The 131562-nt window shown below is 44.4% G+C and overlaps 2 protein-coding genes across 3 annotated transcripts; both read left to right on the plus strand.

Moving 5' to 3' along the window:
* Nucleotides 1-24316: 24316 nt before the first annotated feature.
* LOC107372853 (cilia- and flagella-associated protein 46) lies at nt 24317-93197 on the plus strand. Of its 2 annotated transcripts, XM_054747919.2 has the most exons (44): nt 24317-24426; nt 24507-24616; nt 26745-26852; nt 27214-27278; nt 29961-30125; nt 37209-37332; nt 37435-37529; nt 40167-40322; nt 40450-40549; nt 40901-40999; nt 49227-49417; nt 49861-50086; nt 50269-50386; nt 54862-54982; nt 57230-57354; nt 57475-57590; nt 58760-58872; nt 62734-62946; nt 63245-63446; nt 64395-64547; nt 67393-67497; nt 68225-68406; nt 68605-68736; nt 68813-68975; nt 70335-70398; nt 78523-78661; nt 78750-78933; nt 79467-79620; nt 82791-83008; nt 83098-83202; nt 83791-83922; nt 83998-84146; nt 84236-84331; nt 84703-84766; nt 84873-84998; nt 85269-85469; nt 85555-85667; nt 85787-85966; nt 86089-86224; nt 88058-88255; nt 88648-88836; nt 90051-90164; nt 90836-90906; nt 93054-93197. In XM_054747919.2, exons 1-43 carry the CDS (start codon nt 24378-24380, stop codon nt 90887-90889), a joined length of 5847 nt encoding a protein of 1948 aa, XP_054603894.2. In that variant the 5' UTR covers nt 24317-24377; the 3' UTR covers nt 90890-90906; nt 93054-93197. The 2 variants fall into 2 exon arrangements, with proteins under 2 accessions (XP_054603894.2, XP_070398862.1); XM_070542761.1 differs by lacking the exons at nt 24317-24426; nt 24507-24616; nt 26745-26852; nt 27214-27278; nt 29961-30125 and adding an exon at nt 36405-36910.
* Nucleotides 93198-93999: 802 nt separating this feature from the next.
* LOC107393080 (cocaine- and amphetamine-regulated transcript protein) lies at nt 94000-94598 on the plus strand. Its single transcript, XM_070543077.1, has 2 exons — nt 94000-94249; nt 94399-94598. Exons 1-2 carry the CDS (start codon nt 94118-94120, stop codon nt 94525-94527), a joined length of 261 nt encoding a protein of 86 aa, XP_070399178.1. The 5' UTR covers nt 94000-94117; the 3' UTR covers nt 94528-94598.
* Nucleotides 94599-131562: the final 36964 nt, after the last annotated feature.

The following is a 131562-nucleotide window of genomic DNA, read 5'->3' on the forward strand; positions in this document are numbered from 1 at the left end:
GGTAACCACCATTGCCAATTCTTTTTACCAAGAACACTTACCTGACCTCTCAATTAAACCCATCAGTAATCTGTTAGAAGTCGAGGGCGCAAACGGTCAAGCAGTTCCTTATTTAGGATACATAGAGATAAGTGTCACATTTCCAAAAGAGCTCGATCAGTCTGGACTTGAGTTACCTACCCTTGCGTTAGTGGTTCCGGATATAAGCTCAAACTCTGATACACCACTACTCATTGGCACAAACACACTCGATCCTTTGTATGAGCAATTGTCTGCCAATAACTTACCTGATTCCAAGGCACTCTCTTATGGGTACCAACACGTGCTAAAAGCCTTAGCAGTCAGAAAAAAACAAAGCAAAGATGGACGAGTTGGTGTGGTGAAACTTCGAGGGAGAACCCAAGAAGTTCTCCCTGCAAATAAAAAACTGTTACTAGAAGGGTTTATGCAACCCAGCCAAAACAAGCATGAGCCTTATGCACTCATTGAACAACCCACCAATGGTTCTCTACCAGGGGGTATAATTGTAGACTGTTGCCTCATTTCCTTACCTTCACATGGTCCATACAAAGTACCTGTTGTACTAAGAAACGAAACTAACCATGACATCACATTACCCACTAACTGTGTGATCGCTGAGTTAGTTAAAGCCGATCGTGTTATGCCATATCCAGAACCTGACAAAAGTGATCAGAAAGTACTTGCGGCGTGTAGTTCGCAGCAACAGACTTCACCTTCAAACCCTCCTCTCAGTTTTGACTTCGGTACTTCGCCCTTGTCCGAAGAATGGAAAGGGAGGATCACCAACAAACTTAACACTTACTCCGATGTGTTTTCGCACCACGATCTTGATTTTGGTCATACACAACAGATAAGACATCACATCAACTTAAAAGACGAGACCCCATTCAAACAGAAATCTCGGCCGATCCATCCACATGATTATGAAGCCGTGAGAAAACATTTGGAAGCCCTCTTGGAAACCGGTATAATAAGAGAGTCGGAGTCTCCATTTGCCTCACCAATAGTGGTAGTTCGGAAAAAGAATGGTGAGGTACGTCTATGTATAGACTATAGAAAGCTTAATCTGCAAACCATTCGCGACGCATATGCCCTGCCTAACTTGGAGGAGTCCTTTTCTGCTCTCGCTGGATCACAGTGGTTTTCTGTGATGGACCTCAAGTCAGGTTACTATCAAATAGAGATGTGTGAAAAGGATAAACCTAAAACTGCTTTTGTTTGCCCGTTTGGGTTTTATGAATTTAACCGTATGCCACAAGGAATAACAAATGCTCCAAGCACTTTCCAACGGGTTATGGAAAAGTGTATGAAGGACATTAATCTGAAGGAAGTGTTAGTTTTCCTAGACGACTTGATCGTCTTTTCCAACTCCTTGGAAGAACACGAAACCAGACTTTCTCACGTTCTTGAACGGCTTAGAGAATACGGACTCAAGCTATCACCAGATAAGTGTCGTTTTTTCCAGACATCTGTGCGTTATCTTGGACATATAGTATCTCGAGATGGCATAAAAACCGATCCAGATAAGGTGGAAGCACTCAAAACATGGCCGAAGCCTCAGACTTTGAAGGAACTCCAATCTTTCTTAGGATTTACCGGTTATTACCGACGCTTCGTTAAAGATTACTCAAATATTGTCAAGCCACTAACATCTCTCACGGCTGGTTATCAACCCAAACGGAAAAACTTTAAAACACCACCATGTAGATCAAAGTACTTGAACCCCAAAGAACCCTTTGGGAATCGTTGGAGCCAAGACTGTGAGAAGTCCTTTCAAACTATTATTGAAAAACTTACCACTTCGCCAGTTCTTGGCTACGCTGACGCAAAACTCCCATATCTAGTACGCACAGATGCTAGTACGACCGGACTCGGTGCAGCGCTATACCAAGTGCAAAACGGTGTCACACAGGTAATCGCTTATGCAAGTCGCGGTTTAAGCTCTAGTGAAACTAGGTACCCTGCGCACAAGTTGGAGTTTCTAGCCTTAAAGTGGGCCATAACAGATAAGTTTCATGACTATTTGTATGGGAACACATTCACTGTCATTACTGATAATAATCCGTTAACTTACCTCTTAACAACGGCAAAACTCGATGCAACGAGCTATCGTTGGCTAGCTGCGTTGTCCACCTATAATTTTGACATCAGATACCGTGCAGGTACACAGAACGTTGACGCGGATGGCCTGTCTAGGAGGCTGCATGATAAACCTGAAGACAACTCAAAATTCACTGAGGAATGCCAACGACTAGATGAGTTCCGATCTCATCTTTTATCCTCTGTCAAAGAAGTCGAGCTTCAACTTCAAGCCGAAGCAGTGAAGGCAACATGCCAAAAGCACATGGTCTTGGATGAGACTGATTCTCCTTGTGGTTTAGTTCAGTCACTTGCCATGTCTGCAGCGGCCATTCCAGACCTATTCCAGTTGGAAGACAATAGTGACAGTTTCTTTGCTGTGCCCAAGTATAACCATGCTGACCTTGTCTCCTTGCAGAGGAAAGATCCAACCATTGGCCGAGTCATTCAGCTGCTTATGACTGACAATAAACCGCCAACTGATACTATTGCAGAACCCCCGGTGGTTCTTAACCTTTTGAGAGAGTGGAAACGGTTTGAGTTTCAAAATGATTTACTGTACCGGAGACGCCAATTAGGACCAGAGACATCATTGCAGTTAGTCTTGCCTGATTCATTACGTTCAACAGTCATGCAAAGCCTACATGATGATATGGGGCATCTTGGGGTTGAACGTACGACAGATCTCATTCGGTCCCGTTTTTACTGGCCAAGAATGGCTAGTGATATCGAAATCAAAGTTAAAACTTGCGAAAGATGTATCCGTCGGAAGGCCCTCCCTGACAAAGCTGCTCCAATGGTGAGTATTACCACCACCAGACCTATGGAGTTAGTTTGCATGGATTTTCTCTCCATAGAACCAGACAGTAAGAACACTAAAGATGTCTTAGTGATTACAGACCATTTTACAAAGTATGCAGTGTCCATCCCAACCAAAGATCAGAAAGCCACCACCGTCGCGAAGAACCTGTGGGAACATTTTTTAGTCCACTACGGGTTTCCTGAGCGTCTTCATAGTGATCAGGGACGGGATTTCGAATCACGTACAATCAAGGAACTTTGTTCTTTACTTGGTATCCGTAAAGTCAGAACGAGCCCTTATCACCCTCGTGGCAACCCCGTTGAACGGTACAATCGTACATTACTCAGCATGTTGGGAACTTTACAAGCCACTGAGAAACATCACTGGCGCGATTTTGTAAAACCACTTACTCACTCGTACAATTGTACAAAAAATGACGTGACGGGATACTCTCCCTACGAGCTAATGTTCGGTAGGCAGCCTCGGTTGCCTATAGATATTGCCTTTGGGTTACCGCATTTGAACAAGCCCTCTATAACTCATTCTCAGTATGTTAAAGAACTGAAGAGTCATCTGGAACAGAGTTATGACATTGTCATAAAAAACTCTCAAAAAACAGCGAGGAAGAACAAAGAACGGTTCGACAGAAACATTCGTGAGTCCACACTAGGTGTGGGAGATCGTGTTTTAGTCCGAAATCTTCGCTTAAGAGAAAAGCATAAATTAGCAGACAAATGGGAGCAAACAGTGTATATAGTTCTCAAACAGATGGAAAACTTGCCAGTATACACTGTAAAACCAGAGAACGGAGAAGGACCCAACAGAACACTCCACAGAGATCTTTTACTGCCTTGTGGTTTTCTCTCTTCATTAGAAAATGAAACAGAACGCGTTACGAAACCTAGCAGACCTCATACAAGACAGAGTTCAGCCTTAGAACCTGACCCAGATGAGCCACTTGACGAAGAGGTAGATGAGTTTTATTACTCTGATCTTCCACAAGTGCTAAACCGACCATCCTATCAAATAGCGGTCACCTTGCCAAATAGGGAACTCATAGCAGATTCAGGACCGGTAAATAATATTCAACAACAAAACACACTATCCTTACACACAGGGGATCGCAAGGAACCAACCTTAGCTGGTAATGAAAATGCTGAATTGTCCTTACTTGACAAGGGCATCAACACCGAAACATTCTTACCTGACAGAATGAGTGAAACTGCGACATTCTTACCTGAAAGAGTGAAAGAAGCAGCAACATACTTACCTGAAAAAACGAAAAAAAACGAAGTATACTTACCTGACGTAGAAACGGGGGATGAAACTAACACAAACCTACCTCAATTGGATGGTGTCCTAAAGTCGCAGCAACGTGATGTAAGTTTTGAACCCATCATACACGATCAGACACATACATCTGAAAAGACCAAAGTCTTAGAGAATAGCTCATCAGCTCTGTCGGAAACAGAGAGCTCACTTCGTCCTGTCTCAGTTGAGAATCAAACCGAAACGGATGAGCATGATACTGTGCAACCAGAGATGTATGTCAGGAGATCTGAACGAAGTAGTCAGCCTCCTCAAAGACTAACTTACTCTCAATTGGGCAATCCACTAGTGACCGTAGTTAGGTCCCTTTTCCAAGGACTTAATAAAGCTTTTATTGACTCTCTTACTCAAGAAGTTGTGTACCCCGTAGAAACAATGCACAGGGACGTGCATGATATTTAATGGGGGAGGATGTAACCCAGAAGCTAGAACCTTAATGAGGTATTAACTAATTGGCTTACTAATATGATCCATCCTCAATTTAGATAAAATATAAAATATAAATTAAGGAAATTAACAATACTAATTAATAGATATCTAATTAACTAATAGATAATTTCATAATGAATTATTGGAAGGGTGAATAACTAAAATAACGAGTTTAATATTAAACATCGGTTAAAACAAGAATCTTGAACATCACTAACAGAAACAGAAGAGGAAAGCTGTATACTATTGGTCCAGGTGGGAATCTGAAATTTCATTGGCTGAGAGAAATAAGTCCCGCCTCCGCGAAATAAAACCGTGCGACGCAGCTGAGCGAGAGGAGAGACAAACGGCTGTGCAGCACGCAGATACAGAAAGCAAAGACTGAGCGGTTAGAGAGAGAGAGAGAGAGAAAAAAAAACAACGGTCGAGGCCGTGAAGAACCCTGATTTGGGTGCCGCATAGATAGAGGGAGAGGCGGACTTGACTCCTTCTAATAAGAGCTAGGAACTTGGAACCAACGCGGTGAGTAAAGAAAAAAGAAGAGAAAAAGCTAACGATGCAACTTAAAAAAAAAAGGAAACTTAAATAGCTTATCAAATTAATTCCATTCTTATAGATTTGTGTGGAGACGACAGAGTGAACCAATCCTCTGTAGGAGGGAACCGTTGGAGCGCGTTGGTGAGTGAATGAGATTAAATTCAGTAAATTATTAAATTCAAAAAGCTAATTACAGCAACCGAGGTGACAGCAGTGGGCTGCTAGACGTTAGATCCCAGGAGTTAACATCTCAAACTACCAGTTAACGGTGGTAGGGCATATAGGAGTTAACGGCTCAAACCGCCAGTTAACGGCGGTAGGGCATATGGGATTCCCAGGAGTTAACGGCTCAAACCGCCAGTTAATGGTGGTACGGCCTAGATGTACAAGGTCCTCAGGGGCGTTATAGCTAACGCCATAGAATTAGCAATGCGTCCCTTAACCAAACATTTAATAATAAAAAAAATAGATAAATAAAAATAAATAAAAGCTAACTGATTAGGGAGGAATTATTTTACAAAGGTGGACCAAAGGACCAGAATTTATATTTTGTTGAATTTTGTTATAGAACATTTTATTTATTTATTTATTTATTTATTTATTTATTTATTTATTTATTTATTGTGTTACAGATATACAAGGTGTCACAATGCTGTATAGAAACACAACTAAATGTATCCTTGTTGTCATGAATGTATTTCTTGTTGAATAGTGTAGAGTAATAGAATCTAACTGAGCCTATTGAGCTGAACAATTGTTGTCATATGTAATTATATTTCCAGAGCTACTGAGAATTATTTTAATAGACAATCAAATTGATGTTATGTTAGTTGAACTGTGAACCCAAACATGATTGGCTATGCCAATAGAGTGAAGCATTTGTTTAAGTCTGTAAGACTTTATGCTGTGATGTGACGAGAAGGGTCGATGCCAACTCGCTAACAGTCCTGTTGTTTACAGGCTGGGTTTTTTTTTTCCTTGGGTTTGATCCCGACTCCTATGATCACTCACTTGGAACGAGAACTGGATTTCTTCCTGACGAGGGAGATGGCGAGCCTTAACCACTGAACGAACCAGGACATCTCAAGTAACTGAAGAGCAGACTGCTCTCTTCTGTGAACAATCTCAACGGTGCGGTAGGAAAAAATCGCACCACCGGACTCTGACTTTCACCCCAAGCGTGGGGATTTGACTTGACGCCGGCTGACTTGTGACTCATATGATCAAATCTCATACCGACCATTTTACTATTGTCGATTGTTTTCATCTGTTTTTATGTGTTATCTTTATGTGTTATATCTCCCATTATTATTAAAATTTAGTATATAAACCGTTTCATGCTATACCCGTGACTCCAGTCATTCTTAAACAACCTCCAATTCTCCCCGAACCTAATTATTGGCCCATTTGTTTATTTTTTCTTTTAATTATCTTATTGTATCCTGTAATCCGGTTACACATGTCCTCGCCCGGCCTGGGCATCTGGTTCTGAGACCGGTCATGTCGGGTCTGTCTCGGTTCAGTCCATGGCTGCCGGCTATCTGTAGCATACACTGTCTCCGGAGGTTAATCATGTGACATCGCTTTTACACCCATGTCGGTCAGCTCAGCAGCCCGACATATTTCTATGGCAGAAGCAAGGGTGAGCGCTCTCTCCCTAAGCAGACGACGCCGCACAGTCTCGTCACATATGCCCAACACCAGTCTGTCTATAATTAAATCCTCTTTGAGGTCTCAATACTCACATGACGCGGCTTTCTCCCTTAAACGTGTCACAAATGCATAGATGGGTTCACCCCCGTCCTGCGTGCAGTTGCCGAATACATATCTTTCAAATATCACGTTTCTGGCCGGCTTAAAATGTGCACCCAGAGCGTCGAGGATGTTTGTGGGGTCCTTCGCCTGCTCCCCCGAAAGTACCAAGTTGTGTTTGTATATGTGTCGGCACTCATTTCCCATTACCCGCCGCAGGGTCGCCACTTGTACTTCCTTGTCTCTGTCGTTCAGCCCCGTTGCCAGCACGTAATCCTCAAACTCCGACCTGAAGTCGTCCCAATTCTTCACTAGGTCCCTGGTCATTTTCATCTCCCCCGGTGGTGGCACCGTGTTCGCCATCGTGCTCCCTTCGTATTTCCTCTTAGCTTCACCATGACACCACTTCTGACACCATGCTTGTGTTATGTAAAGAAAGAGACATGGAGCTTGTTGAACCAGCAACTGTATTTGTAGAACGTTGGTTACGTATTGCAACCCCAGATTCTATGAATCTAGTTGCAGCCCTTAAGCTAGCTGCTATTGGAAGGATGATCTCAGCATCAGCCAATCATGAAGAGCTTAAATGTACGCCCACCAATGGTGGGCACCCCTGTGGGTATATAAGTGGAGTAACTCCACTGTTCGCCTCCGATGGCTCTTAGTCCTAACAGAGCCAGTGGGGCCTTTGGCTTAAGGGCTGCGACTAGACTCATAGAATCTGGGGTTACAATACGTAACCAACGTTCTATTTTGTCTAGTCTAAGCCCTTAAGCTAGCTGCTATTGGAATAATGCACAGCTGGATGGGTTTACGCCACACTGGTTAGCTCAACCAATGGACACACCCAACATGTCTCCTTTTAGCGAGGGTCGCTCAGGAACAGGGTGAAGCCCATGAAGCAGCCTGACAAATGTCTTCCATCGACACACCACTGTGGAGCGCTATAGAAGAGGAAATTCCTCTGGCTGAGTGAGCCCTGAGTGTCTCAGGAGGATCCCGCCCTGATGATGTATAAGCGAGTGAAATGGCGTCACACAGCCAGTGTGAAAGACGCTGGGTCGACAGCGCTTGCCCAAGGGAAGAATCTCTGTAGTGCACAAACAGGCTTTGTGAGCGGCGAATCCCTGAAGTGCGTGACACATATCGCGCGAGCGTGCGCACCGGGCAGAGAAGGTGGGAAGCCGCCTCCTCATCAGAATTATGGGGAGGAGGAAAAAGTCCAGCCAATGAAATTGACCTGGATTTGAAGGAAGTATTAATGTTTTTTGGCACAAAGGCTGGGTTGAGGCATAAAACTGCAGACCCGCCATCTTCCCGGAACCTGAGGCATGCGGGAGCCACTGAGAGGGCGGTTAGGTTGCTCACTCTCTTGACTGATGGCAGCGCCAGCAGCAAGGCAGTTTTGAGTGACAGGAACTTGAGTGAGACCTGGTCCAAGGGTTCAAATGGGGCTTCAGATAAGCCGCGTTGAACCACCGTTAGGTCCCACAGAGGATATAGCGGGCGGGACACAGGTCTCTTCCTTCTGACACCTTTTAGAAAACGTTTTGTGAGGGGATGGTTGAAAACAGATCTATCTCCAAAACCCTGGTGACAGGATGAAATAGCTGCAGCATATGTTTTAATAGTGCTGAAAGTGAGGCCCCTGTCCATCAGTATCTGCAGAAACAATAGGACATCCGCCAGCTGGCAGGAGAGCGCTTTAACATTCCACTCTGTGCACCATTTCTGGAAAGCTGCCCATTTAGCAGCATAAGATGTGACGGTAGAAGGCGCCCGCGCACTCTGAATCATGGCGACCACATCATGCGGCAGCCCCGAAGCCTCTAAGCGTGACCACTCAGCAGCCAGACCCACAGCCGTTGGCCTATTTCCGGAGGATGTTTGATTATCCCATCCGCCTGGAGAAGGGCGTCCGCCCTCCACGGAAGCCTCCACGGGGAGCCGGACATTAGCGCTTGTAGGTCCGGAAATCATGACGCGGACAAGCGTCTGAGAGCTACCAGAATTACCGAGAGCTGTTCCGAATGAACTCGGTCCAGGAGACGGGGAATCAGTGGGACTGGCGGAAACGCATACAGGAGCGTCTGAGGCCAAGGCTGGTATGAGAAGCCGTCCGCTCCGAGTGGGGGGTGGTCCCGGGGACTCAGGGAAAACCACAGGCGACACTTAGCATTTTCCCGAGCCGTGAACAGATCCACAGAGGGTTCTCCGAACTTGATCCAGATCTGTGATATCAGTGCGGGATGCAGACGCCAGTTGGAGTCGCTGGGTCCCCCTCTCGACAGGATGTCTGCTGCCACGTTCAGGACCCCCGGAATGTAGGTGGCTTTGATGGACAACAGGTGGACGTGTGCCCAACACAGTGAATCTGTGGCTACGTGCAATAGTGGGAGGGATCAAACTCCCCCATGCCAATTTATGTAGGCTGCCGCCACCTGGTTGTCTGTGTGAACTTCGACATGACGGCCCTCGAGAAGGGCAGCGAAGTGTTTGATCACATTCCTCACTGTCATAAGCTCCAACACATTTATGTGCTCATGCGTGTGGGAGGGTCAGCGATCTGCCACTGTATGGGACAAGCACGTGCCCCCCCCATCCCAACAGTGACGCATCTGTAAACACAGATACGTGTGACGTAGGACGTCCGATGGGAACCCCTTGTGAGAGGATGCAGGGATTGCCCCAGTGAGCGAGGTCCCCACCCACTGAAGGGGGACGTATCGGGTGTACCCGGAGGCAGATGAACCAACGCTGTAGGCGTCTCGTGTGCAGTAAACCTAACGACACCACAGCGTGGGCTGCAGCCATCATGCCCAGAAGTTTCATGACTAACAGGGCTCTCACGATCTTGCAGGGTTGCATGCGGGCGATCACCATGGTGAGATCTGCCGCTCTCGCCGGAGACAAACGTGCTTTCATTAGGAAGGCGTTCAGCGCCACCCCGAGAAACACAATCGACTGGGATGGAAGGATGGAGCTCTTTTCCCAGTTTATGGAAAACCCCAGGGTTGACAGATGCTCTATTAACTTCCTGGATTGCTCTGACGCCTCGTCCTTAGACCGGGCGCATAGGAGCAGATCGTCCAGGTAAAATAAAACCCTCATTCCCGCCGTGCGCAATGGCTGCAGAGCGGTCTCCAGACATTTGGAGAAGGTGCGCGGGGCTAGCGAGTAGCCGAAAGGGACACGATTGAACTGGTATTGAACTCCCTTGAATGAAAAGCGCAGGAACTTCCGATGTTTGGGAATTACTGGGATGTGGAAGTATGCGTCTTTCAGGTCTATTGACGTGAACCAGTCCCCGGAGCGTACGTATTCTAGGACTTGCATCATTGTTAACATGCGGAAATGCATCACTGCTATGGAGCAGTTGAACAGGGAAAGGTCGAGAATTGATCTCATTCCTCCCAACTTCTTCGGTACTATGAAGCAGCGGGAGTAGAAGCCTGAGAGCTCTTGTCCGCAAGGGACTTGGGAAATGGCGTCCTTGGACAAAAGTTCCCACAGCTCCAACTCCAGGGCCTGAGATTGTTCCTGTGACGTGAACGTCATCTCCACGATCCCGTTGAAGGGAGGAGGAGCGGACTGGAAATGGAGTGTGTGACCGCAATGAATGGTGTCCGATATCCATTTGCTCATGAGACAAAGGCGGAGCCATTCTTGCGCACATTCCGACAGCGGACGCATGTTCGAGGTCACGTGAACGACGTCTGAGGACTGGGTTCGCTCCCTTACTGCTGTCGCTCGCACCAGACGACTGGGAGCGACCCATGGAGGGCTGCGCTCGAAAGGGCGAGTGTGAAACAGCTGTAAAAGGCTGATCCGCACCGCAGAGCGTGGAGTCCAAAGATAAAGGACGAGTGGGAGCCAGGCCCATGCATGGGGATGACAAAGTGCCAGCGGATGAAGCCGCGCACTGCGTCACCGTGCGTGGTCGCGACAGCGCCATGACATCCCGTCCCACCCTACGTTGTGGCAGGAGCGGGATGTGTTGGGCCTGGCTGGAAGCTAGGGCCGGCGCCCAAATGGAGCTCACCCGTACAGCTGGCTGTGTAATATGACTGACTGCGGGAACATGCAGATGTGTCGCAGTGCTTGGTGTGGGGAACATGTGTGAGGATTTGGCAGAGGATTCTGCAGAGGACTGTAGGATTGTGCTCTCTATGTGACATTTTTTGGGTTTTATTTCAAAACCAAAATCATTCAGAGTTAACATTACAGTCAGAAGCACACACATTCCCCCCAACGAGTCATTTTCGTGGTTGCTTTCGGCGAGGTTCCTGCGACTGTGACTGCCAAGACGGTGTCTGCTGGCTCTTTCGGAACCATTGGCCACCAACTCTCTGGTCCCGCTTTGGCTCCACCTCAGCGGGAGGCCGTCTCCGTGGGGCGGGCGGTGCAGCTGGGCGCCTGAAGTTTCTGCGCCGTTCGTCCCATCCTCTGGAGGAAAGGCCGGAGTGAGAGGCGGACCGAGGGTGGACCAGGTCTCGCACCGTGGCTGACAGTTCAGCTGTCTTCTGAGCCCTCTCGATGACGCTCCTAAGATGGGGACCAAACAGAACGTCAGAGGTGATGGAGCCTTCCAACATCTCTCTGTGCAGGTGTTCAGGAATGGAGGGCAGGGCCTTGAGCCACAATGCCCGCTGGATAAGGGTCTGCCAGGCAGCAATGCGAGCAGAACTGGTGAGTACAGCAGCGCATAGATTGAGAATGGCATCAGCAGTTTTAGTAATGATGGTTTATGACTCGTCAGGAGCGTCAAGCTCTTCCACCATTTTGGAAACGCCAATTTTTGGATGAATTCCTTAACAGACTGGCTCAGTACAGCTGGGAATCAGCGCAATTGGCAATCCACTAACATAGTTAAACAGTACATGAGTGATTATGGGCTTTGTGATGCATGGCGATCTCTTCATCCTAACCGTAGAGAATATACTTTTTTTTCGCACGTCCATCACTCTCATTCACGTTTGGATTATTTTCTAGTCAGCAGCTCATTGTTGGCTGACATTTCAGACACTGAGATACACCCCATAGCTGTCAGCGACCATGCTCCGGTTTCTTTAACTCTGGTAAATAAAAAGACAATCCCACCAAGCAAAAACTGGAGGTTTAATACATCACTGCTTAAAGACGAAGGTTTTATAGAATTTTTTAAAAAGGAGTGGGCTTTATATTTAGAACATAATGACCTGCCTGGAACATCAGCATCTATTCTTTGGGAGGCAGGAAAGGCAGTGATGAGAGGTAAAATAATCTCTTTCTCATCACATAAGAAAAAAACGGAAAACAAACGTATTCAGGAGTTAGAAGAAATCATTAAGTCTTTAGAGGCGTCCACAGAAGAAGAGTCAATGAGCAAATTACGTAAAGCTAAATTAGAACTTCATGGAATTATTGACAAAAAGACACAATTTTTAGCACAAAGACTACGAATAGAAAACTTTGAACATAGTAATAAATCAGGTAAATTCTTAGCTAGCCAATTAAAAATAAATAGAGAAAACTACCATATCTGCTGTTAAAGACTCAACCGGGAATATAGTATATGATCCTGAAAGAATAAACAACACCTTCAGAGACTTTTACCAAACTTTGTACTCACCACAGATAAACCCATCAGATAATGAGATCAATGAGTTCCTTGACAGGATAATACTTCCTGAATTATCAGGCAGCCAAGTTACAGTCCTGGACTCGCCACTAACATCAGCGGAGCTCCAGGAAGCCCTTAAATCCATGACTAATAGGAAAGCTCCAGGTCCAGACGGGTTCCCAGCAGAGTTCTACAAAGAATTCGGGATCATTCTGGCTCCAACATTTTTCAGAATGGTGAGGGAAATCGAAGAGAGCGGCAGATTACAGCCAAACATGAATTCAGCCAATATTAGTCTCTTGTTAAAACCAGGCAAAGACCCGGCATTTCCTACCAGCTATCGCCCAATTTCTCTTATTAATGTTGATCTCAAAATAATTTGTAAAGCCCTGGCCAAAAGATTAGAGAAAGTAACCCCCTTCATAATACACCCTGACCAAACTGGTTTCATTAAGGGTAGACAATCACTCACAAATTCACGCAGCTTACTTAATTTGATAGATTTCTCTTACAGTAGAAACATAGAAACTAGTATATTATCTCTAGATGCAGAAAAAGCTTTTGATAGAGTTAACTGGAAGTTCTTATTTGCAACTTTACATAAATTTGGTTTTGGGAACTTCTTCATAAACTGGCTACAAACATTATACAGTTCACCAACAGCACGCGTCAGGACGAACGACCAAATATCAGCTAGCTTCTGTCTTCAGAGGGGGACCAGGCAGGGATGCCCACTCTCCCCCTCACTATTTGCTATCTTTATTGAACCACTAGCAGCAGCAATTAGGCAAACAACAGATATTAAAGGGATAAAGTGTAAGAAAATAGAACATAAGATCAGTCTTTGTGCAGATGATGTTTTACTCTTTCTCCAGAATTCTCAATCCTCTCTCTCCCAAGCAATAGAACTGATAAACTCTTTTTCCAGAGTTTCAGATTACTCTATAAACTGGTTAAAATCCACAGTTCTACCAATTAATTTCTCATTTGTCAATTTGCTTAATACACAATTGGAGTCAGGGAATATCACATACCTGGGAATTAATATCTCTCCCAAGTTAGCAGATCTAACCAAACTAAATTACATCCCACTTTTAAGGAAAGTGGAAGATGATCTTGCAAGATGGAAATGCTTACCAATATCTCTCATGGGGAGAGTTGCTACAATTAAAATGATGGTCTTACCTAGAATAAATTACTTATTCTCGATGATCCCAAACAAACCTCCAGCTGACTGGTTTAAATCTCTGGACTCCTCAATTACTAAATTCCTTTGGCAGGATAAACCCCCACGAATTAGCTTAAAAACGCTTCAGAAGACCAAAGACAGAGGAGGACTGGATTTACCCAACTTTTATTATTATTTCTTAGCCAACAGGCTGCAATATATACTAAGATGGTTGCAAGATAACCCATTAGACGAGTCCTGGTTAGATATAGAACAGACACTTTGCAATACGATAGAGCTTTCAGACTTACCATTTATTAGCTCAAGCATAAGAAAACATGAAAGCTTCAAAAGTATTAGTATCAGCACTTCTCTGACAGCATGGTGGGAGTATCTTAAAATGACAGAGTCTTCTCTAGTACCATGCAGATGCACACCTATCTGGAATAATCCTGACATTTTGCAAAACAACAAAATGATGAACCTTCCGGACTGGAAAAATAAAGGAATCCTATACCTGGAACACATATATGAAGGATTGGACTTCATCCCATTTAATCAAATAGTCTCCCAATTTGGAATGGATAAGAATAGCTTTTTAGAATATCACGAAATTAAATCTGTAGTCAAACAAAAATTTAAGCTCAATAAAATAGAATTACAAACACCACCAAGGGTATTAGACTTTTATAATCTCAAACCCCCCAAACTACTGTCTAAAGTATATAAGACACTGTCCAAAATAGATGATAAAATTGCAATCCCTATTGAAAAATGGGAGGTGGATCTATCAGTCAGCTTTGACCAGGACTTCTGGTCCCAAACTTGTTTAAAAACTTTTAAAATGATCAGACACCCCAATTTACAATTAATTCAGTACAAAATTCTACACAGAGTACACTATACAGGTCATCGGATGTTCAGGATGGGGTTTGTGTCGTCTGACACCTGTACACACTGCACAAACAACATTCCTGACAATTACATTCATGCACTGTGGTCCTGCCCACCTGTCCAGGAATTTTGGGGCAGAGTATGTGAGGATCTGTCAAAATGTCTGAAATGTCATATCCCAACTTCCCCCTCTCTTTGTTTACTGGGAAACCTGGACGATGTCCCGATTGCAACATCTTTGGTTCACGTGGTTCTGACTGCCATATGCATCGCTAAGAAAACTATCCTCTTGAATTGGAAAAATAGAGAAAGTCTCTGCATTAACCAGTATAGAAATCTTTTGTTAGATCATATTGCACTTGATATAGCCTCTGCTTCCACTTCAGATGAATCTCTCTGGGCTCCTTTGATCGGTTCCATCACATAGCGAGGGTGGGGGGCCGTTGATGTTGTCCTGCGGGATGGTGTGGGTGGGGGGGTGTGGGGTCTGAGTTTGGAGTATCCGGATGTTCCCTGGAGGTGGGTTCACTGGGGGTGTCTGGGACTGGGGGGCTGTTGCCCCCCTCTGGAGGTGCTTGGGTTGCCTCGGGGGGTGGACTGCTGGCGGTTGTGAGTGGGGCCCCTTGGGGATCTTGGCGGCGGCCATGGGTCACTGCCTGGCGGCTGCAATGCCCCTGGGAGGGTCTGGGTGGGGGCCTGGGGGCTCGGGGTTTGGGGTTGGCCGGCCCCGTGTGGGGATCTGGGCGGGGCCTTGGGGGTCGGGTCCTGACATGTATGCTGCCGGGAAGAAGGCAGGGACACCCAGCAGTGCCTGGCCCGGGTTCGGGGGCCTCAGGTAGACCTTGGCTCCTCTGCCGTTCCATCACAGGGGAGGGGGAGGTCCAGGAGGGGGAGGACCCAACCTTACCTGGATGTCCCATGTCTTATATATTCTGGAAGTTGTGCAAATGCAGGGGTGGGCATAGATATTCTGCTGGGGTGGGGCTGGGTTGGTGCCCTCGGACTCCGTGAGGCTCTGTAATGCTGCTGCTTTGGGCCCTGGCAGGATGGGCTGGGGTCTCCATGCCCTGGGTGGCAGTTTGACAACAGAGGTGCCTATTGGGGCCAGTAGGGGAGCTGGCTCCCTGGAGGGCTAAGCCCAACCAGCCATTCCTCCCCATCCCCGCATATTTCTCTCCTCCTGCTCCCTCACATCATCACACAAACATACACATAGGACCTTGGGGGGTAGGCAAGTCAGGGAGTGCGGGTATGGACCCCATTTCCGCATTCCTGTGGCAACCTGCCCCCCAATTTTATTTGCACCTTATACACTTCCACTGACGACATTCCACACAAACACACACTTAGGGCCTTGGGAGTGAGCACATTCAACGGCATTTGGCAGGGGGATATTTCAGCCTCCTCCCGAGTGCCGGTGCCCACTTCCAATTTTAAACCGCACTTAGACACTGATGGCTGAGGGTGTAAGTGGGGTGGTGCAGTGGCATCGGCTGGCATATGCTGGATGATGCCCGCACTGCCCACTCACCACAGCCATGGAATACTCCTCATGATCACACAACACTGTATTGGAGCAGGCGGAGGGAGACTAGGGGTCTTAGCCACCTCTGTTGTTGCTAGGCTTCCTGGGGCTGGAGGCTAGGAGGGAGATCTGGCCGTCTGGTTGGGGTCTGGGGTGGTGGGTTGCTGTGCTCAGCGTTGGGCGGGGGAGCCTGCTCATCAGCACCCCAGCAGAAAGGGTCAAACTCTGGTTACCGGTGATGGTTGTACCCAATGTGCAGCAGTACCGGGACCAGAGTGAATAGGGTGTGTATGGGGAGTATGAGTGGGTGTCCGGCGTGCATTTTTGTAAGTCTTGGGTTGTATGTGCATGTGTGAGCATGAGGGAGGGAGCGTGTGACTGTGTTTGTGTATGACTGTATATGTCAGGTGGGGCCTTTGGGTCCTCCCCTCTCATGGAACTTCTCTTGATGATATAGATCTCTGTCCCCCCTCCCCCTGCCACACCTGGTGTGGGGGCTTGTGCCTTGGTCTGCCTGAGTGTTCGTGGCAACCGGGTCTGGGGGTTTAAGATTTTGGCATCTGCCTGTTAGATCCCGGTGGCTGCCTGGTGGGATCTGGGTCCCTGGGCTCTGCTGGGTCCCCGGCGGGGGTGGTCGCCCCTGGGTCCCGGGCTCGGCCGGCTAGGGGGTGGGAGGCTGCGGGCGGGCCTGTGGGTTTGCCGCTGATATCTCCCGGGACTCTGCCGGCTGCTGGTTGTGGCCCCCCGGGGCGATCCTCTGTGCCTCTCGAGGGGGGCGGGGACCTTTCAGGTTGCAGTCTCCTTGGGGTTCCTTTGTTCTGGGGCAGCGCCTGGATCTCTGGGACTTGGAGTTCCCTCCGTCTCCTACACATCTTTGGGGGGCAGATCTGTGGTCCCTCACACTCTCTATTGGACGCTTTTATGGAGAAACCTTACATAAACAAGCGCGTGTACACACACAGGTGCTCACATGGTGCTCTTAAAAGTATGGGCTTAGGCACGTTCAACACATGTCTTAAGGCTGTTGTTGCCACTAAATGCACTATGATTTATTATCGTGTGATTGTTCAGTAAAACAATGTTGATTTTATATTTCATCATCAGGCTGATGCAGTGATAGCTTGCTCCTGTTGTATTGTTGTGTGTCCCATTTTTTTCTATTCTTTCTCTTTCTGCAGGTCTAGAAACAGACTATTGTTCATTATTGTTTATTTTTGTGGACCCCCCCCCCCCCCCCCCCCCCCCGTTCCCCCCTCTCAACATCTTACCCTCATCTTTGTTTAAAAGTGCTTTTCAGTCATCGGTCCCAGCGTGCTCTCTGTAATTAATGCTTCTCTGGTTTCTGGTCAGGTCCCTGCTTACTTTAAAAATGCTGTAATCCACCCGCTTCTAGCAGCTTCAGACCCATCCATAAACTTCCGTTCATCTCCAAGATAAAGAAGGAAAAGATTGTGGCTAAACAACTCACAGCTGCTCTTGATGAACACAGCATCTATGATAGCTTCCAGTCAGGTTTTTGTAGAGCTCATTCTACTGAAACAGCTCTTCTTAGGGTCTCTAATGACCTTCTGACTCACAGTGATGCAGGGGACTGTTCTGTTCTGGTCCTGCTGGACCTGACTGCAGCCTTTGACACTGTTGACCATCACCTGCTACTGGAGAGGCTCAGAGACTGGGTTGGCCTATCAGGATCGGCTCTGGAGTGGTTCTCCTCTTATCTTTCTGAGCGCTCCTTTTCTGTGGCCGTCTCCAAGTTTAGGTCCTCCACCACCTCTCTTACCCATGGTGTCCCACAAGGTTCTGTGCTGGGGCCTCTGCTCTTCCTCCTCTATCTGCTTCCTCTTCAGCACATCCTGAGCTCCTTCAAAGGAATCTCCTACCATCTTTATGCAGATGACATCCAACTGTACATCTCCTTTAAGCCCCATGAGATGTCTAAGCTGCAGCTGTTACACACCTGCTTAGACTATCAAAACCTGGATGGCTGGGAGCTTTCTGCAGCTGAATGAAGATAAGACTGAGATCCTCATCTGTGCCCCAGACAAGCTGGTTCCCAAAGTCAGAGACTCTCTTGGTCAGCTTGCTTCTCTCACCAAACCTTCTGTCAGGAATCTTGGCGTGACCTTTGACCCAGCTCTCACCCTGGATTCTCATGTCAGTTCTCTTGTTCACTCTTCCTTCTTCCATCTCAGGAACATTGCTAAGCTGAGTCCCATTCTGTCCCGCTCTGAACTTGAGACAGTTCTCCACACCTTCATCTCCTCACGCTTAGACTACTGTAACTCTCTTTTCACGTGTCTGAGCAGAACCTCCCTGAACCGTCTACAGGTAGTTCAGAATGCCGGTGCTCGGCTTCTGACCAAGTCCTCCAAACACATCCACATCACCCTGCTTCTCCTCCAGCTTCACTGGCTGCCAGTCAACTTCAGGGTTAATTTCCTGGTTCTGGTCTACAGGGCCTTACAAGGACAAGCACCATCTTACATTGGTGATCTTCTTAGTCCCTACACCCCCAGCAGGTCCCTGAGGGCCAGTGATCAAAGCCTACTGGTTGTGCAGCACCAGGCTAAAGACCAAAGGTGACAGATCATCTGCTGCTGTGGCCCCCAGACTCTGGAACTCTCTCCCCCTGAGCCTGAGATCAGTGGACTCAGTGGTCTCCTTTAAAAAACAGCTGAAGACTCACTTGTTCAAGCTGGCTTTTGTATGACCTTCTTCACCACTCTCTCTTTATTCTGCTCTCCCCACCTATTCCACCTTCCTCGGGATCCACTGATTTCCCTCTTTCCTAGTCACTCTCTCTCTTTCTTAACATTTTTTTTAATCACAATTGTCTATTTTTGCTCATTTTAAATATATTTTTAAACATTTTTTAAATGCTTTTTTATATTTTTACATTTTTTGTTTTTGTGAAGCGCCTCGTGATTTTTATCTTGAGAGGCGCTACAGAAATGATATTTTCTTCTTCTTCAGACATCAGTTCTGTTTGCTTCACAGCCAGACAGGACACGGGGAGAAAAAATTAAAATAAATAAATAAAAAAATTAAGGCAGATTTAAATGAGCTTGACACTCTGAGACTTAGCACTTATTTGTCTGACAAACAATGTGACTTTGTGATGAATGCACCCCACTCTAGTCATGCAGGAGTGTGAGAATGTCAAATAAGGACTGTCAGAAGTGTTTTGAACACTACTCTGTCACAGGCTCAAAGTAGACTCAATGGTGCTTCATTAAGAACTTTATTCTATGAAGCCATGGCCTATAGTCAACAGTAGACCACTGATTATAGCCCTGACAGCTTAGAACCACTTACACCAAACCATCTCCTTCACATGAAATCCAACGCACCACTGCCCCCACCTGGCACTTTTCACAAGGAGGACCTGTATTGCAGGAAACGATGGCGGCGTGTCCAGTTCCTTGCTGAACAGTTCTGGAGCCGCTAGAGATGGGAATACATTCACGACATAATTTCAAGGCAAAAATGGCACACACCCAAAAGGAATCTAAAGTTTGGTGATGTTGTGTTGGACATGAATGAACTAGCGCCTAGAGGTGAATGGAGACTTGCAAGAGTTCTAGAGACTGTCAATGGAAAGGATGGACTTGTTCGAAAAGTAAAGATCTCCCTCGGAGAAAAGAGACTCAACAACAAAGGTCAACGAGTTAATAAGTTATCAGTTGTAGCGCGTCCAGTACAAAAACTTGTTTTGGTGTTAGAAAGTACTTAAGTTCTTCTTGGGTCATTTTGTTTGAGAACATTTTTCATTTTTCTTCTTATGTAAACCAGTCATTCATAATTTTGGTGGGAGTGTAACTAACCCTAAAATGACATCTTCTTTTGCTTGTATTTTAATTTGGCACAACTTGCCTTCATTTATAATCCATTTTAATCAACTTCCTGTTTGAATGAAATGCTTTTATTTTGAAGGGCCTATTTCTTGTTCTAACAGTTATGTAGCTATGCTACAGAGGATTTGCTCGCTTCTGACACCAGCCCCCAGCGGATGAGGGTGGAACTGCAATTTATTTCACTTCCGCGTTTGCTTCAATTTTTCACCCGCATTGTGGGGGCTTGGGGTGCACGCTAGGGGTTGTATGAACTAGTCGACTAGTCGACTTCACAGCTCTGTAGTGACTTTTTATGCCTGTCATTGACTAGTCGGTGTCACGTGATAATGACCGGCAAGATGCAGTCCTCGGAAAAGACAGCAGGTGAGGAGCTCCTGCGCGTCGGGAGGCAACGCGCTGTGCCAGAGTGTCGGCACTGACACCCGCCAACGGACATTTAACCAAATTGTAACCTTTACCCTCTTGCAATTTAACTTTCCCCTCACCCCCATCCTAATCTTAACCAGCTTGCGCATGCAAAGCTCTGATTGTTGACGTGCTCCAGACATCTGCATCCTGAGCACGGCCACAGTAACATCAAATTAGGTGTCGGCACCTCAAAAACTAATTTAACACGCGATTGTTCATGTCGGCTCATTTCCTTTTATGTTTTCTGTCTTTTATTTGTGCCTGATGTGTTTTGCTGCTGTGGAGCGGGGCGCATCACCTTGTCCTCCGGTGACGCACCTCATCGGTGCGGCCGGCGCGCACCCCGCTGTTTTTGTGGTCGGTAGATCCTTTAGAACTGCAGTTCAAAGGTAACTCACAAGGTGAATATATATGAACCCATGTAGTAGCCTAGTTTCTCTTTAGGATTGAGACGAGATGCAGGAAGATAATAAACAGACAGGACAGAAAAATAGTCGGATAAAACAAGTTTGTTTTTGTACCTGGTGGTTGCAACAAACAGACACCATTGAAGGTAATCACGGTGTGAAAATTTAACCTCACGGTTATTGTGACCAAAATTACCACGGTTTTCGGTATTATCGCGGTATTTTTTTAAACGTGCTACATTTTCACACAATTAAATAAACCCTGTATGTCAGGAAATATCGTCCTCGGTTTGTGTCTAAATTTTGCCTAAAATGTGTTATTTTGTAATTATGTTGTTTATTTGTTTACATTTTCCCCTTTAGTCTTAAAAATACCAATATTTGCCCATAACTTCTTATTTTTTGTCTGTTTGATGTAATGATTTTAAAAATATTAGACCAGATGATACTAAGTACTCAAGTAGCCTTCTAATCAGATACTTTTTTACCCTTACTTGAGTAATAAACCCTATATCAGGAAAACATTGTCCTTGGTTTGTGTCCTTCCAGTGAGCTTTGCAGATTCGGGAAAATGTCATAAATTTATAATTATTCTCAGAGAGAGACCAACTCTTATCTGCCCCTGGGAGCCCCGTAATGCATAGCGTCATTTCAACATGGGGGTGTCCGCGACGGTTTATATGCAGGTAGCGGCGCTGCGGCTGCTTTACATAGCAACTCGTTGCATTCTCCCTCAACCCAAATCCTCGGATCACGCATTTTAGCTAAAACGTTAACTTGCCTTGCGTTGACTGTAGAGTTATGGGTGATAGTCACGCAGATGTGTCATGAGATTTGAAGCATTGCTGCCTTTCACAGACACTTTTTCTGCACGTGCTGCAAACAGGATAGCCGTCTTCTATAAACTCCCTTGGCATTCTTCAGATATCCAAAAAATGCCCGTACTTTCGACTTTGTCTTCTTTGAGGGATAAAAAATGTCCTGAGCGCTGCCGTCTCCTCCTTTGGCCATTATTTCAGCTTTAGCTTCAAGAAAGTTTTGGTTGTAAACAACAAAGCGCGCATGTGCCGCTTTAAACGTAACAAAACTTAAAACATATTAATCCTTTTTGCAATATTTGCGATTGAAAGATGGTTTTTGGTAAGAACTGGCTTTCTTTGTTACAGCCTTGATACTAAAAAAGAAATAAACAGTGTAAAATGGCGCCCTGTATTGAATGTAAAGTCAAACGTTGTATAAATGGAAATAAACAATTCTCCAGCAATTTGATTTTTTCCCCTTCCTTTCTTTAGTCCACTTGACATGGAGCCACAGTTAACTAGTTTGGGGCACATTTTTACTTGAAAAATAGTATTTAAACTGATCAAGCTTTGGCTTTACTGACACTGTGTAGGTTACTATCTATAGATAGTATATACATATAGTATATAGTGTAAACATTACTTTGCTCTATTTAAATGTAACAAAGATAAAAGCACTTCAGCACATAAAATTAAGATTGTCACTTGCCAAATAGTGACCGTACCCTCCTGTTTACCTATAAGAAACTCCTCAAAATATCTTTAAATTCTTTATTGATGATTTAATTTTAGACAACAAAATTGACATTTTATTGGCCAAAAAGTGATTGAATCGCTCAGTTTTTCATGGAGGCTAAAATTGACCAAAATAAGGGTTTTATGTATTATCTGTTGATGTTATTGTACTCATACTGTCTACTGTATCATCATAAACACCCCAAAAATGGCAAAAAATGATGGGTTAAATTGACCTAAATATTACTTTATTTATTATCTCTTGATGTTATTAGTCTTATCGCAGGATGCTGGGTCTCTTCCACATTCATAAACACCTCAAAAATGGCAAAAATGATCATTTCCCTTGCCAAAAATTGATTACAGTGTCCTGGTCACCTGTAAATGGTTAAATTTCCTAAATATTACTTTATTTATTATCTCTGTTATCAGTTCATCACAGGATGCTGGGTGTCTTCCACATTCATAAACACCTCAAAAATGGCAACAAATGATCATTTCCCTTGTCAAAAATTGATTACAGTGTTCTGGTCACCTGTAAATGGTTAAATTTCCTAAATATTTCTTTATTTATTATCTCTGTTATCAGTTCATCACAGGATACTGGGTGTCTTCTACATTCATAAACACCTCAAAAATGGCAACAAATGATAATTTCCCTTGCCAAAAATTGATTACAGTGTCCTGGCCACCTGTAAATGGTTAAATTTACCTAATATTACTTTATTTATTATCTGTTGATGTTATTAGTCTTATCACAGGATGCTGGGTCTCTTCCACATTCATAAACACCTCAAAAATGGCCAAAAAGATCATTTCCCTTGCCAAAAATTGATTACAGTGTCCTGGTCACCTGTAAATGGTTAAATTTCCTAAATGTTACTTTATTTATTATCTCTGTTATCAGTTCATCACAGGATGCTGGGTGTCTTCCACATTCATAAACACCTCAAAAATGGCAACAAATGATCATTTCCCTTGCCAAAAATTGATTACAGTGTCCTGGCCACCTGTAAATGGTTAAATTGACCTACTATTACTTTATTTATTATCTCTTGATGTTATTAGTCTTATCACAGGATACTGGGTCTCTTCCACATTCATAAACACCCCAAAAATGGCAACAAATGATCATTTCCCTTGCCAAAAATTGATTACAATGTCCTGGCCACCTGTAAATGGTTAAATTTACCTAATATTACTTCATTTATTATCTCTTGATGTTATCAGTTCATCACAGGATGCTGGGTCTCTTCCACATTCATAAACACCTCAAAAATGGCAACAAATGATAATTTCCCTTGCCAAAAATTGATTACAGTGTCCTGGTCACGTGTAAATGGTTAAATTGACCTAATATTACTTTATTTATTATCTCTTGATGTTATTAGTCTTATCACAGGATACTGGGTCTCTTCCACATTCATAAACACCCCAAAAATGGCAACAAATGATCATTTCCCTTGCCAAAAATTGATTACAGTGTCCTGGCCACCTGTAAATGGTTAAATTTACCTAATATTACTTTATTTATTGTCTCTTGATGTTATCAGTTCATCACAGGATACTGGGTCTGTTCTACATTCATAAACACCTCAAAAATGGCAACAAATGATCATTTCCCTCGCCAAAATTGATTACAGTGTCCTGCCCACCTGTAAAGGGTTAAATTGACATAAATATTACTTTATTTATTATCTCTTGATGTTATTAGTCTTATCACAGGATGCTGGGTCTCTTCCACATTCATAAACACCTCAAAAATGGCAACAAACGATCATTTCCCTTGCCAAAAATTTATTACAGCGTCCTGGCCACCTGTAAAGGGTTAAATTGACCTAAATATTACTTTATTTATTATCTCTTGATGTTAGGGCACATAATTTTATCGTAATCTCCTGCCGTAGCTTGGTTCTCGGTTGCTTAGCAACAGTTTCTCCAGCAACCAGCGGCCGAAGCGCCGAAGGCGGGAAAGTAGAAACCGTTTAGCTAGTACTGTAACTTGTTAAAGGTGACGTTGGCTCTTAAGCTAACTATGGAGCGAAAAATCCGCAAGCTTCTGGCCGACGCGTCGGAAACCAAAGGTTTGTGCTGTAAATATCTGTAGAAAAGCCCGATAGGCCCGACTAAAAGTGTTTACCGTGTTTATTTAACACGTTTACAGACCCTCGAGCTCTGGAGTCCGCCTTTGCTCTGATGAAGAGCTCAGCAGCAGCAAGAGCTTGCCGCAACTTGCCGGACATGTACGTCGTTTGTGCAGAAACAGCTCTCCAGGTGAGGTTTTTGATACCTGCTCCACATATTCAGCACTTCTCCTGGAGTTTCACAAGTGTCCGCCTTTCTGCTCTAGGACCAGATGCGGCTTTTGTTGCCTTCAGTTAGATCAGAACCTTAGAGCTTGTTTTATATCACAGAAGTGAAACAAATAAATATCCAACAAACTCAAATCTGTTGACAGCCCCGAATAAAATATCTTCTGTGCGTTGATCTACCCTTAAACACTGCACATGGCCCCTGTGAGAAAACAGCTCACTTTAGAGGACTCACTGTCCTCAGCAGGGGCGGATTAAGGACTGAAGAAGATCCGGGGCTTAACATGCGCGCGCGCACACACGCGTGACACGCACTAGTCAACATCATCGACATATATACTCTATATATTTGTCTTGTACCACATAATTTTTAATCTGAAGCTACATATTAAGCATATTCAGGGCAGAATATTGTTCCTGTTAGTGTTTAGTGTGAGATGATAGTAAATATTCCCTTTCTTTCTCCATCAACGTTACCTGATAGTAAGCTAACTTTAGGCAAACCAGCAGCACAACAAATATTTTCAAATAAGACTCACAAACCCGAGTCAACACCAGTCTCATCAAAGCTGGGGTTCTGTTGCGGTATTTTTGGTATAAAAAACGTCCTTATGTCCATCTTCACACATGCGTTTCAGGCAGAGTGTAGAAAAAACAGGCACTGCAGAAGAAGCCGGCTGCTGAAGGGCTTCTTCTGTGGTGGAGGCTCGAGTAAGGTCTAGCTGCGGACGTAGCCCCGGCCAAACACGCCCCTATGTACAAAACACGCGTGCATGTACGAAGACGAGAACTCGCATGCATGTTGCAAGAGATGGAAATGACGGTTCAGGTAAAGACAGATTTATATTTTTACAACTTGCGAAGATTTTGTACTAGAAATTTGAACGTTTAAGACATAGTTTGATAGATAGCGCAATCTTAATTTTTTTCTGAAACACTTTTTTATAAAATGAAGAATTATTGGCAGTGGGGGAAGACGTCATGGACGCAATTTTTTTTATATAATTAGATGAGGAGTCATAAACGGTCAAATAAATAGCCTATTGTTATGTTTATTTTGGCCAAAAGGCTTGCATGTAGCCTATTAAAAATTATATTAAAAAATTTGCGTCCATGACGTCTTCCCCCACTGCCAATAATTCTTAAATAGTAACATAAATATTAACTACTCACTCATATGAACTTAGACCTACTGTTAGTGCCTGTAATAACAAATGGTTGAAAGTTAAATGTTGCTGTAGGAGGCGTGCTCCCAAAAATGGAGGCTAGTGGGCTTAAGGAGTTAATTAAAACGATTACCACTAATTACTTTTTCCTGATATTTAATTTTATTGCATTTAAAATAAACACTTGCACATACATTACTCACCTGCTAACTTCAGTAAGCATAGGTATGTTGTGCCTATTGTCCGGCAACTGATTACTGTACGGCAACTGATTTTTTGTTGGTGGTATCTGTGTTTTTATAATCTCACTGGGGATGGCCATAAAGTGTGTATGCAAGAAACAAAAATAATCTCACTGGGGATGGCCAAAAAAATCCATACATTCATATTTAAACCTGGAGTCCTGTCTGTTTAATTACATTATTACAATTTCTTTATTTATTTTCTTTCAATTGTGTTGTTCGCTGGGAGGGCCGCCGTTATTGAGCTCGGGGGTAGCTCAACAGGGGTGTGTGTTTTGTCGGGGTGGGGGGTGGGGGGGTGTTTGGCCGGGGGCTTGGGGGTTGTGCCGGGGGCGTGCTTGGCCGGTGGCGTGTTTGGCCGGGGCTATGTCCGCAGCTAGGTATTATTGGGAGGCTCAGGCAGGCTGTATACAAACTACTGCTAGCTGCGCCCTCTCTGTTGGACTTTGGTACTGCATGTTACTTCCACGTTTGAGATCCGGGGCTTTTCATTAAAGATTCGGGGCTTCAGCCCAAGTAGCCGGGCCTAACGCCGCCCCTGGTCCTCAGTACCACAAATCTCGTAAACACTAGACTGAATTATTTAATAATGTACCAAACTAAAGCAACACAAACACTGGTCCTAATAAAAATGCACATGTTGTGTTTTTTGTGTGATCCCTGTTTCCCTTTGCGTTTGCAGCTGGGGTGTGTGGAGACGGGTGCAGCGTGTCTGAAGATGTACTTTGAGTGGAATCCACCGGAGAATCTACTGACATGCCGAGCCCTTCTCGCCCAAGGCCAGCTGAAGGTGAGGACAGTAGACACATCGCTTTAACTCGTGTGTGTGTGTGTGTGTGTGTGTGTGTGTGTGTGTGTGTGTGTGTGTGCGTGTGCGTGTGTGTGTGTGCGTGTGTGTGTGTGCGTGTGTGCGCGCGCGTGTGTGTGTGTGTGTGTGTGTGTGTCAGACTTTGATGCAGACTTTTGTAGAAGGGTTCTGTTCCTGTTTTCACTCACGATGAAGCTTTAGTTATTTCATCTTTTGAAGTCATTTTAGGAGTTATTGGTTTCTGTTGTTTCGGCTCTCTTTTGAATATAAATGACTTGTTTACTCATCTTTCAGTATTTATGACTTTCTTAGCTTCTGTTTTAGATTTTATTTTCTATTTTAGGGAGACTTTAAAGAGGCTGCGGTGTGTTTTCTAAAAGCAGTGGAAATTTCAAAGAAGGAACCAAGGTAAGCAACCTCCCAGAAGTGTGTTCTACTTTGTGGTTAATGTAGCAGGAACGTTGACTCATTTGTCCTTGTAAAGAAAGTCTTACACACCACATTGCATCTGCTGCACAGTAATTTAATATGGAACTGAACACGATCCTCTCAAATGTAACCTGAGCTTCATTACAACACGTCTGACCACCTTCTTATTAATAAATCAGAATTAGAATGAGGCCCTCTTGAAGGGCTTCTAGATCTTTGATAGTGTGGAATTAAGGCACCTGGTGACCCGTCTAAGGCACACCTGTCAGTTGGCATGGATTATCTCTTCAAAAGAATCTCTATCCATCCATCCATTTTCATCCACTTATCCGGAGTCGGGTCGTGGGGGCAGTAGCCTAAGCAGAGAGGCCCAGACTTCCCTCTCCCCAGCCACTTGGGCCAGCTCCTACGGGGGAATCCCAAGGCGTTCCCTGGCCAGGTGAGAGACATAGTCCCTCCAGCGTGTCCTGGGTCTACCTTTAGGTCTCCTCCCGGTTTGACGTGCCCGGAAAACCTCTCATGGGAGGCATCCAGGAGGCATCCTGACCAGATGCCCAAACCACCTCAACTGGCTCCTCTCAATGTGGAGGAGCAGCGGGTCTACTCCGAGCCCCTCCCGAATGACCGATCTTCTCAACCTATCTCTAAGGGAAAGCCCAGCCACTCCTCGGAGAAAACTCATTTCGGCCGCTTGTATCCGCGATCTCGTTCTTTCTGTCACTACCCAAAGCTCATGACCATAGGTGAGGGTAGGAACGTAGATTGACCGGAAAATCGAGAGCTTCACCTTCTGACTTAGCTCTCTCTTCACAACGACAGACCGGTACAACGCCCGCTTCACTGCAGATGCAGCACCAATCTGCCTATCGATCTCATGCTCCAGTTTTCCCTCACTCGTGAACAAGACCCCGAGATACTTGAACACCTTCACTTGGGCAAAGGACCTCATCCCTGACCCAGAGAAGGCATTCTACCCTTTTCCGAATCAAGACCATGCTCTCAGATTTAGAGGAGCTGATTCTCATCCCAGCTGCTTCACACTCGGCTGTGAACCGCTCCAGCGAAAGCTGAAGATCACGTTCTGATGAAGCCAACGGGACCACATCATCTGCAAAAAGCAGAGACCTGATCCTCAGGCCACCAAAACGGATGCCCTCTACACCTCGGTTGCACCTAGAAATCCTGTCCATAAAGGTTATGAACAGAATCGCTGACAAAGGGCAGCCTTGGCGGAGTCCAACTCTCACTGGGAACGAGCCCGACTTACTGCCGGCAATGTGGACCAAGCTCTGACACCGGTCATCCAGGCACCTAACAGCCCGTATCAGAGGGCCTGGTACCCCATACTCCTGGAGTACCCCCACAGGGCCCCCCGAGGGACGCGGCCAAACGCCTTCTCCAAATCCACAAAACACATGTCGACTGGTTGGGCAAATTGCCACGCATACTCCAGGATCCCCCTAAAGGTTTAGAGCTGGTCCAGTGTTCCACGGCCAGGACCAAAACCACATTGCTCCTCCTGAATCTGAGGTTCAACAATCCGACGGACCCTCCTCTCCAGAACCCCTGAATAGACCTTACCAGGAAGGCTCAGGAGTGTGATCCCCCTGTAGTTAGAACACACCCTGCGGTCCCCCTTTTTAAATAAGGGAACCACCACCCGGATCTGCCAGTCCAGTGGGACTGCCCCTGATGTCCACGCGATATTGCAGAGCCCGATAGGCCTGAATCAGAAAAGGGTAGAACGCTTTCTCCGGGTCAGGGATGAGGTCCTGCCCCACATCCCCACAAGATCTAGAGCCTTAAGAAGCTCTGGGCAGGTCTCATCCACCCCTGGAGCCCTGCCACAGAGGAGCTTTTTAACCACCTCAGTGACCTCAGCATCAGAGATTTGAGAGCCCAACTCAGTCCCCAGACTCTGCTTCCTCACTGGAAGACGTGTCGTGGGATTGAGGATGTCTTCGAAGTATTCTGCCCACCAATCCACAACGCCCTGCAAAATAATCTGTTTCAGACTTTGAGTTCAGTTCATGATGAACGGTAGAGAAAGTCTGCAGTGGGTAAAATATTTATCTGGAACCTTCTCAGAGAAACACTTAAAGAAAGCCCCTTTAACCCTCTGGAGGCAGGCGTTGCAGATTTACAACGTTAAAACCTACCTACCTGGTTACTCCACACACGTATTTCATGAGCATTTGTAACTCAGAAGTACCCCTGAAGGACTTAGTTGTTCGTCCTTTTATCAGAACTTATTTTGAGCCTGAGAGGGTTAACACAGACCTAACAGTAGAACTTTAATATGTTCTCTGGTTAGACGCTGTGTAAAATGCTCTTGCAGATATAATCATAGCCTTCACATGCAGAGTCGCTACGGAGGCTTTTGGCTAGTTAACCAATAAATGGACTGAAAGGGCATGCTCGATGAGCACCAAAGGTCGAGCTCACACTGACGCTTAACTCACTCTCAAGTAATACATTACTGAGAAAGTGTGTTCATGCTGTTTTGTCTAAATCAGCTCCCAGAATTCAGAAAAGCTAGTTGGGGCTGCTGCTCAATAACATTAGGCAGGACCTGTTCATGCACAGATGTCACTTTGACCAAGAGAGTTCTAGTAGGAGAGTTTCTGTTTTAATTTTCCACATGGGGTTTGTGTTTTACAGGTATCATTTCATGGTGTTCAACGCCTCAGTGCTGTACTTGAAGGCAGCACATCCTCTCCTGCATCCAAACAAGTGCTTCCATGTGGTCCCATCCTTAAAGCAGATGGTGCAAAGTCTGGAGGAGGTGGCTGAGCAGGACTACAGCTGGAGAGCTGAGCTCATCATGCAAGTGATTCTCATCATCTTGTCTAGTTTGAACCATTTTCGTCCTCGTGGACGGTTTACTGGTGCGATGAGTGGTTTATTCAGCACAGCCTTTTGTTTTTGTTACCTTTTATTTGTTTATGAGAAAAACAGTCTGGGGGGTGATCCAGAAAGCGAGATTTTCCCAAATCCAACTTTCCTTTTGAGAATACCGGTTTAAACGCCCCTAAATCGGTTTTACGAACACGGCTAGCCGGAAAGCCCTCCCAGTCGCCATGGTAACACATGCTGAACAACTTGCTCCGTGGCAGGCTAGCAGCTAGCTTACTGACACTTTGTGAATATGATTGGATGAGGCAAGTGACGTCACCTTTATGTTGTCTGAGGCAGGCGGCTACGAGGTGGTGATTTAGCGCCACCGCTGGCCCACAGCGGTAGCTGCAGCTTTGTTCTTGTAACATGTTGTAGGTAGGTACTTTTAATAAATTGTCAATAGAATATAAAGGTATTCAATAAAATGTAATATTCCATAAAAATATAGATTATCAATATTATTGAGCCTTTAATATTCGATTGCTGATGAAACTCTGTACTTTGGTTAATCGGGGAAACAGCACTATAATAATTTGACACAGAGACAAAAATATAGTTTATGAAAATCAGTTTATTACTATATTAATGATGATGATTATAGATGGTGATTCACAGTGATATCAGAGGAGACAATGGATGAGCTCTGATGAAACATGACCTGGGGTCTCATTTATCAAACATGGCGTAGAATCCTTACTAAAACCGTACTTAAGCTCAGCAAAAAAAATGTACTCACGCCAAGTAGGTTTGTGATCTATCAAACATGGAGTACGCACAGCTGCACGCAATCTCCGCTTCATGAATCAGAAACTATCTAGAATGTTTCACAGCTGCTTTTTAGTCACATCCCGCTCTTACCACGCCCACTAACTGCCATAAATAGTCAATGAAAAGTGCCTTGTGGATCTCATGCATATACATAAGCCGGCTGTTTCAGCGCTCCGCCAATGACATGGTGACCGTAGATCAAGGCAGATCAAGGAAGCTCAATTTCACAAGCAGAAATTGAGGTACCTGTGGATGAGGTGGAGAAATGAAAGGAAGTGCTGTTGCAAAACAAATAAGAGAAAATCCACGGAGTGGCACAGCGTTGCTGAAGCCGTCAATGTTGTGAATTCTTCAGAGAGATCTGTGGCGGATATAAAAAAAATGGTCCAATTGGGATTCAATCCCCAGACTCCCAGGTGAAAGTCACATGTGCTAACCAGTCAGCCAAACAGAGATCTTCCTTGTTCAAGTAGCCAGGGCGCATGGTCAATCGGGTCACAGTGACAGGACACACACACACACTGTCACAGATGCATGACATTCTGTCTCAATCTGTCCCCCTGCTGATATTCTGCATTCTGTATTCTGCGCTTCAGGCTGTGTGTGTGTGTGTCTGTGTGTGTGTGTGCGTGCGTGAGTATGCGTGCGCGTGTGCGTGTGTGCGCGCGTGTGTGTGCGTGTGGGGGTCTTGTTCTGTGTGATAATGCTGCAGGATTTCATAACTTTTGTCATGTTGGGTGGGAGTTTCTTGACCCACGGCATGCAGAATCATCACAAACCGGCAAGTAAGTAAAACGTTTTTATTATTTAATGAGAGGAACGGGAACAGACGACGTGCAGGCTGGCAGCAAGATTCCAGGAGAGGATTCTGAGGAGGGAGACAGAGTGAGTATATGGCGGGAATGACGGAGGATAATCTTAGGAGTGGAGGTTACTGATTGCAGATAGTGGTGAGAGCCTCAGGAAGGGCTAGGTCAAGTCCGGGTGAGCAGGAAGGCTCCAGAAAGTGAAGGAACTGTTGAACCAGAGAGGAGGTAGGAGCAGAGGCTTAGTGAGGGCAGGTGAGCGGCTGAGAGCGGGCGGCCAGGGGAGGAGACAGCGTGATCTGGTTTGCAGGAATCTGAGCTGGTATGGAGATAGTGGAGTGTGGAGTGAAACCTGGAGCAGAGCAGGGAAGAGTAGTCAGGGTCTTTTCTGGCGACAGGAAATCCAGCAAAAATTTACAAGATCAGGTAACCAAACTGGAACTAGAAAAAACACAGGATCAATACAGGTCAAAGGCTAGAGCTACCCAAAACAGAGTAATCATCCAGCGAAGTGAAGTGTCACACTGCTCCTTAAATCCCCTGGACCGTGATGACAGGATTAGCTGCAGCTGGAGACTCTCAGACACGCCACCTGAAACAATGCTCAGAGAAAAACAGGTTACATGCAGGAGGCTCACCACGGACCGTGACAACTTTATCCTTTTCAGCAGCAGCACTGCAGGTGCTCTCCATGTCCAACATGTGTGTAAGCCAGGTCCTTAGTCAACTTAAAGTTGCGCACATTTTTCCACTAAGTTTTCTTTCATAAATCCCAAAGTTTCCGTGGAAAGTTGCTTACGCAGTTTTCCGACCCCGTTTTGTGCGTAAGCAAGCTTGATAAATGAGGCCCGTGGTGTGTTTAAGAGCTTCACTAAGTGACTCAGAAAGGTGTGATGTCTGGTTTATTAAATAAATGTGGCTGTTTGTTTGATGTAATCATACAAGTTATCACATTAATATTAACCCTTCTCATGCCATCATGACTAGCCTAAGCTCCCGTTTAGTGGAAGTTCTTGGGGTCCGGTCTGCAAGTGAAGCTGCCTCAGCAAAGGGAGTGAGTGGACTTCTGATGTATCTGAAGATCGTAGGGCCCTCAGCACGACTGGTCAGAAGTTACATCCCAGGTGGCTTCTGGCGGACAGTTTAACATCTGATGAGTGGGTGGTGGATTTAGCAAGTAATAATTGACTGATTAAAAACGATGATTCTTTAAGTCGCTAAAATTAATCCACTGAAAATGTTGGTTTAATCCCCCAAAGGATGGTAATTCAACATGAGCTGGAACTGGGGATTATAGGAAGTGATTCCTCTTTATTGTTCGTTGTTGATAAGTTTTGAACCAACCAGATTTGAGAGATTTTGATACGTGTCCTCAAACACTCCCCGTCCTGGGACGCTTAGATAGCTCCTTTCATTTAATATATTAGTTAATACACTTATATTAATATGTGAATGTACCTGTTAATGAATCATTATTAAATCATCAAGTAGACTCATTTAGTGTGTTTAAGATCTGAAATAATCAACACTTACTGTGATGCAGTCAGGGCATTATTAAATCACTTTAGATAAAACAGAAAATGATTGCAAACAAGCTGCAGACTGAAAGACATCATTTATGAAACAGGATAAGAATCATTTTATTAAAAGAGTAAGTCTCTTTCATGACCTTGGAGGTTGTTGTGTCTGCGCATCCAGATGGTGCAGCTAGAGAGATTGGGTACCGGGAAGAACACAATATTCCTGGCAGAAGAAACCTCCCGGACGCTTGAGTGTCTTAATAATAATAATAATAATAATACATTTTATTTCAAAGCGCCTTTCAGGACACCCAAGGTCACTTTACACAACACACGTAATAAAATACAATAAAACAATAATAAAACCCAAAGAAGAAAAAACAGAGAGAAACATTTCAATAAAATCAGAGGTTGTAGGCAGATTTAAACATGTGTGTTTTGAGTTTTGATTGGAAAAGGGTAAAACTGTCGATGTTCCTGATGTCTGGGGGAAGTGAGTTCCAGAGTCGAGGAGCAGAGCGGCTGAAAGCTCTGCTCCCCATGGTAGCGAGACGGGCAGAAGGAACCGCAAGATGGATGGAAGAAGAAGATCTGAGTGAACGGGACGGGGTGTGAATACTTATAAGGTCTGAGATATATGGAGGAGAGAGGTTGTGGATTGCTTTGAAGGTATGGAGGAGAATTTTGAAGATGGGCCTGAATTTAACTGGGAGCCAGTGGAGCTGCTGGAGAACCGGCGTGATGTGGTGAAAGGAAGGGGTTCTGGTGATAATACGGGCTGCTGAATTCTGGACCAGTTGCAGTTTATGAAGGAGTTTGTTGGGGAGACCATAAAGAAGTGAATTGCAATAGTCGAGACGGGAGGTGACGAGGCTGTGGACGAGAATGGCGGCAGTGTGAGGGGTCAGTGAGGGACGAAGACGGTTTATGGAACGTAGATGGAAGTATGCTGACCGAATTAAGTTATTAATGTGAGCCTGAAAAGAAAGGGAGCTGTCGAGAATGACACCCAGACTCTTGACATGAGGTGAGGGGGAGACTGTGGCACTGTCAATAGTTAAAGAAAAGCTGTCAGATGTTGAGAGGGTGGAGTTAGTGCCAACTAGAAGAAGTTCAGTTTTATTGCCGTTGAGTTTGAGGAAATTAGAGGTGAACCATGATTTGATTTCAGAGAGGCAGAGTGTAAGGGAGGATGGTGGGAGAGTTGAGTTGGGCTTACTGGAAATGTAGAGCTGGGTGTCATCTGCAAAGCAGTGAAACTGGATATTGAATTTGCGGAAGATTTTGCCGATAGGGAGGAGATATACTATGAAGAGGAGGGGCCCCAGGACAGAGCCCTGGGGCACACCTGACTTGACTGGGGAGGGTTCTGAGGTAAAGGATTTTAACTGGATGAACTGAGTGCGGCCAGTAATGTAAGATTGAAACCAGCGGAGGGGGGTGTGAGTGATGCCTAAGGAATAGAGTCTATTAAGGAGGATGGGATGAGAAATGGTGTCAAAGGCCGCACTCAGATCGAGGAGAATAAGAATAGAGATTAAACCAGAATCAGCAGCAATGAGTAGGTCGTTAGTGATCTTAATAAGTGCTGTTTCTGTGCTGTGGTGGGGACGGAAGCCAGACTGAAACTGTTCATAAAGGTTATTGCGGGTGAGATGTGAATGGAGCTGAGATGCAACAGTTTTCTCAAGGACTTTGGAAATGAAGGGAAGATGGGAAATGGGACGGAGGTTATTGAAATCATTGGGATCTAAACCAGGTTTTTTTAGAATAGGGCTGACTGAAGCGGATTTGAATAGGGATGGGACCGTACCAGAGGATAGTGAGGAATGAATAATGGCTGTTATAAAAGGGAGCAGAGAAGAAAGGCAGGATTTAACTAAAACAGTTGGAATAGGGTCCAGTTGACAGGTGGAAGGTTTGGATTTGGTGATGTAATCTAATATTTCTGAGGGATGGGGAAGTTCAAAGGAGGAGAACGGAATGGTGGGTTCAAATAAATCAGGAGAGGGAGGGGAGGAATGAGGTAAAGAGAGATGGATTCTATTGACCTTCTCATTAAAAAACTGAAGGAGAGAGTTACAGGTTTCTGAAGAGTAAAGATGGATGGGTAAGGAGTCGGGAGGCTGAAAAATGCTGTTCATGATGGAAAATAATGTTTTAGTGTTGCTGGAGTTGGACGAGATGAGACCGGAGTAATACTGAGATTTGGCATGGGAGATGGAGTCCTTGTAGAGAGAAATCTGAGCAGAATATAAGTCTTTATGGATGGTGAGACCGGTTTTCTTGTAGAGTCTTTCAAGCCTCCGGTTGGTAGCTTTCAAGGAGCGAAGGGCAGGGGTGAACCATGGAGCAGACCGAGTAAAATATACAGAGCGGGATTTGATGGGAGCAAATGAATTAAGGATAGAAACCAGACCGTTATTGTACTGAATGACAAGATCATCGGGAGTAGAGGACAAATTAGGGGTCAAGGTGGCAAAACTGGAGGACAGGGAGGCTAGATCAATGTCCTTAATATTACGAAAAGAAATGATACGTGGTGACTTGATGATGGAGAGACGGAGGGGAACAGAAAAGGAGATGAGGAAGTGGTCCGTGAAAGGGAGCGGGTCAGCTGTACAGTTGGAGGGGGTCAGGCCGGAGCAGCAGATTAAATCCAGGGTGTGACCTTTAATGTGAGTGGGAAAATTGGCATATTGATGAAAACTGAGGCTGTCCAAAGATGAGGAGAAGTCTTTGCTGAGGGGGAGGGCCATATTGTCCATATGAATATTAAAATCACCAAGTAAAATTACATTTGGGGAAAGGGCGGACAGATGGGATAAAAGAGCAGAGAGTTCATTTAAAAACTCAGGGCTGAACTTGGGGGGACGATAAACAGTGACAATTATTGTGGGGGTCGGGCCGGAGAGTTGACAGGCGAGGCATTCCAGAGTGGTGAGAGGAGGAAGGTTTACGGGAAGGACCTTCCAAGTCTCGCGATACAGTATCGCGAGACCACCGCCGCGGCCCGACCCACGGGGTTTGGAGAGGTAAACAAATCCGGGAGGAGTACAGTCATTGAGTTGTGAGAAATCGCTGGGTTGTTGCCATGTTTCGTTCAGACAAAGAAAGTCTAGCTTATGGTCACTGATGGTATCTTGGAGGAGATGTCCTTTACCAGAGAGGGAGCGAATGTTGAGAAGACCAAAATTAGCAGTGCGGAAGTCCCTGGCGACAGGAGCATTAGTCCGACTAGCCAGCCGGGCTAACACGCTGGAGTCGGCAGCTCGGCAGGTATTCCTGGGTAGCCGCCGGCTAGTCGTGGACCAGAAGGAGGGTATTCCTTTGGAGCCGTCGAGATGGAGGTTCCGCCGGGACCCCCGATGGATATACCGACGGCGAGGCTGGAAGGTGATGTCGGGGAAGAGGCACAGAGCTGGTGGTGGAGATCCGGAGTAGCGAAAGCGGAGGTTGAAGAGCTCCGCCGCCGAGTACTGGAGAAGGCCATCCACGGACAGAAGAATGAGCGACAGGATGATCCAGGCCAGTGCGAGGCACACAGAAATCCTGCTGGACCACATTATGGAGTGGAGCAGGGAGGTGGTGATGTGCAACCAGAACGCAAGCTGAGCAGGTAGGTGAAAATGAGTTTTCACCGACACAGGGATGTGACCAGGGTGAAAAAGAAGAAAAAAAAATACAAAAAGTTTGTTTGCCAGCGAGCAGCGGCAGCGAGACGCGCCAGCGTTCACTCAACCGGAACCGCAGAGGTCTTGTTGACCTCTGACATTGCTGAGGCAGGCTGTGGGAAAATGACCTTATTGGACTTCTCCAACACTACATTCTATATGGCTAAATGATGAATAAATGTGGAGTTTGTAAAGCTCTAACTGGATTTGTTGTATTTAATCTCAGGTCTGTTTTCTGTGCAGGCACTTGGTCCGATGCCTTGTAGACTCTGGACAGCTGGAGGAGGCTGCAAGTTATGCCAAAATTAAAGAAGACTTCTTCAAGACACATACTCCACAAAAGTACCCAGAACTCTACAAATTAATGGTAACCAGCTTTCTAATGGCTACATGTATTCATGTAGAATGAGCGGTTATTTCTAGGCTGCTTTTAATTACACCTTGTTGTGTTGTGTTTTGCTCCGTATAGATAAAACACCAGCTGTTGGACGACGATCTCCTCCTTAAAGCCAGCTGCCAGAACACAATGTTAGCAGTCATTTACAAAATGGAGAAGCTAAAAATGTAAGAGAAGATTCTGTAACGTTTACTCTGTGTGTTTCCCTCCTGCTTTGACAGCAGATGAATTGTTTTTCAGCCAGTTTTGTGTTTGTGCAGCCATCACAAGAGCCCGTTCCATCGAGCTGCCCTGTAGCCGTCGACAAACAAGCTCTTGATCAACCCCAGTCAAGTTTGCTGTTTAGCTGTTTAAAAAGCACTAAAAGGCTCTTTTTTACTCTTATTGCATGATTCCTGTCTGTAGACCATTCCCACGCAGAACCAGAGCTCCGGTACAGTCAAAGCTCTAAAGCTTCTACTAATGACACATTTCATCTTCATTAGCCTAAACATCTAACCCAAAAAGGTAAAATATGGATGTTTACTTTTAGCTTTGAAATTAATTAACAGTCAGTTAGGAGATTTATTGTTGCATACTGAACGAGATTCATCTGGTTAGGGTTAGGTACTGAAGTATGAAATAAAAACTGCAGCATCAAGATAAAACTCAGCTTACTTTATTTATTAAATTAAAAATGTTGTGGATGTTATACACACACACAGCACAAAGATAAACAATAATGAACAAGAGTCTGCTTCTAGACCTGCAAAAAGAGAAAGAAAAGAAAAAAAAGGGACACACAACAATACATCAGGAGCACACTATCACTGCGTCAACTTGAAGAAATATAAAATCAACATCGTTTTACTGAACAATCACACGATAATAAATCACAGTGCATTTAGTGGCAACGACAGTCTTAAGACATGTGTTGAACGTGCCCAAGCCCATACTTTTGAGAGCACCATGTGAGCACCTGTGTGTGTACACGCGCTTGTTTATGTAAGGTTTCTCTATAGGAGCGTCCAATAGAGAGTGTGAGGGGCCACAGATCTGCCCCCCAAAGATGTGTAAGAGACGGGGGGGAGCTCCAAGTCCCAGAACACAAGAACCCCAAGGAGACTACAACCAGAAAGGCCCCTGCCCCCCCTCGAGAGGCGCAGAGGATCGCCCCGGGGGGCCCACAACCAGCAGCCGGCAGAGTCCCGGGAGATATCAGCGGCAAGCCCACAGGCCCGCCCGCAGCCTCCCACTCCCTAGCCGGCCGAGCCCGGGACCCAGCGACCCGGGACCCAGGGGCGACCACCCCCTCCGGAGACCCAGACCCCACCAGGCAGCCACCGGGGTTGATCAGGCAGACCCCAAAAATCTTAAACCCCCTGACCCGGGAGCCACGACCCAGGCAGACCAAGGCACCGCACTCCACACCAGGTGTGGCAGGGGGAGGGGAGACGAAGATCTATATTATCAAAAGAAGTCCCAGGAGAAGGGAGGAGTCAAAGGCTCCACCTGACATATACAGTCATATTCAAACATAGTCACACACTCCCTCCCTCATGCTCACACACACACATACAACCTAAGACTTACAAAAATGCACGCCGGACACCCACTCATGCTCCCCATACACACCCTATTCACTCTGGTCCCGGTACTGCTGCACATGGGGTACAACCATTACCGGTTCCCAGAGTTCGACCCTTTCTGCTGGGGTGCTGATGAGCAGGCTCCCCCGTCCAATGCTGAACAAAGCAACCCACCACCCCAGACCCCAACCAGACGGCCGGATCTGCCTCCTAGCCTCCAGCCCCAGGAAGCCAAGCAACAACAGAGGTGTGCTAAGACCCCTAGTCTCCCCCCGCTTGCGGAACGACAGGCAAACCGCACAAATCTGATACCAGTTCTTATTTTTTTACAACTACGAGAACCTCCACAACCTCCTCTGCTCCCTGATCACACAACCCTTGTTGCCAAGGTAACCAGACTGAAGGACAGCTCAGAAGAGGCTGCTCTCTCTCACAACATTTCCAAATAAAACAAACACCATCCTTTACGACTCCTCAAATGTAAATGCCAACCTGTTAGTCTACGATTTATCATATTAAAGCTTTTATTTATTCCGTAATCGGAAGGTTGCAGGTTCGAGCCCCGCTCAGTCTGTCGCTGTCGTTGTGTCCTTGGGCAAGACACTTAACCCACGTTGCCTGCTGGTGGTGGTCGGAGGGACTGGTGGCGCCAGTGCTCGGCAGCCTCGCCTCTGTCAGTGCGCCCCAGGGCAGCTGTGACTACATTGTAGTTCATCCCCACCAGTGTGTGAATGTGTGTGTGAATGGGTGAATGACTGATTGTGTTGTAAAGCGCCTTGGGGGGTTCCAGGACTCTAGAAGGCGCTATATCAAATACAGGCCATTTACCATATTCCAGACAGGAACGTCTCCTCTGTCTCGACCACGTTTGTAACCTCTGACACTTGTTTGGTTCTTTTGCACTTCGGCAGCAGAGTTGTTTGTTGGGTTTTGGGGGGGGGGGGGGGGGGCTCAGGACGTAGCGTGATCAAATATGGTTCATTGAGGGCATTTCTACATGTAAATGACTGAGAACGGACACGAGCACCTGGGTGCTGCACACAGGTGGGATTTATCATCAGACGAGTGCGGAGGAACGTGCGTACGAGAGGCCACCGCATGTTTTATAAATCAGGTTGTTTACTGTTTGTACGAACACACTAAATTTAGTTTGTTGGAAGAAATATAGAACAGTTTCTGGGAACGTTTGATGAATGAGAGCCCTGGATGCATTTGTGTGTGTATGGATGTGTACAGGTGTAGCAGCTGGTTAGAGAATGGCAACTTGCTGACAGAAGATCTGCAGAAGCTTGAGGAGATTTTCTATCTACTGATGGAATGTCGCCAAACTACAACTACACCTGTGAAAGATATCAACCCCCAGATCCCAACACCCCTGCTGCCCTCTCAAAGGTCTGTGACCCCCAAACAGATTAAATCTCCCTTTGTTTAGACCTACTTCCCAGGGCTGAGTGTGGCTTAGATTACTGCACTCAAGTGTTGTGGACTGTATAAAACATGTTTTATCTGGGATTTCCAGAGTTACCTTACTTCTGGATTTGGCTGCTCTGTCCTTGCATGTGAAGCATCAGAAAGTAGCCGCTGACTGTTTGAGAGAGCTTAAGTCGGCAGGAGAGGCTGTGAGTGTCTAATGCATACACATTCATAACACCTAAGGCAAGAAAAGTAGCTGTAACTGTACATTTTATAGAGACATGGTGAATTTATTCAGAAATTGGGGATTCTCTTCTGAGGAGGCTCTTGAAAACATATCTGAAGGTATCTAGATGGCTTTATTTCTGCTTGGAGCCTCACTGAGTTATTTTAATATGGTATGCTCTCTGAGACCTCAGTAATTAACTAGTAGCAGTGTGAGTGAAGCCTCTTTTGATAACAGAAGAAAGTGTTAAGAGCAAGTTGTAGATTTGTCATTGTGCGCTTTGTGGGACTTTAACACTAACTCTTTCTAATACACACTGATGTCTTCGTAGAACATGGAGCAGAGCATAATAATGGAATGTTTCAGCTGTGAAATTAACCTTCTGGAGAAAGGAGTGAAGATAAATGACGACACCAGAGCCAGCATAGAGGTGCTAAATCATTTACTTCCATTTTCTACTTTTACATTGTCATGCAAATCACCAGTTCTCTTAGCAAAGTTATTGTCCGTTGCTTTTTGTGATTTTTGTAAATCTTTTTGCCATTCTTGTGGGGCCTTAGCTCCTAAAGTCTGATAATGGTTTCTCGTTTTCTGAGGTGAAGCAGATTAAAATAATTGGTGTAAGGGATTGTTAGGCTGTTTTAGGCATGTGTCTGTAAAAAAGGGATGCATAATAACTGTCTGACCCATTGCAGTTAGCTTACTGAACCCCCTCAGTTAGGAATGGAGTTGATGAATTACAGAATTAACAGCAGTTCTTTCTCTATATTACTATCATGTCATCTCCTTGGACTGCCACCTTACTGTGGTGGAGGGGTTTGAGTGTCTTAATGATCCTAGGAGCTAAGTTGTCTGAGGCTTTCTGCCTCTGGTAGGGTCACCCATAGCAAACAGGTCCTAGGTGAGGGATAAGACAAAGAGCAGCCCGAAGACCTCTTATGATGAATTATATAAATGGAAACTGTGTTCCCTCGCCCGGAGGTGGGTCACCGGGGACCCCCTGCGGAGCCAGGCCTGGAGGTGGGGCATGTTGGCGAGCGCCTGGTGGCCGGGCTTTCACCCATGGAGCTCGGCCGGGCACAGCCCGAAGAGGAAACGTGGGTCCCCCTTCCCATGGGCTCACCACTCGTAGGAGGGGCCAAAGGGGTCGGGTGCAGTGTGTGACGGGTGGTAGTCGAGGGTGGGGACCTTGGCGGTCTGATCCTCGGCTACAGAAGCTGGCTCTTGGCACATGGAATGTCACTTCTCTGGTGGGGAAGGAGCCTGAGTTGGTGTGTGAGGTTGGGAGGTTCCGACTAGATATAGTCTGACTCACCTCAACGCATGGCTCTGGCTCTGGAACCAGTTTCCTTGAGAGGGGTTGGACTTTCTACCACTCTGGAGTTGCTCCCACTGAGAGGCGCCGAGCAGGGTTGGGCTTACTAGTTGCCCCCCATCTTGGTGCCTGTATGTTGGGGTTTACCCCAGTGAATGAGAGGGTAGCCTCCCTCCGCCTACGTGTGGGGGACGGGTTCTGACTGTGGTCTGTGCTTATGCACCAAACTACAGTTCAGACTACCCACCCTTTTTGGAGACCTTGGAGGGGGTGCTGGAAAGCGCTCCTTCCGGTGAATTCCTCGTTCTGTTGGGGGACTTTAACGCTCACGTGTGCAACAACCGTGAGACCTGGAGAGGTGTGGTTGGGAGGAACGGTCCCCCAATCTGAGTTCAAGTGGTGTTTTGTTATTGGACTTCTGTGCCAGTCATGGCTTGTCGATAATGAACACCATGTTCAGACATGAAGGTGTCCATATGTGCTCTTGACACCAGGATACCTTAGCCCGCAGCTCGATGATCGACTTTGTTGTTGTTTCATCTGACCTGCGGCTGCATGTCTTGGACACTCGGGTGAAGAGAGGGGTGAAGCTGTCAACTGACCACTACCTGGTGGTGAGTTGGCTCAGATGGTGGGGGAGGATGCCGGTCAGACCAGGCAGGCCCAAACGTATCGCGAGGGTCTGCTGGGAATGTCTGGCAGAGTCTCCTGTCAGAAGGAGCTTCAATTTCCACCTCCGACAGAACTTCCAAAATGTTCCGGGGGAGGCGGGGGACATTGAGTCTGAATGGACCCTGTTCCATGCCTCCATAGTTGAGGCGGCCGACCGGAGCTGTGGTTGCAGGATTGTCTGTTCCTGTCGTGGTGGCAACCCCCAAACCTGCTGGTGGGCACCGGCGGTTAGGGATGCTGTCAAGCTGAAGAAAGAGTCTGATCAGGTCTTTTTGGCCTGTGGGACTCCAGAGGCAGCTGACGGGTACCGGCAGTCCAAGCGGAATGCAGCTCGGGTGGTCGCTGAGGCAAAAACCCGGGCATGGGAGGAGTTCGATGAGACCATGGAGCAAGACTTCCGTATGGCTTCGAGAAGATTCTGGTCCACCATCTTGCACCTTAGGGGGGGAACGCAGTGCGCTACCAACACTATCTATAGCGGGGACGGTGTGCTGTTGACCTCTACTCAGGACATTGTGGATCGGTGGGCAGAATACTTCGAAGACCTCTTCAATCCCACCGACACGTCTTCCAGTGAGGAAGCAGAGTCTGGGGACTTTGAGTTGGCCTATCAGATCTCTGGTGCTGAGGTCACTGAGGTAGTTAAAAAGCTCCTCTGTGGCAAGGCTCCAGGGGTGGATGAGTTCCGCCTGGAGTTCCTTAAGGCTCTGGATGTTGTGGGGCTGTGTTGGCTGACGCCGCTCTGTAATATCGCGTGGACATCAGGGGCAGTCCCACTGGACTGGCAGATCCGGGTGGTGGTTCCCTTATTTTAAAAGGGGGACCGTAGGGTGTGTTCTAACTACAGGGGGATCACACTCCTGAGCGTTCCTGGTAAGGTCTATTCAGGGGTTCTGGAGAGGAGGGTCCGTCGGATTGTTGAACCTCAGATTCAGGAGGAGCAATGTGGTTTTGGTCCTGGCCGTGGAACACTGGACCAGCTCTATACCCTTAGGGAGATCCTGGAGAATGCGTGGCAATTTGCCCAACCAGTCTACATGTGTTTTGTGGATTTGGAGAAGGAGCTGCTGACGTCAACTGGGGCTATAGTCGGACGGTGGAAGGAATACTTTGAGGAGCTCCTCAATCCTACCTATGCGCATTCCGAGGAGGAACCAGAGCCGGGAGACCTGGGGATGGACTGTCCAATCTCGGGGGCAGAAGTTGCTGAGGTAGTCAAACAACTACACAGCGGCGGAGCCCCGGGGGAGGATGAGGTTTGTCCTGGGTATCTCAAGGTTATGGATGTTGTAGGGCTGTTGTGGTTGACACGTCTCTGCAACATTGCGTGGTCATCGGGGGCAGCTCCTGTGGAGTGGCAGACCAGGGTGGTGGTCCCCATCTTTTAGAAGGGTGACCTGAGGGTGTGTTCCAACTATAGGGGGATCACACTCCTCAGCCTCCATGGAAAGGTCTACTCCAAGGTACTGGAGAGGAGGATCCGATCGATAGTTGAATCTCAGATTGAGGAGGAGCAATGTGGTTTTGGTCCTGGCCGTGGAACACTGGACCAGCTCTATACCCTTAGGGAGATCCTGGAGAATGCGTGGCAGTTTGCCCAACCAGTCTACATGTGTTTCGTGGATTTGGAGAAGGAGCTGCTGACGTCAACTGGGGCTATAGTCGGACGGTGGAAGGAATACTTTGAGGAGCTCCTCAATCCTACCTATGCGCATTCCGAGGAGGAACCAGAGCCGGGAGACCTGGGGATGGACTGTCCAATCTCGGGGGCAGAAGTTGCTGAGGTAGTCAAACAACTACACAGCGGCGGAGCCCCGGGGCAGGATGAGGTTTGTCCTGGGTATCTCAAGGTTATGGATGTTGTAGGGCTGTTGTGGTTGACACGTCTCTGCAACATTGCGTGGTCATCGGGGGCAGCTCCTGTGGAGTGGCAGACCAGGGTGGTGGTCCCCATCTTTTAGAAGGGTGACCTGAGGGTGTGTTCCAACTATAGGGGGATCACACTCCTCAGCCTCCATGGAAAGGTCTACTCCAAGGTACTGGAGAGGAGGGTCCGATCGATAGTTGAATCTCAGATTGAGGAGGAGCAATGTGGTTTTCGTCCTGGCCGTGGAACTGTGGACCAGCTCTATACCCTTGCAAGGGTGATGGAGGGGGCATGGGAGTTTGCCCAACCAATCCACATGTGTTTTGTGGATTTGGAGAAGGCTTATAAACGTGTCCCCAGGGACACCCTGTGGGGGACGCTCCAGCAGTATGGGGTGGGTGGCTTTCTGTTAAGGGCCATTCAGTCCCTTTACCAGAGGAGCGTGAGTTTGGTCCGCATAGCCGGTAGTAAGTCGAACCTGTTCCCGGTGAGGGTTAGACTCCGCCAGTGCTGCCCTTTGTCACCGGTTCTGTTCATCACCTTTATGGACAGAATTTCTAGGTGCAGCCGTGGTGTGGAGTGTGTCAAGTTTGGTGGCAGGAGAATCTCGTCTCTGCTTTATGCGGATGATGTGGTCCTCCTAGCTTCATCCAGCTCTGACCTTCAACTCTTGCTGGGTAGGTTCGCGGCCGAGTGTGAAGCGGCTGGGATGAGGATCAGCACCTCCAAATCTGAGACCAAGGTTCTCGACCGGAAGAGGGTTGCTTGCCAACTCTGGGTCGGGGGAGAGGTTCTACCTCAAGCCGAGGAGTTTAAGTATCTTGGGGTCTTGTTCACGAGTGAGGGTAAGAGGGCTCGGGAGACCGACAGGCGGATTGGTTCGCCATCTGCAGTGATGCGGACGCTGAGCCAATCTGTCGTGGTGAAGAGGGAGCTGAGCCAGAAAGCCAGGCTCTCGATTTACTGGTCGATCTACGTCCCAATCCTCACCTATGGTCATGAGCTTTGGGTAATGACCGAAAGAACGAGATCGCGGATACAAGCGGCCGAAATGAGTTTCCTCCGTAGGGTGGCCGGGCTCAGCCTTAGAGATAGGGTGAGGAGCTCGGACATTCGGGAGGGACTCGGAGTAGAACCGCTGCTCCTCTGGATCGAAAGGAGTCAGTTGAGGTGGTTTGGGCATCTGGTCAGGATGCCTCCTGGACGCCTCCCCGGGGAGGTGTTTCGGGCATGTCCTGCCGGCAGGAGGCCCCCGGGTCGACCCAGGACACATTGGAGAGGTAACATCTCCAATCTGGTCCGGGAACGCCTTGGGGTCCTGCCGGAGGAGCTGGTGGAGAAGGCCGGGGAGAGGACGGTCTGGAGCTCCCTAGTTGGGATGCTGCCCCCGCGACCCGGATAAGCGGAGGAAGACGACAACAACTCTTGACTTTATTACTGTTATTACAATCATCATAAATAATCTCTTGGTTCAGTTTAAATGTATTTTAATTACTGAAATTACTTATTATGCTTTGGGTATAATAATGATTATGGTTGATAATCCTAATGTGTGTTCAGCAAACCAGAAGGTCATCTGGCACGTAACCAGCCTCATTCAAAAGGGATATCCAGGGTGAAGGGTAAAATCATCACGTCTTTATTTCATGACCAAGCTGTCTGACGCTGAGAGTGGGCGTGTTCTGAGGGTTTTGTTTAAACTAAAAATCCCGCAGCAAAAGCTCCGTTCTTGAACCATAACAGGAGAAAAGGGACAGCCGCCCGATTCTCTACTAAGCTGTACTATCACGTTGATAGAACAGCTCTGAATAAACGCAACGATAACCAGCTGACGCAAAACTCTTTCAGAGTTATTGATTTAGAGACGCAAATAGTTCCACCAGTCAAGTGACCCATGGAGACATCTCAGGACCGTTTTGGTCGCACTAAGGTCCTTCTACCAACCTCGTGCCTGGAGGAAACCATCTCCACCTGACATCTCGGATCCAGAAGAGGGTCTCCTGGATGGGTGAGGTAGACACTCTTGACAGATTGTGTCTGATGCTGTTCTTTCTAAGAAACGACTTAGCTGCAAAACATAATTTCCAACCCAGAACGCACTTCTCTCGCTGAAAGAAACCTTCTGATATTCATTCAGGCATCCAAAAACTCGTATTTTCAATTTAGCTTCCATTCAGTCACAGGTTTGCTTTAAAACAAGTTTTAAAATCAAATTGTCTGTTCAAAAATTGTCATTTCTAAATTATAATTTCAAATTGTCATTTTTTAAAAGTGTTAGTAATAAATTCTGAACTTTAAAAACTTGACTCTCTTCTTGAAATTAAACACTTCCGCATCATGAGTCCCTGGTTATTGAAAAAGCATAGATTCCTTTAACTTCAGATTAAATAAATAAACTTTTGCTATTAAATTTAATTATCTTGAATTAAACATTCATCTTTGGATTAAAAATAAGACCAAGCTCGTTGGCATATGAACTTCTATCGAATATATAATAGCCTAGATATTTATATATAATAGAAGCTTCATTGTTAACTCGTTTGGATCTTTTCTCAGAATCTAACAACTGATAGCAAACAGTGTTGATTCTAGTATGTAGTTAAACACGCTACACTGACAAATCTCAAAGTACATGACAGGCGTGGTGGAAACACCCATCATTAGTTTTCATTTAAATTGCAGTACAACATGTGTGTGATCCGAGGCGTAAGGCAAAGCAGATTAGAAAACAGGGTTTTTAGCCCCGTTGACTTGCATTTATTTTTTCGTTCTTCCAGGGACTCATGATGCGGAAGTGATTTAGGCTTCCTATACAGTCATACACAGACACAGTCACACACTCCCTCCCTCATGCTCACACATACACATACAGCCTAAGACTTACAAAAATAAATGCTAGGCACCCACGCACGCTCCCCATACACACCCTATTCACTCTGGTCCCGGTACTGCTGCACAAAGGGTACAACCATTACCCATTCCCAGAGTTAGCCCCTTTCTGCAGGGGTGATGCCGAGCAAAGCAACCCACCACCCCAGACCCCAACCAGATGGCTAGCTCCACCTCCTAACCTCCAGCCCCGGGAAGCCAAGCGACAACAGAGGTGTGCTAAGACCCTTAGTCTCCCTCCACCTGCTCCAATACAGTGTTAGTGTGTGTGTGTTGATGAGGTGTATTCCATGGCTGTGGTGAGCGGGCAGCGCAGGCATTGTCTGGCCTACGCCAGCTGATGCAACCACATAACCCTACTTACCCCACGGCCCTCAGTGTCTAAGTGCAGTTTAAAATTGGAAGTGGGCACTGACACTCAGGATGAGGCTGAAAGATCCCCCTGCCAAATGCCGTTGTGTGCTCACTCCCAAGGCCCTAAGTGTGTGTTTGCGTGGAATGTCGTTGGTGGAAGTGTTTAATGTGCAAATAAAATTGGGTGGCAGGCTGCCACAGGAATGCGGAAATGGGGTCCATACCCACACCCCCTGACTTGCCCACCCCCCAAGATCCAATGTGCATGATTATGTGATGATGTAAAGGAGCAGGAGGATAACAATGTATGATAATGGGGAGGAATGGCCCTCCAGAGAGCCAGCTCCTACACTGACCCCATAAGGCACCTCCATTCACAAAATGCCACCCAGGGCATGGAGACCAAAACCCATCTAGCCAGGGCCCAAAGCAGCAGCATCGCCGAGCCCCACGGAGTCCAAGGCCACCAACTCAGCCCCACCCCAGCAGAATATCTACTCCCATCCCTGGATTTGCACAACTTCCAGAATATTTAAGACATCCAGGTAAGGTTGGGTCCTCCCCCTCCTGGACATCCCCCTCCCCCGTGATGGGACAGAATTGTTATTGTTTCAGAGGAGCCAAGACCCACCTGAGGCCCCTGAGCCTCGGCCATGCACTGCTGCATTTTCCGCCTTCTTCCTGGCAGCATACAAGTCAGGATCCAATCCTCAAGGAAAGGACACTTCTAATCTTAGCAATATTCCGAAGGTGGAAAATGGAAATCCTACAAACCTGTTTAACGTGGGATTTGAATGACATGTCCTGGTCAAAGATAACATCAAGGTACCTTACTTTGTTCTCAGAGGGTAATTTAATGCCAGCTGATTGACTAAGCTATTTCCTTCACAGCGCTATTTCAGCAAAATTTATGCTCATGCTAATATGCTGGTAATAAAGTTCTATATGTGTACAGATGATGTTACGACTGAACCTTTCAGAGCTCATTGTTCTCCTCTCTACACTACGGCACATTTATGGTGTTATTTTCAGAAGGAAAAGTCGGAAAACTAAAGGTGGCATGTAATGATGCTTCTAGAATTATTTTACACTGCTAAGGTTTACCAGTGCGAGTCATATGTTAGCTATTCGCCGTGTCTCTGGATTTGAAGCTGTAAGGAGAGCTTTTATGTACAAATGTATGTGTAGGCTGAACATTTCTATTGATGAGGTAGTTATGGTTTTAGCTTAACCAGAACTTAGAAGATTTACATCTTTTGATTGGAGCATTGGTTTAGTTAAAAATTTTCACTGCCTGTAACGTTTATTACTTTTACTTTGCTTATTTTTTATGTATTTTATCTTGTGTTGTAGTATCTGATAATAAAGTTCTTGAATTACTCGTACTTTTTAAATGCGGTGTACTCATTTATGCTGAGTGTTGTATCCCAAACCCAACTGCTCACATTTAGTTTGTTAATTATATTCACCTTGGTTTAACCCCAGTGTAATTGCCAAGTCGTGGAGATTCTGTGCTGTCGTTGCCAGAGTGCTTCCCAACATGTAGATGTTTTCCCACAGGCCTGCCTGAAGGAGGTGAAAAAGCTGGATCGGTTGTTGCAGACTGCAGTGAAGAAGTCGAGTCCTTGGGCTGTGCAGGTAGTGTGTAACACCCAGTGGAGATGCTACCAGCCCCTCCTGAAGCCCAAATTCAGGAAATTCGTCAAAAACTCTCTGCTCAACATGGCCCGAGCTCTGGAACAGATCCAAAGGTTTGTTTATTTATTTTTATTGTTTGGAGGCGTTTCTCATATGGTGTGACTGGTTAAATTTTACAATCTGAAGAAGCGGTAGCCCAGACACGACTTCCATGTTTTCATGTTGACTGGAAACATCTTTCTTCCTCCTGCTCCTCTTCACATTCGCTTGTGTGTCCAAGCTGCACAGCCCTGCATTGGGTTTGGGTCCAGAGAGTCTGTTAGCCACAGGTCCTTATGCAGCTAAATGAAGGGGATGTCCCACAGTGTGTCCTGTTTGATTAGTACAGCAATCTCCTGTTTCCATTAGAGATAAATAATTCTCTAATTTCAACATTGTTTTTTAATAAATCCAATGTGCCTTTGAGAGAATCGGCATTTCACAGGTTTTTTTAAACATTGTCTTTTTTTTTTAGACATGAACTCATTCAGAAAATGTGGGTTTGATACTCTTGCAGTAAACTGCTGGAAATGCGCTGTCAGATCCACTCAGAGATGGCAATAACTGAAGAGGAGGAAGGGAGTCTGGAGGCTTCTTTGGCTCACCTTCAGAAAGCCATGCTGCTGGATGACGGGACACAAGAAGAACACCTATCATCCGCTCTCCAGCTCCTGCGGCTCCGATTGGCCCCCTCCAAAACACTTACCAGGCCTGAGGACAAGGCTGCTTTGCTTATGCTGCAGGTTTTTCACCCATCTGTTTAACAACGTCTAACTTTAAAGAGCTCATAGCAGAAAACAAGACTGTTCAAGTTTAAATCCTTAGGAGTTGTATTCTGCTGTGTTTGACTTTCGATGACCAGAGGACTGAGAAAAGTAGCTGACTCGTAAATAATTCTGACATTCAACCATTTCGTCTTTCACAGGCCAAGGAGAGGCGGCCCCAGAGCACAACAGACAGTCGTCCTACTCTCGTGTCTGCTGGGCTCCTTTTGGCCCCTGGGGATTTTCAGACAGTGCTGGAGGCAGACAACACCTCCAAAAGTACCGACTTCTCTTTCTTACTCTCACTTGTCCTCCCATTTGCTTGGAGGTCTTCTTCTCAAAGAAACAGCTTAAAACACTTGTTCAGATGACTATTTACACAGGTGAAAATATCAGCCATGGTTCATGTTACAAGCCATCTTCTCAAGCTAGCCTAACTCTTCAAAAGATGTTAACGTCTCAGGGTTGACTTGTATTTCTATTTACGTGGGCGTGACACCAGCCACTCTTTAAAATGCCAGCACACTGTAGAAGCTGATTAGCAATCACTGCTAACCTAGACTCTGATTCTGGCAAAACCAACTTTATGCAGCTCAAGGGAGACTCTGTTTACTCACAACACACCCTCAGTCACCTGTAGCTTATGTACGCTCAGGTTAATGACTATTCTGAATAAACCGCACCTTGGAGTGGGATATAAAGTAACAGCTCCTCACCTTTCCCGGTTACACGACACAGAAGAGGCCCCAGGCAACGTCGCTCCTTTTAGTTTCTCAATAAGAAACCAAGGTTTTATTCCAAAAAGATGAAAAAAGAGTAATCCAAACAATACCCCGACGCAGCGGGTAAAAGTTTCTTTACAGATCAAAAGGCAAAACCCCAAGCCCCCAGAACAAGCTCCCTTCTCTTCTCGATCTCCACCTTTTATCAGTTGCTGGAAAATGAGAGACAAGAACATCCAATAGCTCAGCTCTGGGCAACTCCAATCGTTTGGGTTCAGTTGGACAGCCTTTCCATCAGTAACGGGTCCATGTGTGTTGATTTTTCATTACCTGTCACTGATTGTTGTTACATGCTTTCATACTAACCAGCTCAGGGGCCTAGTGGAAGTTTGTCCCCCTGGGACTGGACGATCAGGGTTCAAATCCCGGGTCAGGGAGCCTCTCTGCCTGACAGCTTTAATAGTTCCTGAATGCAGCCACAGCATCCAATGCATCTCCACCACGTTTGGTTCTGACCCAAGGTTCTACCAGCTGATTGGTTCCTAAGGATCTCAGAGCCCTATTGGGCGTATATACAGGAATGAGATCGGACATGAATTTTGGCCCCATGCCACTGAGTGGCTCATAAACTAGTATTAGCACTTTGAAGCCTGTACTGTAGTTTACTGGTAACCAGTGTAGGGATCTAAGAACAGGAGTGATGTGCTCCGTTCTCTTAGTTCTTGTTAAGACTCTAGCAGCAGCATTCTGAACAAGCTGCAGTTGCTTCACAGCTTTTTTGGGAAGACCAGTTAGGAGGCCATTGCAGTAGTCCAGCCGACTAGAACCCTAAATAGTTTGACATTCATAGAGTACAGTTTGAGCCCAGTCCCACTGGCCTCCAGTCACCGAGCCCTCGTTTACCTGCAGGATTCACCTGGAGGACAGCATCTTGTGCCGCTTACAGAGGTAGCCTGCGTTTTACTTACTGCTGTGATTTGGAAACAAATCACTTTTGTGAGTCATTCTAACTTTAGTTAGCCGTGGTTTTGTTGTTCTTAGCGAAGCCTCGTATGTATTGAACTGATCAGTGGCTGAAAGGCCAGAGCTTTGATCTCTGACTCATTCCTGGCTGCTTGGTCCAGTGTATCACAAGAGCCCTCAGCAGTGCTAATGACCCAGAGGAGAACTCACCTTTGACAGCCAGTCAAATGGCTTTTTTTCTTCAGGCATGGGTTAAAAGCTGTGGTCCCCCAAGGCTTTTCTTATTTTTACTAGTGATGCACCGATATGAAATTTTTTGGGCCGATACCGATACCCGATATTAAGATCACTGTTATGGCCGATATTTGCCGATACGGATATACAGGCATTAATGCTTCTAAAATCAGCAGATTTTGTATACAGTAATCCCTCGCTACTTCGCGGTTCGTTCATCGCGGATTCGCTGCTTCGCGGATTTTTTCTTTGGAGCGTTTTTCAGGGGGAATTCGCAGATTTGCAGTATTTTTCACTGATTCACGGTATTTTTCTATGCGAAATATCAAGAAATTCTTGTTTTTTTCATCAATTTCATCATAAAATGCACTTTTTGTAATAAAACTAAAAAAAACCAAGTAAAAAAATTTTTTTTCTTGAGTTTTACCCACAAAAAGAGAATGTGATCATACGATAATTCAATAGGGAGCGTGGTTTCACAGACGCGGAAGTGATAGCGTCAGTGAAACGCCGGCTGATCTAGGAAACCCCCGAGCGTTCGAGCGTCAACGAAGTGACACGGAAATGCCGGGCTTTCCAGAAGTAAGTAAGATAACTTACTATGAGCTGATAGTTCGTTGGATTGATCGGTAGGTTGGAAACTCTGATCATGAATCTGAAGAAACGATGACTGAGTGGTGAGCTGGAAAGGCGACTTCCATTTATAGCCGCGGTTTGTGACGTAGGTGCGACGTGGAGGGAATCCCCGCGAGGGGCATGCTGGGAGTCCCTACTTTGCGGATTTTCACCTATTGCGGCCAGGTCTGGAACGCATCTACCGCGATAAACGAGGGATTACTGTAGCATGAAAATAATTAAAGCTGAATTTACATTATGAGGTACACACATCACACACATTTACACTTCTGAGATGATTTCATTCACTGTTCACACAACTAAACATTTACCCCCCCCCCCACCCCCCCACCCCCCACTCACCCCCGAAAAAGACAAACAAATGGAGACGAGATAGAAAAAAATATTGGTTGTTAATATTGGCCCGGTTTTATTTATCGAACCGATACGATATCTTAAAAAAAGTCTAACCTCGGTCGATACCGATATTGATGCTGATATATAGTCCATCCCTAGTTTTTATGGGTGAACCTCAAGCATACTCCAAGATGAAGGCACTTAATCAATGTGTTTTTTGTTCATAGAAAGTTCGTGATGTGACCCTTGAGACTAGAGAGAATGGTTCATTTCATAAGGGAGTCAGCGCTTCTTCCACCACTCGTCTCCACATGGTGCAAAATGCTACAGTTATGAGCACATGGCCTTCATTTTAGCCTCACTCCACTAGTTTTTCAGTTTCAAGTTTGTTGGTTTGCTTTTAAAGGCCTCCATGGCCTCACCCCATCCTATCTCTCAGAACGGCTGCAGCCTGGTGCCCCTCCCATTCTCCCAGGTCCATGGACCAGCTGATCCTGATGGTTCTGACCAAGTATAGGCTAAGAGAAGACCATTCTTTTACTGGAGCAGCTTCTAGTCAGCCTGATTTTAAACTAAATTCTCTTAGTTTATATGTTTTTGCTGTTGGGCTGTTTTTATAAAATTAAAGTCCCTTAGTCATCATCACACTCTGGTGAAATTCATCTGCACATCTGACCCATCCCAATGGGCAGTGGTGAGCTGCAGCTGTAGCCGCGCTCGGGAATCATTTGGTGGTTTAACCCCCCAGTCCAACCCCTTAAAGTTGAGTGTGAAGCAGGGAGGTGTTGGGGTCTTTGGATTTGAACCTCGATCTCCCAGTCCCAGGACGGACACTCTACCACTATGCCACTGAGAAGGTTAATATGTTTTATACATACGTTTTATCACTTTTGTTCACTCAACTGTTATTTCATGGGGGGCACTCTGACCATCCAACTACAGCTTGATGATGAACAATGTCTTGTCCAGCATGCTGGAGCACCGGGCCACAAGGATAAAGGACATTGAAGCTGTAGGTAGAAGGATGCTGAAGTTGGAGCCACCAGACAGGAGGCTGACAGGAAGACCAACAAGGTGAAAGAAGACATGAAGTTAGTTAGTGTGAAGATGGAGGATGCAGAAGACATAACTAAATTGAGACAGGTGATTGGCTGTGAAGACCCTTGAAGGGATATGCTCCAAGGGTGAGGAGAATAAGGTCGGGGTTAGCCATTCCCTCCTACATTGGAGATGACATTAACTCAGTAAGACTCCGTAAACAGGGTCTTGAACAGTAAAGTCCAACAAAAGAACTGTTGCATCAAGTTGACAGGGAGCTTTATAATCTATAACCTCTGTATAATTTTTTGTCAACAAGCAATCTCTGAGCTTTGCCAGTAATACCATACTATACCATACCATAGTTTATTTATATAGCACGTTTAAAACGCAGCATGGGAGCTGCCCAAAGTGCTGCACAGGCTGGACCAAAACACAACCAATCTAAGGAACTAAAACAGAAGATAAAAATACCAATCAAAAGCAGTTAAAACATGAGGAATACTAAGAACACAATAAAACACTAAAACGAGTCACTGTCTAAAAGCCACATCGCAAAAATGGGTCTTTAAATGAGATTTAAAAACCGCTAATGATGGAGCCTGTTGAACTCCAATGGGTAACGAGTTCCACAGCTTTGGGGCAGCATGCACAAATGCTCGTTCACCCCGCGATTTGTATCGCATCCGGGGCGTGCACAGCAGCAGGAGGTCAGCCGACCTCAACATGCGTGTGGGTACATAGGGAGTGAGCAGTTCAGAGATATAGGGAGGTGCCTAATAACATCTTGCATCTGTTATTTCCTCCATTTTCTTGTTCCTGTAGGAAACCTTTTACCTGGGCTGGCAGCTCAACTAGCAGCAAAAGCTCAGCATCACTCCACAAGTGTTCAGAAGGCGGGAGGTCACTTGGCTCGACAGAGCAAGGACATCGACGGAGCAGAGAGGTACTGTAACCAAAAATTACACACACGTTATTTATATGACACTTACAGGTTTTCCATCAGTCTTGAAGGACTACCTCTTGAAGCTCATCAAAGGGAATGCCAAGAGTGTGCAAGGCAGTAATCAGAGCAAAGGGTGGCTTTTTTAAAAACAGAGATCATATCTCTCCTGTCTTAGCTTCCCTACACTGGCTGCCTGTTCACTTCAGAATAAACTTTAAGATCCTTCATCTCACATATAAAGCTCTTAATAATCAATCTCCATCATGCATCAGTGACCTGATAGTTCCATATGTTCCTAACAGAGCACTTCGCTCTCAGACTGCATGTTTACTGGTGGTTCCCGAAATATCTAAAAATAGGATGGGAGGCAGATCTTTTAGCTATCAGGCTCTTCTCTTGTGGAACCAGCTCCCAGCTTTAGTCCGTGAGGCAGACACCTTGTCTACTTTTAAGACCAAGCTTAAAACATTTTTATTTGGTAGGGCCTATGGTTAAAATCTGATGTTAGCCCAGATCTGGACATGTGGCTAGGTTATCCAGTATCTCTGTAGTTATGCTGCTATAGGCTTAGAGTGCTGGAGGACACACCGACCACTTTCCACACTCGACTACTTTCTTCTACAATCTGCTCTTTAACTATATTATTTCCTGCTATTTCAGCTGTTAACTTTTTTTTTATCTAAGTGTTTTTCTCCCCAGAAGAAGTTACAATGGTGTTCTGCTGAGCTGTGGTGTATTTCTGGACCCTGCATGAGGATTGTGAAAGTTAAAAAATTTACCTGAGAAGTTAGACATGAATCAGTGTTAAGGATATTTAATGACATTATTTTCATTTAATAATCAGTTGTACGTTCTTCTTTTGGGGAATTGTCAACACATTTGACTAAGCAGGTACGAGACCACCGATCCACCTAACCGATCAGGTTAATCAAGGTTAATGGAACTGAGTATCGTCAGCATAACAGTGGAAGCTTATCTCATGCTGTCTAATGGTTTTACCAATAGGAAGCATATATATATATATATATATATATATATATATATATATATATATATATATATATATATATATATATATATATATATATATATATATTAAAAAGAATTGGTCCAAGCACTGAACCCTGTGGTACTCCACAAGTAACCCTGCAGTATGAAGAAGATTTGTCATGTACATTTACAAAATGACATCTATCTGACAGGTAGGATTTAAACCAGCCTTTGATCCCTACAACATGGTCTACCAAACTGATAGAGCTTTGTGATTGGTCTACCAAACTGATAGAGCACTGCGATTGGCATAGCACAAGACTGATCTGGCCTGCTGAGAATCCTAAGGAGCGTGGCTGGACTGATGGTCTGTCTAAGTTTCCAAGCTAGGAGAAGCAAGGAGAATTGGAAAATGTTTATTTGCTGCGATGAGATAATAACCCAACTGCCAGAATTGTAATCCTGTTTGATTATTGGACTTAGTTTCCTGCCTGCAGATACCTGGTGGTGCATCCGAGGCTTTTTAACTCTTCAAGAAAAGCTAAACGTCTGGAAGACACGTTCCCAAAGTGCTTGTGGTTCTTTTGGATGAACATCTCTAAACCTCTCATGTTCCTTCTAGAGATAAGATATTTGTGCCTGCAATCTTCCCAAACAGGCTGATTGTCTTATCTCTGCATTAACCTTTGTCCTCTGAGTGAATTTGTGAGGATGTCCTTGTCTTAAATGTTTCCCACTTGTGGTAAATCTTTCTATTTGCACAATGATGACTTTTAACCCTTACTAGACTGAACAGCATCATCAGTTTGTAAGGTCATTGCTGATGCGCTCCCTCGTAGACATGTTAACACACGCCTGTATTCTCCAGACCAGTGAAACCCTGCACTGAGACACTGCTTTTCACTGTGTTCGGAGACATTAAACTCTGAAACTGACTTCCTTTTTATCATGATTGTTTAATAGTTGCTGCACTTTTCTGAGAGCTAGTTGATAAGTCGTCTGCGTAATCAGACATTTATGGGCTGTTGACTTTATTACTCTGTATTTTCTCTGAATGCTAATTACTAATGAACATTTGATTTATTGGACTTAAGGTTTCTGTGTGAATCTGCCCCTGTAAGTTTAATATCTACTGATATCCAGTAACTCATCACTATTGGGATTAATGAAGTATTTCTGAATTGAATTGAATTAATAAATCTATTGTCAAATACGCGGTATACATATATCAAAGCTCAGTCTTCTTTGCTGTTTCAGATTGAAGTTATGGGCAAGATTAGCTAAAACAGCCAGACAGCAGGAAGTGTGGGACGTGTGCAGAGCTGCATGTCGATTCTGTTTACTCTACGATGACGGCAGATGGACGGTGTCCGAGACTAAGAGTAAGTAAACTCACTGACTGATTAAAACAATCCTCCAAGGTTTGATAGAAGCCGCATGTATTTAAAAATGTTTGCTTTACTGGCCGGGGAGTTTTTTTCACCAAAGAATGTTTTCATCAGTGTGTAAAGGTTCAAAGAAGAGAGGCGCTCCAGGTTGTCCTGACGGCTGCTGTGGAAGACAAGGCCATGTGTACACGATGCGCCTTCTGGCTGAAGTCTACTTTGTGGATGCTGAGGTGTGTTCTCATGAGCAGGCAGCAGCTTTTCTGTGTGTAGCTCAAGAGCACTGAGTTAAAAATCCATTTATCTTCTAACTGCACAACAGCCTCGCCTCTGTCAGGGCGCCCCAGGGCAGCTGTGGCTACATTGTAGTTCATCGTAGTGAATTGACTGATTGTGCTGTGAAGCACCTTGGGGGGTTGTAGAACCCTAAGAAGGCGCTATAAAAATACAGACCATTTACCTGGCCAGCCATCATGTCAGCTCTACTGGTACGCCAGAGTCCTGTTCATCTCTGGACTGTATTGAGTTTAGCATCTTCTAAATAATTCAGGACATTCTGGATCTATGATTTCTGAGCTACATAGTCGTCATAGGGTCACGGGGGGCTGGTGTCTCACAGGGACATGCAGAGACAACCAGTCTTCCATGGCTACGGACCATTTAGAGTCTCTGTTTTATCATAAATCACGCTGTTCGGGTTTTTGCATCACATCCCTTCACCTACTTAGTCTTGTGCTAAATGCAATGTTTTCAGTTAAATCTGCAAACTCATTGTTTTTGTTCAAATGTGTCTGTACCTTTATTATTCTAGGTTATAAGCTGGTATTCATTTTAAGCCCATTTCGTCTTTTGCATTAGCTTCCTAATAAACTCCCCATGATGGGAGTTTTATTATTCCCATTAGGTGGGAGAGAAAATAGATGGAGCTGGACTGGTTTTATGAGCTTGTCTTTTTGTATACTCCCACATTGCATCGAGCCTACAACCTTAAGCCTTTATTAAATCTATAGAGATGTTAACTTGACAGTACTTTGAAGAAAATGGGGACTAGGCACGGCAGAGACGTGACCTTGTCATATCCGACACACAAAGCAGCCCGGCCTCCTGCTCCTTTCATGTATCACTCGCTTTGTTCTGAGACACATGAAGGCTTTTTTCTTTTTTATCAGTTGAGTTATAGTTCATTAATTTAACCTGATGTTGAAAACCAACTCATCCAGTCTTACCTTGGTTAGCTGCCACTGGAGTAAAAAGCTCACCACTCATTTCTTCAGCTTGGTCCCTGCAGCAAGCTTTAATCTGTCTGGATGAGTTGTCATGCCCACAGCAAAACTTCTCCTGCCTTTTTATTATGAAATTGTCTTCACAAGATGTAACCTCATCTTTCTGGAAATTTGCTCAGGCTACCATCCAGCTGCTGCTGGCAGAAGGAGTGAAGCTTAACAGTCCAGCCGTCCCACCGCAGGATCCGTCGGTGGGTTTCACTGAGGAGGATCCACACTGGGTTATTTACAGGTGAAAACACACACACACACACACACACACACACACACACACACACACACACACACACACACACACACACACACACACACACACACACACACACACACACAAACAGAGAGAGAGAGAAACATTGTGGAGGTGGACAAACAACAGAGGACAGCTGTTGTGGTTGATGAGGCGATACCAAGCGATGCAACATCAGGATAAAGGAACATGAGAAACTAGAGAAGTACCAGGACCTCAGAGAAGAACTTGAGAAAGCCCAGATAGTGAAGACATCGGTAGTGCCCGTGGTCATGGCAGTGACCCCCAGACTGGAGGAGTGGCTGAAGCAGATTCCAGGAACACATCAGACATCTCAGTCCAGAAAAGGGCAGCTCTAGGAACAGCTAAGATACTGCAGAACCCTCAAGCTCCCAGGCCTCTGGTAGAGGATCCGAGCTTGCAAGGATGACACCACCCACGGAGGTGGAGATGGGGGTTTACGTACACGAGTGTAGCTGTGGGACATAGAAGGCTTTGGTTCGTTAGTCCAAACGACAGAGAGCAGCAAACGTCCTGGATCTGTCGGGTGGATTCTGGGTCTGATGAACAAATGTGAGTCATCTTTCTAATAAAAGTCGGGGCTTGTGCTGCCAGGTAGTACGTTTTATTCATATATCACCCATCGCAGGCACAGAACCACAAAGTGCTTCACTTAGATTCAAACTAAATGAAACATAAAGTCATAAAATCTCAAAACAGAAATAGATCAACATCAGAATAAATTACGTCATAAAATTTCATAAACAAATGAAAGATCATTACAACTTTGAGTCCAGACTGTCAGTCCTACATAAGGATAAAGGAAGATCATTCCAGAGTCGTGGTGCAACAGTCTGGAAGGAGCGACCAGCTCCACTTTTCTATCTGGTCTTTGGAACTTCTAGAAGGTTCTGGTGGGTGGGCCTGAGGGCAATTACTCTTCTGAAGTTTTTCTGATTTCTGTGTAATGATTATGAACTGATACCACCTTCCCACCTGTGACCTGTCTGATATAAACTCTGTTTCTCCAAACAGATGCTGATTTAGTAGTTATTGGTCACGTTCACTTGGAAACACTCTTAAATAATCCAGAATAAGAAACGTCAGAGCCAGGCATGCAGATGGGGTGGGGGATGGGGGGGGGGGGGGGGTCTGTCCCCCCCAGATTCAGGTCTGCCCCGATCCGTCCCCCCAACTAAGGCCAAAAAGAAAACAAAATTGGAGGTTTAGTGCTTGAAGCTTATTTTTCCTTCGTCTTCGTCTTCTTCGTCTTCCTCCGCTTATCCGGGTCCGGGTCGCGGGGGCAGCATCCCAATTAGGGAGCTCCAGGCCGTCCTCTCCCCGGCCTTGTCCACCAGCTCCTCCGGCAGGACCCCAAGGCGTTCCCGGACCAGATTGGAGATGTAACCTCTCCAACATGTCCTGGGTCGACCCGGGGGCCTTCTGCCGGCAGGACATGCCCGAAACACCTCCCCGGGGAGGCGTCCAGGAGGCATCCTGACCAGATGCCCAAACCACCTCAACTGGCTCCTTTCGATCCGGAGGAGCAGCGGTTCTACTCCGAGTCCCTCCCGAATGTCCGAGCTCCTCACCCTATCTCTAAGGCTGAGCCCGGCCACCCTACGGAGGAAACTCATTTCGGCCGCTTGTATCCGCGATCTCGTTCTTTCGGTCATTACCCAAAGCTCATGACCATAGGTGAGGATTGGGACGTAGATCGACCGGTAAATCGAGAGCCTGGCTTTCTGGCTCAGCTCCCTCTTCCCCACGACAGATCGGCTCAGCGTCCGCATCACTGCAGACGCCGAACCAATCCGCCTGTCGATCTCCCGATCCCTCCTACCCTCACTCGTGAACAAGACCCCGAGATACTTAAACTCCTCCACTTGAGGTAGGACCTCTCCCCCGACCCGACCAGCTCATTTTTCCTATTACACTGAATGCAGCATGACGTAAACAAACACCGACTCCAGAGGCGCCAAAGTGGTTGCTGCTAGGATGCAGGATGAAGTGAAAAAGGCAAGCAACGATTACTGCGTATTTAAAAAAGACCAACAGTGTAAGTAGGCGGGACCGATCTGTCTGTTTATGCATGTTGGTTCTAGTTTCAGTACGTTGTTGTTGTCAGTGTTGGGACTTACTCGTTATAAACGCCAAAGCCTCATTGCTGACTTTAAGTCTCATCTACAAATATGATCCCTCATGAAGTTACTAGTTTACATCAGAAGATAGTGGAGATGTGGAACCTTCAGGCTGAGCAAAGTTTTAAAGTTTTTAGAGTTTGAAAAACGCCTCCCGCCGAGATGCTCCCAGTCAGGGAGAGGAGGAGATGCGTGCAACATGAAGAGCGCAAATATGAGATAAAACCTATAATTGCCGGCAGGTCTGGTCTTTGTTGACTGATCACTTTGTCTGGTAATGACTGACTCCAATTATGAAGCAGATTACTGACTCTGATGAAGAAATTCACTCATCCAGCCGGGACGATTGATGCTGCTGCAGCATCAGACAGCTGGTGCTGCACGAGAGGTGTGTGGAGTTTACAAGCTCCAAACGTTGGGTTTGATGTTGGTTTACCTTCTCTGGGACGTGATGGATGTAGAAATGAGGGTAAAACACTGCTAACGTGACAGATGTAGCGACAATGTAAAAAAAAGCCTTGAAAAGGGGGCAGATGCCGATGCGTTATGCATGGAAGTCAAGTGTGCCACATAATCATAAAAAAAGTAAAATTTAAAAAGAGATTTATATTTATATATAAATAAAAACTTTCCAAATATAATGAACATTTCTAAATAACGTAAAAATACGAAGGAACATCTGTTGGTCAGACTGAAAAGTTTGGGAACCACTGCTCTAAGTGATAAGTAAATATTGTTTTAAAATATATTTTATGTGCAGTTTTTTAGAGCTTTTATGTTTTCTGTAAAGATCGGAATGCTGCTAATCTTTTAATGTTTTGCATAAAGCAAGAGGTTTTGGTTAGTAATTGATTGGGAGAATAACAAATGACTGAATTAAATAGTGGGGTGCCTCTGTCAGTGCGCCCCAGGGCAGCTGTGGCTACATCGTAGCTTATCACCATATGTGTGTGAATGGATGAATGATACACTGTAGTGTAAAGCGCTTTGGAGTCCTTACTCTGAGAGGCGCTATACAAGTGCGGATCATTTATCATTTATAGTGTTGATCAGGCAGAGCTTTGCTGTATAATAGCTTCAAACACGTATATAATAGTTAGTTTTTACGTAAACCGTTGGATGAAATTACACAAACTGACTGAGCTCTAGTTAAGGTTCTTGCAATAGTTTGTGTATGTGTATGTGTACGTGCGTGTGTGTGTGTGTGTGTGTGTTTGGGGGAGGGTACATTGGAACTTTGTCCCCCCCAGTTTGAAAATCCTATCTGCGCCCCTGGTTAGAGCGCTGCTTACTTTCATCAAACGTTACTAACATCAGTTAGTTATCCTAGATCCAGACGAATCCTTCAGCATCCTAAAGCCAGAGCTGGACTTAATAAGTCCTGTAGCTTCCTTAGGAGGTAGCCTACAGTGTGTGTGTGTCTGTGAGCAGCTGGTAAATGATATAAAAGCATCAGTAAGGAGTAATTATTTATGCTTGCTGTGGTTTTACATCTGCCAAAGCGTTTCTCGACTATTGAAACAAATGCAGACCCTAACCCTAAAGCACAACAATGAACAGATTTTTACAGGAAGTCTGTCTTCTATGTTGTAATGTGAAAGGAAGAAATCCTGACCTGAACTAACTTCTTCTGAGAAAATCTTCATGCATGAAGCCACGCTCAGATCAACATTTATACCATTTATTATGAATCTGTTTCACACAGAGACTGGATCCAGGCTCAGTCCGACCGGGCGACCTCATCCTTCCTGAGGGCTGGAGAGCTCGGAGCACAGATCCAGGATCAGGATGTGATAACGAACACTGCAGTTTACCTGTGGAACTACAATCTCCACCTGATGGAAGCTGGAGAATTCCAGTGTCTGCTTCCCACTTTCCAGAGATTAGTGGAAATGCTCCAAGCAACAAAAGACTACGGGTACTGCAGCGATGACTTGTTTATTAAATTTCGTTAATAAAAAAGCTGCTTGGTTGATGATGTCACAGGCCAACGCTTGAATGGCTACAATTAAAAAAGCTGTTCTTACATTTTAGTTTATATTACAGATGAAACGGCGCCTCTTTACACAAGAGTGTTCAGATGTTGCTCTCAGCCTAATCTAATCTGTTATTACAGAGAGGGCCCGCAGCCTTCAAATTAAAAATGGCTTCTTTAACTTAAAACCAGGGAGGCAGACCAACGCTCTGGTGTGACTCAGGGTGTTGTGTTCCCTCAGGAATCCCGCTTTGTGTATGTCGTTGTGTAATGCCGTGGCTCGGGGACTGGTTCAGCAGCTCTCTGAAAGAGGTGGTCCTGATCTCGCTTCAGCTGAAGCCCAGGGTATAGACGAAGCTGAGATGGGGATGGAGATGTCTGCTAGCATCCACGAAGCTTCCCTAAACTGTGCTGCCTTACAAGATGCTGAAAAGGCTTTAAAGGTAGGTCGCTGTGAGAGAAGATGTTAGATGCATCAAACGTAAACGAGCTGCTTTGTGGAGATTTGCTGTTTCAGGTTTCTGTTTGGATTTGCTGTGAGCGAGCGTTTGGCTCATGTCCTCCCTGGTGGATTCTGGTCCTTCAGCTTCTTTCTATTCTTTGATCTGTGAAAACATTCCAGGAATCATCAGCTGGCAGGGCTGACGTCTTGATTTAGGTTGACTATAAAAGCCAATCAAGGGCCAGCCTGTGAACATCTATCGTCAGTGATCATTTTCTAAGACTTTATTGGTATCCGTCTGGTTTTTCTTAAAAATGTTTACCAGCAGACACGTCTACACCATAACGGCTTAGACTGAGGACCCGTGAAGATAGCCCAACACAAGAAGACGTGTAGAAACGTGTTTAAGGCTCAGACCTGATGGAACGTGGAAAGAAATCCAAGAGCAGGAGCAGATGAGCATTTCTGTTTGTTCGTTCTTCCTTTAGAGGCTTCAGATGATGAAGAGTTCCAGTCCTCTACGGATGTAGTTCAGGGATTCACACACACAGACACTCACACGCACACACACCTCAAGCTTTCATGGCTGAAGTCAGATTTCTTTCTTCTTTGCTGCTAATGAACCTTTCTTTCTTTCTGCTCCCAGATCTACCACCAACATCAGTTCTAACTTTAGATGAAAGAGCTTTTAACTCAGATTTATTAACGGACTGTTAAAGTGAGAAATGAGAAGTCATTCCTTCGGAACATTTACTACGGCGTAGCTGGGTCAGATAGGCGGAAACAGGATCGGACCAGAGATCGTCTGTTCTGTTCAGATAATCTGATCCCCTATAATAAATGATTTAATTTACTGTAAATGTCCAAAGCAGTGTTAAGTAGTAGTGAAAGGAACAAGGTGGAGTCCTGTGAGAAAATGCTCATTCAGGCTCTTTCCACCTCCGTCTAGATGTGTGAGTTGGCCGTGAACATCTTCAGTAGCAGGACGACTGGAGACACGGTTCCAGCTGCAGCTCTGGAGCCAGTCATGACCACCTGGGTGGAGATAAAGAGACTATTGCATCAGCCCATTGATTCACACATGGACTGGCTCAAAAGAAAGGTACGCCCTGTTTGAATCATGCTTTTGGCTTTTTAATGACCTTCATGGACTTCAGATTACTGAAGGAGGCTCAGATCCATTCGGATCAGAGCCTCTCGCCACAAGAACCGTTTCTTCCCCTCTACGGTCGGACTCATGATGCCAGTCGTAGACCCGCCCACTCCAGCTGCTTGTTTCCAGTCACATGACCCTGGTCACATGATCCAGTCACATGTTGTGTTTGCTCCTGAACTGACCCGCTCTGACCTGTACACTGACTTGTATAAAGCAGCTGATTCTGTATGTTATTATCATTTAACTGCTCATCATTTATTTTTCTTGCACCAAGAACAGCAGCAGTTTCCTAAAGCTGGGATTCTCACACACATTGATGGTAACCTTCTGATTGTGATTACACTTGTGCTATTTTGTGTGTGAAAGGTATAAATGATTACTATCTAAGTGCCGATCCCTCCCCGAACAGCCTCTTCATAGAAATAAAGTTTATATACTAGAGAATTTGAGGTTTTATTATTATGGCTTCAACCCACCTTGGTGTGAGGTCAATCTAGCTGTTAGATTAGATTAGATTAGATTAGATTAGATTAGATTAGATTAGATTAGATTAGATTAGATACCTTTATTGTCACTGTACACAAGACACAATGAAATAACAGTTGTCCGTCCAGTGGAAAGTGCAGTTCATCATCATCTTCATCATCGGATTGCAGTAAAGACTCTGACACTAGTCAGTGACTCGATGCAACCTGCTGGGTTCCCTATATAGGAAACTTGTTACTGATTGGCTTAATGACCTGACCTGTATTGTTTACTTTGTGAAGGTCCTTGAGATGACTCTGGTCCTGATTTGGTGCTTTAGAAATACCGTAATTTCTGGACTATAGAGTGCACCCCAATATAAGCCGCAGTGAGCTAAAAGCCGCATATATCTACTGAATTGAAAACGTAGTTTAACTGAACGTAACTGAACTGATCAGTATCAAACAAAACAGAAAAGTTATTGATTAGTTTATTCATCATCCTCCTGCGCTCTGAAACCACTGAAGTCATCTTCTTCAGTGTGTTGAGTTGAACAGCCTCAGAAGAGCTTCGTCGCTTTTCTGTGGCGATGTCAGTGTTGCTCTCCGTGTTGCTGTCATCATCCCCGGGTGAAGCTGGGAAAACAAGCAGCGCCGTTTCACTGTGAAAAAAAATCCTCCTGGGCGCTTTCCGTAGCGCTCTTTTAACCATTCCTTCATTAGACTTTCCTGCATCCATCCTTTCTGGTTGACTAAAGCCGCACCTCATTATGAGCCGCATGGTTCAAAGCGTGGGAAAAAGCGGCTTATAGTCTGGAAAATACGGTAAACTGAACTGAAATTGTAAATTCATAGAAATATCATTAAAAATAATTATATTCATAAAAATGTTGCACCATCACCATTCAAGACGAGAGAGACTCCAGAAAATATTTACAAGATAAAATGCACATTGATAAGTATTGCACTGGACAGACTTTTTAAAGTATTTCACTGTGAATATGGACCAGTGCAGAACTGGCATAATCAACCCAGCAGGGGGGTCGCTGTGTTTGTTTGTTTGTTGAGAAACTGAATAGCACTGGAAAAACTGAGTAATAGTCTGTTTGTGTGTTTGTGTGACCTGTAACACCTGTTTGAAGGCATCAGGTCTATAACAGCAGCCAGGGTGGGAACGGTCTTTTATGGTGTTTGTTGCTCTGGAAAGGTACCGGGTTCCTGCAAGGCCCTCCAGTGGAGGAAGAGAACAGCCTCTGACCTTACGACCCTGAACAGGGCTGCTGAGCAGCCTAAATACCATGCAGTGAGAGCGTATGTAACTATGCTCTCTACGACAGAACTGTTTAAAGGCAGCATCAGCGTTGGGATTAAGTTACACTTCTGGAGGACACGGAGGAAATGCAGGCGTTGCTGAGCCTTCTTTACTGTAGCCATAGTGGTGGTGGACCAGGAAAGAGTAAACTGTGCAAAATGTCCACGATGACTCCCTTTGTGATGACCGGTTGGTGTTCTGCTCTGCTCTTCCTGAAATCAAGGATCACTGCCTTGGATTTCTTTGTATTTATTGACAGATTATTTGCTGAACACCACAGTGTCAGTTTGCTGATCTCATCTCTGTAGGCCGTTCCATCCACTCTGAGATGAGAACGACCACCGTGGTGCTATCTGCAGATTTGATTATGTAGTTGGTGGGTGGGTGGGTGTACAGTCATATGTATAGAGTGGAGTGAATATAGTAAGGGGCCTAGCACACAGCCCTGTGGGGAGCCGGTCCTGAGTAAGATGGTAGGGGAAAGGTGAAAGTTCAGTCTAACAGACTGGGGGTGATTTGTGTAAAATCCATGGCCCAGGAGCAAAGCTGAGAGGAGAGACCAAGATGAATTAACTTCCTGATGAGTGTGTCCAGGATTAAAGACAGAGCTGTAATCAACAAACAGCATAGCGAATCACTCCTGTAGGACAGAAAGGTCGGATAAAAAGGCATCTTACAGACGGGTTAGCCACTAGCCGTTAGCTGTTAGCAGAACAGTCCAATGGAAAACCAACTGAGATAAAAAAACAAGTTATTCATTAAAATAATTTGTTGAAATAACATTTTTCATGTTATGTTTTATTTTATACTTTTATTACAAACAAATAATGCCTGCTGAAACACTGACCTACAGAACGTTCGTGGTGTTTTATTAGTCCCGCTGCATTTGCAGCATTACACTTACCTTCTAAACAAAAGGCTAATTTTTATACAAAGATAAAAAACAACAACATGCTTGTTTTTATTTCACGTGTTGGGAGGAATCGGGACTAACTCAGCATTGTTTTGTCTGCAGTGTAAAAACCCTGATGTGCTTGTGATGGTGCAAGTTCTGGTGGAGATGCTTCAGTCCAGCATGAACCCAAAACATCTGGAGTCTGCGGGTCCCAGAGTCTCAGCTGTAAGTCCATCCCTCTTTGTGACGAACCTCTCAGGCTTTTAGCTGGACCAAAAGACTCGGAAGATCAACTTTTATCTGCAGGTCTTGGTTTTTATTCAGCTCATCTACATAATAATAATAATCATGTTTTATTCTGCAGATGAAGGAACTTGGTTTGCTTTAAATCCTTTCTAGCGGCTGCAGGCCCTACAAACCTCACCTCCCCGTTTGTAAAACCAGACTGTCTCATCTGTGATGAGGTCGAATGTAAACATCAACCAGAGAAACCAACTAAATGTGTTTGACTGAATCTGCCTGTTTACTCGAGCTTTGGGTCAGGGTCCAGCTGGGCGTCCGGATACCTTCCAGCTTTGCTTCAGTCGTGCTTCCTGCTCCTAAACGGATCCGTAACCATCATGAAATGACTTCTGGTCAGATTCATCTGGGCAAATCAAACAGGCCATAAGATGGTCATAATCTTTTGTTAGTCTCAGTGCTGTAAATGCTGGACATGGGGGATCACCGAGGGTCACGTGGCTGTATATTTCATTCCTTCTTTCCCTCCCTTCTCATCCTGCATTTATTATTTCCTACAACCTTCTACCCTGCCCTAGATGAACCCTTCCTGGACTTCCTCTCCTTCCCTCCACAGGTCTCCTACCTTTCCTCCTCTTTCATCACTCACTCCCTCCTTCCCTGTTCTCTGATCTGTGTTTCTGTTCCCTTTGTTTTCTGCTCTCACCTGAAGCTGGTGAGAACGGCGTCTGAATGCCGCTGGTCCGACGCCGTGGTGGAGTTACAGGTGTGGTGCCGGCTGGCTGCCCTCTGCTACAAAATCGCGGACCACAGCCTGGTGTTGTGCTGCACCCAGAAGGCTTTGCAGCTGGAGGAAGCAGCACTAAAGAGCCTCAACACCACACCCTGCCTTCTGTGAGTTCAGACACCATAAATACTGGTTTTGATCCATTTGTTTAATGTGGGTTTATGATTTAGTTGCTTTAACAAACCCTCTGAGGAGCAGGTGACATTCATCAGAGCTATGATTGGTGTTAGCATGTTTACCCTTTAGCTGCTGACTTTGGGTTGAGAGAGTGTCCACCTAAAGTGGCAGATGGTTGTTTTCTGCAGGTTTGACCCAGCTGCAGTGAACGAGATGCTGAGCACAGCCGCTAGTTTGAGAGGTCTGAGTTTAGTCTGCGAGTCCAGTGGAGACCCTAGCATCTACAGAGAAGCTCTGAAGGTGTTGCGGTCTGGTGTCAGGTACGCTCTAGACTAGATAGATATCTCAGCTAACATCTTAGGCTCAGCTATTTAAAGATGCCCCCTTTGTCCTTAGCTTTGCAGAGAAAGCTGGCAATCTAGACTCGTGTGTCACAGCTGCTGGGCACTTCTGGAACAGCTGTTTGCCTCTGGCAAAGAACCCTGAGGAGAGACGGCAGCTCAAAGAGCCGCTGGAGGGCATCCTCACCGCCCTGGCCCATACCACCAGACATGGAAATGTATCAGATAAGAGTTATTCCCTCACATTCATAAACAAACCAACAATAACATCCACCTATTATCAGTTACTTCATCTGTGGTCATAATGTTATGGCTATCTGAAGGCTCAGAGATTTTAATGTTAAATTAATGTAACGATTCATTTTAATCCTTATTCCAGGGTGGCAGTAACTTCATCAACTGTTCTAGAGCAGAATTTGGTTTATTAGTTGTTTATTTTGTGTGTGTGTGTGTGTGTGTGTGTGTGTGTGTGTGTGTGTGTGTGTGTGTGTGTACTCTGTTCCACACAGGATCAGAAGTATAAACTCATATTTTCATCTCCTAGAAAGTTGCATTTCAGACAGAAAACTTGGTTCTGACATAGTTCTGGACAATCTCCTTCTCTCCATAATCTGTAAAGATCCTTCTAGAAGCTCAATGTTCTGGTTCTGGTTGTCCTGCTGGAGAACCCGACTAAGTCCAAGAGGTGGTTCTCCAGCTTTGTGCTCTGGTACCCCCTCCATGCTTGACACTTATTTGAGTGAACTTGGGTTTACGAACTCCACCTTAAAGCCACACTTTGGAACTTTTTCATGTTTTTAATTATTTTCTTGAGCCGGAATGTGCAAACATGGCAACGTTGATAGTGTGGTTGCTTCCTCCTTTGTCCCAGGTGAAACCGCTGCTGTCAATAGAACACCTATCCATCCATCCATTTTCGTCTACTTGTCCGGAGTGATTGTTCCAAACTTCGTTTGAGAGGCCGGTTTTCTATTACGCATGTAAACTAGGATAAAGACTCCCAGCTTATTACAACAAGATCGACTTAGATGTCTGTCAGTGTGCATTGTATTAATTTATTCTTTCAGTGTTTGTTAGCATTAGGACATCATTATTACACCTGACATTCTACCTGGAAGATGTCCAGAATGAGGACGTGGACTGTGTGTAAACGTTTCAGACATTCACTCAACTCCTCAAATAACTACATCACTTAAAAATGTCCACAACCTTTCTAAAGTTAAGGAACCTTTAAATCTGTTCCTAAACAAGTTTTGCTTGGTCTGGTCCATGTTTTAATTGTGATCTGTCACATATGTAACCATGGAAACAGAAGTTTTGTTACTAGGTACACAACCTCCATCAGAAAGTGCCAGTCAGGCTGCTCAGCAAGCATGAACATGGTCTAATGAATGTAGCTGATGGATCAGTGCTGCAGGGAGAACTCGTGCATGTGCTCAGAATCATTTTACCCCGATAAGGCCCCACCACCAGAGGGCAGTAGAGCTGAACAGGACTGGATGGACCACAGCAGCAGAAACAATCATTCATTCTCAGGTCTTCCTGTTTAACTTTGAATGTTTTTGTTCTTAATTCAGATGCAGAACAAGGTGAGAGGATCAGTGGCCCCAGGAGCAAAGCCTAATGGGAAATATCAACATGGTTAGTACAGAAAGTCAAGTCAAGTCAAGTTTATTTATATAGCGCCAAATCACGACAAGAGTCGTCTCAAGGCACTTCACATAATAAACATTCCAATTCACAGTTCATTAAGCCAATCAGAAATAATGTTTCCTATATAAGGAACCCAGCAAATTGCATCAAGTCACTGACTAGTGTCAGTGACTATACAGCAATCCTCATACTAAGCAAGCATGCAGCGACAGTGGAGAGGAAAACTCCCTTTTAACAGGAAGAAACCTCCAGAGAATCCTGGCTCAGTATAAGCAGCCATCCTCCACGACTCACTGGGGATCGAGAAGACAGAGCAGGCAGACACACACACACACACACACACGCACACGCACACACACACACACACACACACACACACACACACACACACACACGTAATGTGTCTATAGTTATATTGTGATGTCTTAGTAAATATTGTATTTGGTGAAAGATAAACTTTATTGTATATATGCTAGTGGATCTATAATTAAACGGATAAACTAGTATTAGCACATCAAAAGTCAATGAAAACAAAAAGTTATTATCAGGAGAGAGAGAATGTATTAGTGGTTAGCAGCAGTGTGCTAGTCGATGGCCCCCTCCATGAGGCCACCACAGCTCAGCAGAACGTCATTGTAGCTTCTTCTGGGGAGAAAAACACTTACAGAGAAAATAAAGTTAACAGCTGAAATTGCACAAAATAGTACAGTTAAAGAGCAGACTGTAGAATAAAGTAGTAGAGTGTGAAAAGTGGTCAGTGTGTCCTCCAGCAGTCTAAGCCTATAGCAGCATAACTACAGAGTTAACTCTGGATAATCTATCCTATTTAGATGTAGGCATGTTGGAGGCAGGGCAAGGGAGAGCCGTCTTTACCGACTGTACACTCCACCTCCCTCTACTCCTCCACTTGTCCAGATTTAGGCTAACATCAGATTTTAACTATAGGCCCAATCAAATAAAAATGTTTTAAGCCTATTCTTAAAAGTAGACAAAGTGTCTGCCTCACGGACTAAAGCTGGGAGCTGGTTCCACAGGAGAGGAGCCTGATAACTAAAAGATCTGCCTCCCATCCTAAGTTTAGATATTCTTGGAACCACCAGTAGACCTGCAGTCTGAGAGCGAAGTGCTCGGTTAGGAACATATGGAATTATCAGATTACTGATGTATGATGGACCTTGATTATTAAGAGCTTTATATGTGAGAAGAAGGATCTTAAAATCTATTCTGAATTTAACAGGTAGCCAATGTAGGGAAGCTAAGACAGGAGAGATATGATCTCTCTTTTTAATTCTCATCAGAACTCTAGCTGCAGCATTTTGGACAAGCTGAAGACTTTTAACTACATTCTGTGGACTTCCTGAGAGTAATGAATTACAGTAATCCAGTCTTGATGTAATAAATGCATGAACTAGTTTTTCAGCGTTGCTCCTGGAAAGTATGCTTCTAATCTTAGCAATATTCCGAAGGTGGAAAAAGGAAATCCGACAAACTTGTGAAACCTGGGATTTGAATGACATGTCCTGGTCAAAGATAACACCAAGGTTCCTTGCTTTGTTCTCGGAGAGTAATGTAATGCCATTAAGGTCAGGCGATTGGCTAAGCAATTTCCTTTTCTGGATTTCTGGTCCAAAAATGAGAACTTCCGTCTTGTCTTGATTTAAAAGCAAGAAGTTAAGAGTCATCCAATTTTTTATGTCCTCAAGACAAGCCTGTAATCTACCCAACCGATTAGGTTCATCAGGGTTAATGGATAAATGTAACTGGGTATCGTCAGCATAACAGTGGAAGTTTATCCCATGCTGTCTAATGATTTTACCAATTGGGAGCATATATATAGTAAAAAGAATTGGTCCGAGCACTGAACCCTGTGGTACTCCACAAGTAACCCTGGAGTATGAAGAAAATTTGTCATGTACATTTACAAAATGAAATCTGTCAGACAGGTAGGATTTAAACCAGCCTAACGCTGTTCCTTTGATCCCTACAACATGTTCTAGTCTTTCTAAAAGAACATTGTGATCAACTGTGTCAAAGGCAGCACTGAGATCTAACAAGACTAGAACAGACACAAGATTCTTATCTGAGGCCATGAGAATATCATTTGTAACTCTCACTAATGCAGTTTCAGTACTGTGATACTCTCTAAAACCAGACTGAAATTCCTCAAACAGAGCATTAGTGTTTAAATGCTGACATACTTGGATGGCCACTATTTTCTCCAGGACTTTGGATAAAAATGGAAGGTTAGATATTGGTCTATAATTCATTGGGTCATCTGGATCCAGAGAAGGCTTCTTAAGTGAAGGTTTGATTACAGCAACCTTAAAATCTTGTGGTACATACCCATTTACTAAGGATAGATTGATTATATCTAGAATGGGGGCAGTAACCAAAGGAAATGCATCTTTAAATAATTTGGTTGGGAGTGGATCCAAAATGCAAGTTGAAGGTTTAGATGAAGCTAATATTTTTGATAACTCTGAAAGCTCAACTGGATCAAAACGGTTCAAGCACAGATGAGGTTCTACAGTCACCTCTGAAGCTGCCTCACTTACTGAGGAAGAAGAAATCGCATTAGGGAGGATGCTAAAGATTTTGTTTCTAATATAATTAATTTTACTTGTAAAAAATCCCATGAAGTCATTGCTGCTGAGGGCTAAGGGAATAGATGGCTCAGAGCTATGATTCTGTGTAAGTTTAGCAACTGTACTGAAAAGAAATGTAGGATTATGCTTATTCTCCTCAATTAATGCTGAAAAATAAGCAGTTCTAGTTTGTTGAAGCTTATTTTTATAAAGCACAAGACTATTTTTCCAGGACAGGTAGGCCTCCTCATGGTGCGTAGAGCGCCATGTTCTCTCCAATTTCCTAGAGTTTTGTTTTAAGGCTCGTAGATGAGAGTTAAACCAGGGAGCCAACTTCCTGTCCCTAATTACCTTCTTTTTTAAAGGGGCAACATCATCTAATGCCACACGTAAAGAGGAATTAACATGATGAACTAATGCCTCAATTTGTGAGGGGCTAGAACTGAAAATATTGCCCTCTGCTACGTTCCTCTGAGATGCTGAGGACAGTAAAGATGGAACAGTTGATTTAAAAGACGCAACTGCGTTGTCAGATAGAGACCGACTATAATGAAATTTACTTTCATGTCTCGAGAACTCAGTTATAAAAAACTCAAAGGTTATCAGAAAGTGGTCCGAGAGGACTGGATTATGTGGAAAGATTATTTCCTCACACTCAATGCCATAAGTCAGAACAAGGTCCAATGTATGATGGCAGGAGTGGGTGGAGCTATGTATTATTTGAGTAAAACCAATTGAGTCTAAGATATTACTAAAGGCTACATTGAGGCAATCATTTTCGATGTCCACATGAATGTTGAAATCCCCCACTACAATGACCTTATCAGTATTTAGCACCAAATCAGATAAAAAATCAGAGAAACTCAGAGTAAGGGCCTGGTGGACGATATAAAACTACAAACAAGAGTGGTTTTACAGTTTTGCTATCTGGATTAGGAAAACTAAGAATAAGATGTTCAAACGAACTGTAGCTATTAATCTGTAAGGGACTGATTAATAAGTCCGAATGAAAAATGGTTGCCACTCCTCCTCCTCGCCCTGTACTTCGAGCAATATGATGATTTAAATAATTTGAAGGAGTCGACTCGTTTAAGCTAACATAGTCCTCTTGCTGCAGCCAGGATTCTGTGAGAGAGAGCAAAGAGATCTGATTATCACAGATCAAGTCATTAACTAACAAAGTCTTAGAAAAAATGGATCTAATGTTCAACAACCCACATTTAATTTTTCTAGTTTTCTGCTCAGTTGAGTTTGTTCTAATATTTATGAGATTTCCATGATTTGCTTTATTAAGCCTGATATTTAATCTGTGTGGTTTTGGCCGTGGGCAGGACACTGTCTCTATGGGGTAGTGGGTGGGTAACAGTACAGAAGCTGCAGAGGGGTGGGTTAAACTATGACTCTGCTTCCTGGTCTGGACCCTGGGTTGTCATGAAGGACTAATAAAACTGGCCATGTTCCTAGAAAGAAGAGCTGCACCATCCAAAGAGGGATGGATGCCGTCTCTCCGCATCAGACCAGGTTTTCCCCAAAAAGTTTTCCAATTATCAATGTAGCCCACGTTGTTTTCAGGACACCACCTAGACAACCAGCGGTTGAAGGACAGCATGCGGCTAAACATGTCGTCGATCAGGCAGGGGGCCAGAGAAAATTACGGAGTCCGACATTGTTTTGGCAAACTTACACACCGAAGCAACATTAATTTTAGTGACCTCCGATTGTCGTAACCGGGTGTCATTACTGCCAGCGTGAATAACAATCTTACTGTATTTATGCTTATCCTTAGCCAGCAGTTTCAGATAAGATTTAATGTCGCCCGCTCTGGCCCCAGGTAAACATTTAACTATGGTTGCTGGAGTCTCTAATGCCACGTTTCTGACTATGGAGCTGCCAATGATCAGAGTCGGCTTGTCAGTGGGTGCGTCACTGAGCAGGGAAAATCTATTAGAAACGTGGACGGGTTGGTGGTGGCCCACGGGCTGGGTTCTATGCTTCCTGCGTACCGTCACCCAGCCGGCCTGAGGTCCTGGCTGCTCGGGTTCCACTGGAGGGTCGCTACGTGGTTGTTCTGAGCTAGTTAGCCCCGCGCTAGCTAAGTAACTACGGCTGTTTACAGGTTTTTCAACAGCGCGGAGCCGGGACTCCAATTCCGACACCCTCGCCTCCAAAGCTACAAAAATGCTACATTTATTACACGTACCATTATCACTAAAGGAGGCAGAGGAGTAACTAAACATCTGACACAGAGAGCAAGAGATAGGAGACGGAGAAGCAGAGACAGAAGTAGCCATAGCCGTGCTGAGGCTAAGCTAACTGGACGAGCAAACTGTTCAGTACCAAATAAACTGCGTGCAAACTCAAATGGTTCCCTAAAAGCTAGGTGGAACAACAGAAAATGTGTGTTTTAGCGTGCTTTTGTGCTACAATAACTCAGAGATATCCAAGTACAGAGAAACTAAATCAGCTTTAGCGAGCCCCAAACACCAAACAGCTACACGGAGTGCAACACTGAAAACAGGAAACGCCTTACCGCCAGGTGCAACCAATCAGCAATCACCAGTCAATCACCAGAAAGACTCCATAAGGTCAAGGGTCAGACCTTCTCAGGTCAGGTTAGCATGATAGTTCTATGAATGTCCTCAGTTTGGGTAAATAGAGGTGAGTTTGGGTTAAACACTGTTTAACCCAAAGTTTTCAATCAATCATTCAATCAACTTTATTAACAAACTCAGGATCCAAATGTTCACTACAACAACAATAGCAATAAATAAGAATAAAAAAGAAACAAAACAAATACAGATGGCTATACCAGCTACAACAGCAGGTGGTGCTACAGTCGACATTAGTCAGGCATTTAATGATTATGTCACATTGGTTTAGCCGACAGATACATCTATAGAGCTCCGGGAGTTGACGTCACTTGTCCCGGCATGCAACAGTTCAAATCGAAACGGCGCCATCTTGGTAGGCAGAAGCCCGCAGCTGGACTATTTGTTATTGTCAGAAAACTCAAACGGGAAATATGGAAGATTCCTGTTGTGCCCCAGGATGCCAGAACAGACGCGGACAACATAAGGGAAAAGCCTTCTACAGGATTCCCCAAGATCCGGAACGCCGCAAATGTTGGATCATTGTAATAAAACGCGCTAGTGACCGGGCTAAAATGAAACTGTGGGACACCGAGAGTAAAGGTTTTTGCTTATGCAGCGACCGCTTCATATCAGGTACTTAAACCAACGCTTCCTCAACTGTGTATGGTATTTATTTTAAATGCTTTTATTACGATTCTTAGTGGGCTTCCTAAACTTATTTTGGCGTGGCTTTTTCTGTCTTATTACTCATAGCAACAAGTAAACGTCACCTAAAACGTTGCCTCGTGAGTTCTGCGTGCTGCTGTTTACGTGGTTTATGGTCACAGCAATTAACCAGCTAAGCTGTATTTCATTTTAAGCAATGGTTGATCAGTTGTCAGATCACACAAAAAAAGCACTTTGGATTGCTATTATCTGTCTCACCGAGTCAGATCTCGGACAGATCCTGAGACGCTCCTGCTTGACATATTTATTTTATTCACGGGAAAAAAAATCAGACTAGTGATTTCTCTTGGCGTTCAGTTTATACATTCAAACAGCACAGCACTCTATTTAAACTACTTACATGTAAATCTATGTTATTTGTCCATCCATCCATCCATTGTCATCCGCTTATCCGGAGTCGGGTCGTGGGGGCAGTAGCGTTGAGAGGCCCAGACTTCCCTCTCCCCAGCCACTTGGGCCAGCTCCTCCGGGGAAATCCCAAGGCGTTCCCTGGCCAGGTCCGCTCCAATAGCTTCTGGCGTTTTTAAAAATTATCCCAGGGGCACGGTAAGGGTCGGAGATGTTTAGTCTATTTAATTTCTGACTACATAAAACGATTTCTTCGGTTTTAAAGTGTGAAGTAAACTCAGATGGAGCAAAGTCCAAGCTGATCCCGTTCATTTTGTTTACCTTTGTTGCCTGCCAACATGGCGTCTACTCTCTGACAGTCACGTGAAGTCCGGAGGTCTATACATCAGGATCCTCCACATCACATGAAATCTATTTACCCCCATAGAACCAGACAAGTGGCTCGCACTTTCCCAACAAGGTCTCTTCAGTATAATTCTTAGGCATCCATTAAGTCGTGAACAATTTAAGTCGCCGAAGACTTGATTGGACCACAGGTGTGCCGTATATAACTGAGTACAGTATACCTTAAACAGTATTGTTTTCACTACATTACAGCACACACTGAACCTACGAATTAGCATGTTGGCCTGTGCATACATCCTACAGCATTGTCGATTAATATCATCATCATCAGCAGCCAAATCATCATTGATGAAATGCCCCATATATGTGTATTTACCACTCACAGCCAAAGCTTTAACTCACAATGTGAACTGGTGAAACTGTAAACCTTTATCTTCCTTTGTTCTCAGGTCATGAACACACTCTTGCTAGGATTATAATTGATGTTATAGTCAAATCCACATTTCTAACAAGTATTTAGGAGTTCCTGTAGCCCCACACTAGGACTCAGAACGACTAGATCATCATCAAACATAAGATGATTGACTCGGGTTGAACCAGTCATACAGCCAGTTCTGACATTACTTACCTTCACTGACTGTTCATCCATATACAGACTGAAGAGCAGAGGAGAGAGAAGCCCTCCTTGCTTCACCCCATTGGTAGCACCAAAAGCAGAGAAGCAACCCCCCCCCATCTGACCTGCATGTCCTGATGAGCATAGCAGAAGGCCCTAACCCTACCCCTCTCAGAATGGACTTAGGTAGCTCTCGATGATGCATTTTAATAAACCACTCTAGATGGTTGGCTCCATCAAAGCTTTAGACGCATCAATAAAGCATCGTAGCACAGAGGAGTTACCTCTTTTAAACTTTCTGATTATTTCTTTTAAATCAAATCCGCATAGATCCGTGCTGTTTTGGTTTAAATCCAACTGGTTATCAGTAGAATGGGTGAAGTCCTTCAGCCTACAGAGCAATGGACCTGTAATTATCCATGCTTCCCACTCTACCTGCCTATTCCTTTAACTGGGTCTAAGATGACAGATATAAGTGCATCCGGCAAAATGCCATGGGTCAAACAGATGGCCAGAAGAGGGGATAGCATAAGGTTAGCATGTTTAAGAAGTTCACTATGTATTCCATGCAGACCTCAGGATTTACTGTCCGGGAGCTCTTTAACTGCCTGACACGCCTCCGATGCCGTAACACTAATACACTCGTTCTTGTTTATCTCTGTGATGTTCACTGTGAATAAAGGTAGATAAAGCATTATAATGTGGTTTCCAGTGCTCGACTATATTGTCTGGTCCAGAGCTTCTACAGAAGAACGACAGCTTTATACTGTTTAGAGCTCTTTCCCAAATCAGTCAGACTGTTTTCAGTGTGACTTTATCGTGTTAATAGATTATTAAAACATGGTGGGCCATTATCAATGTGTGTGTGTGTGTGTGTGTGTGTGTGTGTGTGTGTGTTTAGATGATGACCCGGCCCTAGCACTGAGAGCAGCCATGTATGAATTGTTGGTCAGCATCCACACTGAGGAAGCAGACTATGGAGGTGCCCTGCAGTTGTTGAACAGAGCCATTACAGACATGCCCCACACCAGACATCAGCTGTGAGTGAAACAATAACAAACAGCAATAAGAAGGGTCCAGAGGAGGGCAGAAAGGGGGTCCGTTCTGATTCTCAGGGGCTTTTTCCAGGCCTCTACTCAAAGATCGCATATTTTTGAAAGCACGACTGGGAGAAAGCATAGAGCTGGACATGGAGACATTAAAAGGTGAAGGAGAAGAGTGCTGTTCGTCAGTGTGGCGCCAGATAGTTCTGTTGACCAAAGACACCAACCAACAGCTGACCTGCTACCAGAGAGCCATCAGTTCTCTCACGGTAATGTTACACCTGCACCAAAGCCTAAACACACTGGATCAGTCTAATTCATCTGACGCTGTTTCCTCACTCAGAAGATGGAATATTAAAACGTCTCTATCACCACCGTGTGGAGGCAGTGTGTCATTACAGCTGTGTGTACAGGCCTAGTGTTTTACAATCGTGTAACCTTTACTAGTTGAGTTAGAAGCTTTTCATGATTGGACGATGATGAAACAGTTCAGTGAATATTGAACACGAGGATCACTGCGTTACCAATACTTCACTGTTCACACGCCCCGCCCATGGCACATGACTAACGCCACAGTCATGTGACCAGTTAAAGCAGCTTGCTGAGACCTGAGTGAGTGAGCGAGTTAGTGAGTGAGGGAGTGATTGAGTAGTGAGTTAGTGAGGGAGTGATTGAGTAGTGAGCTCAGGCTTAGGGTTAGGGTTAGCCTAACCCTAAGCCTGACCCTAGGCTCAGGTCTCTGACTTTAGTTTGGCTGTTGGATTTTTGACTTGTTTTTTGACTTGCTGGTTTCCTCCGACAGAGCACGGAGACTTGGTGGTGTAAAGCCGATATTTTGCTAGAATTTGGGCGATGGCTGTACTTTCACAACTTCCCCAGAGAAGAAGCCCAGCAGCAGATACAGTGTGCTGTGGACATCCTTCTAACCCAGGAACCTGCAGAAGCAGCAGACTCAGGTGGGAATGGCCAAATCTCCTAGCTGGTTTAAACATTAGCCTAATGTTACCTTTGCAAATCTGGGGGGGGGGGGGGGGGGGGGGGATGACATGTCTCACCTTTATGTTTTATTTGATGCACTCCACATTGAACTGCACCAATCCAGCAACTGCTGCATTTTAATAACTAGTGTTAAAAGTGAATACACCAATATTTGCACAAGAATAATTTTTGTTTTAAACTCTCAGTGACACAGGTTGCTGGGGGGTTGGCATTTAATTTGTCTTGGCATCTGGAAAAACATCTCCTTCTGCCCCCCTTTATTTGACTTTCTGCCCCCTTTATTTTGGCCCAAGATCATTACTGGGCTGGCCCTGTTAAACACCTTCTACACCCCTGCTTAGTAGACTTAATGAAGTATTTTTAAGCCAGTATGAAAATGACTGAAACACAAATATACATATTTGGCATTATTGACCAATATCTTTGATTTAATTTATTTGTTAAGAACATCAAGATGCATTACAGTGAACATTATAGTAAAGTACATGTTTCTAGTGCAGAGAGAAGACAACCCATAGAAGCACTGATTCGATCTCATTTCAGAGAAGAATAGAACAGGTCAGATGCACCTAATAAATAAAATTACTGACATAAACTCAGGAATATGTTTCTTTGCTTCATTGTTCTGGTGCTGAAAATATCACTAATGTGGATCAAAGGAGACACACAGATGAATGCACCTCTTATTTATTATTTGGAAAAGAGTGGGTGTTGTTTACATCAATACATTATTTTAAATTTGAAATTGATATGGATTGATCAGAAGTTGATATGTGTATTGTTTATTTGAAAACTTTACAGAGCAGCCTCAGAATTGAGATTAAACATTTTTGATGACAATAGTAAAGGAAGTATTACAGAACAAGTGTTTCAGTAAAATCAGAACATTATTATTTAAGTGCATGAATTAATACATCTGAACTCATGCAGCAGGAACTAGGAAATACTAGAACCATTTTATTTTAATTTGATTAAACTGATTTTTTCCTAACGTTGTTGGAATTTTTCCCACACACAGTTAAACAAAACAATGTTGATTGAGGTGTGTGTGTGTGTGTGTGTGTGTGTGTGTGTGTGTGTGTGTGTGTGTGTGTGTGTGTGTGTGTGTGTGTGTGTGTGTGTGTGTGTGTGTGTGTGTGTGTGTGTGTGGATGGGCCGGACGGACAGAGCTCCCGGCTGCAGTTTTGTGTGTAGGGAGGGGCGGGCGCTCTATTTGACTGGCCAATCACAGAACGTGAAGACAGTCAGTTACCCAATGAGGATTTTCCTTCAGCACGATTACAGATATTTACGAGTTTTACTCGTTTCATGCTCATATTTGTCAAAAATGCTTTATCCGTACCGGATACTAGTCTGAAATGAGTATCCGGCTCATCCCTTGCTGTAACCACCCTGCCCTGCCTCTTCCTCCTTGCTGCCTGCCGGCTGTGATCACAAGCATCAACAGAGTAGTTCCCGCTGCTTCTTCGGGAAACGGCGCAAAAAAAAATATTTTTTTAAATCTATAAAACGGGATCTTGTAGGCGTGGCGCTGGTATTTCAGCCGTGGCAGGCCGCCACGGCTACGCCTATGTAAGGGAAATATTGGAATAACTGATAATCCGGCAGCCAGCTGGGTATGAAACATACAGTAGAACCTTCCTTCCTAAATGACTGAAACATCAGACTCTTTTGGGATTTTCTCACTGTAAAATTATCACTATATTCTTACATACTGCACCTTTAAGCTAAATAATTCTAAGTCTGAGGCACTCCTGATGACCCCTAACAAAACCACGCACTTATCTTCCGATTTGGACACTCTCCCATATGACCTCAAGCAGTGTGTTACCAACCTGGGGGTGAAACTGGATACACACTTTTCCATGGGCCCTCAGATTAACGCAGTGGTCAGATCGTGTTTTTACCAGCTGCGCAGACTAGTTCGCTTAAAACCGATCCTGAAACGAGCGCACCTGGAATCTGTAATTCATGCTTTTATCATCTCCCAACTGGATTATGCAAATTCCTTTTTAATTGGTTTACCTGCCTCCGCTCTTAACAGGCTTCAGGTCGTACAAAACGCGGCAGCCAGGTTTTTAACTAACACCCCTAGAAGAGACCATATCGCACCTGCACTGGTGCGGCTCCACTGGCTACCCATAAACTTCAGAGTCAAGTTTAAAATCCTGACTTTTGTTTTTAAGGCCCTGAACTGGTCTGGCTCCGGATTACCTGTCGGATCTTGTCACTCGTTATGTGCCAAACCGGGCGTTGACGTCTGCTGATTGCCTGCTGCTTCGAGTTCCAACAATGAAATACAAAACGCGGGGGCAGCGTGCTTTTGTCTACGCTGCTCCGACACTCTGGAATGCTCTTCCTCTTTCAGTGAGGCTGGCACCATCCCTCCTCCGGTTCAAGTCGCTACTTAAGGCTCACTTTTACGACCAGGCATTTTTAAATCCCTGACTTTTATTTTACTATGTGCCTTTTTATTGACCGTGATTATCTGCCTTGCTGTGTATTTTATTGTTGACTGCGTATTGTTTTATATTGTGTTTTTACTTTTATTCTGTACAGCACTTTGGTCGGCTGCCATGCCGTTTTTAAATGTGCTTAATAAATAAAGTTGGTATGGTACACTTTGGATTTAAACATCTTGGTCATTCAACACATTTGATCATATCCACCTATAAAGTTGTAAAGTCATTTGTAATTCGAGGAAGATGAACTTCATCCAGAGTGAAAGTGCAGAAGTCTTGTCTTCTCGCAAAGATAAGGAAAGCACTTATGTCTCCCTTATTTGGTTGCAAGCTCGTAGATCCTAGCTTTTCTTGCTAGGAGGCCAGCCTGATGTAATGCGTCCCTGGATGTGTGACACAGTTTGTGTCTGGAAATTAAAATTTAATTTTTGGTCATTATTGATGTAAATACTTGGCCTTTCGGTACGCTACAATAGGAAACCTGTCATTGTTTTTTATTTTTCATTGCACCAGTTACTAACGTGGGTCTCAGGAGGATATGAAATATTTAACTGAAATGTTTTATTCCAACAGCCAACGATTTATATCGGGGAAATCCTGAAGATTAACAAGGCTATTACTCAATAAAATGTCTAAACTGTTATTTTGTCGTCTTTCCTTTCTAGGAAGTGTGGCCGAAACGAGTTTACCCACAGAAAAACATGCGTCTTTGCTAGGAGGTCACGGCTCTTTCACACGGAGTGTGTCTGGTCTGAAGGAGGTGTGTCGCCTCAACCTCTTGGTCCAAGCCCACGTTCTCCTCGCTGTTAATTCAGACAAGTCCTCACAGGAGCATCAGCTCAACCTGCTCAGGGCACACACCTTCATCCTCCAAATATGGCAGGTACTGCGTGGCCACCACGGGGATTTTAGAGGCTCACTCCTTTGTCCTGAAATGTAAGCATGTGTAGAGTGGGTGTTTTCTCTCTGCAGGTCTTGACCTCAGCGGCTTGTCCCGTTTCTGATGAGATGGCAAAGAGTCGGCCACCTCAGACTCCTGTTTCTGATACAAGATCCAAGAAGAAGAAAGTGAAAAATGTAAGTCCCACAGCTCACCTGTTAGGAACATGGAGCACCAGCAAGAAGACCCATTTTTACTTTACTCATAGATCTGGTGAAAATATAACATCGCTGCAGGCACTAGTGTTGGAAAAACAGGAGAAGTAACGATGGCTGCATTCCATTCTGAAGGTGTTTGGCTCAGGAGCAGCAGACTAACTGGCATGTGCAGGAATGGAATGCATGTCCAGATGTTTAGAGTCCAACATCTGTCACCAAGGACAGAAACAGTCGAGCCTTGTCCCTCATTGGGTGGGCAGCAGGCTGTGGGCGGTCGACCAATCAGAGCCTAGCGTCTGCTTTCATCGTGAACCTGACCTTAGAGCCTAATGAGCACTGTACCTGATAAAACATCTTTCATTTACATATACAGGAATCACTTCCTGATTCCTTCATTTTGAATAGCTGCTGTTCATCCAGGACTCGTGAAAAATGGAGCATTAACCCATAAAGCCAAAGTCATTCTGACCTGACCCGTGAGCAAGTTGCTCCAACGTTAATCTTGAGATTAGCTACATTATCTTGAGTTATGCTGAACAAAGACCAACACTTGTGTCCTGACCCCAGTTGACCCCTGCAGAAGATAAAGCTGCTGTGTTGGATCAGACTTTTCCTTCCACCGTAAAGGACTGGACTCAGTATGTCTGCCCCGACCCAGTCAGGCAGGCATTCAGAACCAGCAACAGCATCAGCAAGCAGGTGTGTGATAACCCCAAAGCACCATACTCTGTGTTTATCTACGTTTGCAGACGTTCCATGTTTGTTTATCTCCAGACTCAAAGCCTGTTTTATTTGACCCTGCTGGAGGAAGAGCTGCTCGCTCTCTCACTCCACCATCTGACCTTACCCGTACTGCACCTGGCTGAGACCATCGCTCACGACATTCTGGAGAGAAGGAGCCTCTCAGATATTTACAGACTCAAGTCAGAAAAGAGTTTTATGCATTTCAGTAGCTAAACCCTTCAGTAAGCAGTCGTTTTGATGCTATTCCTTCTGTTTTCTGTCTGATCAGGATTGTGAGGACGTGTCTTCAGCTGGGGTTGGACTCATCTTCACCCTACAAGGAGAAGCTTCTGGATCTGAGCAGAATCCAAGAAGAAGAACAAATGTTGGTGAACTCAGCTGGTGGTCATTTGTTTATGAGCTACAGGTAGCCTCTGGTAGAATTATCATCAAATACCTGCTGCATAAAAACCCAGAGGAGCTCATCTCACGAACATGGTTCCACATTCAGACACAGACATGAGTCATCTGAGCTGCAGCTGCATCACTCAGCATCACCTGTGCACCTTTAGTTTAACTGTGAAGGAGGGGAAGCTTTTGTGAACACAAAGTATCACAGTTTTTACAAAAACAAAAAGATGTATTCTTTCTTTAGTAACGAGAGCATAAAACAACTCTTCAGCACGTGAATCCAAGAGAAACCTCCTGTATCAGGTCATAGTTTAACGTGTGCTCGTCTCCCATGACTTCCTGCAGGCACTTCAGAGCCCAACTTCTCTTGAGAGAGACGTGGAGCAGCCTTTACAAAGGTTTGAACATGGTAAGCTGCCTCTCGTTCATCACATATCACGATTCCAACTGTGACAACACTCAGTAATCAGCTGTAGGCGTGTGACACATGTAACATTCCAAGTGTGTGTTTCCAGAACGCTGATCTAAGGAAAGATGCGTGTGTTTGGGGTCACTGGGTGGAGAAGGCGGAGCTTTGTCTCAGCTTGGGCCTGCATCAGTCAGCCAGACAGCATCTAGCTGAGGCCCTGCAGGCGGCATTAGTGAGTCCCAGCTATCAGGCTGTTTAACCCTAAGCAGGAATTTTGAATGTATAAATATTTATTTGTGTCCCTCTAAAAGCCAACAGAACCTTTCAGAGCTGTTCCTGTCCTTCCCAGAAATATTAAATATTCAAACAAGTCATCTAACCCAGCAGCGCATCAAGCTGCTTCCTGCTGCTACAAATAAAAATCTGGTTATTAATGACTTAGGGGTGAAACTCCCTCCAGCTTTTGCCATGATCAGCAGACTTTATGGTCCTTCATGTTCAGGAATTTGGAGACACGGTCACTGCATCTAGAAGTTTGCTAGGCCTTGCAGCTCTGGCCTGCAAGGGGCAGAACCACCAGCTGGCTCTCAACCTGTTGGATGAAGCTCAGTCCCGTGGTGGGAACGCTCAATTCTGGTATCGCCTCACCCTCATGAGGGTCTCAGCAACAGTGGGCTGTATAGACCACGATTCCCAGACCAAGGTGATGACCAAGAATGCAGCTCCATGTGTTTGTAGAGGACACGCTCCTCATGAAGGTGTCTGTCTGTTTGATTTGGGGGTTTTAGGTGGATGCTATTATAAAAGGATGCCGTGAGGCTTTGGAGACTTATCTGGTTGGAGGGCAGGGAGATAACAGAATCCAAGATCTGGAGTTCATGATCACCTCATTAAATAAAAGGTTTGTTTTTCTGTGTCTGGGTTGATTTGAAACACATTAATGACATATCTGACCCCAGCTGACCCCTGATCAAAAGTAAGAAGGTCTTGGTGGAAACCTGACCCTCTTCTGTATCTCAGAGGTGCTGTGGAAGACATCCGTGCCGTCAGAGCTAAAGCTGCAGAGACGCTGGGCGCTGACGCGGTCCAGAGGCTAACTGCTGCCTGTCAAACACTTGAAGAGTCAGCCGGTGGTTTCACCAAACTCAGCCTCCACAGCCAGGCAGCAGAGGCACATCAGGAGTGTTCCCATGGCCTCGGGTCAGCCTCGCACCTGCTTTACCTTTTTTATTTTAAAGTTATGCTCTGTGATGGTGGACCATCTAAAGATCTCCTGCTCTGTGGTCACTCCTGACTAAAGCTTGTTCTTTTTTCCTTTACAGGCTTCTAGCCTCCTGTTTTACTCACCAAGAGCAGAAACGCCGTTTCCTGCTCCAAGGCTTTTCCCACATGCAGCTAGCAGTCACGCTGCAGGAGCGCGTGGCGTCAGAAGCTCGGAGGCTGCTCCCTCTCGAGGAGGTAACTCCCTCCATCAGGAGATGATGGTTTCCCAACAGGGACGCATTTATTCCATCTCCGTAGGAGAGTTTTGCCTCTGAAAGAAAAATTGTGACTAAATAGTGAGTTTGTGGTTGACACCATGAGTAGGTTCATTCCAGCATCTGGTAAAAGTATTCACTAGCCTTGGATTTTACTCGTGTTGAAACTGAGTCATGGTTTTCTAAATGTTGCCCTGCGTCAACACCTTTCACCACAGCTACAGCTACAGGTCTTCTGGGGCACGCCTCTACCAGCATTGCACGTCTAGAGACTGGATTGTGTGCTGCTTGGGTTGGTCTGTCTCTGAAAATCAGTTAAGTTTGTGGACTTAAGGTGTCAAATGTGTCATAGTTCGTGTTCTGAAGAGCAATGCTATCATTAGCAGAAGCTAGCATGAATATCATTTTGTATTTAACACTGATGTGCATAAAACCACTAGAGGAGATCCTTCCTGCTCATAACACCAGACTGTTGTTGTTTCAGCTTGTTTTTGGGCTAACATTATTAGTGTTGTTGCTTTGTTCAGTCACTAATTAGTGAACATATGGTGATGAAGCTGATCTCACATTGAAAGAAAGGGCGTGATACCTTTGCCACCCAGGTGAAGGTTTTAACTCACTCCTGCCACACCAGCATGTTCAAATGTTCGACTCCTGCATGGTTCAGTTTTCTCCCACAATCAGACCATTTCCTGTTATTGTGCAGGATGTAGATCATCTGGTAGCTTCCAGCGCTAGAGCTTCAGTGGAGTCTGAAGGACTGGATCAGGGTGTTACCTCACAACTCTGCTGAGCTGCTGTGAGGAGGAGAAAACCAAACGCAGCTGTAGGAGGGCCTTTGTTAGGCCCAGAAGCCCTGACTCTGTCGCTCATGCAGACGTATCTGAATTTGTTTTTCAAAGCTGAGCCGGGGTGGAAATAAATAGTTCATGAGCAGAATTTGAGCTAATGTGTCATGTGAGCTCTTTCAGAGATATGAAAAATCACCAGACATTTTCACATGTCTGCTTTAGACCAGCAGGAAGATCTCACACTGGCTCCAGATCTCTCTGTGCCACTGAGGCTGCGAGCCGGATTCATGCCGTGTGCTTTCAGCAGATGGCGCTGCAGCCTAGTCTAAGGAACGCTCTGGCATCCCTCCTCCCAGCGTTTACTGACCGCCCTGTACACACAGAGGGAGTCTCTAAAACAAATAGCTGTAATTACCGGCTGTGGTGGGCATTCATCAGTGGGATGTTTCCAGGGTATCTGCAGGTCCTTAAAAAGTCTTAAAAAGTCTTAAATTTGCTTTTCCAAATTTAAGGCCTTAAAAATCCTTAAAAATGACAAATAATCCTTAAATAATTTCCAAAGGTCTTAAATGACCAAAGGCCCAATAAACAAGATTCTTTTATTTCTATAAAATTTTCGTGAATTTCTAGTTAGTTCAGCATTTTTTATGTATGATATTGGCGTAAGCGGAACCGTACACATTCGGTTGGTTGAGGGGGCTATTTTTGGATGAGCACGCTAGTGGGAGTTTGCGCCATGGGGAAGTGCAACATTAATGGTAACTGGATGGCTAATCCCACGTTCACGACGTGGTTAGCACCGGTTCCAGGCAATAGCTGGAAATTATAGCTTACATTTAATTTAAAAAATAGCTTAAATTTGGTCAAAGTGGCCTTAAAAAAGGTCTTAAAAAGTCTTAAATTTGGCTCCCTTAAACCTGCAGATACCCTGGTTTCACATCCATAATTGTTATTGGTTCCCCGTCTAATGGCAGTGAGGTTTTATTCAGGTGTGCATTTGTTCATGTTGTTGTCCTTCTCAGGGTCACGACCTTTCGCTGCCAGCTGATAGGAGGCTTCAGCACCTGCGGTTGTGCCTGGCAGAGTTTTCTCTGGACATGCTGGAGGAGCATTGTGAAGAGGAGATGTGCCAAGCTTTGGCTCGTGCGAAGATAACCCCTGCTGAAGTGGCACTGCAGGAGTTTACTCGCAGCACACCTGAGCCCAACTCCACAGAGCAGGTGAGACAGCAAACCAACACTAGCACCTGAGTTTGGTCATGCTGGATCTGGTTAAGGCTCCAGACGCAGGGTTAGGGTTGGGGTAGCTCAGGAGGTAACCCTAACCTCAGACCTTTGGCCCTTAGATTAGAAGTTCTCTGAACCGCCAGTCTCACGTGGCATTTCAGCCTAATGTGTTTACCGTGATGGAGTCTGAGCCTCCTAGCTGGATGCTATTTACAACAGCAAAGAGAAAAGGGGATTGTGCCAGAGGTGATTATGTTTTAGTGAGTGTATTCCCATCCAGACCTGAGAACTCGTGATTTCGACTTAAGATTTAGTATCCCAACTCTTCCCTGTCACATTAATGAACCGCTTCCTGGTTTGGTTTAATTAACTGCTGTCTTCTCCAGGAATGGGTGAGAGCTGTCAGAACCTCGGAGCAGGTGGCTCAGAGCCAGCTGGCCGCAGTCAGCGTTCAGCCGTCGGACAACGTGGAGATCACGGCTCGCTGCCTGAGCCTGATGGGAAAGCTCCAGAGACTGCTGGCGGTGCAGGAGGAGCCCACGTGTGTGAAGGCCCTCTGGGACAGAAGAACGCCGGTACGCACCACTAGTATTAAAGCATCACAAAGCTTGGCACAGCAAGAAGGTCAAAGGTTCAACTCCCAGCTGCCGTCTCTCTCCTCTCTGATGGTGTGTTAGCACACACCTGTATGCTCCACACAGCTGCCTGTTTAAAGGTGCTTTACAGGTTTTTGAAGAGTGGGATGAAACTGTAGCTGAGAGCTCAGAGCTGAGATGTGCTGCTGGACCACCCACCTCCAGAGGGCCAGAGCTAGATCATTCTGATGTGTGACCTGGATGACTGTTCCAGCTTTGCTCCAAATGGCCGGTTTTTCTATAGTGTTCTAGAACCTCCCAAGGCGCTTCACAACACAGTCATTCACACTGCTAGGGATGAGCTATGATGTAGCCACGGCTGACAGAGGCGAGGCCTGTCCCTCCGAACACCACCAGCAGGCTAGGTGGGTTAAGTGTCTTGCTCAAGGACACAACAGCAGCATTCTCTGCTAGGAGCTGGGATGGATCCCAACACCCGGTTAGGGTTACTGGACAACCCGCTCTAACTCCTGAGCTGCTGCTGCCCAGTGACAGGGCTGCTGTGTGTTTACAGACTGGTTGTTGTCATGGCGATCTACATTCTGTCAGCTTAGAATGAAGACAGAGTTTGTACTGTAGTAAACTCGAACGCCTCTGACAGAAGATGCTTCATTTGCATCTACAGGACAAAGGCCACTCTTTCGAGGATGCCAATGTTCACATTTTGGACAGAGAGGACAGATGGTTTGAAAGAGGAGTAAAGGAAGCCATTTATGTCCACTGTGAGCAACCATCTTTGAACAGAGGCGGTGGTTTACGACACCAACTGTCTGCCATCTATAATCCAGTTTTGAGATCCCTTCCCAGATGCCTCAACGCCCACGCATATCCTGGGCCATCTGACCTCAGGAATTCACATGATAGGGTGGGGCCAGGTTTTACAATGAGCTCACCCGAAACTCTGGCTGAATAGGACCCACACCCACCCTCACACCTTGGCTCATGTGTTTATGTAGAAGATCATCAGGGGGTCTTTTGTTCCCTCTTCGGGGGGAAACTCACACTGGGTTTAAATCTGGGACTCTCCACCATTTGACCTTAGAACTGAAGAAGCCTCTCGGATGAGAGGTGAAACGTCTTCAAGCAACTCAAAGAAGTCCAGATGCTTTTCTTTCAAAGCTCATTAGACCTCTGACACCTTATTCTTTTTTCAGCAATCCTGTTCGGGTTCTGGTGGCTTTCCCACAGCAGAGCAGAATTCCGAGAAAGCCAGCGATTCAAGCGAAGATAAACCGAGTTTGGCCTCTGCTACAAGTGCTTTTCTGCAGGTACATACCTCCTGACAGTTGACCTCATCACTCCTGACTCGGCTCTAATCTGGGATCTCCATTTTGAGGTCCTCCTTGCATCTCAATTCCATTTCTCAGAAAACTCTTGGCATTCTGTGTAGTTCTCGTATTGCAGCTGAGCTCTGATGGATCCATCAGACTTGGTGTGTGATGTTTTTTTCATAGAGGAACAATAGATTGTGTTAATATCTAAGCTAAGATTAATGATGACACAGAAGAACTTCCACCTGCTATATATATATATATATTTATATTTATATATATATATATATGTAGATATAGATATATATATTTATGTACATATATATATAGATATAAAAGTGAATGGAGCAGTCACATGAGTGGCGTGACATCACGTGCAAAGGGTCAATACACACATATATACACACACACACATATATATTTGTGTTTGTATATGTATATATATATATATATATATATATATATATATATATATGTTTCAGATAGATAGATAGATAGATAGATAGATAGATAGATAGATAGATAGATAGATAGATAGATAGATAGATAGATAGATAGATAGATAGATATAAAGGTGAACTCCATTTACCACTATGAGTGTTAGATGTGAGTTTAACATTTTGTGGGTAAAAATTATTATTAATAATAAGTCTGATTATATGTTTCAGACTCATGAGCAGTTCAAGTCTTCTTCCAAAGACGATGCTAAAAATCCACGCTGAACGCGTGTCTGGACCCCGTAAGTACAAACTGTTGACATGTGGCTCACTGACACCCGACACTGACCTGACTGTTGCATGAGCTCAGCGACTTTCCTCCGATGTCTCACGTTCTAGTTGTGTTGTTCCTAAAACAATCACATGATGTCTTCTGGTTGAATTGTGTTATCAGTAGAACTTCAGCATGGCCGACTTACCAGGACTTGGTTTAAACTCAACACCCTAAAAGACTCGACTCACCAGTTAAAGAGCTGACCCCTTCTTTCCACTGCACATCAAAGCGTGGCGAAACGTACTACGTGGCAATTATCCGCCGTTATAGTGGATAAGTTCCGTTCCACCGGCAGCAATGTGACATTTTGGACACGCCCCAGAAATGAGGGCATGCTATCATTACGTTTCGAGTCTGTTTTTGACACGCTACACCTCCAAAACACGTCAAACTCGGCTGTTTAGATTGAGGCAGACAGGAAGTCAAACACAGTCTCTAATTTCCCTCTGTGATTAATAAAGTATTATTGAATTGAAAAGCAGCGTAGATCATCCGGAAACTTTCAAAATAAAGGTCACGTGCTGTACATCATTTCTGTAACCCATGTAAACAGAACACAAAATAACCCACAGACATTTCTTGCATGCAGCTGTCTTCTTGTGTGTTATTGTGTTTGAACGTCTGAAATCACGTGTGGTGTTGCAATTCCTCCGTGATTTCATGATGTCACGGGATTCAATTCAAGTTTATTTATGACGCGCCAAATCACGACCAGAGTCATCTCAAGGACCTTCACGTAAACAGGTCAGTTCATTAAGCCAATCGGAAAAAAGTTTCCTTTATAAGGAACCCAGCAGGTTGCATCGAGTCACTGACTAGTGTCGGAGTCTTTACAGCAATCCTCATACTAAGCAAGCATGCAGCGACAGTGGGGAGGAAAACTCCCTTTTAACAGGAAGAAACCCTCAGAGGATCCTGGCTCAGTATAAGCACACACACACACACACACCAAGTAATGTTTCTATGGTTACATTGTGATGTCTTAGTAAAAATTCTATTTGGTGAGAGATAAACTTTATTGTATTTATCCTAGTGAATCTATAATTAAAGGTGTAAACTAGTCGTAGTACATTCAATGTCAAAGAGAGTAAAAAGTTATTATCAGGAGAGGGAGAATGTTTAAGTGGTTAGCAGCAGTGTGCTAGCAGATGGCCCCCTCCATGAGGCCACCACAGCTCAGCAGAACATCATTGTAGCTTCTTCTGGGGAGAAAAACACTTAGATAAAAAAAAAGTTAACAGCTGAAATGGCAGGACATAATACAGTTGGATTGTAGAAGAAAGTAGTAGAGTGTGAAAAGTGGTCAATGTATCCTCCAACAGTCTAAGCCTATAGCAGCATAACTACAGAGATAACTCACGATAACCTAGCCTTATAGATGGAGGCATGTTGGAGTCAGGGCAAGGGAGAGCCGTCTTTACCGACTGTACACTCCACCTCCCTGTAATCCCCCACTTGTCCAGATTTAGGCTAACATCAGATTTTAACCATAGGCCCTATCAAATAAAAATGTTTTAAGCCTAGTCTTAAAAGTAGACAAGGTGTCTGCCTCACGGACTAAAGCTGGGAACTGGTTCCACAAGAGAGGAGCCTGATAGCTAAAAGATCTGCCTCCCATCCTGTTTTTAGATATTCTGGGAACCACCAGTAAACCTGCAGTCTGGGAGCGAAGTGCTCGGTTAGGAACGTGTGGAACAATCAGATCACTGATGTATGATGGAGCTTGATTATTAAGAGCTTTATATGTGAGAAGGAGGATCTTAAAATCTATTCTGAATTTAACAGGTAGCCAATGTAGAGATCAGCTGTGTGGAACACTTTCAGTCCCATTTGGAGTCAGAATTGATCCCGGTTGGGAATGAGCTTACGAATAGAACGCCACTATTGCGTTACGCGACCGCTTTCATGGCCGGTGGAAATCTGGGGTGAAACACGATGGTTCTGTTCTGTCCGGACCTTTGGTCTGGAACTCTGACCTTGGAGAGAACAGAATAAACTACGAGCTTGTTCAGGGACTAACACAACTAATAGCAAGTAGAAATGATTTAGATAAAAGGTCTGAAATCCGGAATTAGACATTCGTGATTAATACTTTATTTTTTCTTTCTCTTTTAGGTTTGGGATGCAGCCAAGAGATGTTTTCTGGTTTGGTGTTTTTGTCATTTGGAGTGAATTTGCATGATTTTGTTCACGTAAACGATTTTATTTTAAGAAAGATTCATGTTTAGTTTGAGGTTAATAAAAGTTCTTGGTATTCAAGTTCAGGAGAATTTTGTTTACAGTTTGTAATTTAAAGTTTGTCTCAGAGAGATTGTCTGAGTGCTGCGACAGCAAACAAACATTTCAGAGAAAAGTCGTTTTGTTAATAAAAGACTTGGTTTTACTGTTTTTACTCTCAAGGCTCTGTTGTGAACATAAAGTCAGAGGACAGACTGAAATGGTTTGGACATGTCCAGGGGAGAGACAATGATGACATTGGTAGAAGGAGACTGAGAAGGACCAGCATAGAGATGTATGGATGTGGTGAAAGAGGACATGAGTTGTTGTGAGAATAGTGGATGGAGAAGGCAGGACTAAATGGAAACAGGTGATTGGCTGTGGAGACTCCTGAAGGGACATGTCCACAGAGGGAGGAGCTTAAAGGATGGAATGAGTACCGGACCAGTCTAGGCTTCCGATGTTCTCTGAGCACAAGTTCTGCAGCGCTCCACAAATTTTCATCCATCTGGATTTAAGAGGTGGGTCCATCTGCTTGACTCCGCCCCTCCATTCTGTAGGGATGTTTTACATTTGGACGAAAGAAATTAACCAGAAATCCATAATTAATTAAGTGGCCTTTAATATCGAGGCTCAGACGGGAGAACGCTAAACCTGAGCCATAGCAGATGTTCCTCACACCTGATGGAAATAAACGGGTCGTTACGAGAGACTGTGAGTCACAGCTGCTCTCATCCACATCCCGGAGGGCAGGTGTGTCACGCCACCATCTTGTTTGAGGGAGCATAAGTTCTTCCCTCATCTGACCTTGGAAGTCGGCCGTCTGATTGCCTTCTCCTCAGGGTAAATATTGTCAGAGTGACCTCAGATCTCCAAACAGTATAAACCAGCCGGGCTTTGGCCGAGCATCAGTGTCCGACAGGCAGGTACAGGTCCCAGGTTCCTCAGCATTCGTCAGCACCATGGTCCCACGCAGGATGCTGCTCCTCAGCGCCTCATGTTGGCTGTTGATGGCTTTGGGGAGCTGCAACGAGCTGATCGAGGAGCGATCGCTGGAATTTGAAGTCATCAAGACCAAAGAAGAGAAGGAGCTGGTGAGTCGGTTGAAGGTCAGGTGATGAAGATGAATCTAAATCTTTTCATCCTGAAGGGGAAACATCTCCATGTCTGATGTTCTGGTGAACCATGGATTCCGTATCTGAGACCCTCCAGCAGCTCCTTACGCCTGACTCTCTGTTCTCAGATAGAAGCTCTGCAGGAAGTTCTAGAGAAGCTGAGGAACAAACAGCTGCCGTCGTCTGAGAAGAAGCTCGGCCGGCTTCCACCTTTAAGCATGGACACGCGTCCGTTTGAGTTTTCAGTCTTCACCTGAACACCTCAGACTGCTGTACAACAAATGTGTGTGTGTGTGTGTGTGTGTGTGTGTGTGTGTGTGTGTGTGTGTGTGTGTGCGTGTACGTGTGTGTGTGTACATGCGTGTGTGTGTGTGTGTTCCAAATAAACATTTTTTTGCTGATAACTAAGTAAATGTGTGTCTGATCGTGCTGCAGACACGTGTAGTCAAAAATTTGGCACTTTAATGCATCTTAGTTAAAATTTAAATATTCTGCCAAAACTGTCAGCGATGCACCGTTGTCAGGCAAAAACTCAGCACTGCATTTGAATTTAAATCTGCCATCGCTATTGGCTAAGAGGTACATTATGATGTCACAATGTCTTGAGTGTGTATTTGTTAGCGGCTCCGCCCTCTCAGTCAGCTAGGCAACAGTATTTGTTGCATTTTTCAAACAGGAAGTGGGAGTGGAGTAATACTCTGGTAGGGGATGACTTGCTTTTTAACTCATTCACTGCCAGCCGTTTCCTGATTGCTAACGGCCTTCGCTGCCAGCGTTTCTCACCGTTTTTACTGTTTTTTTTTTTTTATTAATGGTGAATGTTTTGTAACCATTTGTCACAAGTTAGTCATGCATTATGTCCTCATGGGCTCCTGTAGAAAGAAACATGGCATCCAATATGGCGTCGCCCAGAGACTTAGGGTGTTTCTTAATATCAAGGCGCCTTGCTTTGCAAGGCGATGTCTTGCGAGGCCAGGCACCTTGCTTACAAGGACACTGTCCTTCCTTGGTCAAAGAAAATGGATAAATGGAACTGACTTGCATCACGTGACTGCGGCTTCCATGGTGTAAAAACATAAGCTAGTTACTACCCGCTAGCCACCGAAGCGGCAACTACTAAGCAACTAACCAACAATAGATAACTTATTTGGGTCTAAAAATAAAACATTTTAAACTTGAAAATTGTCCCAGAAGTAGCTGCCGGCTTCTGATCTGCTGTCTTTTTGAAAATACTGCGGTGTATTGTGGGTAATTTTTGACCAAGGCTAGGCTACAAGACACCTCCCATGCATCCTTGCTCAGCTAGCTAAACGGCTAACAAACGAACACATGCCTCTGTAGATCATGAACATTGGAACCGTTTGGAACACGTCTTGGCGGCTCCTGATGACGTATCTCCTATAGGCAACCGGGTCGAGGCCAAGACATCAAGGAAAGGTTCCTTGACATTGAGAAACACCCTTAGACCTGCTCCATATATTTTAGACCAGAGTTTTATGGTTTTATGTTAAGAAGCAGCCAATATTTTTCAACAACTGGTCATCATTTAATTCATTTTCAACAACATTTTAATGGATATTTCCAGAGATTAACGGTAAAAACTATACATTTTCCCAAGGTTTGAACCTTCCATGTGCAGCAGCAGGACTGAGAGGCTGGTGTAGATTCAGCTGTTGTCCAGATGGAGGCGCTGTGGGACACTTAGAGCAGCTTCTTTCTGAAGGAGTTTTAACGACAATGACACAGACTGAATCAGGTGTAAAGATGTCCTACTGAGTGTCTGTGTGGAGACAATAGTTTAGTGATGAGAATAAAAGACTGAGTCTCACTGTTTTACTCAGGCTGAACTACAGCATCTATTCTCAGGTGTGATCCCACTACTGAGCGGTACGGGGGCTTTGACCTGCTCCGTCTCCGACCTGGGCCAGTGCACCCCTCCTTGGTCAACCTGGTGGCCCCGGGCTCCCCCAGGAGCACCATATCAATACCAAACTTAGTGCAGACACAGTGGCGGCTGGCCAGTAGAGGGCGATAGGGCGCCGCCCTCCCAGTTTTTCCGTGTTTTTCATTTTTATTTTAAAAAATAAATAAAATTAACAATAATCACATATTCTAAGTTAATTGTGTGTTTTGTAACAAAAATAAATCGATTTATATATATATATATATATATATATATATATATATATATATATATATATATATATATATATATATATATTGGTCTCTGCCGAGCGGTGGAGGCTGTGTGCTGTTTTTCAATCGCCCAAACAGGACGAGACCAGCTGTCCAATTGCTGACAAGAATATCAAAGGGTAGGAATGGGAATGTATCCAATCAGCGTCGACGTTGTTTCAGAACGTTTCAGAAGCATGATGGGCGATGGAGCTACCGCCAAAGGATTCGTTGGTGTTCGGTAGAACTCGGCAGAGTCGTTTTTGGTCGTGACGCAGATGTAACATGGACGCCGCCGGTGACTACAACCAGCATGGATACCGGATCTCAGCAGCCACTGAATTCAGTTCGGTCTCCTCCAGTATCCGTTCGAGAGGAGAACTATGGTGGAAAAACTTAATGTCAAAGAGCTTGGACCAGATCAGCCCGACGTAAAGATAAGCCAGCAGGAGAAGGAGAGAGGTAAACTACACACTAGGCTTCTCCCGAAATTGGTACACCAGGAAGCAGTGGCTAGCTGGATGCAATCACGCTAATGCGTTATTTTGCTTTCCGTGTTTGTTATTCAAAACGGCTGGGACAGATAAGGCATGGATGAGTCAGGAGTTACAGACATGAAACATTTTTCTGAGAAGGTGAAGAAACACGAGTCATCCCGGGCACACATGGACAACAACACGGTGAAGCTAGCCATGCTAGGCAGCAGAGCTAACATTGCCATGCAGGGAACAGCAGCAGCTGGGTGCAGAGGTAAGCTGTACATTACATTTCTGTGAACAAGATAATGAGAATCAGAAATCCTTGGTTGTCCCACAAACCGGGACATTTGTTTAATAACATGTTTAATGTGCAATAACTGTAAAAACTAATTTCAACACACATACTTATTATACATATTTAATCACGTAAATGAGTATTTCATGTAAATTTGTACATACATCAATCTGATTCCATTTTACTTGTTACACTTCTGCTGCAGCAAACAAATTTCCCAGCTTTTGGGACAATTAAACATTTCTGATTCTCAATTAGATGTTTTTACCTCAAATGTAAAAACATCTGATTGAGAATCAGAAATGTTTTGTTGTCCCAGAAACTGGGAAATATGACATTTGTAAGAGGATACTATTGACATTATTTCTTATAAAAGTGTTTCCTATGTACTTATCTGTTGTTTTTTATTTATCATATGACAGGTTTTTCACACCATCCTGAGCCATGCAAAAGAAGATTCTTGTCACCACACCCATGACCACAGCCGAATCAGAAAGGTGCTTTTCTACTTTAAAGAGGATTAAGACTTTCCTTGAGGAACACTATGACACAGGATGGGCTGAATGCTCTTGCCATGCTCTCCATGGAAAAAAAAGCTTGTCACAAACATTCCTGACTTCAATAAAAAGCTAATCGAGAGCTTTGCCACTCAGAAGGACAGAAGGGCAAAATTTCTGTACAAATGAGGTATCACACACACACACACAAATGCATCCACTTGATCTTTGTATAAAGTTGACCTTGGCACAACACTCCAGAATATTTAACAGTGTAAATTTCTGGCATTTTGTCTAAGTGGTGTTTACTACCATTACTGTAACAGTGACCTGCTCATAATTTTTGGTGTTCACTCAAATGTTGAAATTAAACAAAATGTTTTTGTTACTTGCCTCTTGCATTGCCTATTTACTATTTATGGTCGTGTTATTTTATGTGCAATTTAATGCAGTATTTTTCAACCTTGGTCTGCAAGGCAGCGTGCCAATAGTCAGACACACCTGGATTAATCAGTTTGTCCAATGATGTAAGACAGGAAATAAAAGAGCTGTGCTTAATTCAGGAAATAGTGAAGTTGTGCACAAAGCTCAGAAAGCACAAGTTTGTTTAAAAAAAAAAAAAAGCACAGCCCCACCAAAAATATTTTTCACCAGCCGCCACTGTGCAGACACCTGATCAGCATAGTCCACAGCAGTCCAGAACTCCTGAGCTCAAACGATCCTCCAGCCTCAACCTCCCAGTAGCTTGGATTACAGGCACGCGACACCGCACCCGGTGTGGATCTGAGGACCAGACAGGAGATGTAACTGTTAGATGATGTTACCAAGAGTCATAGAAAAGACTGATGTATCATCAGGTAACATTTAAATCACCTGTGAGTCTTCTGAGTAGGAGCATTGAGCTCAATGCTTTAACATCTAAATTAAAACAGAAATTAAAACAATCAGCTGAAGATTTGTCTTAAACTTTCCAATCCTGCGTTAATACCCAACTTTTCCTATTTTTAAAATTTGATTAAACATTTTTCAGGTTCTGTGTGTTTTAGTTACTAATGAAAAAACAAAACACAAAGAAACTCAGCAGCAGTGACTAAGTACTGATGATCAGTAATCAGTGTTTCCTGCAACTCTTGGTGACATCATCTAACAGTTAAATCTCCTGTCTGGCCGTCGGGTCCTCACCGGGTGCGGTGGTGCGTGCCTGTAATCCAAGATTACATAATGAGATGGGTGGCAAGAGAAAAAAAACTTCTTTGCTGCCTTTTCACCCTTGTCGTGGCTTTTGTTTAGTCTTGGGGCATAAATGCATCAGATTTTGTAACTAATAAGAATAGAATAGATGTTATTGATCCTACAGTGGGGTAATTCACTTGTTACAGATGCACCAACACTTAAGAGACTGATTTATAGAAAAATATTAACAAAGGTACATGTATGTACACATAGGCAGTAGTCTAGATGTTTAACCTTCGACCTCTAAAAACCACAAATAAAAAAGAAAAACTTGGGTTCCAACACTATGCAGCATACTGCAAGAGACAAGGACATACTATGTAAATCTGGTATTGAACGAGTATTAAACACAGAATGAACATTGCATTGGTGTTTTTGTGCAACAGGATAATGCCAGTACAGCTTAGACTGAGGAGTTTTACACTCTTACTGCAGAGGGGATGAATGACCTACGGCAGCATTCAGTTTTACATCTGAGATGTCTCAGTCTGCCTCTGAAGGAGCTGTCCATGGTCTCCACTGTGGAATGCAGTGGGCGGGAGGGTTTTTTAAGATGGTGTTCATCGTAAATAAGATAATGGGTGTGTCCGAATCCACGGGAAGGATGCTTGTAAGAGTGCGTTTTGAGGTCGATGACGTCACAGCGCAGCGACAAGTACTGTCCGAATTCCAAGAATACTCATTCTCGCGTCCTCAAATGCGGGCTTGCTCCACCCACATTTCGAGGACGGGTCTGTTGTATCCTCACAGAACAAGGCTATCCCAGCATGCTTTTGCGCCGGCTGTGGATTTTCAACAGGAAGAGAAAATGGGGAGAGCTACGAAGTTTTAAATGTAAGTTTGTTAAAAAACTAGCCGTAGAAACCTATAAAGCTTAAAGCGGTTCAGTTTATAGACATTTTTCGTTTGTATATTTGTTTTTTTAATTACATTTTAGGCAGAAATCAGCCAGAACGAGTTTGTATCGCGGGTCCCAGTTATTCCCGTTGGTGTGTGTGTGTGTGTGTGTGTGTGTGTGTAGCGAATTAAACTTGTCATTTGTTTTAAGGACAACGGAGCAAAGAAGCGTTTTTATTAAGCTTAGAGGTGAAGAGTGAAGCTGTTTACACACACAGCCACAGAAGTTCTTCTGTGAAAAGTAGTTTTACATTCAGGGATTTACAGCTTACACGTTTTAATGAAGTAAAAAGTGTTTGTGTGAAGAATAAATGTTTTATCTTCTCATGTGGATAAATGTAAAAATGTGTTTGCCTTTTTGTCACCTGCGGTCTGATTTTCTCTGTAGGACTGCAGGTGTCCAGGGTCAGGAGAGGATTTACCTGGTGGTCCTCCTGGGAGAGAGGCCTTCTACTGTCATCATGTTAATGTTATTTAGCTGTTTGATACTTGAACACATTTATTAAAACAAATACTAACTGATAACTCTTTCTGGACATAGATTTTATCACCAATTTTATTATTACAGATGTTTTTGAACATGTTACATGAACAGAACATGAAAAGATGGTAAGGAGACAAGATTATTTATAATACGCTACACTTATTTACAGATCAAAACCAGTATGGACCAGTTTTGTACGGTTAAAGCAGGATTAACCTGAGTGACTCTTCCTGGATCATTTATTTAAACTGAGTGAGCAGGAAGTCTTTAACAGTGCAGCTGGATCTGCTGCAGGAGGATCCAGGCGTGGCTGGAGGCAGGGCCAGATTAAGACTTTGTTGTACCCTGGGCAACAATATTCAAGGGCCCCATCATCTCGACCCAAGAATCACCATAATATGGTCACATGCAGAATATTTTACTGTAATATGCAATAAATATACTCAATACTCGAAAGTCTGTCATCAGCAGGTGTATTTTGATTTACAAATATTTAAATGCTCATAGAACTACAAATGCACCACTATGTGCCCTATCAAAGATACCCACTCACATACGATGCTATGAAAACAAAACACATCAGCATCTGTATAATCTGGTAAAATTGACCCATCACATTGGGTCAAAATGAATAAATAAGCAACCACTTTGAAACCATCACTTATTGCTATCATTTCTATTGGGAATAACACTTATTCCCAATAGAAATGTATTGAATTAATAGAGCTATCACAGAAGACCACAGAGAACACATCAAGAAACATTTTGGTCCTCAGCTCATTTTAAGCAGAAATCACACTGACATGGTGACCCTGTCACCTCAGAAATCAACAAGGCAATCAAGTTATTAGTCCAAAACAAACTATTTAAATCTGCCAGTTATCCTTCCACAACAATTTTCACCATTTTCATAAAGCTCGCACCTCAAGGAAAAAATAAACAAAATGCAGCATCACTATTATCTGCTCATTAACATTTTGATCCTAAGCTCATTTTAACTTGTTTTAAAATAAAGCAACATGTCACAGCACAAATAACCAGTTAAACATTTTAGTGCTACACAAACATTTAGACATCTGGACTTTGTGCAAACTGGTGTATAACGTCTTCAAAATCAAAGCCACCAACACGTTCATGTCCAATAGCTACAACAGTAAGTGCAGAGCTGCGTCTGTAACACAATTTCTCTGTAGAAGACAAGATAAAAATACTACAAAACCTGGCAAAACACACAATTTTTATCCAAAATAATCAGGAAGTGCATGTTTGCTTTCATTTGGCATCTTATGCTGGCTTTTTTTCTGGACTTTGACAGTGCAAACTGGTGTACAATATCTTCAAAATCAAGGCCACTAACAAGTTCATGTTCAATGGCTTAGAGAGAAAGTGCAGAGAGCCGAGTCTGTGACACTGTGGTCCTCAGCTCATTTTTTTACCCGTTTTAAAACAGAAAATGACCTCTCGTCCTCACAGTTAGACACAGGTAAGGTTAAAAACAATCTTAGTGCAACATAAACATTCGGAAATGTTGTCTTAAGTCCATGTCTGTCAAGAGCTTGCAGCAGCTGTACAAAGTGCTTGAACTGAATAAGTTCATCTGACAATGAACTATCCAGATCTGTTGGATAAGTCAAGCTCAGCGTAGCAGCTCTTACACGCACATCACAATCATCACAGTCCCTCTCAAATAAAACCCCAAAGAGTTCACACACGTGTGTAGGCTTCTATGCGTTTGGATAAGCATGAATAAAGTCTGTCGATAATGACGTAATATGTTTCAACTTTAAATTTCTGACTGCTGTCATTAAAAGCTACTTCGCTGTCATCAGCAGACTCATCTGCAAATCTTTCTTTTTCTCACACGTTGAGTGTCGAACTGGCAGTTTTGTGTCACACTGACTGCGTGTGCTGACTCTTCCAGCTCTGAAACCTGTTCTCGTAGATTGAAGACCTATGAAAGAAGTGAGCGCAAAAGGCCAAGAGCAGTAGCTAAATCCATGTCACTTTTTTGGATTTGGTCACTTGTTGCCTTAAACCTATGCAGTACCCGGTCCCACAACATAGTCATTATTACCGTCTCCAGTTTATCAAGTTTTGAAACCAATGCAGCAGCTTCGAGTTTAGTTTGTGTTTTCTCATCACAGTCTAAAGATATTTTGGCTAATATATCTCTAATTGACCTGTAATTTACTTTGAGAGCTTTTGTGGAGTCTGCTCTGCAGTTCCATCGGGTGGTGCTGAGGGATTTAAAAGTGTATTTAATGTTATGTTCGCTGTCATTGAAAACTATTCCAGCGATGTGTTGATGCACTACAAAATCTATACAGAGACTGCAGCAGTTCAAAAAAAGAGTTAACCTCCTCACAGCAATTATCAACGCAGTTAACACCTACGAGGTTCAGGGAATGGGCAGCACACGGTGTATAATGAATTAGCGGGTTTTCTTTTTTCAAATGCGCCTGGAGCCCAGAGGGTGCTCGCTGCAGAACTACAAAGGCGGAGCTGCACCATAAGGTGGAGCTGCACCAGAGTCAGCCCCGCCCATTCACGCAAACTCAGCCTAGCCCACTGACTTCCGTTTGTTTTCCACTTTATCGCAAACTGACCTGACCCACATGAATTACGGCTGTTACTAGTTTACAGTCGTTAATGCTATGTTCTGTGCTCCAATTAAACAAGATAAATATAACTTGCTACATGACAAAACCTGCATATATCTCGAAATGAAAAGGTTTCTGTTAGCGAATATCTGCCCACAGCCAATCTAACAAAACTGGTGTACAACAGCATATCAGACTATTGATTGAGCTCTGGTAGTCTAGTGGCAAGATCGTGTGAGTTAAGTTTTGCTTTCCCCTCAGCTGATTCTGGTTCGATTCTCGGTGGGGTCGTCAGCAATCTATTTAGCCAGCTGAAACATTTAATTTGTTTATATTTTAGTTGTAATGTTTATTTTCAGCAAAATATTTATGTCTCTAAAAGTTCTTTGAATTTGGTCGTTCCTAAACAGCATTTTAGTTGAAACTCTGCTCACAAATGGACTCATACTGGCTAAATAAACGAATAAATAAATAAATAAACACATTAGTCATTATATGTTAAACGGTATACCAGTAAATTATTGTAAACATAGTACTGGCAAGTGTAGCTAGAAATGAAGAAAAGAGGTTGTAGACTACCTAAAACTTCCACTACTGGGAGGCGAACCTGCGCAAAACTGCATGTCAACCTGACTCCATAACCACTACTCCATGTGGCGTTACATGTAATTGTGCTTTCCAGAATGTCTTGGAGATGGGTTGTATGGTTTATTGGCGGTGTCTCAGTAGAAGTCATTTCAGAAATAATTTGTCAGAAAATTCACAGAATATCCAGATTTGAGAACCAAGACCAGAGCCGCTTCGGGGGAGGAGACCAAATTGAAGCTGAGATGGGAGGAAAATGCATGAATGAAGCTAAAAATGGCTTTGGCGTGTTTCTTATGAGGAAATGACAATATAACATGATTAAAAGTTCCAAAAGTTAGATTTTTAATTATATGGAAACTTTACAAAAACTGCTCAATTAACTTCTCATCTCCGTCCTCAATCTTGCATTTTTTTAGCTATAACACCCTCTTTGGTTCCAGAATGCTATCAAGTCTGACAACTGGAAGGAATTGTACTGACTCTGATGGAATGGGTGGGGCTGATTCTGGAATGGGCGGGGCTGACTCTGGTGCAGCTCCACCTTCTGGTGCAGCTCCGCCTTTGTGGTTCTGCAGCGAGCACCACTTGGCTGTATTTGCCAGCCATGTTGCTAGCATTATCGTAGCTTTGGCCACGACAGTTTGACAAGTCTAACTGACTATCTATCTATCTAAATGACGCACCATTTCAATCACAGATTCAGCTAGGCTTGCACCTGTGTGGCTGTGGATGGGCTCAAACCCGAGGAATCTTTCCACTACTCTGCTATCTGCACTGACAAAACGAAAAACAGATGTGAGCTGATCTACATGTGCTAAATCTTGTGTTGAATCAACGATTACAGAGAAATATTTTGCACGTTTGAGTTCCTCTGCAATCACTTGCTTAGGGTTTTCACCCATTAATGAAATAAATTCTTCACACACAGTTGATGACAAGTAAGATGGCTTACCTCTACCCTTATTGCCATGTCTCTCAAGGTGCTCCTTTAAAAAGGGGTAAAACTCTGCTAAAAGTTCAAGCGGTCCCAGATAGTTCCCATTGTGCGCAGAGCCCAGCAGTTCGTTGTCGCCTCGAAATGGCATTCCCCTCGCTCCCAAAAATTTGACAACAGCCACCACACGTCTGAGGACTTCCTTCCAGTACTGCTGTTCTGACTCACACTGTCGGGCAAGAGAAGCGTCCACTCTGCATGCATATTTAGATCTGTGCAATAAAGACAGCATGTTTTGTCTATTTTCTGGACTCTTTTCATGATCACTAACCCTTTCTGGGTGTTTCCAATCACAGAATCCGCTGATGAATGCATGCTTTTGGGATGACAGAAGTTTGCAGGCATAACAATAAACTGATCCAATTGATGGCGAGTAAAGAAGCCATTCTCTTGGCACAATTTGATTGTTTGGAAGCTGGCAGTGAAGCAAATCATTGGTGAGGGAGCGTGTTCTACTCCCAAGTCCGGACTCCCTTACCGATGCAGGATACTTGGCGGCCCGGTTCTGGAAAGCTGCAGGCCCTCGGTGAATCGCTTCTTGCCGGAGCCGCTCCGTAACGGCCCCCCACAGTGCAGGATCCCCTGGGAGTGGAGGCGTTGAGATGCAGGGGTTGCTCCCAGACTCGATAAGCGGCTCCGGTGGCAGCGAAACTGGAGACCCGCCATCACCGCTTTCCTCAGCGATCAGACTCGCTGCCTCTGGTTTGTTGCTTGAAGTTGCTGCTGCTGGCTCTTTGCTCTCCGGGCGGGCTGTAAGCGTAAGCTGGTGCTGGCGGTGTAGAAAAGCCCTGGATAGCTAAGTCCTCGTCATTGACGAAAGCTGACTTAACAGCAGTAAAGAAGTTACCTATTTTAGGTATATACTTTAAGTTTTTTGCGTTTCTGATGCCCTTTTCCTTTTTTAATTTCCGTTTCGCGCCGCCACTTAGCTTCTCCATGTCTGATGATTTTTTTTTCAGTTATAGCAACGCCTGACGTCACGTAACCCGCTCGGCGTAACCTTTGACCCACCTCGTGTGGACTGACCAATGAGGAGAGAGGGTCTTAACTTGAGGCCCTCTCCTCATTGGTCAGTCTGCATGAGGCTGACTCTCAACCGCTCTCAATTGACGTTCAAAGTCACAGGCAGCAAAGCGTCGCTGTGCAGCGCAAAAGCCCGGTGGACAGTTTGTTTAATATAAAGCGGGATTACAGATACAGTATTTTGCTCGTGCCCTTGCTGCCCTGGGCCAGGGCCTTTTAGAGTTCGTGGGCCCTGGGCAATTGCCCGGTTGCCCGTATGGTTAATCCGGCCTTGTTTACAGGTGGGCAGGACACTGTAATCAATTTTTGGCAAGGGAAATTATCATTTTTGAGGTGTTTATGAATGTGGAAGAGACCCAGCATCCTGTGATGAACTGATAACATCAAGAGATAATAAAGAAAGTAATATTTAGGCAAATTTAACCATTTACAGGTGACCAGGACACTGTAATCAATTTTTGGCAAGGGAAATGATCATTTGTTGCCATTTTTAGGTGTTTATGAATGTAGAAGAGACCCAGTATCCTGTGATAAGACTAATAACATCAAGAGATAATAAATAAAGTAATATTTAGGTCAATTTAACCATTTACAGGTGACCAGGACACTGTAATAAATTTTTGGCAAGGGAAATGATCATCTTTGCGATTTTTGAGGTGTTTATGAATGTGGAAGAGACCCAGCATCCTGTGATAAGACTAATAACATCAAGAGATAATAAATAAAGTAATACTTAGTTAACTAGTTAACTGTGGCTCCATGTCCAGTGGACTAAAGAAAGGAAGGGGGAAAAATCTAATCGCTGGAGAAAAGTTTATTTCCATTTATACAACGTTTGACTTTACATTCAATACAGGGCACCATTTTAAACTGTTTATTTCTTTTTTAGTATCAAGGCTGTAACAAAGAAAGCCAGTTCTTACCAAAAACCATCTTTCAATCGCAAATATTGCAAAAAGGATTAATATGTTTTAAGTTTTGTTATGTTTTAAGGCGAAATCCTGGGCGATTTCATCTAGAAATGCAATTACCCTAACCGTGCGCGATCCCACGGTGGCTAATCATTTTTTGGCAGCCAGTCGATTTATGGCACAACACTGGCGGCACATGCGCACTTTGTTGTTTACAACCAAAACTTTCTTGAAGCTAAAGCTGAAATAATGGCCAAAGGGGGAGACAGCAGCGCTCAGGACATTTTTTATCCCTCAAAGAAGACAAAGTCGAAAGTACGGGCATTTTTTGGATATTTGAAGAATGCCGAGGGACAGTTGATAGAAGACGGCTATCCTGTTTGCAGCACGTGCAGAAAAAGTGTCTGTGAAAGGCAGCAACGCTTCAAATCTCATGACACATCTGCGTGACCATCACCCACAACTCTACAGTCAACGCAAGGCAAGTTAACGTTTTAGCTAAAATGCGTGATCCGAGGATTTGGGTTGAGGGAGAATGCAACGAATTGCTATATAAAGCAGCCGCAGCGCCGCTACCTGCATATAAACCGTCGCGGACACCCCCATGTTGAAATGACGTTATGCATTACGGGGCTCCCAGGGGCAGATAAGAGTTGGTCTCTCTCCGAGAATAATTATAAATTTATGACATTTTCCCGAATCTGCAAAGCTCACTGGAAGGACACAAACTGAGGACAATGTTTTCCTGATATAGGGTTTATTACTCAAGTAAGGGTAAAAAAGTATCTGATTAGAAGGCTACTTGAGTACTTAGTATCATCTGGTCTAATATTTTTTAAATGATGACATCAAACAGACAAAAAATAAGAAGTTATGGGCAAATATTGGTATTTTAAAGACTAAAGGGGGAAAATGTAAACAAATAAACAACATAATTACAAAATAACACATTTTAGTCAAAATTTAGACAAACTGAGGACGACATTTCCTGATATACAGGGTTTATTTAATTGTGTGAAAATGTAGCACGTTTAAAAAAAAATACCGTGATAATACCGAAAACCGTGATAATTTTGGTCACAATAACCGTGAGGTTAAATTTTCACACCGTGATTACCTTCAATGGTGTCTGTTTGTTGCAACCACCAGGTACAAAAACAAACTTGTTTTATCCGACTATTTTTCTGTCCTGTCTGTTTATTATCTTCCTGCATCTCATCTCAATCCTAAAGAGAAACTAGGCTACTACATGGGTTCATATATATTCACCTTGTGAGTTACCTTTGAACTGCAGTTCTAAAGGATCTACCGACCACAAAAACAGCGGGGTGCGCGCCGGCCGCACCGATGAGCTGCGTCACCGGAGGACAAGGTGATGCGCCCCGCTCCACAGCAGTGAAACGCATCAGGCACAAATAAAGGACAGAAAACATAAAAGGAAATGAGCCGACATGAACAATCGCATGTTAAATTAGTTTTTGAGGTGGCGACACCTAATTTGATGTTACTGTGGCCGTGCTCAGGACGCAGAGCGCGTCAACAATCAGAGCTTTGCATGCGCAAGCTGGTTAAGATTAGGATGGGGGTGAGGGGAAGGTTAAATTGCAAGAGGGTAAAGGTTACAATTTGGTTAAATGTCCATTTTACGGCAGGTGTCAGTACCGACGCTCTGGCACAGCGCGTTGCCTCCCGACGCGCAGGAGCTCCTCACCTGCTGTCTTTTCCGAGGACTGCATCTTGCCGGTCATTATCACGTGACAGCGACTAGTCGATGACAGGCATAAAAAGTCACTACAGAGCTGTGAAGTCGACTAGTTGACTAGTTCATACAACCCCTAGCGTGCACCCCAAGCCCCCACAATGCTGGTGAAAAATTGAAGCAAACGCGGAAGTGAAATAAATTGCAGTTCCACCCTCATCCGCTGGGGGCTGGTGTCAGACATGAGCAAATCCTCTGTAGCATAGCTACATCACTGTTAGAACAGGAAATAGACCCTTCAAAATAAAAGCATTTCATTCAAACAGGAAGTTGATTAAAATGGATTATAAATGAAGGCAAGTTGTGCCAAATTAAAATACAAGCAAAAGAAGATGTCATTTTAGGGTTAGTTACACTCCCACCAAAATTATGAATGACTGGTTTACATAAGAAGAGAACTGAAAAATGTTCTCAAACAAAATGACCCAAGAAGAACTTAAGTACTTTCTAACACCAAAACAAGTTTTTGTACTGGACGCTCTACAACTGATAACTTATTAACGCGTTGACCTTTGTTGTTGAGTCTCTTTTCTCCGAGGGAGATCTTTACTTTTCGAACAAGTCCATCCTTTCCATTGACAGTCTCTGGAACTCTTGCAAGTCTCCATTCACCTCTAGGCGCTAGTTCATTCATGTCCAACACAACATCACCAAACTTTAGATTCCTTTTGGGTGTGTGCCATTTTTGCCTTGAAATTATGTTGTGAATGTATTCCCATCTCCAGCGGCTCCAGAACTGTTCAGCAAGGAACTGGACACGCCACCATCGTTTCCTGCAATATGTCAGGAGCGATCGGCTGAGCTGGAGTGAGGCTTTGAGACCCAGGCGCGGAGAGACTGGTGTTTGGTGTTGAAACTGTTTACAATGTGGGAAGTTCTCTTCCCGGATGGTTTTCAGAGTTGGCAGATTAGGCTTAGTTGTCTGAGAATGGGTTGGCGTCTATCATGAGATGATGACTGAGTGCCGGCTCAGCTGTGACAGGTCCTTAAATAGGCTCAGCGGGATGACGTCACCGGGAAGCGTCGGTGACAGGGATGCTGGGAGTTGGAGTGCAGTGCCAGCCAGACCCGCAGAGGAGGTTAAGAGGAGGAGTTCATGACAGGACCCCCCCGCGAGGGACGGCTCCAGAAGGCCCAGGGCGACAAGACCAGAAATCAGCCAACAGGGACGGATCCAGAAACGAGCGGGCAGGCTCTCAGCTACGCTCCTCCGGACCGTAACCCTGCCAGTCCACCAAATACTGCCAGCCACGGCCCCGGCGGCGGGCGTCCAGAATCTTGCGGACGGTGTAAACGGGGTCCCCATCAACATCTCGGGGCGTCTGCACCCGGGCCGGAGGCGGATGGAGGGGAGACGACACCACCGGCTTGAGCTGTGAGATGTGGAATACCGGGTGCACCTTAAGAGTGGAAGGGAGGCGCAGCCGGTAAGCGACCGGACCGAGGACATCTCGGACTTGGAAGGGTCTGACGGTCGAAAAGAGGGGGCTGGTATCCGTAGCAGGTCTCAAAGGGTGATAGACCCGTGGCGGAGGACGTCTGGAGGTTGTGAGAGAGCTCTGCCCACAGGAGGTAACGAGGCCAGGTGGATGGTTGAGACGAGGCGAAGCAGCGTAAGTAACGCCCGAGCTGCTGGTTTGCTCTCTCCGTCTGACCATTAGTCTGGGGATGATAGCCTGACAACAGGCTGGCGGAAGCGCCCACCAACCGACAGAAAGCCTTCCAGAAACGTGAGATGAACTGGGGTCCTCTGTCAGACACCACGTCCGGGGGAAATCCGTGGAGCCTCACCACATGATCGAGGAGGAGCTCCGCTGTCTTCTTAGCCGTGGGGAGCCCTGCCATAGCCACTAAGTGCACAGCTTTCGAAAAGCGGTCGGTGTTGTTGAGGATGGTGTCCAGGTGGTCGGCAGCGGGGAGCCCCGTGACAAAGTCCACACCTATGTGCGACCATGGCCTTTTGGGCACAGGGAGCGGTTGCAAATCCCCGGCTCCAGGTTGGGTGGAGGACTTAGACCGGGCGCAAGTGTCGCATGCAGCGGTGTATTCACGCACGTCCTTTCTCATAGAGGGCCACCACAGGGCCCGGCGGAGGAACTGGAGGGTACGAGCCTGGCCTTGGTGTCCCGCGAGCCGTGAACTATGCCCCCACTTCAAGGCCTCCTGTCGACACACGGCCGCAACGTAAAGGCGGTTAGGAGGCATCTCTGGGGGCGCCGGGTCAGCTGGGAGAGCCGCCCGGATGGAGGCTTCCAGGGGCCATTGCAGGGCGGCCAAGAACCGTTTGGTCGGTCAGATGGACCTCGGTTCAGGAGGCCTTGGATCCTGGGTGTGTTGACGGGAAAGGGTGTCCGCCTTGAGGTTCTTTGAGCCGGGGTGGTAGGCGATGTGAAAGTTATAAGGTTCGAAAAAGAGGGCCCACCGGGCCTGTCGAGGGTTGAGTTGGCGAGCGGTCTGAATATGGATGAGGTTCTGATGATCAGTCCAGATTAGAAAAGGAGTGGGGTTACCCAGGAGCCACTGTCGCCACTCCTCCAGAGCCCACTTTATCGCCAACAATTCCCGGTCCCCGACCCCATAGTTCTGCTGAGTAGGAGAGAACTTCCGGGAAAAGAATGCACAGGGGTGGAGTTTGGAGTCCTGGCCACGTTGTGACAGTACGGCTCCCGCGCCCGTCTCAGAGGCGTCCACCTCCACAACGAAAGGCCGTGTTAGGTCCGGGTGGAGAAGGATGGGCTCGCTTACAAAGCGGTGGACCAGCTCATGGAAGGCAGCAACGGCCTCTGGGGAGAGGCGGAAAGGGCGAGGCTGATTGGTTGTTTTAGTCAGGGAAGTTAATGGTGACGCCAGGGCGCTGAAATTGGGGATAAACCGGCGGTAGAAGTTGCAGAACCCCAGGAAGCTCTGCAGCTGCTTCAGGGTCTTGGGTAGTGGCCACTGCGTGACCGCCTGAACCTTCTGTGGGTCCATGCGCAGGCCCTGGGAGGAGATGATGAATCCCAGAAACGAGGTGGACTCCTGGTGAAAGGCACACTTATCCAGTTTACAGAATAAGTCGTTTTCCAGGAGGCATGACAGAACGGCTCGAACATGCTGGGTGTGTTCCTCGGCCGTGCGGGAGTAGATGAGGATATCGTCTAAATAAACAAAAACCCAACGACCCAGCATGTCACGGAGGACATCAGTGATGAAACGCTGAAAAACGGCAGGGCTGTTGCAGAGGCCGAAGGGCATGACCAGGTACTCATAATGTCCAGTGGGTGTAATAAAAGCGGTTTTCCACTCCTCTCCCTCCTTTATGCGGATGAGGTTGTATGCACTGCAGAGGTCCAGCTTGGTAAACAGTGTGGCTTGGGCGGTGGCATCCAAAGCCGTGCTCATTAAAGGAAGAGGATGGCGGTCCCTGATGGTGATTTTATTCAACCCACGATAGTCTATACAGGGCCGGAGGTCACCCTCCTTCTTCTTCACAAAGAAGAACCCTGCCGCCCCAGGAGACGTGGAATGTCGGATAAACCCCTTCCGGAGAGCCTCGTTGATATAAGCGTCCATCGCCTGGGTCTCTGCCGGGGAGAGCGAGAATTGCCGACCCCGAGGCGGGGTGGTTCCGGGCTGAAGCCTGATCTCCAGATCGTAGAGGCGATGAGGAGGCAGCTTGGTGGTAGGCTCCTTTGCAAAGACCCGAGCCAGATCGTGGTATTGGGGTGGAAGGAGTGTTAAATCCACATCCTTGGGTGGTGTCTCCCTAGGCTGTGATCCTGGAGACGGATGATGAAGGCGACAGTTATCACCCCACGTCATGACTTTACTGGTGGACCAGGAGATGTGAGGGTCGTGGAGGCAGAACCAGGAATGACCAAGAATGAGAGGAGTCGTGGGGGCGTGAATGACCAAGAAATGAAGGGTCTCTACGTGTTCTCCGATGGTCATCCGGAGGTTCTGGGTTCGGTGCGTGATAGGGTATGGCATGAGAGGACGACCGTCCACTGAAGTGACGGAAACGGGGTGATCGAGGAGAGTGAGTGGAATCTTGAGCCGGTTGACCAACCCCTGGTCGATAAAGCTTTCTGCAGCTCCGGTGTCGAGGAGAGTCACCAGGGGGACCGGTCCTTGGCTCAGCTGGAAGGAGACCGGGAGGGTGGTGTGATGAGGAGCTGCATGAATGGAGGATCCGGGTGAGACCGCTCCTACACCGACCCGGAGGAACCGTTTCCCGGGCGTATGGGGCATGTTGCCCAGGGATGGCCCAGATCCCCACAATAGCCGCATCGTCCCTCCCAAAAACGTTGCGCCCATTCCTCGGGGGGCAAATGACCCAGTTGCATGGGTTCCTCCGTGGGTTGGTTCTGCTGACGACGGGGGAACGTTCTGGGTTGTATGGGAACCGCCCTCGCTCCTGGTCTGGTGAGAAGGCAGCGATCCAGCTGGAGAGCCAGGTCCACAGCCTGGTCCAGGGAGGTCGGGGCCTCGTGTCCGATCATGCCCTCCCGGATGCGAGGTGACAATCCCTCCAAGTGCACAGCCTTCACCGCGGCATCACCCCAGGTCAGACGGGCAGCGGTGGTCCGGAAGCGTGACATATACTCGGCCACGGTCTGAGAGCCCTGCCGAAGCTGGAGCAGGCGTGTCTCGTCTGCGACCTCGCTGCTGGGATGCACAAATGCCTTCTTCAGTTCCTTCACGAAGGTTTCATAATTGTTGCACACGGGAGACTTCTGGTTGTACAGGGCAGCTGCCCATTCAACGGCTCGCCCCGTCAGCAGGGAGGTTAACAGGACAACGCGAGAGCAGGAAGTCGGGTAGCGTGCCAGCTGACACTGGAAAGTCATTGACAGGACGGCCAACATGCCCTCCAGGGATCCTTTAGTCCCATCCCATTTGTCGGGGAGACTTAGATACGGCTCCACCGTGTTAGGAGTGGCAGATGCCTGACGTTGGAGTGCCGAGGAGAGTTGGACGACCAGTTCGGTGACAGAATCTAGATTGGATGCTTGGCGATCCGTAACAGCACGAAGCTGGTTGTTCTCAATCCGAAGTTGGGCGTTTTCCGCCTCCTGGCGTTCTACGCGGCTGAGCAGCTGTGCCACGTCTGCTCGCAGCTGTGCGATCTCCGCTGGGTCTACTCGGGTCTCAGTCATCCTGTCAGGAGCGATCGGCTGAGCTGGAGTGAGGCTTTGATACCCAGGCGCGGAGAGACTGGTGTTTGGTGTTGAAACTGTTTACAATGTGGGAAGTTCTCTTCCCGGATGGTTTTCAGAGTTGGCAGATTAGGCTTAGTTGTCTGAGAATGGGTTGGCTCAGCTGTGACAGGTCCTTAAATAGGCTCAGCGGGATGACGTCACCGGGAAGCGTCGGTGACAGGGATGCTGGGAGTTGGAGTGCAGTGCCAGCCAGACCTGCAGAGGAGGTTAAGAGGAGGAGTTCATGACAGGCCCTCCAGGTCCTCCTTGTGAAAAGTGCCAGGTGGGGGTAGTGGTGCGTTGGATTTCATGTGAAGGAGATGGTTTGGTGTAAGTGGTTCTAAGCTGTCAGGGCTATTAAGATTATCTATAGTCAGTGGTCTACTGTTGACTATAGGCCATGGCTTCATAGAATAAAGTTCTTAATGAAGCATCATCGAGTCTACTTTGAGCCTGTGACAGAGTAGTGTTCAAAACACTTCTGACAGTCCTTATTTGATGTTCCCACACTCCTGCATGACTAGAGTGGGGTGCATTCATCACAAAGTCACATTGTTTGTCAGACAAATAAGTGCTAAGTCTCAGAGTGTCAAGCTCATTTAAAGCTGCCTTAAATTTTTTATTTATTTATTTTAATTTTTTCTCCCCCGTGTCCTGTCTGGCTGTGAAGCAAACAGAATTGATGTCTGAAGAAGAAGAAGAAAATATAATTTCTATAGCGCCTCTCAAGATAAAAATCACGAGGTGCTTCACAAAAACAAAAAATGTAAAAATATAAAAAAGCATTTAGAAAATGTTAAAAAAAATATATTTTAAAATGAGCAAAAATAGACAATTGTGATTAAAAAATGTAAAGAAAGAGAGAGAGAGTGAATAGGAAAGAGGGAAATCAGTGGATCCTGAGGAAGGTGGAATAGGTGGGGGGAGCAGAATAAAGAGAGAGTGGTGAAGAAGGTCATACAAAAGCCAGCTTGAACAAGTGAGTCTTCAGCTGTTTTTTAAAGGAGACCACTGAGTCCACTGATCTTAGGCTCAGGGGGAGAGAGTTCCAGAGTCTGGGGGCCACAGCAGCAAATGATCTGTCACCTTTGGTCTTTAGCCTGGTGCTGCACAACCAGTAGGCTTTGATCACTGGACCTTAGGGACCTGCTGGGGGTGTAGGGACTAAGAAGATCACCAATGTAAGATGGTGCTTGTCCATGTAAGGCCCTATAGACCAGAACCCTGAAGTTGACTGGCAGCCAGCAAAGCTGGAGGAGAAGCGGGGTGATGTGGGTGTGTTTGGAGGACTTGGTCAGAAGCCGAGCACAGGCATTCTGAACCACCTGTAGACGGTTCAGGGAGGTTCTGCTCAGACACCTGAAAAGAGAGTTACAGTAGTCTAAGCGTGAGGAGATGAAGGTGTGGAGAACTGTCTCAAGTTCAGAGCGGGACAGAATGGGACTCAACTTAGCAATGTTCCTGAGATGGAAGAAGGAAGAGCGAACAAGAGAACTGACATGAGAATCCAGGGTGAGAGCTGGGTCAAAGGTCACGCCAAGATTCCTGACAGAAGGTTTGGTGTGAGAAGCAAGCTGACCAAGAGAGTCTCTGACTTTGGGAACCAGCTTGTCTGGGGCACAGATGAGGATCTCAGTCTTATCTTCATTCAGCTGAAGAAAGCTCCCACCATCCAGGCTTTGATAGAGTCTACGCTAGGGATGCACCGATGGATCGGCATTTGATCGTAATCGGCCGATAGCACCCCTATCGGTTTTGATCGGAATTTTCAAAATAGATCAAAGCAAACCGATCAGCCGTAGGGTTGTCACGGTAACCAGTGTAGCGGTAAACCCCGGTAAAAAAAAAGTTGATAATAATAATAACCGTCTTGTTTTTAAAAAAACTATATTATCTTGGTGGGTTTACCGTGGCTGCGGTGTAGGGGCGGTGACCCTTACCAGCCACCGTATCATCTGCTGAAGTTGCCGGCGGCACATGCGCGCTTTGTTGTTTACAACCAAAACTTTCTTGAAGCTAAAGCTGAAATAATGGCCAAAGGAGGAGACGGCAGCGCTCAGGACATTTTTTATCCCTCAAAGAAGACAAAGTCGGAAGTACGGGCATATTTTAGATATTTGAAGAATGCCGAGGGAGTTTGTAGAAGACGGCTATCCTGTTTGCAGCACGTGCAGAAAAAGTGTCTGTGAAAGGCAGCAACGCTTCAAATCTCATGACACATCTGCGTGACCATCACCCACAACTCTGCAGTCAACGCAAGGCAAGCTAACGTTAGCGTTTTAGCTAAAATGCGTGATCCGAGGATTTGGGTTGAGGGAGAATGAAACGAGTCGCTATATAAAGCAGCCGCAGCGCCGCTACCTGCATATAAACCGTGTCGCGGACACCGCCATGTTGAAATGACGCTATGCATTACGGGGCTCCCAGGGGCAGATAAGAGTTGGTCTCTCTCCGAGAATAATTATGAATTTAACAATGATTACTGCCTGATGACATTTTCCCACATCTGCAAAGCTCACTGGAAGGACACAAACCGAGGACGATATTTTCCTGATATAGGGTTTATTACTCAAGTAAGGGTAAAAAAGTACCTGATTAGAAGGCTACTTGAGTACTGAGTATCATCTGGTCTAATATTTTTAAAATGATGACATCAAACAGACAAAAAATAAGAAGTTATGGGCAAATATTGGTATTTTAAAGACTACAGGGAAAAATGTAAACAAATAAACAACATAATTACAAAATAACACATTTTAGGCAAAATTTAGACACAAACTGAGGACAATATTTCCTGACATACAGGGTTTATTTAATTGTGTGAAAATGTAGCATGTTTAAAAAAAATACCGCGATAATACCGAAAACCATGGTAATTTTGGTCACAATAACCGTGAGGTTAAATTTTCACACTGTGGCAACCTTAATACAGACCATTTTAGATTAGGTTACATTTCCTTTATTCCCAGATTATGTAGTTTGTAGCACTCATTATAATGTTGTAGAAAATTTCTGGCCAATCCACGTGATCGGTATCGGTGATCGGTATCGGTGATCAGCATTCTTTGATATCGGTATCGGTGATCGGCAGCTAAAAACCTGATCGGTGCATCCCTACTTTTTACCATCACAAAACAATATTATGCTATATTAAACAGACAGTGGTTGAGCACTAGGACCAAGTGGAAAACAACCAAACCACGTCTGTAGGACGTCCAAACTAGGTCTTTGCACAGTGTTTTATTTCCCTTAAAACGTGTAAAAATGGAAGCTAGGAACTGATTCTGCATGTGAAGCGTCACTGTTACCAACAAATACCAAAATGATGGAACCGTAGAGTTGTCATGGGTCGTCAGCGATCAGTCTCAAAACTTTTTTTTGCTTCAAGCAATCAGAAGATTCAGATCAAGAAAAGTAAAAAAGACCCTTAAACAAAATTGTAACAATTGTATTAATTTGCATTAAAACTGACATTAAATGCATCAGTTAGATTTTAGACACAATGTTTTTTTTACCATTTTCTGCAAATAACATCTCGTAGTTAATATAGATGTTATTTATATTCTTTTTACAAAAATTATTTATTTAACATTCAACTATAATAACAGAATCCATTTTTAAATTACTAAAATTTTTCTTGTGTATCAGAATCCCTAAATGCTCAGCTTGACTAGGGAAATGTGTCCCTCTAGTGCTCAAATTGAGCAAATGTCTTAGTTAATGTGAAAGCAGTGAGTAATCTCAGGTCATCTGTCTATAGCAGTGATTATATTCTGCAAGAATAATACAGCTGTGACATTTTCCCCCATCACTGCAATCACAACACATGGGGAACAGAGAAAATGATTGCTGGATGAGAAAGAGTCCATGAGAGACCAGACAGTCATCCAGTCCCGAGGTATTTGTGAATTTGTTACATTACAGGTCCCAGACTGTCCTCATCATCAGGTTTTGACACATCGAGTTGTGCTGAACACAAAGAGTCACGTGACCTTTTAGCCATTTGCTAACAGTGGGGCTAAGAAGAATCTTTTAACGAGAAGAAACAGGAAACAAACCATTTTTTTCTATTCTTGTGAACTCTCAGTCCTCTTTATTCAAAAATAAACTAAAATCATGATAAAACGTGATAGAGGAAATTTTGTTACAATAGAAAGTGAAAATTTATAAACTTTCAAAACTACAATGAAAATTTAAAGACCTCATCCATTTGTGTATAGGAACTAATTAACCAGGATTGTGTTTCAGGGGTGATTTGAAGAACAAGTCACCCCCAAATCAACTCTTTTGTTGCTGATAAACTAAATAAACGAGTGTCTAATCGTGCTGCAGACATGTGTAGACAATAATTTGGCACTTTAGTGCATCTTAGTTCAAATTTAAATATTCTGCCTAAAACGGTCAGTGTTGCTCTGCCTTCAGGTAAAAACTCTGCATTACATTTGAATTTAAATCTGCCATCATGCCATGAATCTTGCCTTTTAAATAATCATTTTTATTTGACAAAATATTTATTTAGTTTGTTGCCATCAATATGTGAATAATTTTTCAAGAAAAGTGCAAAAAAAAAAAAACCTGACAAGTGCACCTTTAAGTCACAGAATCAGCAATGTTGAGACTTTTTAGAAGATTTCTTATGAATTTTAGTTTTGAGTCAAAATTGCCAGTCTAAATCTGAGAGCATGGTCTTGAATCAGAAAAGGGTAGAACGCTTTCTCCGGGTCAGGGGTGAGGTCCTGCCCCAAGTGGAGGAGTTTAAGTATCTCGGGGTCTTGTTCACGAGTGAGGAAAAACTGGAGCGTGAGATCGATAGGCGGATTGGTGCTGCATCTGCAGTGATGGGGGCGTTGTACCGGTCTGAGTCCATGAGAGACCAGACAGTCATCCAGTTATGCAAACTTAGTTTTTTTGTGCAACAATTCAACACAAGGTCATCCTCATCAAAGTATGCTTGAGCTTGACCAGATGAGAAGTCAAAACGACCTTATGAAAAACGTAATTACAGAAAAGGAGACTGAAGAGAAAAGGCTCCTGACCAAGTTGCAGAGCTACCAGAAGTCCAGCCACAAGTTGGACACCGACCTTACACAAGCTAAAAACACAAGCCTTAAACTGGAAGAAGAAAATAAAAAGCTTGAAGAAGAAAAGACAGAGCTGGTAAAAGAAAAGAGAGAGCTGGAGGGCAACTTGCTTGAAGCTCAGACAGAAATTAGTGAACAGAAAAAGGAAATAGGGAAACTGCTGGACGCCCATTTGAAGATAGTTGATGACAAAGATAAAGAGATTTCAGATCTGAATGAAATTATAGCAGGGATCTATAACCCGGAGCTTCAGCGAATAAAGGCTAAAAATAAATCAGAATTTCGTACAGAGCAACCAGTAGATATGTAAGTTAACATTGCTCGTGAACTAAGGGGTTTTGAAGATGATTTGGCTAAAGTAGTGGAGGAAGTACCACGGGTGGTGAGTCAGTTTGGAAATGAAATAATCCAAGATCTTCAACAGAAAGCAGAAAGATGTCAGGAAGAAGTACAGATGCTTAAAAGGCTAGCAGAACCTTTGGTGAAGTTTTATACTGATAGTGAAGACAAAAGCAATGCTTCTGTCACTCAAGATCAGCAGATAGTGAATGAAAATACTTCAGATCAGTGTAAACCTAACTCTAAACCAACACTATCTCCCCCATATTCTCGCCCTCCTGTTCTCCAAAGAAAGAGAGACTCTCAGAGAGAGATGCAAAACATGAAAGACGAAATAAAGCGGAGAACAAATCTTGTTGTCCTATAAGCTAATAGAAATCCCCATTTAGTGTCAAGAAATAAGCCAAAGGACTCAAGGAAACCTGGAACCTCGTCCAGAACCCTCACTTAAAGTCTCTGCAGTCAACACGAGAAAACACGGTTGGTTCGCTGGAGTTTTTGACAAATAAAATTGCGCCCACATTTTCAAAGTTAAACACATTTCTTTTAATAACAGTAGTTTCTGCTTCAGCCCTCTCCCCCCTCCCTCTGCGCAGTAGCTGCAAACTCACTGATGCGCCTGCAGCCTCTCAGAGTTCCTGCTGCTCTAAACATTAAAATAATTATTTCATTTTCTGTTCTTAGGGTTGTCACATTAAGCGGTAATCCCCGGTAAAAAAGTTGACAATAATTATAACCGTCTTGTTTTAAAAAAAATTATCTTGGTGGGTTACCGTGGCTGCGGTGTGGGCGCAGTGACCCTTACCAGCCACCGTATCATCTGCTGAAGTTGCCGGTGTTGTGCCATAAATCGACTGGCTGCCAAAAAATGATTAGCCACCGCGGGATCGTGCACGGTTAGGGTAACTGCATTTCTAGACAAAATCACCCGGGATTTCCCCTTAAAACTCGTCATATCTAGCAATATGGACATTCAGAAAGCAGGGATAACCTCGTCCGGTACTTAAACAGATGTTTATAATGGATATTAGTTTTTCTAGTTCGGAAATTGTTTTAAGTGTTGCTATTTGTCTTAAACGTTCAATTCAATTCAATTCAAGTTTATTTAGATAGCGCCAAATCACAACAAGAGTCGTCTCAAGGCACTTCACATAATAAACATTCCAATTCAGGTCAGTTCATTAAGCCAATCAGAAATAATGTTTCCTATATAAGGAACCCAGCAAATTGCATCAAGTCACTGACTAGTGTCAGTGACTATACAGCAATCCTCATACTAAGCAAGCATAAAGTGACAGTGGAGAGGAAAACTCCCTTTTAACAGGAAGAAACCTCCAGAGAATCCCGTCTCAGTATAAGCAGCCATCCTCCACGACTCACTGGGGATCGAAAAGACAGAGCAGACACACGCACACGCGCACACACACGCGCACACACACACACACACACACACACGCACAAACACACGCACGCACACACACACACACAAAGACAAGTAATGTGTCTATAGTTATATTGTGATGTCTTAGTAAATATTCTATTTGGTGAAAGATAAACTTTATTGTATTTATCCTAGTGGATCTATAATTAAACAGATAAACTAATAGTAGCACATCCAACGTCAAGGAAAGCAAAAAGTTATTATCAGGAGAGGGAGAATGTTTTAGTGGTTAGCAGCAGTGTGCTAGTCGATGGCCCCCTCCATGAGGCCACCACAGCTCAGCAGAACGTCGTTGTAGCTTCTTCTTGGGAGAAAAACACTTACAGAGAAAATAAAGTTAACAGCTGAAATTGCAGAAAATAGTACAGTTAAAGAACAGACTGTAGAAGAAAGCAGTAGAGTGTGAAAAGTGGTCAGTGTATCCTCCAGCAGTCTAAGCCTATAGCAGCATAACTACAGAGATAACTCTGGATAATCTATCCTATTTAGATGGAGGCATGTTGGAGTCAGGGCAAGGGAGAGCCGTCTTTACCGACTGAACACTCCACCTCCCTGTACTCCCCCACTTGTCCAGATTTAGGCTAACATCAGATTTTAACCATAGGCCCTATCAAATAAAAATGTTTTAAGCCTAGTCTTAAAAGTAGACAAGGTGTCTGCCTCACGGACTAAAGCTGGGAGCTGGTTCCACAGGAGAGGAGCCTGATAACTAAAAGATCTGCCTCCCATCCTAATTTTAGATATTCTGGGAACCACCAGTAGACCTGCAGTCTGAGAGCGAACTGCTCGGTTAGGAACATATGGAACAATCAGATCACTGATGTATGATGAAGCTTGATTATTAAGAGCTTTATATGTGAGAAGAAGGATCTTAAAATCTATTCTGAATTTAACAGGTAGCCAGTGTTGGGAAGCTAAGACAGGAGAGATATGATCTCTCTTTTTAATTCTCATCAGAACTCTAGCTGCAGCATTTTGGACAAGATGAAGACTTTTAACTACATTCTGTGGACTTCCTGAGAGTAATGAATTACAGTAATCCAGTCTTGATGTAATAAATGCATGAACTAGTTTTTCAGCATCACTCCTGGAAAGTATGCTTCTAATCTTAGCAATATTCCGAAGGTGGAAAAAGGAAATCCTACAAACTTGTGAAACCTGGGATTTGAATGACATGTCCTGGTCAAAGATAACACCAAGGTTCCTTACTTTGTTCTCGGAGATTAATGTAATGCCATTAAGGTCAGGCGATTGGCTAAGCAATTTCCTTTTCTGGATTTCTGGTCCAAAGATGAGAACTTCCGTCTTGTCTTGATTTAAAAGCAAAAAGTTTAGAGTCATCCAATGTTTTATGTCCTCAAGACAAGCCTGTAATCTACCCAACCGATTAGGTTCATCAGGGTTAATGGATAAATATAACTGAGTATCGTCAGCATAACAGTGGAAGTTTATCCCATGCTGTCTAATGATTTTACCAATTGGGAGCACATATATAGTAAAAAGAATTGGTCCAAGCACTGAACCTTGTGGTACTCCACAAGTAACCCTGGAGTATGAAGACGATTTGTCATGTAAATTTACAGAATGAAATCTGTCAGACAGGTAGGATTTAAACCAGCCTAGCGCTGTTCCTTTGATCCCTACAACATGTTCAAGTCTTTCTAAAAGAACATTGTGATCTACTGTGTCAAAGGCAGCACTGAGATCTAACAAGACTAGAACAGACACAAGATTCTTATCTGAGGCCATGAGAATATCATTTGTAACTCTCACTAACGCAGTTTCAGTGCTGTGATACTCTAAAACCAGACTGAAATTCCTCAAACAGATCATTAGTGTTTAAATGCTCACATACTTGGATGGTCACTATTTTCTCCAGGACTTTGGATAAAAATGGAAGGTTAGATATTGGTCTATAATTCATTGGGTCATCTGGATCAGAGAAGGCTTCTTAAGTGAAGGTTTGATTACAGCAACCTTAAAATCTTGTGGTACATACCCATTTACTAAGGATAGATTGATTATATCTAGAATGGGGGCAGTAACCATAGGAAATGCATCTTTAAATAATTTGGTTGGGAGTGGATCCAAAATGCAAGTTGAAGGTTTAGATGAAGCTAATATTTTTGATAACTCTGAAAGCTCAACTGGATCAAAACGGTTCAAGCACAGATGAGGTTCTACAGTCACCTCTGATGCTGCCTCACTTACTGAGGAAGAAGAAATCTCATTAGGGAGGATGCTAAAGATTTTGTTTCTAATAGAATTCATTTTACTTGTGAAAAATCCCATAAAGTCATTACTGCTGAGGGCTAAGGGAATAGATGGCCCAGAGCTATGATTCTGTTTAAGTTTAGCAAATGTACTGAAAATAAATTTAGGATTATGCTTATTCTCCTCAATTAATGCTGAAAAATAAGCAGTTCTAGTTTGTCGAAGCTTATTTTTATAAAGCGCAAGACTATTTTTCCAGGATAGGTAGGCCTCCTCATGGTGCGCAGAGCACCATGTTCTCTCCGATTTCCTAGAGTTTTCTTTTAAGGCTCGTAAATGAGAATTAAACCAGGGAGCCAACTTTCTGTCCCTAATTACCTTCTTTTTTAAAGGGGCAACATCATCTAATGCCACACGTAAAGAGGAATTAACATGATGAACTAATGCATCAATTTGTGAGGGGCTAGAACTGAAAATTTTGCCCTCTGCTACGTTCCTCTGAGATGCTGAGGACAGTAAAGATGGAACAGTTGATTTAAAAGATGCAACTGCGTTGTCAGATAGAGACCGACTATAGTGAAATTTACTTTCATGTCTCGAGAACTCAGTTATAAAAAACTCAAAGGTTATCAGAAAGTGGTCCGAGAGGACTGGATTATGTGGAAAGATTGTTATTTCCTCACACTCTATGCCATAAGTCAGCACAAGGTCCAATGTATGATGGCAGGAGTGGGTGGAGCTATGTATTATTTGAGTAAAACCAATTGAGTCTAAGATATTACTAAAGGCTACATTGAGGCTATCATTTTCAATGCCCACATGAATGTTAAAATCCCCCACTACAATGACCTTATCAGTATTTAGCACCAAATCAGATAAAAAATCAGAGATCTGATCCAAAAACTCAGAGTAAGGGCCTGGTGGACGATACAAAACTACAAACAAGAGTGGTTTTACAGTTTTGCAATCTGGATTAGGAAAACTAAGAATAAGATGATCGAACGAACTGTAACTATTAATCTGTAAGCGACTGATTAATAAGTCCGAATGAAAAATGGTTGCTACTCCTCCTCCTCGCCCTGTACTTCGAGCAATATGATGATTTAAATAATTTGAAGGAGTCGACTCATTTAAGCTAACATAGTCCTCTTGCTGCAGCCAGGATTCTGTGAGAGAGAGCAAAGAGATCTGATTATCTCAAATAAAGTCATTAACTAACAAAGTCTTAGAAAAAAATGATCTAATGTTCAACAACCCACATTTAATTTTTCTAGTTTTCTGCTCAGTTGAATTTGTTCTAATATTTACGAGATTTCCATGATTTGCTTTATTAACCCTGATATTTAATCTGTGTGGTTTTGGCCGTGGGCAGGACACTGTCTCTATGGGGTAGTGGGTGGATAACAGTACAGAAGCTGCAGAGGGGTGGGTTAAACTACGACTCTGCTTCCTGGTCTGGACCCTGGGTTGTCATGGAGGACTAATAAAACTGACCATGTTCCTAGAAAGAAGAGCTGCTCCATCCAAAGAGGGATGGATGCCGTCTCGCCGCATCAGACCAGGTTTTCCCCAAAAAGTTTTCTAATTATCAATGTAGCCCACGTTGTTTTCAGGACACCACCTGGACAACCAGCGGTTGAAGGACAGCATGCGGCTAAACATGTTGTCACTGGTTCGATCGGGTAGGGGGCCAGAGAAAATTACGGAGTCCGACATTGTTTTGGCAAACTTACACACCGAAGCAGCATTAATTTTAGTGACCTCCGATTGGCGTAACTGGGTGTCGTTACTGCCAGCATGAATAACAATCTTACAGTATTTACGCTTATCCTTAGCCAGCAGTTTCAGATAAGATTTAATGTCGCCCGCTCTGGCCACAATGAGGACATATTAATCCTTTTTGCCAGGGGTGTCTCCAGGCTTTATGAAACACCTGGGCTGAGCCCAGACCACAAGCGATATTTCACTTAAGAAAAAACAAGTGTTATATAATTTTATGCACAGTAATATTACAGCATAGACGTATATCTCTCTATCTATCTATCTATCTATCTATCTATCTATCTATCTATCTATCTATCTATCTATCTATCTATCTATCTATCTATCTATCTATCTATCTATCTATCTATCTATCTATATATATGTATATATATATATATGTATATATATATATATATATATATATATATATATATATATATATATGTATATATATGTATATATATGTATGTATATATATGTATATATATATATATGTATATATATGTATATATATGTATGTATATATATGTATATATATATATGTATATATATGTATATATATGTATGTATATATATGTATATATATATATATATGTATATATATATGTATATATATATATATATATGTATATATGTATATATATATATATATGTATATATGTATATATATATATATATGTATATATATATATATATATATATATATATATATATATATATATATATATATATATATATATATATATATATGTATATATATATATATATGTATATGTATATATATATATATATATATATGTATATATATGTATATATATATATATATATATATGTATATGTATATATATGTATATGTATATATGTATATATATGTATATATATATATATGTATATGTATATATATATATATATGTATATATATATGTATATATATGTATGTATATATATATATGTATATATATGTATATATATATATATATTTATATATATATATATATATATATATATATATATATATATATATATATATATTTATATATATATCCAACAAAGTGTTAGTCAATATAATAAGATGTGACTGACTTGTGAAATGAAAATATTAATTACTTTATTAGAAAAAATTACTGTGACTTTAAGGATTCCAACAGGACTCATATCACATAGTGTTAAAAAGACATAACACATTCCTTTCTCTGATCCAATCAGAATCTTACAGATCTGACGGAGGCGTACTTCTGACAGTGTTTGGTAATTTTCATTCGACAGTAAACAACATCCGAGGTATAAAACTACGCCACGTCAGCTCTAACGCTAGTTTAAAGCGTTCTAGAATGGCCAATCCTTACCTTGTACTCTTTAACCGAAAGAACCAATGACAAGCTGAAAAATCCAGTCGCTATAACAACCAGGAGTAAAAATGAGTGGTGTCTATTGATTAAATTCAGTCCTTTTTGTACTAGTAGAAAATTAGATGTGATGATGAATCTTTCTTACCTGTGCTATGGCATCTGGTAAGCCAGCTGCAATAGTCAGACCTTCTTTCATCTCCAGCATCTTTGACATCAGTACTTCCAAGGTGGGGAGGAGGGTTCCACAGTAACAGTTCTCTTCTCCTTGTAGGATGTCCAAAGCAACTGTGAGTGGCTTCATGACTGCACTGTATTCTTTCAGAAACTGAAGCTCTTTCTCACTAAAACATTTTAACTCTAAATGATCAGAGATGGTATTCAAGTCACTTGTAGGCATTTCAACAATCCTTGCCACAGCGTCGTAGAAAGAGTTCCATCTTGTAGAGCATGGCACGAGCAGCTTTTTGCCAACAGTATCTCCCACTATTTCTGAGACCAAGGTCGATCTGCTAGCTTTACTCCACAGAGCTGTGCACTTGGCTGTCGCACTTCTATATATATTTTTAGTAGTAGGATTCGAAAGCAGCCACTTGTCCACATCAGAACATGAAATCAAGCTGAGAGTGTGAGAGGCACACCTCAGGTGGGGAGGTAAAACAATTCCCTCATCTGCAGCGGTGCTGAGCACATCTGAAACATCAGTGAAGATGACGTCTTCACCATCTTCTTCATCATCATCATCATCATCGCCAGAGAGCGACTCTGGTTGGAACATTTGGAAGGCTTTCACAAAGTTGGAGCCGTTGTCAGTAACTGTAGCTGTAACTTTCGTCGACAATCCAAACAATGAATGAATAAGGTCAATCTCTGCAGCAATTATATCATACGTGTGCCTACCTTTGATCCTTTTTCAGGCCAGGGCAGCTTTCTGGCGTTTAAAGGTAGTGGTGTTACCCCCAAATTCCACTACCTCCGCTCCGCTCCGCCCCCGCCTTCCGCAGCCGCTCGCTTCCGAACTCAATTTTTACTGGTACCCATTCTACAACAGCTCCGCTCCGGTGCAGAGACCTGAGGTGCGCAAACAAGCATGCGCGGGATTTTCGAGATCTTGCGATACAGTCCGAGCAATAAACGCATGTTATTTCCAAACACCCGTTGTGTGGGAGAAGCATCGAAATGAACAGTTTAATCTGCCCATCATTTGTGTTGAGAGATCAGCAGTGTTTGGATCAACAAAGTGTGACTACTTTGATAGTGGAAACTGTATTTATGGCTTATTTTTGTGCATTTAAAGTTCAGCCGCCATTGATAGTTGTTAAAAGTTGTTAAACCTGTGCATATGAAACAAAAAACGCTTTTTGTTTATCGATTTATTGTGAAATAACGGAAGCTGTGCTTGCTCCCTTTCCTGTTGGGCGGTTGTGATTTCTGTCCATTGACTGCGGAGGTGCTCCGGCGTCCGGCGAAAATAGGATCGATTCTATTTTTGCCGGACGCCGGAACGGAGGGCGGCGCACCGCGCCGCACTGCTGCAGCGCGGCCGCAGTAGTGGAATTGTTCTGATTGACTACAACGGGACCGATTTTGCTGCGGAGTTCGTGCCAGAGCGGAGCGGAGGTAGTGGAATTTGGGGGTTAATCCATTGAGCAGTTATCCCGAGGTAGCTCTTGGTGTGCAGTCCAAATATCTGCTGTAGTCGAAATGTGATCAATCTCCTCCAGTGCCGTTTTAAGCTCAGTTTCCATTTTCAAATACTCCTTATCCAGGTAGTCAGAAAAGTCTTTCTTCCCATTTGCAGTGTGCCGCTTGGACGTGATATCATACTTATCAGTTACCGAAAAGTGGGCAATTCCACAGTTGAAACAGGCTGCATGTTCTCAACAATAAACCGTAGGACGGCCTTGTTTATCTCTCCTTGGCTAACACTAACAGTCCTGTTTAGGGCTGCAACAACGAATCGATAAATTCGATGAAAATCGATTACTAAAAGCGTTGGCAACGAATTGCGTCGTCGATTCGTTGTGTTGCACAACTCTTCCAAAAGCGCCCCCCCCCCCCCCTCCCGCCCGCCATTGCGCGCAGACCAGAGCAAGTCAGATCAGCGCGAGGGAGAGCCGGCAGATCAGCGGCGAGGGAGAGCCGGCAGATCAGCGCCAGGGAGAGCCGGTACCGGCAGATCAGCTCGAGGGAGAGCCGCAGATCAGCGCGAGGGAGAGCCGGCAGATCAGCGCGAGGGAGAGCCGGTACCGGCAGATCAGCTCGAGGGAGAGCCGGCAGACTTGCGCTGCTGCGAACCGGTTCCGCATTGTTGCGCAGCGATCCAGGCAGCTGCTTCCAGCTCATGGTCCATTCTCAAAGTGGCGCAACCAAAAAACTATAATTAGCACACGATCGTTCATGTCCGCACATGTTCTCTATTTTCTGTCTTATTTGTGCCTGAAGCGCGCTACTGCGGAGCTCATCACCTGTGCTGTGGTGATGTCACCTCACGCAGCATCGAAAACGCGCTCTGAGCTTTTCGGTCAGGAGATTCCTTTGATCTGCGCAAAAGTAACTGATGAGGTGAAAAGGTAAGAATCCAGGCAACAGATTTTCTGGAGAATTAAGAGGAGATGCAGGAAGATGAGAGACAGACAGGACAGGAAAATAGTTAAATAAAAACAAGAAAACAAAACAAAGTGTTGAAAAGTAAAATGTAGGTAGATTTATCTCCACTACACGTTTTTACCAGTTAAAAACAATAAGTTATACACATGTCATATTTATACAGCTGATACAATTCAGATCACCTTCAAAACTCAGTCACACACCCAGGGCCGTTTCAAGACATTTTGGGGGCCAAGGCAAAATGCCCCCCCCCCCCCAATAACTGGGCTCCCCAGAAGCCTCTGTGTAATTCATGCCCTCTCCAGTAGTGTTAGTTATACGGTGTTTATAAAAGCCCCTCAGACATTACTGACATGTTCTAATATTATCAGATGAAAAACTAAATTATCAGACATGCTGTCTCATCTGCTTCTTTTATAAACTTGCAAAAAGTAACAAAACCATTTGAAAGCCACTATTTGTGGATTCTCTGAAAGTTTCCATGGAGTGTGTGACAACTTATTTTTTCATTGATCCTATTGTCTAATCTCACAGCTGAAACAAGTATCCTTAATAATCTGTGCACAGGAAGCTTACTGATGCTGTAGTAAAACAAAAGGTATAATAATTTATTATTAATAAAAACTTGTTGCAGCACTAAAGCAGAAAAATTAGATTTTGCATTAAATATGCAAAATATTTACATATGAATTGTTTTAGAGCCCTTTAATTGGCAGAATCTGATATTAATTTAGTTCTTACAAAAAATGGGTCCCAACATGGTTTTTGTGGCGTTGCCATAGTGTGACGTCATAGGCACAGATCCCCTGTCCTCTTGTTTGGAAATGGAAATATGGTCACCCTACATTAAACAAACTGTCCACCCGGGCTTTTGCGCTGCACAGAGACGCTTCGCTGCCTACAACTGAACGTCAGTTGAGAGTCAGTCTCATGCAGACTGACCAATGAAGAGAGGGCCTCAAGTTAAGACCCTCTCCTCATTGGTCAGTCCACACGAGGTGGGTCAAAGGTTACTCTGGGTGGCTTACGTGTTGTCAGGCATTCAAGTATTGAGTATATTTACTGCATATTACAGTAAAATATTCTGTATGTGACCACATTATGGTGATCCTTGGGTCGTGATGATGGAGCCCTTGAATATTGTTGCCCAGGGTACAACAAAGTGTTAATCTGGCCCTGGTTCCGCCGTCACATTCCCGCAGAAACTGGTTGATCACACCGGGGCCAGACTACTAGTATGTGGTTTTACAACCACAATGTCCTCAGAAGCAAAAACGCTTTTAAAAGGGAGGGAGGAGTCCTAACTGTTGCTGCAGGCGTGTTGTGTGAGAGTGCAGTTATATACTGGTTAATATATTTTTGGGTTCAGTTGCTTTCATGTGGCCTAATGTGAGTCTATTTGGGATCATTGGAATGATCAGCAGCATTTCTTGATGTGACTTTATGGCAGTTGCCCAGGGCATCATCGCAAGGAGGATGGCATTCATTTACTTTTGTTTTATTTGGTATTTTTTCAGTCATTTTTGGAAATAGTGATCAATTTTGATTAATTCACAGCCTATGTTTAATTACATTTAAAATAAATGTCAACAGATGAGATCAAGCAAAACAGATGAGAATTGCCCTTAAGCTGTTTAACTTGGACCAAGCATTTTAGGTCACAGATAGATGTAGCTTAGGGTCTCTGTCTATACACCTTATAAGACAATTTAGGTGATGGCATGTTGTTTTTCTGCTATTGAACTGTTTTCTAATAATGTTGTGTTAAATAAAGTGAAGGAAGGAGAGAAATAACATTTCCCTAGCAGTTTTTAAAAATTTCCCCATGTAATCCGATTAATCGATTAATCGTGTCGAGACCCCATCCGATTCATCGATTATCCAAATAATCGTTTGTTGCAGCCCTAGTCCTGTTAAAATCTAACCATTGTTGTTTGGTTGGCGGGACATGGCTAGCTTCGCGAGTGGGGTTAGCATCCGGCTTCTCAACTAGCTTTGCGGAAGCATGTTGTTTCTGGAGGTGCTTCGACAAATTGGAGTTTCTGTTTGCTGCCGTAGAAAGGAATTTTGATCCAGAAAGACAAAGGTTGCACTTGAAGAATATTCTTCTCTTTGTGCTCGATTAATGTGAAATAGTTTGCATAGTTCCATGAGGAGAGACTTGGTTTGCTCCTGCTTTGATCCGCCATGACTGTGAGGGCTCCAAATCAAACACTCCCGCAAGGCATCACCGCTGTAAACAGGAAGTAGCATGCAGCTGCCTTTTTTGCCAAACTCTATGAAGTTAGCTAGTAACGGACAAACGCACCATAGTGTGACGATAACGGAGTTACTGTATTTAAAAAGTAATGCATATGAGTATTAGTACTGACAAACGAAGTTACAGTAACGCGTTATTAGTAATGCGTTACTGCACAACACTGCTGATGACACATTTCATTTCCATCTATGCTTTTGCAGGCCCTTGCATACAAATTTCAAAGTTTGCAGCTGAGACAGGAAAATGCATGAATGCAGCCAAAAATGGGGTTGGGGGTATTTTTCATGATTAAATATGACAAAAACACTCCAAAAAATGGATTTGCCATAGTATGGCTCTTTCAAACCAACATTATGAAGTTAGTAAAATACCAGAATAGGTGCAAATTTGGAACCAGTGACCAAAATCTTCCTAAAATAATAGTTTTGTTTGAGGTAAATGATTTTCTGCTGAGTTGGGAAACTAAAATAATGTGTGTTGGAATGATGAAGAGGAGGAAAGGACACACTGGCTGCAATAGTTAGAAGACATTTATTTTGAGGACATTGAATGATGGAATGCATCTGTTTTTAAACCAGTTGTTAACATAAAACCCTTTTGAACAGCCACCAGACCCCTCAAAACAATGATAAAGTTGGCAAATGTCATTTTTCTTCCTGAGAATTTCATCTCGAAATCAATTTGAGTACAAAACAATAAATTAAACTGACATAAATCACTGAAGACAGATTTTACAATGACGAAAGTAAAGGCAGTGGAGATTAGGAGTAATCACACTTTAGCTTATGGTTACGACGCTACGTGACTTTTACGTGACTCATGAGGAAATTGCACTTTGGGTAGCTTCTGGAGAATGATGTGAGCAAATGTTAGCATTTAAAAAATGCGTTCATGAATAATACTCATCAAAAATGTTGTAACAGTGCATAATAAACTCAGACATTAAAGGCTTTTTTTTTAAATCCAGTTGTCACCCAAGTGCTCATTTTGTTGCAAACACTCAGAGAAAAACATCTAAAAAACGTACGCTATTTGGCAAGTTTAGTATTTTCACTTTGGATTAAACTGAGGCTCCATAAATGCTTTTAGCATTCTTGATTCATAAATGACTTTTTCCCCAAA

The sequence above is a fragment of the Nothobranchius furzeri genome, chromosome 2, assembly GCF_043380555.1.
Source record: "Nothobranchius furzeri strain GRZ-AD chromosome 2, NfurGRZ-RIMD1, whole genome shotgun sequence".
NCBI classification, from domain to species: Eukaryota; Metazoa; Chordata; class Actinopteri; order Cyprinodontiformes; family Nothobranchiidae; genus Nothobranchius; species Nothobranchius furzeri.

What these genes read in the sequence shown, in the direction of transcription:
- LOC107372853 (XM_054747919.2), top strand. Translation starts at nt 24,378, where the DNA reads ATGGAGCGAAAAATCCGCAAGCTTCTGGCCGACGCGTCGGAAACCAAA. An exon ending in CCCCTGCTGCCCTCTCAAAG is followed by an intron (nt 40,323 to 40,449) that starts GTCTGTGACCCC and finishes TGGGATTTCCAG; the next exon opens with AGTTACCTTACTTCTGGATT. An exon ending in AGGCCCTGCAGGCGGCATTA is followed by an intron (nt 84,999 to 85,268) that starts GTGAGTCCCAGC and finishes CTTCATGTTCAG; the next exon opens with GAATTTGGAGACACGGTCAC.
- LOC107393080 (XM_070543077.1), top strand. Translation starts at nt 94,118, where the DNA reads ATGGTCCCACGCAGGATGCTGCTCCTCAGCGCCTCATGTTGGCTGTTG. An exon ending in CCAAAGAAGAGAAGGAGCTG is followed by an intron (nt 94,250 to 94,398) that starts GTGAGTCGGTTG and finishes CTCTGTTCTCAG; the next exon opens with ATAGAAGCTCTGCAGGAAGT.